Source organism: Caretta caretta, chromosome 1 (assembly GCF_965140235.1).
Source record: "Caretta caretta isolate rCarCar2 chromosome 1, rCarCar1.hap1, whole genome shotgun sequence".
NCBI classification, from domain to species: Eukaryota; Metazoa; Chordata; order Testudines; family Cheloniidae; genus Caretta; species Caretta caretta.
This window is the reverse complement of record NC_134206.1, coordinates 141,848,428-141,992,606: the sequence shown is the minus strand read 5'-3', so window position 1 is coordinate 141,992,606 and position 144,179 is coordinate 141,848,428. Positions and strand designations below refer to the sequence as shown.

Here is a 144,179-nt window from a genome sequence, read left to right as displayed (position 1 = left end):
ATGAGCAAATAGTTAGCAATAAGGCACAGAATGTAATAAAATATCTTGATGGAAAAAGACTGTTCAGTAATGACAGGAAAAAAGTTAACTCGGGACATTTTTTAGACCAGTGAACATTTTGCTTGTCGATCAGGAGAGAGACAGCACCTCTGTTGTTGAGCTGTGTATGTACAATATCACGCAAATACAAGTGTCACAGCTTAGTCAGTGAATCTCAGGAGGAGCTGTGTCCTGTTAATAAGATGTCCATTATGGAACAGTTATTAAACACTGCTCCATCTACCATAAAATGGAGAAAAGTACAATTGAACTGCCATGGTTAGTAACGTGGCCCTTTAGGGCCCCATTTGTCAAGGATGTTTGCTGTGTCTGTGCTTGTTACTTATTTATTCACTCAAAATATTGTACCCTGCCTCTTCCATGTAAATAATGGAAGATCAATATATTTAATGCAATTTAAAATGTGTTACTGGGCCTAATGGGAGACATTACCAGTATAATGCTGAGGGTGTTTGCAAACTATAAAGATGACAAAGGGTACCAGCAAGATTACATGAACAACCCTGATTCAGCACAAGTTACAGTAGCTTCTGAGTAGGTTTAAATTGCACACTGTCCATTTGTTCAATTATTTAATATGTAGAATTATAAAGCAAATCATATTACCAGGTTAGACTCTTGCAACGCCTTACATTTTCCCTGAGCACTAGGTGATGCTGTCTTTCACTACCTTCAGCCTCACCCCTACAATCCTCTCCAAAGAATACTTATTGTAAAGAACACCAGAAGCCATTGACTGAATGCAGGGCCTTCTACATTTGTTCTACATTTTTGTCAGGTTTGTAAGATCCCAATTTGATTCAGAATCTAAGAGCGTTCTGTAATTTTCTATATCTATATCTATAATTTTGTATATCACTAGATCCTTATCTTGTGAACAGAAATAGGGATTGCTTTTCTTGAACTGTAAATTGAGTGTTTACAGCAACACTGCCATCAGAACATTTTGAAAGCATACTTTGTCTTTGGGTTTTAGTGTTGTATACTTTAGTTTTGTAGGCAAAAAGTAACTGCAGTAGGAGCAGCACCAGCAAATGCAGACTTCAGTTACATATTTCTCTTGACAATCTTGCAGCACAGCTGCTGCTGGCTATCAGACATAATACCCACAGAATCAGAGACTGAGGAATAAAATTAAATTGCCCACTTTGTACAAGGAATTGCACTAATACCTGATATACATATATGTAAGGTGCTTGGGGTAGGAACCAGGCCTTTCTGCGTATTTGTACAGCTCCTAGTACTATACAGACTTGATTCTGAGTGAGGTCTTTGAGCGCTTTTGATCTACAAACAGATAACAACAATACAGTAGTTCGTAGAAATGTAAAACTGAGCTTCCAACCATTTGTGGTCATTAAAAATCTCATAGCATTTTTAATAATAAAGCATTAAAATATAATTAGTGTAATCATAGAAGTATTATTATTATTGATTTGTATTAGTGTTCCCTCTAGAAGACCTAGTCACTGACCAGGATTCCACTGTGGTAGGTGCTGAACAGACACATGACAAAAAGACAGTCTCTGCCCCAGGGGCTTACAGTCTAACTACCAGACAAGAGACAACAAATAGATACAGACACATGGGGGAGTAGAAGCACTATGACCAGTAGATAGTATTGGTCAGCATGATAGGCAGTGGTCTCTTCACACTAGCAGCCTAACCATAATCAACTGTTTTGTAGGCATCATGGAAAAGAAGGGTTTTTGAGAAGGAATCTGACAGTGGATAATGAGTTTTGTGGATGTTTACAAGGAGTGCCTCGCAAGTGTCTAAGGTTGCATGGGAGAAGCATGAAGGTGTTCATTTGAAAATTTCACAATCGCGCAGTTAATAAGAGGTGCTGTTAGCCTGAATATCCTGGCCTAATTGCAATTCAGGTAATTACCTGTACCTACCTTAATTTCCCCTCTGATTTTAACAGGATATAGTATTCCTCACATCCAACCCTATAATGTTGTGGGATACTAAATAGGGCTGTCAAACAATAAAAAAAATTAATCATGATTGTGTGATTAATCACGCTGTTAAACAATAATAGAATACAATTTATTTAAATATTTTGGATGTTTTCTACATTTCAAATATATTGATTTCAATTCAACACAGAATACAAAGTGCACAGTGCTTACTTTATATTTATTTTTCATTACAAATATTTGCACTGTTAAAAAAAAGAAATAGTATTTTTCAGTTCACTTAATACATGTACTAGAGTTCAATCTCTTTATCATGAAAGTTGAACTTACAAATGTAGAATTATGCAAAAAGTAATTGCATTAAAAATAATACTGTCAATAATGTCAAACTTTAAAGCCTACAAATCCACTCAGGCCTACTTCTTGTTCAGCTAATTGCTCAGACAAACAAGTTTGTCTACATGTGCAGGCGATAATAATGCCCACTTCTTTACAGTGTCACCTGAAAGTGAGAACAGGTGTTCACATGGCACTGTTGTAGTCAGTTTTGCAAGATATTTACGTGCCAGATGCGCTAAAGATTTATATGTCCCTTCATGCATCAACCACCATTCCAGAGGAATTGTCCTCCCTGTGTCCTTTTAAGGACAGATTTTATATGTCACACACACATTGGCTAGCATGATGCTGTATTACGGGGTGGACAAACTTTTTGGCCCAAGGGCCACATCTGGGTATGGAAATTGTTCGGCGGGCTATGAATGCTCACAAAATTGGGGGCTGGGGTATGGGAAGGGGTCAGGGCTCCAGCTTGGGGTACAGGCTCTGGGGTGGGGCTGGAGAGGAGAGGTTGGGGGTGAAGGAGGGTGCTCCAGGCTGGGACCAAGGGGTTTGAGGGTAGGAGGGGGATCAGGGCTGGGGCAAGGGTTGGGGCATGGGAGGGGGTCAGGATGCAGACTCCGGGTGGCGCTTGCCTCAAGCAGCTCCCAGAAGCAGCGGCATGTCCCCCATCCAGCTCCTACACAGAGGCACGGCCAGGCAGCTCTGTGCGCTGCCCCGTCCACAGGCACCGCCCCTCCAGTTCCCATTGTCCATGGTTCCTGGCACTTGGGAGCTGTGGGAGCAGCGCTGCGGTGGGGGCAGTGTGCAGAGCCCCCTGGATGCCCCTACACATGGGAGCCTTAGGGGGGACATGCTGCTGCTTTCAGGAACCACGTGGAGTGGGGCAAGCCCCTGACCCCACTCCCCGGTGGGAGTCTGAGGGCTGGATTAAAACGTCTGGAGGGCTGGATGCAGCCCCCGGGCCGTAGTTTGCCCACCCCTGCTGTATTACCTATTGGGAATTAACAGCTGTGGTCATTAGGCCAGCAAAGGCCAGGAACAGGCATAAGGCCTTCCAAGGGATGAGGAAACATTTCCACAGGCAGCATTTATTCCTCCTCTTCTACGAGTGTGGATCATGCTCCCCTCAGTACTGCCCTGCAGCTATATGCTGGTGTAAAGGGAGGAAAGTAGAGCCGTGACCACAGCTTATTGCCCAGACATGACCCCCAGGAGCACTGAGCAGGACCAGCTTTGAAGTCAATGCAGTTTCTTCAGATCTGCATCACTAGTTCACATACGGTGTAATACACAGAACAAGCCTTGTTGAGTAAATGCAGAATTATTTTAACGATGTTGAAACTGTCCTTCCTCTTCTACTCCTCCCTACCGTCTTGTTAAGCTGTTTGTCAGGTCAGGTCCAAAACGAGTCGGTAAGCTCCTCAAAGCATGGAGCTTGCCTGTATGGGAAGGCATCTCGCATTCTCGTGAAATAATAAATAGTGAGTGTGGAGAAGTGGACAATGTATTATTTTTATGACTGTTGTGCATACCTCTGTGTTTGTTTACGATGGGCTACTTGCTATGACATTAGATCAAATAGGGCTGTTGGGGGAAACAAGCAGGGAAGTTAACCTAGATAAGCAGCATCTCAACAAACCTAATGACCTAGATAAGCAGCATCTCAACAAACAAAAAACCCAAGATAATAGTAATAAATGGGCAATATCTTGGCCCCAACCTTGGTGACATAGATGTTTTACGAAGGTTGTGAACCTGAAGACCAAGAGGCACTGATCACTTAAAAGATCCTCCCACAAGAAAAGGTGGGGAGAATTGTCAACTGCTGCAGGCTGCCACAGAGTCAGTGGTCTGCAGTAAGTGGTTCATGACATGGTTACCAAGAGAATGGGGGAACCAAGCTAAGTCATGCGTACTTACGGACTTGAGGGACATGCCAAGCATAGGTCTCTTTGTTGCTTTAATTCCATTCCTTGGAGTGCTGTGCACCTTTTGGCAAAATAAATCAAAATAAAAGAGCTGCTTCTGTGTGACTGAACATTGCTATTGTCCATTGTCTTCACCTGAAGAGGAAATTCTTGCAGATGCCAAGCGAATTGGGCCTGTTAGGTATCACAGTTGGCAACCAGCAGATGTGGCCCAGAGACCCAGTCAGACAGCAGTTGGATTGCGAGGTCCCATTTCAAAGAGAAGTAGAGTCAAGGGCGTCCACTTGAAAAGGGTGCTCTTGGGGGACTGGAAAAGGGACTCAGAAGAAATAGCTTAGCCAGGGACCATGACAGTAAGAATAGTCCAGATTGTGAGCATCCTTTTTTTACGTCGATATAAATACGACTGTGTGCGCACTTGCACATCCACACACGATGGCCTTCACTCATGGGTAGTAGGGGTTGGGGATCTATTGGAGTTGCCCCCAATCCTCTGTGGTATGGTAGGTACTGATTTATTCATCCATTGTAGAGCAAGGACATTTTAGCCAAACAGGTCATAGCTAATATGATCTTACGTTCTAGCTCTGCCCTTAAACATCTGAAAGAGAGTCGGCAATAAAGTCAAACTGGGACACATTTTTCTGTCTCAGTCATATATTGGCCAGAAATTGACTATCTTTTCTGCTTTTTAAATAGCATATGATAGGAATGACTGGGCTCTTTCCCACAATTAAAGTCTTAGAATGGGGTGAACCTTCTGTGTAATATTATACTAGTATGATGAAATGAAATTCCTACTTACTATGAAGCATTGGAATTTGATACTGTTATAAGTGTTACACATTGCACTAAAACAAGAAAGGTTTGAAAAAAAAGCAAACCATGCTCTTTTGAAAGCAGTGAATAGCTGTTCACAGTAAAATCATCTCCATGACCAAAATTCTGTCCTACATGCTGGAGGGGGAACTCTGGTTAAGTCAGTATAAGAATTCTTTGGAGGAGTCAGTATCAAACTTCCCCTTGGGGCTGCAGGGGTTCACAAGCTGGAATAGCAGCTCTTCCACCCATGCCTTATGTCATCCACTTTACACCCAGACATCCAGCTCCACATGACCATGGCTGGAGTGAGCAGGATGCGGGGACAAGGCTGTTCAACAGGAGTCTGTCTTCCCCCGGAGCAGAGGTTCTTTGTGAGAGAAATAGGTGGGAAACTTCTCTTGTGTACCTCTCTCTTTATTCACTTGTGCAGGCATCAGCCAGAGAATACCCCATAAAAAGCATGAACTTTCTAACAGAGGAAACAGATGGTCCAGAGCTTAGAGTGCCAGCTTGGGACTTTAAAAACCTGGTTAATTTCCCTGCTCTGCCACGGTTCATTTCCCTGTTCTGTGCGACTGGGCAAATCACTTAGTCCCTCTATGCCTCAGTTCCCTATCTGCTGAATTGGGACAATAACACTTTCTTACCTCACAAGAATTGTTGAGGGAATAAATACATGGTGAGGTGCTCAGTTCAGATACAACAGTAATAGAAGCCATATAAGTACCTAAGATAGACACATCCATGTAGGAAACGTCATTAAAATACTAGCTCACTCTGTCAAGACATTTTGAATGCCTCTGCTAGCAGGACTTACAGGACTAGGCCACTGCAGTGAAGGAGGCAAAATGAGCCTTTTATTCTGCCACAATCAACACAGAAGAATCTCAGTCAGCACAGATATTTTGCATAGTGAACTAGCTAATTAACCCAGACACTAGACAGTATAAAACTAATAGTGAGCGAGAGACAGTGAGAGAGATAGGTATATATAGTCATTTGTGAAACTTAAAAAAAAATACTGGCTTCTAGATACCCGAGCAAATGGCAGATAAAATAGAATAAACTCTTCAAAGTTTTGACTGAGATGTGATGTGCCTTAAATGTCCATTCATGATTGGAATGACAAAATCGTAGAAGAACCTTGCAGAATGACCTACAAGTGATATAATACAGTAGAAGATCCTCTTGACCTGTTTGGCAGTAGGATATAATGGAACATCTATGTTACTATGGTGTTTTATGGAATTCATATAGAAAGTCCATTGAGAAAATTACACCGCTTACCTAGAAAATTCATATCTACCAATTTTCTGGACTGAAAATAGAAGACAAATCTGAGAGAAACACTTTATAAAGATTGCAGTTACATATACAATTTTCCCTACCGACACAGCATTGCATGACTGAAATCGAGAACAATTTCTGGAGTCAACATCAACATAAATAAATATCCAGCATTCCCCCTGATCCTAAACTCCTTATTCTTCATGCATGTTAACTATTGTTTCCAAGTTTGTCCATCTGACATTTCCACCAATTAAGACCAATAACTGTCATTGGAAGGGTGAGAGAAAGTAATGGAGGTGAAGCTGAAGCTGCACTGTAAGACGCATTGTAGCAAGCATTGCCAAACAAATTTGATACTCAGCAAGAACTCCTACAACAGAGACAAGTACACTCAGTTCAGAATCCAAGTGCCAGATTATCGTCTGGGTTAGGACAGGCTTTTGCCATTTGCTTGTAAAAAACTATCTTAAAGCTGGCTGAGTCAGCCAGGGCAGGATCACTCTTGTGCAGGGAGGTTCTTGAGTGGTGCAAAGCTGGCATAGTGGTTTCTATGCTACTCTCCTCCCTGCAACCAGCACAGGGGGGCATAGCCAGGGCATGTCTTTATCCCAGCAATTTCCAGCTGATATAATGGCTCCTGGCAACAGAGCTGGCCTTGACCAATTTTAACTTGTCCCTGAGGACTGGCCTAATGCATCGCAGCTCCAGGATCACAGATGGACAAACGCAGCTTAAAGCCACCATTGTGCACCTCCCTCTCTTGTTCCCTTCACTCATTTATGATATCCAGCTCTGACAGAGCCATAAAGAGGGGCCCAGAAATAGTTATTAAAAATTGCATGGCAATCCTGCAAACTTTCCACAGTATCATGTGTTTGCTTTTAATTCTTGTGGTGGTGGCAACATCACTCTAATGTAATCAATTCTTGAAGGAGAGCGACTGAGGAGCTGAAGCATTCTGGGTCAGATTGGGCCCGTGTGTGGAGGGCACAAGAAGTGTCCTTTTGTACAGCCTACACAGCCACTGTCCATAGCTGAACCTCAATGGTGCTTTAGGACAAGGCTAGTAATTGGTACTAACTAATAGTGTTAACTCTCCCAAAAAGGGGAGGGAAGAGGGTAGAGCCATAGTCCCACTGTTCTGCACCAGTCCAGCCCCAGAGGAGAGCACCCCCTGAAAGGGTGGCACAGTGACGATGCTCCCACTGTGCACCTGACAGCTCCGAGAAAGGAATGATGATTCCTGGAATTTCTGCTAGTGAAGTGAATTCCCACAGTGCCCGCCCCCATGTAAGTCTTTGGCTTAATGCCACAATTTAGCTGTTTTTGACTAATCTGTTACCAAAACAAGTTCTTAATTTAAACACTTTTGAATACAGTGTACTCCCCCGATCCTGAACTCTGTTATAGTGAAACTCCACATGTAGGTCTAACTTACAAGTGAGGAAATATATTCAAAAATTTCCCCACTAGTTCTAAACCAATGGGAGTCCTGGTGTAGTAAAGACTCTGGAGGCTAGCACCATTTATACCACCATTTTGAAATGACTCACCTTTCCACGGGTGGTCAAAATGGTTTCAGCTGCTGGAGATTTGTCTACACTAGAACTTCCACTATCTTAGAACCTATAGAATGCGGGGGTAAAAATTCATCCAGCATAGATTTGGCTATAGTAACCTGGACTAAAAGTCCCATATTTCTTCACTGTATTTTAATGGATTTTGCCACTATAAAAAGAGTGATATTTCACCAAAAAGGAGACAATCTCCTTCTAGTCTAATTGCGACCAACTGTGTCAAAACCTCTTGGAATCCAACACTCATCACTTCTCAGTTCCCCTTTCTCTCTGCTTTGAGTAAGCAGGGGAGAAGAACAATTGACACTGTCCCATATGAGGAGGGGAATGGATGAATTTGTATCTGTCCTGCTCCAGCTGCTCCATGCTGGGGGTGAAAACATGGAATTTTCAGCACACACTGCTCTCCCACAACTGCCAGTGGCCTGCAACTGCACATAGTGAAGACAGGCCTGGTCACTTGTTTTGGGAGAAAAACATTTTTCCCCTAGAAGGCCCTCCCCGCATATAGTGCGATTCCATACATAATGAAGATTTTGGGGGTTAAAAAAGTATTTCACTGAAAGAGGATTACATTCTCTCATTATGTGTCATCTTTTGATATGATTCAGGCATTATGCTTAACTTACTTGTGACATTTCAGATGTGTTTGAAAAGAGCTGAAAAGAAAAGAAGACAAATACTATGAAAAACAGAAAGAGAAATTGTTCACATCTTTTTACCAAGCTGATTAGTGGCATTGTGGCATTAATTTAAAAATGCTAAATAAAATTAAATCAAATAATTATATCTTCATATCATTGTACACACTTATTCCACTTCCCTTGATGCATTAGTATGGGAAAAATTTAAACCAGCTCTAATTAAACAGCTCTAATTCTATCTTCAAAGGGATTTTTTTGTGTGAGCATAAGCATCTACTTGAGTGGATTGCATTGCATGATCAGGGCCTAAAATGGTGAAGATTCAGATGGACACCATAGTCTCATTACATAAGATGTTCTATTAGATTCTGAACTGTGATGTAATATGACATCAGAACAATTATCTCTCATTTTACAGACCTCATTTGGTAGAGTTGGCAACCTTTGCTAAGATAAGACACACACCAGAAGGGCACTTTCTTTCTCCTGGATGCAGATGTCAGAGCTTGGTGTCCAGGTTCTGTAACCAGCGGATAATCTCTATATCTAAGTAGGCCAGGCATTATAAACAGGCCTGCAGATGTCAGATTAGGCACTCTTCCCCATATGCGTTATTGTCTGCAGTGATGACCCACAGTCACAGTATGGGGATTAAACCACATCAAGCCAGTTCATAACTGAGGCACCTCTGGATAAACCAGAAAGCAGTTGTTTAGCCTGGTCCAAAATCTGCAATCTGCACTCTGCAAAATCTGCAATCTGCAATCAAGTAGACAGGCAGGCAGGTACAGCCAGGACCGGCTCCAGGCACCAGTGAAGGAAGCAGGTGCCTGGGGTGGCCAATAGAAAGGGGCAAAGGGGCTGCACATCCGGGTCTTTGGCAGCAATTTGGCGGCAGCTCAACCAGGCTTTTTTTTTGTTGTTTTTTTTCCCTTCGCCGCTTTGGGTGGCAAAAAAGCTGGAGCCGGCCATGGGTGCAGCTATGGACTCCTCAGTTTACTTAGTGTGCTAGACTCTCCCACCAATGCTTCCACTCTGTAAGGATGTAATTTTCAGCTTCCTGATGGTGCTTATCATCCATACAATGTAAAGGGCCAGTAGTGCTCTTGTCCAAGAATGTGTGAGCTGCCATAGCAAAGGGTGTCAAGAGATCAGCCGTGGTGTCACATCCTGGATCACAAGAGTGGGATTCCTTGACTGAATATGAGCAGACCTTCAAGTTAGTACTGTGTGATGTCTTCTGTCTGAAAAATGGAGCATCAATCAATTGGAGATTTAATTGGTCAGTTTCATCTGTTTCAACTCTCCAGGCATTAGTAGTAATGGAATCTCATCAAAGGTCTGACAGAGACACATACAGACAGGAGGTTGGTATATAATTCAAGAAGCAATTAATAATACTGGTGGCCAAATGCAACTCTGTGTGGACAATGAATGTGGTGGCTGCACCCTCAGACCACAGAAAAGTATCATCTGGAGCAAACACCAGGGCTAATACAGATGTATGAAGTACCAAAGGGTCTGCTCTCCAGGAGGTTCCTGACAATGTTCATATCAAGGCAACATGGGAGAGATTTTCATTTTCATGTGTTCCAGATGAGGTATGGTATGTCAGGCAATGGTCAAGCTTTATGCTCAAATATGTGACAACTGGATGGAATGGCAGTAGCTGACCTTGGACACAGATCAAGATGGGTTGATTGGCAAGATGGAAAGTAGTTGCTACTGTTTTGGTTTCACTGAGAATTAGTCTCCATTATGGGGAGTAAGTGGTCAAAGTATCCATGTCTTGGCTGAGATTCCCTTCAATTCTGTGGAAATCATTTCCAGGGTCAGCAATATAGATGTAATCAGAATCCACTCCAAATACTCCTTGGCCTGTGTTTCATGAAGGTCATATGTGTATATACTGAATGAAATGGGAGCCAAAACTGACCCTTGTGGAAGGCCACTGCAGAGATATTTAAAGCAATTGATTTTCTCCCCAACTTCCAGAATGAAGCTTTGGTTGCTAATTATTTCTTGAATGAACCACACCATCAGCCTACAAAGAATAATTTTCATCAGCTTGGTAGTCAGCTCAACATGTCATAAGCAGCTGTCAGATCTGTATGGACCGCACCAATTTTCTTTCCTGACCCAGATATGTTCTATGTCTTGAAACTAAGAGTATCTGATCAATTTGGGTGAAATATGCTGAAGGTCCCATGTACTAAAATAGGCTTGGAATTTCTAAACATTATAGATGACAATTTCCTAACTCAAAAAGTGTTGCAGTCAACATAGGGGAATTCTATCTGAGACCTTGTCCTACCATATAAAGAGACACTGATCACAGAACTAAAAGTTAATGGTAGCTTAGGTACAAGTGATCATGATGAGGGCTCCGTGTCTGTCATGGAGGTCATGGAAGTCACAGATTCATGACTCCCTGTGACCTCCGTGACTTCTGCAGTAGCCAGCGTGGCTGACCCCAGGGCTGCCCAAGCAGCTGGCCCTGGGGACAGCTGCTCAGGCAGCCATGGGGACAGCCACACCAGCCACTGTTGGGGCAGTTCTGCAGCCAGCCGCTCAAGCGGCCCCACAGCCAGCTGCACCAGCTACTGCTCTGGTGGCCCCAGACTGCTGGCCCTGGGGACTGCCCAAGCAACGGCCAATGCAGCTGACCCCGGGGACTGCCTGAGCAGCGGTCCCAGGGACGACAGGACCAGCCGCAGCTCAATGGCTCTCGGCAGTGGTCCCGGGGCGGCCAGACTAGCCGCTGGCCCCCTGGGGCTTCCCCCCCCGGCAGATGGTGCTGTGGGCCCCTAGGGCTCTCCAAGATTCAATCAGGGATATTTATAGTACAATTGAATCAGGGGTATTTTTAGTAAAAGTCATGGACAGGCTGTGATTTTGCCTGTGACCTGTCCATGACTTTTACTAAAAATACCCTTGATTAAATTGTAGCCTTAATCATGACTTGATCACATGTATAATGCTCAAGCAGCATGAAGTCCAGACCAGTAATATATATATGTACTTGGTGCTTTAATAGGGCCAATTTCACAAAGCTGAAAACAATTATGAGTCAAATCAGCTGGGAGGAAGAATTTAATCAGAAAAATGTGAATGATAATTGGGAATCATTTAAGAACACCCTACTAGAGGCCGGAAAGTGAGAAAGAAGGCTATGCTAGATAAAAAAAACAACCTGTTTTAGAGGGGCAGCGGTAGAAAATAATATATAAAACAAATGGAAGAAAGGGGAAGCTGATAGTAATGAATATAAATCAGAAGTTAGGAATTGTAGAAAATTAATTAGTGACCCGGGGAAATCTATGGCCAGCTGAGTTAAGGACAATAAAAAGGATTTTTAAAAATGTGTTTGGAACCAAAAGAATCCTGACAATGGTACTGGTCCATTAGTACATGGACATGTTAGAATTATCAATAATTATGCAGAAAAAGCAGAAGGGTACAATAAATATATCTGATCTATATTTGGGGGAAAACAGATGATGCTGACGTATCTTATGGTGATGATAACTCTTTCCATTCCACTAGTATTTAGAAAGGATAAATGGGTTATAAATGACAGTTCTCAAAATTAACTGTAAATGGGGAATTCAGTAGGGTCCTTGGGTCCCATGGGCTCTTGATTAGTTTCATTATCCTAGTAAAGATCTCTCACTGATGTCCTTTTCCCTGATTTCAGCATCTTACAGGCTGATACTCATTTGATTCATCAAGCTAGCACACCTTTGCTGGCTTTTAACGTTGTTGAAACACGTAATATAAACCAACTTTTATTTCAGAAGTTCATATTCTTGAGTTTGTTAAATTTGCATTACACAGTAATACTCAAGGAAGCTGTTTTGCATATCTTGATAGAGTAAATTAATGATAGAAAGAATAACAAAAATTCTCAAATTTTTTATCGTCTATGGTCCTGCAAATGATTACTCTAATGTAAGAAAAGTCTCCAAGCCAACATTATGGTCATTTCCACAAACAGAAAGTGTTGCTTTCCAAAACTTGGCCGTTTCACACATCAGGCTTCTAGGACTTTTCAGGGTGCATTCAACTCTGTACTATTCACAATGTAGTGCTGAGGTTTAATGTCACAATTTAGCCCTTTTCAGTTTCTTAAACTGCCATAAGACCACTTTTTAATTGAAACACACTTAAAGTGAAACTCAGCAAGCATTCCTCCAGCAGGTGTGAACAGAATAGTCATAAATGGTTTCTTAAACCATCAAACAAGTATCAGTTGGGAAAACTTGTTTTATGTTGCCAAAAGAGATACCTACCAAACTGACAGCTTTAGTTTATTATTTACAAAATGTGTCACAATAGGATTTCTACTCCATTTTTCATGTACCACTATGTTTGTTTTACTTATCTTTTCCTTCAGCAGGGTTGCATTTTTGCCACAAGGTGATTTGTATCAAAACATTCTCTGTGGTAATTAAATTGCTGATGTTTAAATGTTTGCTCTACAAGTCTACATAGTGAAGACAAAGATATTTGTACAAAAGAGGAAAAGTAAAAATAGTGGAGTGAATTGCTTGTTTCTCTCCAGCCAGGGATCTTTGTATATCAGTATCAATACTGCTATATTCTACAACTCAGTTATTTGCTGTATCTATATAACTGAACTGATTCTTCCAGTATACAAAGACACATACACATTCACTCTTTCACATGCAGAGAATCATGATAACCTTCACAGAAATTCCTACATCTCACAACAGTGATATAAATTAACTTTATACTGCACATGTGGATGCCACCAAACTCCTTTGACATAAATGACTCCATTGTTTCCATAGTAACTAGTGCACTTCACACAGGCAAGGTGGGAGGAGATCTATACAACTGAAAAAGGCAAAAAACCCCAAAGCCTCAAGACATATATTCAACATTAAAAAAAAAAAGCTAGTGGTGTGAGGTAGCACACAGGTTGGGATGCCCAGATTGCTATATTGCTATATCATTCATTACTGTAGATGTATTGTATCCTCCACAATACTTTCCTTGCTGACAATGGGTGAAATTCTCTGTTGTGCAGAAGTTCCAGCACAAGGCCCAGTTGACCATTTCAGATACATTTCACCCTTTATAAGAACAGTAATTTATGATTTGCTACTAATAAGAGCAGAAAATCCCTTTGTTTATCAGGAGTTGTAGATCCTGCTGGATCCTTTTATCATGAAAGAAATGGAAGAAGTAAAACAGCCACATTTTTCTCTTCAAATTCACAGCTAGCCCGCCCTGGTTTTCATACCTTGATCTTGGTGTGACCATTGCACTGAATGGTTCAGGTTTTCTAACTCAGCTCTGCTAACTTCTGTAGGAGTGAATCTAGCAGATCTGCTATGTTTGGTGCTTAATGCTGTGTCGGCTGCTGTGTTTGAACCTCTTTTTGTTTCCTGGCAGATTCTGGCTGGCTGCTATGTCACCAGGGAAGTATGGTGGAAGCTTCAAGTCTGAAATATTTTTACATTGTATGAGCGTGGTTACTTCTCTGCTTTGCTACAAGGCTGTCTGTTCCTTGGCAACAGTTTGCTTATTGTTTCAGCTTCAGGTTCAGCTGAATCAGCGCTAAGCAAATTGCTGGTACTCTCCTTAGTATTTGCATCCCTTGTAAAAATGATCAGCTACAAGTCTAAAAGGGCTACTGCATCAAAACCAGAGAAACATTGAACAATGAAAGATTGTATTTATTTATTTTTTTCGAGGGCTTGGGAACAGTTTAGTCTTGCATGGCTCATCATCAAAATGGTTTACCAGCACAGCCTGAGGTCTGAGACCAGGACAAGATAGACGTTGCTATAAATGTTGTTTTTTTTCAGTAATTTTCCTTTCCCAGTCTCTTGGTCCTTCTCTCTCTGATTGTTGCATGACTCAGGTTACTTTAAATGGTCTGTTTCCCTTTGAATTGCTTTTTGTTTGCTCTCCTCTTTGCTAGTGGCTAAATTCATAATACCTTAACACTATTGTAGAGAATGTCATGGCTGCTACCACACCCTGCTGTTGTGGGGGTGTTGAGCCAGTAACCGGAACAATTGTGAGGAATCTGCATCTCTGTGGAGACTTGAACCAAGAACAGAGGCTCTCATAGCTGTGGCACTAACAAAGGATCTCCATTTTTCTGAAATAAGTAACACTTATAGCGTCATTCCAGGTCTTCAGCCATGAAGGGTGAGTGTGTGACATCATTTTACAAGTGATATCTCTTAGAACAGTACGTGTGAGCTGTTTATGGAAAGAAAAAATAATTAAATGCAAGATTATGAGATGACAGAAGATCTCAGGGGTCTGGTGGTGAACTATAGAAACTTCCATCACTTAGTCATCAATTGAAAATTAGCCCAGGTTTGTTATGGCCTCAAATCATTACCATCTGTCAGTTGTTCAGCTGTCTGTGTGAAATGAGTTGGCAGGGGTGCTGTTCAGTTCTTAGCGGGCACACGTACTTGTCACAAAAATCAGCACCACAACTGCTGCCCTTTGTTGGCAGTCTCAGCAGAGATGCCTAGGAGTGAACTGGTACGCAGACTGAATGACTCGCTCATCTCTAGAAGTGGTCGTTCCAGGTCAGGACTAGAATGCATTGGTGAGGTTGTAACAAAGAACGGTGAAGAGATTTGAAAGCTAATTAAGCTAGCCACTTAGGGGCTGTCCATAAATTGCGTAAGGTAGTAGGGGATGGGTGGTTCTTAATTGCGTGTGTTTGTTTGAGTGTTACAAGGGGTGGGTGGGTCTTGAAAATCACCAAAAAATGTGTTACCTCATTTATGACAGCCCCTTTGACCCAAAGCCTAAAAGGTATTTAGGTGCCTAACTCCTAATCAGTGGGAGTTAGGAAACTCAGTATCTTGGAATATCTGGGCCTTAGGGCCTGTTTCTCACCAAGGTCCTTTTACAACGTTTTGGCAGTGTAAAGGAGCCTCAAAATGGATGTTAATGTCATTTACACCCACTTACCTTCTACACTGCCAGATTGGTATAATGGGGCCTTAGGCCTTTACTTTCTCAGTTCTCATTTACCTCAAAGATATCCTTGTTAACCATGTTACCATCTCCAATGTTTAGGGCTACCCAAGACTGCATTGTGGTTAATACAAGGCTCCGCATATCAGTTTGTATAAGAAACTTTGCACAGATTTATCTCACCATCACCATTCACCACAGGTGCTTCATGTATCATAACATGAAGGTTTCAGAGTAACAGCCGTGTTAGTCTGCATCCGATGAAGTGAGCTGTAGCTCACGAAAGCTCATGCTCAAATAAATTGGTTAGTCTCTAAGGTGCCACAAGTACTCCTTTTCTTTTTGCATAACATGAAGCTAGTTTTTAAAAAAAACAGGGCCCTTTAAGATGAAATCACAAAACGTAATGCCTAATGGAACCATGTCAGTGATGTCATCCAGAAAAGGGTCAACGGACAAAAGGAAGTAGAAGATAGAAGTAAAATACCAGGCCCAGATTTACAGACGGGACTGATAATTTTAGGTACCTACATTTTCTATTGTCCAGTTTGAGATGCTTTAAAAGGACCTAATTTTCAGAAAGTGCTGAGCAACTGCCCTTTGCAAATCAGGTCCCTTTAATGCATATCAAACTGAACACTCAAAATCACTAGTCAGTTTTGAAACGTCTTGCAGCTAGTCTCCAAGGAGGATGTTGCTGGTGGCACTTTTCTATTGCACTCCCTCCTGGCTACTGCATGCAATTCTATTAATATTGTTGTCAAATCAAAGGACAGGCATTCCCCACTCTCTTGGATTACTAGGTATTCATGGCAGGGACTGTGTCTTCATATATGCATAGAAAGTGCATAGCACATGGTGGATGCTCCCACAATCCAAACAAAAATAATCAGATGCTTACAGAACAGTGGTCAAGGGCAAAAAACAGAGTAAAATGGCAGGCCTAACTGCTGGAGAAAACAGAATGTCTTTTGAAAGTGCATCTGTACTGCCTAGAGTATGCAAATTTTAGATCTTTAGCTACAAGCTGACAAGATAGAATGTGTATAGTTACTTCATCTAATTAAATGTGCCAACTCCTAATCAAGATATAAGTACATAATGCTCTGATTCATTACAGCAGTTTTATTAAAATGTGCTATTGTTGCAGCAGGATAGCAGTATGTATCATGGCTAACTATTATATTGGCAGATTGGCTGTTAACACTTGGTAGCTAGACATGAGTCTTCCGAATAGCTTAGAACATCTATTTGGAACCCATCAGCAATCTTCTTTTAAAATCTCTCAGTTAAACTGTAATGGCAGCAAAGCCAAGCTTTTGGTACTGTGACATCTCAACTGTCTTTTTGTGAGGTGTGCTGACTTTCGGACAGATTCTGATGTTCTTTACTCTGGTTAAATAGTACCTGAAACCATATGTGGGCCCAGTGACGATAATGGGATCACTCATGGAGTAAAGTAAGAGTAAGGGTATCAGATTTTAGCCCTTGTGTGTTGGAGAGAGTGACGTCGCCAACACAGAGGAGAAAAGACCCGCTATTACAGGCAGCTACAGATGTTTGTTTTCAACTCATGTGACAGACTTCTGTGGTTTTGGAGCTGAAGTACAAAGATTCTAGTCCTAGTTCTTCCCTTTGTGTTTGATTTATGTAATAACCAAGTCTGTTCTCTGCAGTGTACGTACTTATTAAAACTTCCAACATCCTTGAATTCTGAGTCTTTCCCTTTCCATGGCTTTCTCCTCTGCATCAAGTTAAAGGACATCCATTTCTCTCTTGTCTTTTGGCTGCCTGCACTCATGCCCATCTGTTAAAATAGGCTGATGTTGCTTTCAAATTGGACTCTCGCTCAGGCATAGATCTCGGGTGAAGATGGGATTATATGAGCTGGCCGCTTAACAGTGGAAGCATCATCTCTTAAGCAGGAAGTATTCCTTTGTGCTAGTTCTAAAGAACTGGTAGTACATGTCTCTGTGCTTAATCCCACTTGTTGACACTTAGTATATTGTACATATACATCATACAAATCTTAAATAGCAGAGTGTGCTTACTAATAGGAAGGAAGGCAAAATTACAAAGGTCAGGAGCATGTCTAGTGTCTAACACTATGTTTAGTTACCGCTGGTACCCTGAAGATCCCCTGAGCTGGCCAAATGTATGAAACACAAGAATACTGTTTGCATTACTTCTGTGTAAATGTAATGGCATGGATGGCAGTGGTGCACTGGGCACAAACTAAAGAGAGGAGATGCATACTTTCACCAAAAAGAAATAAAGCAGCCTAAGAACTGCAACTCGCTTCATGAGTAGTAAGGTATACTGATGCTTGCTTACATGAGGCAAAGGCAAAAACATTTACATTTACATCTCATCAAGCCCTCGGATCGCTACCCCTTCCTGCTTCTCCACGTGGGCACCAATGATACTGCCAAGAATGACCTTGAGCGGATCACTGCGGACTATGTGGCTCTAGGAAGAAGGATAAAGGAGTTGGAGGTGCAAGTGGTGTTCTCGTCCATCCTCCCCGTGGAAGGAAAAGGCCTAGGTAGGGAGCGTCGAATCGTGGAAGTCAACGAATGGCTACGCAGATGGTGTCGGAGAGAAGGCTTTGGATTCTTCGACCATGGGATGGTGTTCCAAGAAGGAGTGCTAGGCAGAGACGGGCTCCACTTAACGAAGAGAGGGAAGAGCATCTTCGCGAGCAGGCTGGCTAACCTAGTGAGGAGGGCTTTAAACTAGGTTCACCGGGGGAAGGAGACCAAAGCCCTGAGGTAAGTGGGAAAGCGGGATACCGGGAGGAAGCACAGGCAGGAATGTCTGTGAGGGGAGGGCTCCTGCCTCATACTGGGAATGAGGGGCGATCAACAGGTTATCTCAAGTGCTTATATACAAATGCACAAAGCCTTGGAAACAAGCAGGGAGAACTGGAGGTCCTGGTGATGTCAAGGAACTATGATGTGATTGGAATAACAGAGACTTGGTGGGATAACTCACATGACTGGAGTACTGTCATGGATGGTTATAAACTGTTCAGGAAGGACAGGCAGGGCAGAAAAGGTGGGGGAGTAGCACTGTATGTAAGGGAGCAGTATGACTGCTCAGAGCTCCGGTACGAAACTGCAGAAAAACCTGAGTGTCTCTGGATTAAGTTTAGAAGTGTGTGCAACAAGAGTGATGTAGTGGTGGGAGTCTGCTATAGACCACCGGACCAGGGGGATGAGGTAGATGAGGCTTTCTTCCGGCAGCTCACGGAAGCTACTGGATCGCATGCCCTGATTCTCATGGGTGACTTTAATTTTCCTGATATCTGCTGGGAGAGCAATACAGCGGTGCATAGAAAATCCAGGAAGTTTTTGGAAAGCGTAGGGGACAATTTCCTGGCGCAAGTGCTCGAGGAGCCAACTAGGGGGGGCGCTTTTCTTGACCTGCTGCTCACAAACCGGGTAGAATTAGTGGGGGAAGCAAAAGTGGATGGGAATCTGGGGGGCAGTGACCATGAGTTGGTTGAGTTCAGGATCCTGACACAGGGAAGAAAGGTAAGCAGCACGATACGGACCCTGGACTTCAGGAAAGCAGACTTCGACTCCCTCAGGGAACGGATGGCCAGGATCCCCTGGGGGACTAACTTGAAGGGGAAAGGAGTCCAGGAGAGCTGGCTGTATTTCAAGGAATCCCTGTTGAGGTTACAGGGACAAACCATCCCGATGAGTCGAAAGAATAGTAAATATGGCAGGCGACCAGCTTGGCTTAATGGTGAAATCTTAGCGGATCTTAAACATAAAAAGGAAGCTTACAAGAAGTGGAAGGTTGGACATATGACCAGGGAAGAGTATAAAAATATTGCTAGGGCATGTAGGAATGTTATCAGGAGGGCCAAATCGCACCTGGAGCTGCAGCTAGCCAGAGATGTCAAGAGTAACAAGAAGGGTTTCTTCAGGTATGTTGGCAACAAGAAGAAAGCCAAGGAATGTGTGGGCCCCTTACTGAATGAGGGAGGCAAACTAGTGACAGAGGATGTGGAAAAAGCTAATGTACTCAATGCTTTTTTTGCCTCTGTTTTCACTAACAAGGTCAGCTCCCAGACTGCTACGCTGGGCATCACAAAATGGGGAAGAGATGGCCAGCCCTCTGTGGAGATAGAGGTGGTTAGGGACTTTTTAGAAAAGCTGGACGTGCACAAGTCCATGGGGCCGGACGAGTTGCATCCGAGAGTGCTGAAGGAACTGGCGGCTGTGATTGCAGAGCCATTGGCCATTATCTTTGAAAACTCGTGGCGAACCGGGGAAGTCCCGGATGACTGGAAAAAGGCTAATGTAGTGCCAATCTTTAAAAAAGGGAAGAAGGAGGATCCTGGGAACTACAGGCCAGTCAGCCTCACTTCAGTCCCTGGAAAAATCATGGAGCAGGTCCTCAAAGAATCAATCCTGAAGCACTTGCATGAGAGGAAAGTGATCAGGAACAGCCAGCATGGATTCACCAAGGGAAGGTCATGCCTGACTAATCTAATCGCCTTCTATGATGAGATTACTGGTTCTGTGGATGAAGGGAAAGCAATGGATGTATTGTTTCTTGACTTTAGCAAAGCTTTTGACACGGTCTCCCACAGTATTCTTGTCAGCAAGTTAAGGAAGTATGGGCTGGATGAATGCACTACAAGGTGGGTAGAAAGCTGGCTAGATTGTCGGGCTCAACGGGTAGTGATCAATGGCTCCATGTCTAGTTGGCAGCCGGTATCAAGTGGAGTGCCCCAAGGGTCGGTCCTGGGGCCGGTTTTGTTCAATATCTTCATAAATGATCTGGAGGATGGTGTGGATTGCACTCTCAGCAAATTTGCGGATGATACTAAACTGGGAGGAGTGGTAGATACGCTGGAGGGGAGGGATAGGATACAGAAGGACCTAGACAAATTGGAGGATTGGGCCAAAAGAAATCTGATGAGGTTCAATAAGGATAAGTGCAGGGTCCTGCACTTAGGACGGAAGAACCCAATGCACAGCTACAGACTAGGGACCGAATGGCTAGGCAGCAGTTCTGCGGAAAAGGACCTAGGGGTGACAGTGGACGAGAAGCTGGATATGAGTCAGCAGTGTGCCCTTGTTGCCAAGAAGGCCAATGGCATTTTGGGATGTATAAGTAGGGGCATAGCGAGCAGATCGAGGGACGTGATCGTTCCCCTCTATTCGACATTGGTGAGGCCTCATCTGGAGTACTGTGTCCAGTTTTGGGCCCCACACTTCAAGAAGGATGTGGATAAATTGGAGAGAGTCCAGCGAAGGGCAACAAAAATGATTAGGGGTCTGGAACATATGAGTTATGAGGAGAGGCTGAGGGAGCTGGGATTGTTTAGCCTGCAGAAGAGAAGAATGAGGGGGGATTTGATAGCTGTTTTCAACTACCTGAAAGGGGGTTCCAAAGAGGATGGCTCTAGACTGTTCTCAATGGTATCAGAAGACAGAACGAGGAGTAATGGTCTCAAGTTACAGTGGGGGAGGTTTAGATTGGATATTAGGAAAAACTTTTTCACTATGAGGGTGGTGAAACACTGGAATGCGTTACCTCGGGAGGTGGTAGAATCTCCTTCCTTAGAGGTTTTTAAGGTCAGGCTTGACAAGGCCCTGGCTGGGATGATTTAACTGGGAATTGGTCCTGCTTTGAGCAGGGGGTTGGACTAGATGACCTTCTGGGGTCCCTTCCAACCCTTATATTCTATGATTCTATGATTCTATGTTGGTTCTAAGTGAAAATTACCCTTGAATGCACAGAACATGTGTTAAAATAAATATTGGTGCAACGCAAGGCAATAAATTAATAGTGCATTCAGAAGGGAAAGGATATTCAAATTCTAACAAATGCCCATTTCCAAACCAAAGGGAAAGAGAGATACAGGCAAAAACTCCATAGAGCAAGGGCAGTAACTTACAGTAATAAAGGCACAGCGATTGTGTGGATACAGTGGAGGAAAACATGTCATTGCTGAAGTTTACTGCTGTGCAAAATGAAATAAATTAAACCGCTTTGCAGAAACATGCAAATCAAACATGCAGAACAAAAAAAAGCCAAGTATATGATAAATAGGGCCCTACCAAATCCACGGCCATGAAAAAAGGCATCATGGACCATGAAATCTGGTCTCCTCAATGAAATCTGCTCTTCTGTGTACTTTTACCCTATACTATACAGATTTCACTAGTGTTTCTCAAACTGGGGGAGCCAGGGGGTCAAGGGGGGTCGCAAGATTATTGTAGGGGAGTCACAGTATTGCCACCCTTATTTCTGTGCTGCCTTCAGAGCTGGGTGGCCGGAGGGTGGCAGCTGCTGACGGAGGGCCCAGCTCTGCAGGCAGCAGTGCAGGAGTCAGGGTGACGATACCCTACCATGCCATCCAGACTTCTGCGCTGCTGCCTTCAGCCTGGGCACCTGGGCAGCAGCTGCTGCTCTCTGGCCTCCCAATCCTGAAGGCAGTGCCTCCACCAAGAGCAGTGCAAAATAAGGGTGGCAATACCATGACCCCCGCCCCATAATAACCTTTTGACTCCTCCTCCCCCACAGGACCCTGACAGTTACAACACCATGAAATTTCAGATTTAAGAACATAAGAACGGCCATACTGGGTCAGAACAAAGGTCCATCCAGCCCAGTATCCTGTCTACCGAGGAGTGGCCAATGCCAGGTGCCCCAGAGGGAGTGAACCTAACAGATAATGATCAAGTGATCTCTCTCCTGCCATCCATCTCCACCCTCTGACAGAGGCTAGGGACACCATTCCTTACCCATCCTAGCTAATAGCCATTAATGGACTTAACCTCCATGAATTTATCCAGTTCTCTTTTAAACCTGTTATAGTCCTAGCCTTCCTGACATCCTCAGGCAAGGAGTTCCACAGGTTGACTGTGCGCTGAGTGAAGAAGAGCTTCCTTTTATTTGTTTTAAACCTGCTGCCCATTAATTTCATTTGGTGGCCCCTAGTTCTTGTGCTATGAGAAGGAGTAAATAACTTTTCCTTATTCACTTTCTCCACACCACTCATGATTTTATATACCTCTGTCATATCCCCCCTTAGTCTCCTCTTTTCCAAGCTGAGAAGTCCTAGCCTCTTTAATCTCTCCTCCTATGGGACCCGTTCCAACCCCTAATCATTTTAGTTGCCCTTCTCTGAACCTTTTCTAATGCCAATATATCTTTTTTGAGATGAGGAGACCACATCTGTACACAGTATTCAAGATGTGGGCATACCATGGATTTATATAAGGGCAATAAGATATTCTCTGTCTTATTCTCTATCCCTTTTTAAATGATTCCTAACATCCCGTTTGCTTTTTTGACTGCTGCTGCACACTGCATGGATGTCTTCAGAGAACTATCCGTGATGATTCCAAGATCTTTCTCCTGATTAGTTATAGCTAAATTAGCCCCCATCATATTGTATGTATAGTTGGGGTTATTTTTTCCAATGTGCATGACTTTACATTTATACACGTTAAATTTAATTTGCCATTTTGTTGCCCAATCAGTTAGTTTTGTGAGATCTTTTTGAAGTTCTTCATAGTCTGCTTTGGTCTTAACTATCTTGAGCAGTTTAGTATCATCTGCAAACTTTGCCACCTCAGTGTTTACTCCTTTGTCCAGATCATTTATGACATTAATATCTGAAATAATGAAATTTACAATTTTTAAAATCTTACGACTGTGAAATTGACAAAAATAGAGCTGTGACTTTGGTAGGGCCCTAACAATAAACCAACAGGTGACTGAGAATATTAGTGTCTGATCACACACTTTTTACAGATAATCAGAGCTAATGGTGATCAAAAAATGAAGCAGCCATGAATAAAGCAAGTGTTTTGAACTTATCTCAAGGCCTTTAACAGAGTTTATATGAATGGATGCGTGGGAGCTCTGCCTCCGTTTTCTCCCTGCAGAATGTGAAAAATTTGGGCAGGACCTTTTATTTTGCAAGTGCTGCATCGGAGGGGAATCCATCCAGGGACAGAGAGTGTTTGGTGCACAGACTTCTGGGAGTGACAACATTCTGGAAGGCCTGGCTGCACTAGGACTGAAGAGAGCAGAGGACCCCTCTCCTGAATGCCTTGATTCATGTGTGCCTAAAAATCCTATGGTCCCCCAGGCTCATGTGTGAACTATTATTAGTTTATTAAAATTATTTTGTTTGTATTCAGTCAAAAAATGCACAAAGTGCGACATCCTGGACTTTGACCATATATAGCCAAGAGTAGAATTCATCACCTATTTTGGGGAAGAGGGTAGTTTACTGTTGGTTATTCAGTTATTGTTTTTTCTGGACCACATATGGTGAAAATGTTAAAAAAGCAGGCACAAGGGCTTATCTTCACTCCCACTCCCACCATTGATCTGTCTGGGGATGGTATTTTACACACTGCCAGCATAAGAAGGGAAGTAGTGGGACAGAACATGGGGCAGAGGAGAGTGAGAGTTGGTGGCTGTACGTGAGAAGTGGCATAGTGTAAACACTGGCATAGTGTAAAAGTGTTTTGATAAAACATGTTTCTTTGCGAATGACTGGAATGTTTATCTTTATGCTGAATCTAACCAGGCCTGACAGCTGCAAGGAAGCTGCAGGAGTGGAGTGGATTCCAGCTGAGGTTCAGAGAAGAGCAAGAGAGAGAGGTTATCCAAAATGTCACGTAGATGCTGCTGCTTTGAGACCAACTTTGACAAAAATATCCCCTCAGACAGATTTATAGTCCACATTCTTTTCTAGTTCTTTGGATATTTGGACCCTGCGTACACACAGCTCATCTTCCAGATATCTGAAGTCCTTTCAAATGCGGTATTAGTTGTTTGACAGTTAATAACTACAGTGTCCTACAAATGCATCCTTTCCCCCTTAAAGTTGGACCTCAGGTACTTCAGACCTCCATGCAGCTTTGAACTGTTTTGGAGTAAAGTACACTTGTTCACTTAATTTCCTGATAGGAGTTTATTTTATCTTTACATTAATTTGTAACATGAAGATCAAAGATTATAAACAAACATAACATATTGCCAATTGGTGTGGCCACAACCTTTTCAGCCCAGCCCACCATCTTATCACCCACTCTACCACCAGCAAGAAATACACTGGTAACTATTGGACTAGGTAGGTTGGACTAGACAGATGAATCTTGCACTGAGACCTCCAAACTCAGACTTTGATGGCCCATACACAAACACAAGAGCCCTTGACCAAGAATGATCTGATTGCCTGTGTTCTGGCAAAGATAGCAAAAGAGCATGACAGCTAATGCATCTACTGGACATAAATCAGATGTCAAGAATTATAACATTCATAAACCAGTCAGAGAACACTTCAATCTCTCTGGTCACGCGATTACAGACATGAAAGTTGCGATATTACAACAAAAAAACTTCAAATCCAGACTCCAGCGAGAGACTGCTGAATTGGAATTCATTTGCAAATTGGATACAATGAACTTAGGCTTGAATAGAGACCGGGAGTGGCTAAGTCATTATGCAAGGTAACCTATTTCCCCTTGTTTTTTCCTACCCACCCCCCCCCCCCAGACTTTCTTGTTAAACCCTGGATTTGTGCTGGAAATGGCCCACCTTGATTATCATACACATTGTAAGGAGAGTGGTCACTTTAGATAAGCTATTACCAGCAGGAGAGTGGGGTGGGGGGAGGTATTTTTTCATGCTTTATGTGTATAAAAAGATCTTCTACACTTTCCACAGTATGCATCCGATGAAGTGAGCTGTAGCTCACGAAAGATTATGCTCAAATAAATTGGTTAGTCTCTAAGGTGCCACAAGTACTCCTTTTCTTTTTGCATCTACTATGTCATGGGAGAGAAGAGGGTGAGATAAGGGATCAAGAGGGGGAAAAAGAGAGCAAGAAAGAAGGGAGAGAAAAAAGCTTGGAAAAGAACAGTGACAACAAGTCAGCAGGCATGTGGCAATTTTACTGTTTATTGATTTGTATTACAGTAGCACTTACGGTATGTCCACACTGCAATAAAACATCCACTGCTGGCCCATGTCAGCTGACTTGGGCTTAGGCTGCAGGGCTATAAAATTGCAGTGCAGACATTTGGGCTCAGGCTGGAGCGCAGGCTCTGGGACCCTCCAGTCCCAGAACATGGGCTACATATTGAGCCCAAATATCTACACTGAAATTTTATAGCCCTGCAGCCAGAGTCAGCTGACATCGGCTTGCTGCAGGAATTTTATTGCAGCATAGACATACCCTTGAAGGCCCCAACTGAGATCATGACCCTGTTGTACTAGGCACTGTAATACTAACTGGAAGAAATGGAGTAAGTCAATACTAAAAGGGGAATTTGTCTGAGTGGAAATACAGTGAGGAACTTATCTGTGAGCATTTTGAATATTCAGTCAACAATGACTTTGAATTATAGGGCTTCACTGTACCTTTAGGCAAGAGAGTGGTACTTAAAGTGAACAATGCCAAGAGCAGCTCTGGAAGGTACTGTGAGTTGGAGACACCTTCCTTGCTCCACCCTTGATGCAAAGGGATAGTAATGTAATTTGCTCCTGGTACAGGCCGGCAGCACATTACACTCCTCACTGTGCTGGCTCAGCTGTGTTGGCTGATGCATTGAGAGCAGAGCTAAGGCCCCACTTGCTTCCTGCCATCTGCTCTGATGGAGCAATACAATGATACTTACCCCGGCTCACTCTGGTCCACAGTCCTTGTAGGCCATAACAGGCATTAATGCGGTATGTGTGTGCGCTTAATGCTGCATGTGGATGCATAATAGAAGTCGCAACCTAGCCCACAGAGTGTAAACTGAAACTTTTTATGCCGGCGGGTCATACTGGCTCTATGGAGGAACTGGACGGACTTTGTTGAAACCTAAGTACAGGACAGGGGATATAAAATAAGTCAGTCAACCAAGGGGCCTTCTCCCCATTATCCTTTATCTTTTTTTCACCTTTTTCTCCTATTAGTGATTTCATCATTTCAAACCCCCTTTCCCCCCCGTTCTCCTGCTGGTAATAGCTCACCTTAAGTGATCACTCTCGTTACAGTGTGTATGGTAACATTGTTTCATGTTCTCTGTGTATATAAAATCTCCCCACTGTATTTTCCACTGCATGCATCCGATGAAGTGAGCTGTAGATCACGAAAGCTTATGCTCAAATAAATCTGTTAGTTTCTAAGGTGCCACAAGTACTCCTTTTCTTTTTGCAGATACATACTAACACGGCTGCTCCTCTGAAACCTGTCATTTAGTCTTGTAGTCCTTGTTTCCAGTGCTTTGATTCTGAAAGCTGTGGGGAAATTCCATCATACATAGTAAAATGCAGGAATTTGGGTCTAGAAGCCTGTAAGCAAGAGCAAACTCAGAAGCAGTAGCATTATTCTCATTAAGAGTGTGAACAGCATCATTATTGGCCCATCTGCGGGATTCAGATTCTGGGCTGCAGCTGAGGAGTACACAGCACACGTCAGAAGATGGGAGGAGTGAGGGAGGGCGAAGAGTGGCTTTTGCAGTCCCACAACGCTGTGGCCTCTGCTTCAGTTCCCAGCTCACAGACAGCTGCAGCGGCACAGGAGCCAGCAAACAGAGCTGTAAACAGGGGAGTTTGAGTGGGAGTTTGAAAGGGGAGTTTGTCTTGTGGTGCTTGTTTGGGGTTTGTTTTTGCTGTGGGTGCTGGTGTTTGGGTGTGGTTTGTGTTTCCCAGATGAACAGGATTGAGGTGGGAAGGCTATGACAGATACAGAGGCAGCAGTGGTAGTGACCCATGTAGTGGGAGACACAATGAAGATGACTGGATGTGGAAGCTGCGGCATGTACATGATCCTGGAGGGGTACCTGGAAAGAGTTTCATCTGCATGAAATGCCGTATGATAGAGCTGGTGGAAGAAAAGATCTGAGGATTGGAGATGCAGGTGGAAAGTCTGGTTGAGTTTAGAAGGGGGTTTGAGCAGATTATGGAGCAAAGGCATGAGGCAGCTGAAGGGAAAAGCTCAGACTTGCAGATGGAAGCAGGACTGAGGAATTCTGAGGGGAGATTGCTGGGTGAGTAAAATGGACAGTGGAAGCATGTGGCTAAAAGAACCTGGCAGAGGAAAAGACGGGCTAGTGAAGGAGAAATAGCGCTCAAGAACAGGTTTGCAGAGTTGGAAAATGAAGAAGGGGCTCAGCAGGTGGTCACTGAAGGTGGAAGGGAAGGAAGAAGAGAAGAACGGCTAGTCCGATAGGAAAAGGGGGAAGAGACAATGGCGACTACACCAAATATGGGTCCCAGGAAGATACAGGATGGGTTGAAGAGGATTACAAGGGAGAATAGGAATAGAAAGAACTTGCAGCGAGAAGGAACAGGGATAGACTGGATAATAGCACAGTCACCAGGAAAAGGCAGGTCTACGTGATCGGGGACTCTTTACTGAGAAGAATAGAGAGGCCTGTAACCAGAGCTGATCCAGAGAATAGAAGGGTGTGCTGTCTTCCAGGTGCTAAGATATGGGATGTAGACCCGAGGTTGAAAAGGATCCTAAAGGGAGCAGGAAAGAATTCCTTAATTATCCTTCATGTGGGAACAAATGATACCGGTAGATTCTTGCTGGAATGTATCAAGGGAGACTATGCTAGACTGAGGAAGACGCTTAAGGAAATCGAGGCTCAGGTGATCTTTAGTGGGATTCTGCCTGTTCCTAGAGAAGGGCAACAAAGGTGTGACAAGATGATGACTATCAACAGATGGCTTAGGCAGTGGTGCTATAAGAAGGCTCTGGGATTTATGGCCACTGGGAGGCATTCATGGACAGAGGACAGTTCTCTCAGGATGGACTTCATCTGAGTAGGGATGGAAATAGACTTCTAGGATGGAGGCTGGCACAATTGATGAAGAGAACTTTTAACTAGGAATTTGGGGGAGATGGTTGGGAGATGTCCAGGTAATCTCCACGCCGGATTTTAGCATTGAGAGGGAAGAAAACAAAGTAAGACAGGATACAGCCGTGAGTAGGAGAATGGACATAAGGAGGAAGGGCAGTGTGGATACCAGTCTAATAGGTCACACTGGCTGTAGAATGACCATGCCTAATTGGGTACAGAATGTGAGCAAGGCCAAACAGCAAAAATTAAGATGTTTGTACACCAATGCGAGGAGCCTAGGTAACAAAATGGAGGAACTAGAGCTTGGCACATGAAATTGCAAGCCCATTAGCAAGAATTTTTAATGAATCTGTAAACTCAGGGTTGTACTGTATGACTGGAGAATTGCTAACATAGTTCCTATTTTTAAGAAAGGGAAAAAACGTGATCCGGGTAACTACAGCCCTGTTAGTTTGACACCTGTAGTATGCAAGGTCTTCGAAAAATTTTTGAAGGAGAAAGTAGTTAAGGACATTGAGGTCAATGGTAAATGGGACAAAATACAACATGGTTTTACAAAAGGTAGATCGTGCCAAACCAACCTGATCTCCTTCTTTGAGTAAGTAACAGATTTTTTAGACAAAGGAAACGCAGTGGATCTAATTTACCTAGATTTCAGTAAGGCATTTGATGCTGTGCCACATGAGGAATTATTAGTTAAATTGGAAAAGATGGGGATCAATATGAAAATTGAAAGGTGGATAAGGAATTGGTTAAAAGGGAGACTACAGCGGGTCATACTGAAAGGTGAACTGTCAGGCTGGAGGGAGGTTACCAGTGGAGTTCCTCAGGGATCGGTTTTGGGACCAATCTTATTTCATCTTTTTATTAATGACCTCGGCACAAAAAGTGGGAGTGTGCTAATGAAGTCTGCGGATGATACAAAGCTGGGAGGTATTGCCAATTTAGAGAGAGACCAGGATATCATACAGGAAGATCTGGATGACCTTGTAAACTGGAGTAATAGGATGAAATTTAATAGTGAGAAGAGTGAGGTCATGCATTTAGGGATTAATAACAAGAATTCTAGTTATAAGCTGGGGACGCATCAATTAGAAGTAACAGAGGAGGAGAAGGACCTTGGAGTATTGGTTGCTCACAGGATGACTATGAGCCGCCAATGTGATATGGCCATGAAAAAAGCTAAAGAGGTCTTGGGATGCATCAGGCGAGGTATTTCCAGTAGAGATAAGGAGGTGTTAGTACTGTTATACAAGGCACTGGTGAGACCTCACCTGGAATACTGTGTGCAGTTCTGGTCTCCCATGTTTAAGAAGGATGTATTCAAACTGAACAGGTACAGAGAAGGGCTACTAGAATGATCCGAGGAATGGAAAACCTGTCTTATGAAAGGAGACACAAGGCGCTTGGCTTGTTTAGCCTAACCAAAAGAAGGTTGAGGGGAGACATGATTGCTCTCTATAAATATATCAAAGGGATAAATACTGGAGAGGGAGAAGAATTATTTAAGCTCAGTACCAATGTGGACACAAGAACAAATGGATATAAACTGGCCATCGGGAAGTTTAGACTTGAAATTAGATGAAGGTTTCTAACCAGCAGAGGAGTGAAGTTCTGGAACAGCCTTCCAAGGGAAGCAGTGGAGGCAAAAGACCTATCTGGCTTCAAGATTAAACTCAATAAGTTTATGGAGGAGATGTTACGATGGGATAACATGATTTTGGCAATTAATTTATCTTTAAATATTCATGGTAAATAGGCCCGATTGCCTGTGATGGGATATTAGGTGGGGTGGGATCTGAGTTACTACAGAGAATTCTTTCCTGGGTATCTGGCTGGTGAATCTTGCCCATATGCTCAGGGTTCAGCTGATCGCCATCTTTGGGGTCGGGAAGGAATTTTCCACGAGGACAGATTGGAAGAGGTCCTGGAGGTTTTTCGCCTTCCTCTGTAGCATGGGGCACGGGTCACTTGCTGGAGGATTCTCTGCTCCTTGAAGTCTTTAAACCATGGTTTAAAGCTCAGACATAGGTGAGAGGTTTATTGCAGGAGTGGCTGGGTGAGATTCTATGGCCTGCATTGTGCAGGAGGTCAGACTAGATGATCATAATGGTCCCTTCTGACCTTAATATCTATGAATCTATAAGTTAGAATAACCTGAAGGCCTCCGTAACTTGTGCAGGCTGCTTATGGTTCCAAGGGGCAATTTCCTAGCTAAGGATTGCTGTGATCTGGGGGAGTCCTGGCTTTGGCCCCTACTCCAGCTGGGGGAGGCAAATATCTAGGTTCTGATTGAGTAGGCTAAATCCCATAAACCAAATTACAGGACACACTGAGAAATGGCAATAATGGAAGTAACAGAGAAGCATATCCTCATAAGTGAGGGTATCAGAGCCCTACTGCTCCCACAGCTGACTCTTCCTTAGCACTCATCTTAATGTGTTCTGTTAACTCAGGCAGCTATGCTGCCTTTTTCCACAGAAGAATGCGCATAACCAAGTGAACACACAGCAGTTTTCCACTACAAGACTATACATGCTGTAAAACACACAAAACAAACCAGCTAAGGGTTAAAAATAAGGTGGAAAATAGGGTTCCACCCACTCTATTTGCAAATCACATGGTGGATTTTATATTTGAAGACAGTGCCCCCTATTACCGTTGCATGGCATTGTTTCAGTATCAGCTCTGGAACAGTGACCCTTACTGAGTCAGCAACTCCACTTACCACAACACATCTGGATTTCCCCCCCAAGTTTCCTCATGCAAGTGATGAGACCTGACAAGTTTGTCATGGGATAGCTACAAGCATGCAAAGCAGGGATGACCAATTTCATTTCAGTGCCAACCTCCAGAAATGTTAATCTGGGACTCCAGAACATTCTGATTACTTTCACCCCCCAGTGGATCTTTGTGGCATGAATAATACTATAATTGTAGGACATTCCACCCCCTGAAAATACATAATTCATGCTGGCATCGGCACAGGCTTTGCTCAACTTCAGGGAGAATGTTAATTTCCAACAAGGGAATTCCTTATTTATCCATACCAAAAAAGAATGTAGATGTCAGCACTGAGTGCAATTTGCATGTTATGCATCAACAAAGGAGTTGGTGCCATGCCGTTAGTGAGCACTGCACAGAGCTGAGGGTTTGTGCGTGCCACGGGAAATAAGTTGTGCTTGATTAAGCTCATGTTTCCATCTTCAGACTGATGGAATGTAGCCTCTACCGTGTCACCCAAAATTATGCAGTGGCACCAAGAGCAGAGACCGTGAAGGCAACAGCTCATTAAGGCATCAGAAGTGGCAGATTGAAGTGAACGAAATGCTATGTTGGTATTTTAATTGTTTGTCAGACACTCTCTCCTTTTGCCCTATTCTATTACTGTTAAGTAAGATTTGCAAGATCTTTCTCAATGATATTGATTCATAAAGATTAGCTCTGTGGTCAGCTCAGACATGGAGCATTGCAATTTCTGGCAGACTGATTCTGAATTTACTACAAACACACAAAGGAAACCAAAAATTAAAATGTTCTGGTGATAGGCTGTGAAATAAAGCACACAAGATAAAGATGTTTTGGAAATGTGTTTGTTCATATCTCTTCTTTTCAGCATCCTCACTTTAACTTTGTATTTATTTCCTTCCTTTGAAATGTAGCAACTTTGTAAGTATAATTAAGAATGGGTCTGTGTGTGCTCTGTACTTCGCAAACATGTGGCTGTTGCCATGGCAACAGCAAAGGCACACAGAAAAGAAGCTCTTGCTGATTAATGTAATTACACAGCAAGCATGTATAATGCCTTTAAATGCAGCTTACTTCTGCATGAAGGAGACATGAAAAATGGATTATGTGTTGTATGTGTGCTAACTTTCTAAAAATGGTCTTTGAATATATTGCTATATTATCAGTTGTTGCAGACTCTATTTACTTCATCAGGGTTCCATTGTGGCATGGTAAGAAGGTCACTAGGGAAGGAATTTGATTAAAAAACCCAGATTTTTTATTAAGATGATATATTGGAACATAAAGCTGGGGAGGGGGGGAAATAAAGGATTTTCTACACTTGGTTAGTTTTGGCAACATTTTAAGCTGTTTTCCAAATGTGGAACTTTCTCAGTGCAATTCATTTTACAGCTTTAGTGTTCAAACTGCACATCCTTATGCACACAAGTAACATTAGTCTTGTTTGAAGTCTTGTTTCAGGTGAATGGGAGTGCTCATATGAGTAACATTTCCCAGTGTCAGGGCCTCTGAAGTATTGATGCAATTCTCATTAGGAACTAATGGCACATGCATTTGTCCCAAACCTGCATTTCTTCAACATTCACCCACTCAGTGGGTATTTTTGGTATGCAAGGAATGGAGAATGCAGAATTGGGCTCTCTGAAGGAATAAAAAAATCCCTCGGATGCTAATGAAATAAGGTGGGAATGACCCTTTTAAATAGTTTATTAAGAAGCTCATTCCAACACCACTCAGACAATTTCAGTAAGATTTTGAGAAAGGAAGAGAGGGGAGAACATTATTTTCGATTCAGGTGTACTCTTTGAACATGACAATTTATGGAAATAGTACACTGATGGATGCTATGGAAACTGAATGGCAGATTACGAACTGTGGGTGTAGTCTGCACACACAAAACAGGGGCCACCATTCTAAAAATGTACTTTGTATCCGGATGACATTCCTCAGTAGATTATAGCAATTATATCAAATTTGGGGTGCAAACTCTTAGGCAATGGCCATGTCTCAGGAAATGTATAATAAGAAAATATATTGCTATTGTAGGTATTGTAAATGATATACAAATTGCACCAAGAAAGCTGAAAATTGCCATTTGATAGTACCAACATGTACTCTTGATCCAAGAATTGTCTTTTAAAAGATGAATTAGACTGAATCCTGTTTAACACACAATCAGTGTTATATTTTTTAGAAAAAGAAAAGGAGTACTTGTGGCACCTTAGAGACTAACAAATTTATTTGAGCATAAGCTTTCAGGAGCTACAGCTCACTTCATCGGATGCATGCAGAGGAAAATACCTACTACAGGACAGGCCCAACAAAGAAAATAACAGAATGCCATTAGCCATCACCTTCAGCCCTCAACTAAAACCTCTCCAACGCATCATCAAGGATCTACAACCTACCCTGAAGGACAACCCATCACTCTCACAGATCTTGGGAGACAAGCCAGTCCTTGCTGACAGACAACCCCCCAACCTGAAGCAAATACTCACCAGCAACCACACACCACACAACAAAAACACTAACCCAGGAACCTATCCTTGCAACAAAGCCCAGTGCCAACTGTGTCCACATATCTATGCAGGGAACACCATCATAGGGCCTAATCACATCAGCCACACTATCAGAGGCTCATTCACCTGCACATCCACCAATGTGATATATGCCATCATGTGCCAGCAATGCCCTCTGCCATGTACATTGGGCAAACTGGACAGTCTCTACATAAAAGAATAAATGGACACAAATCAGATGTTAAGAATTATAACATTCAAAAACCAGTCGGAGAACACTTCAGTCTCTTTGGTCACTTGATTACAGACCTAAAAGTGGCAATTCTTCAACAAAAAAACTTCAAAAACGGACTCCAATGAGAGACTGCTGAATTGGAATTAATTTGCAAACTGGATACAATTTTAACTTAGGCTTGAATAATGACTGGGAATGGATGTGTCATTACACTAAGTAAAACTATTTCCCCATGTTTATTCCCCCCTCCCCCACTGTTCCTCACGCGTTCTTGTCAACTCCTGGAAATAGCCCCACCTTGATTATCACTACAAAAGGTTTTTTCCCCCCCGCTCTCCTGCTGGTAATAGCTCACCTTACCTGATCACTCTTGTTACAGTGTGTATGGTAACGCCCATTGTTTCATGTTCTCTGTGTATATAAATCTCCCCACTGTATTTTCCACTGCATGCATCCGATGAACTGAGCTGTAGCTCATGAAAGCTTATGCTCAAATAAATTTGTTAGTCTCTAAGGTGCCACAAGTACTCCTTTTCTTTTTGCGGATACAGACTAACACGGCTGCTACTCTGAAACCTGTCATATTTTTCAGACTATCTTTCCTAAGTCTTATAAGCCAAAATTCAGTATATGCAAACTTATATCAGGTGAGGATCTAGTCCAACCTAGTCTTATTTGGAACTTATTTTTTATTGGGATGTATACGAAGGTGCCAATTCTTGGGTCTGTCTATCAAACCGTTGGCACAGGATCCAAAGAGTCTTTATGCCATCTTTATATTCTCTCGATTTTGGAGCCTACCTGAGGTTGGTAGAGCCCACAGCATAATTTATAGCATCTACAGGACTGCTCTAAACTGTGAACAGCTGTCCACAGTTCCAAGGAGCCATTCTGACATCCAGGGATAGCTAAAGCATAGCAATATCCTGGGTTATTGTCTCCTGCTACTATGACAACCAATTTTTATGACTCTCATATGCATTTTACTGTAGCTCACCTTTCCACCATTTCCCATCACTTTCCTACCCTATAGTCTGTGTCTTCCATCTATTACATCTTGTCATAGTCTTAGAATGTGAGAGCTCTCTGGGGCACGAATTGTCTGGTTCTGGAAGGGCAGGGCAGATGAGGGGGAGTTGGTACATTGGAGCCTCAATTCTGATTGACGTCTCTGTGCATTACTGTAATACAGCTAATAACTGTAACAACGTACACTGTACAAGCGGGGATCTCTGTCTCCTTAGTTTCACCCAGAACCTACTGTTTAGAACCCAGCTCATGTATTCCTTTCTTGTAGACCTGTTCAGTAAATGACTAAAAATAAGATTTTGTATTTCATTCCTGTGACTTTTAACAGTTGTGTAGATGTTGGACTTTTCCCCTCAGAAAATAAAACCCTTCACTTAACGATCCAATATATCACAGAAGCAATTTGAATTTATGTTTTGAATTTCACAGTAGGTAATAAAGAAGCTAGAATAAGCCTTGTGCAAATGGATTGCGTTTTGAAGGAGATTTTGTACAGAGATACTTCCTTCCCTCAAAAAGGATTCATGTGCCACTGCTCCTGAAAGAGTGTCTGACTGACTGTGCACCATGCACTTGTAAATTTATCTGGTGATGTAGATCAAGTAATAGGGCCCAACACTAAGCAAGAGTTTCTATTTTGCTTTGAAGGTTGCACATATAGTTGTAGCTTTTCAGGCCAAGCTGTGGGAAGTATTTGAGCTGCAAATTTCAAAGCAATCTAAGTTAACAGAAAAAATGTGGTTCTTACTTCTCTGGCAGTTCTCTAAATCAGGTTTGTTTTCATACAAAATGAAGGTTGAACTTCAAACTATACAGCTCCATTATAAACTCCTTTCTGTGAGTGGATATTTTTACAAGGAATTCTGCACTAAAGCTAGGATTGAAAGATATTAGCTATTGAAAATTTTTTTAAAATGTTTTTAAGTCATACGAAGACACAACTAGAGTATTAATATTTTTCATGTGGGCTGGCTTGTGAGACACGTACATGTGAGGAAGTGGTTTCCTATTTGCAAACCTTGTTTCCCATATAGGATGTTGTGCAGGGATCGCTGAGAGAATTTTTACTGTGGGAGGGAATGATCTCGCCCTTAAGAGCTAATCTCATTGTTTTATAATTGATTAGTTCAATACTGATTATAAGTCTATGTCTTATTTCTGCTTTCTCAGGAGTTGCTCACCTATTGCCTGATCCTCCCCCATTGAAATCAACAGCAGCTTTATCCCTGAGGTCAGCGGTTGCAGAATCAAGCACCTGGCTTCCACTTCTGTTTTCTGAATATTATGTTGAATGTCTTCCCTGGGCAAATTTCAAAAGGTTCAGAGATTTGGGGCTAGATCAATAGAGGAGATTTAGGTGGGAACTGCTCACCCAACTTTTAGGCACTCTGCCACATCAGGCATCTAGGCTCCCTATAGAAAGCATGGGGAGAGTTAGGCACCTAAGAACGGGATTCCTAGAAGCCAGCAAGATGAGCAGGGAGCCACCTAAACTGACCATTAGGAAACGCTGAGGAGAGGGGCTTGGCCTAAGTCCTGCCCCGAAAGCTAGTTAGGTGCCTACGTCCAGTTCCGAGGAAGGAGCCTCTCTCTGTTCAGGATTCACAGCTGTGAACACTCTCTTGGGGTTAAGTGCCTAAACCAAGTAACTCTTCTCTCATGGGGTGGGAGGGAGGAAAGGGAGGGCACCCTCCCATTATAGGCAATAGCTCACTGGGTAGAGCCCTAACTGGGATGTGAGAGACCTGTTTTTAAATCCTTGTTCTATCTGAATGGAATAGTGACTTGAACCCAGGTTTCCCACATCCCTGATCACAAGGCTATTGGCTATTCTCAGTCTCTCCTTTAGAAGCTGTTCCACAGTGTATAAATAATTAAATATTCATTGCAGCCGGGACAGGAACCTGGCTCCACCACCTTCCAGGAGAGCGCCCTAACACTGGACCATAGAGTCTCTTTCCTTCTCTTGCCCAATGAATATTTAATACAAAGCGGAACAGCTTCAACTGGAGAAATTTAGAACAACTGAGTCCAGAATAGCCAGTAGCCTGGTGGTTAGGAGTGGGAGACGCTTTAGTCCCTGCTCCAGTGCAGGCCTTTAAATATGGGTCTCCCACATCCCAGAGCTCTAATCACTGAGCTGATAGGTAGGCACCCCCTGCCCTTCTGTGAGCGTTAGTTGTGTTCTAAGCCTGCCTACTGGCTCAGCCTTCCCAAACAAGATAGGAGGGGTAATGCTTAGTTTGTGAATGGCACCAGGGCTCAGGGGTGAGTGAGTGAGGACTTTGCATGGGTTGGCGTCATCAGGACTTAGATAGCTTTGTGCGTGCCCACTAGCAGAAATTTAGGCATGTAGGGAATTTAGGCACCTACAAAGCACCTCCGTGGGGGATTTGAGAATCTCAGTGATGCCTAGACATTGGATTTAGGCGCCTAAGTGCCTTTGCTCTACATGAAAGGTTTGGTGGGTGAGCCGAACTTTATTTTAACTCTTTAGACCTGCTGTAAAGAGATGCCCTAAGATAAATGTTAGGAAACTTCTAGTACAGCATAAGAGACAGGAAAAAAGAAATGTAAATTAATTCTCATGGCTTTCTGGTGTAAGGTAGAGTCTACCTGAAGTCTGAGGTTTCCTTTGCCAGCTATTTTTTTTTCAGTGGTGCCAGCTATCTTTTTTCAGATCCCTGCTCTGAACCAGGCAGATTCAGTGCCCTAATCCCTGGGCAATTGGCTATTTGGGGGTAGGTCTCCCTCCTCTCAGCTGAGATATTTCTGTGAAAAGTTTTGTTTCTGTGAAAACAGTGTTTCTTCAACAAATTCCTGTCCAGCTCTATTTGTATTAGAGTTGCACGAAAGGTCCCAAGGTTCCACCACGATAGATGCTATGCTGACATATAATACAAGGAATTCTCTGTCTTAACGAGACGGCAATCTCAGCTTGTGACAAGGCATAACAGGAGGTGAAACAAACGGGGCTGGGGGAGGATGGGGTAATGGTTATGTGAGCATGCACTTTCACAGACTGTCTCAGATCACCATCCGCCCAGCTGGTATCAGCCAGCAGCATTCTACAGAGGCATCCCAGGAGGCAGGGATAGGAATGCAGACACTGCCTGCATGTGTGGGTCTAGTCAGGTGATATCTACCTGAAAAAGAGATTCTAGACAAATACCTGTTACTATCTGTACATTTCCTTTGTTCTTTTTTAAAGACTGGAGATACAATTTGTATTTGGTATCATAGAAAGAGCAGGATGATTTATGGCTAAAGTACTGAGAAATGTAAAAGATGCTCCTCTAGGTTATGCCAGGACAGCTTTCCTGTGTCAACAAGGCCATGGAGTCTTATTCTTCCACACTGCAAAACCAAATGGGTGGAATTGTGCCTCCACTGAAGTCAATGGCAAAACTGCCCTTGACTTAAATGGGGCCAGAATTTCATCCAGTATTCTGTCTATGGAGGTATGTTTATTTAAATTCATCATTAAAAATTATGAATAAATTAATGAAAAGTAAAATAGGTCAAGTTCTGTCAACTTACAGATTTTAATGGAAGCTGCATCCATATATCCGAAGGCAGAATTTGGCCCAGTGAGCGTTCAGTGGGGTTTTTCTAGAATAGCATGCAAAGAGCATACACTTCCCTCAGTTCACTAGTGTGCATTCAAAGAAGTACAATTGGAAGGCAGGCTCTGGGAGGCATTGTATTGTAGTGGCTAGAATGCTAGACTGGGGTGGGGAGGTCAGAAATGCTGGGTTCTATTCCTGGCTCTTCCCCTAACATGTTATGTGACTATAGCTAAGTCATTTCACATCTCTATAACTCTGTTTCCCCTCCTGCCCATTGTTTGTCTCCTCTATTGACACTGTAAGGTCTTGTTGGGGGGGCGGGGGGACCTCTCTCTTACTCTGCATATGTACAATCTGGCACAATGAGGCCCAATCTGGGTTGGAACCTTAAGGGGTACTGATAAATCAAATATGTAATAATAAAATATTGCTTTTGCAATTAACTATGCCACTTCATCTTTGTGAAGAAAAGTTGTTGTGCCAGGCCAGGTGGGGGTGTCCCACATGTGATATGCTCCCAGTTTATTACATATCCATAAAGAAGCCAATAAAAGTCTTTGTATGGCTGGGCCAAAGTAGATAAATAACTACTCATTCTTATTAACACAGGGCAATATGCCAGTCACAGGGAGGGATCACTCTTGAAGAGTTCTCTAGTTTGCTGCCTCTTTGCAAAGAAGCCAGTGTCACCTATTCTTTAATTCAGCTTAAATACACCATTGTACTCTCATTCTCTTTCAGAGCCAAATTTAGTGCATAGACACACTAGTGCATAGACACTATAAAAGCTTTAGTTTTGCTTTGGCATAGGTCTGTTTCATTTGGTTTGTTCCACATTTGGTGCTCACCGAAATCATTAAATAGGAGCCAGACCATAATAAGGAAACCCCTTTCCTGTTGCCATCATCACTACAAAAAGTCACAATGGACTTGATCCAACTCCCGCTGAAGTAAGGGGGAAGACTATTATGGATTTCAATGGAATTTGGGTTAGGCAGAGTAAATGCTCTGTATTCATACACATATATTTACTAACACCAGGTTAAATTATCATCAGAATTGCCATCTACATCATCTTTTCGCTGTGATTCTTCTAATTCAAAACAGTTCATGTTAGCTACCACTCGTTCACAGAAACTCAGACATCAACCCCCTGCCATCTTCTCCTTAGTAAGCAACAGGCTGGATGCAGACTGTGGAGAAGACACATTTTTACCTAAATAAAAGCTGCAAGATAGTAAAACAAGTCCTTGGAACTCATTGTCCAACAAGAAGTCATAGTGTACCATATTATTAGCCAAACTAGCAAGCACTTCATCCTAACACTGATTAGCTAAATCTCCACAGTGAAGCATGCCATGTAACTTTCTGTGACAAAACAACAAAAGAGATTTCTTTGAATAACCATTGATTTTACAGGAAGTTAGACAAATCCACTCCAGCATCTATCTTCGGCATTTCAGACAAAAGGGTATATTTAGAGAGAAACTGAGAAAACACCAGATTGTATCAAGCACCAAACAGATGCAAATCTTTAACATACTGGACCTGGTGTAATGCAGCTATTCTGGTTTATACCAGTGGAGAATCAAGACCAGAAATTTTAAATTAGAGTGGAGTTCAGAAAGATCACACCACTAGATACCCTTTTCAACTTACCATTCATCATACAGATGCATCATCTTCTGCAGTAGGGTGTGAATTTAAACAGAGACAGTTGAATCAACCCCTCCCCACCCCCCGGCCCACCCCACGTGGCCACTCTTATATCAGTGTGGGAGGGTTGGTTTAGCTGACTTTGATTGGAAATAGTTTCTGCCTATTACTGAAAAATAAATGCTTTATCTGTAAAACATTTAGCCTCTTCTCATCCAAAACAATTTTTTCCCTTTTTGCCAATTTTGTTTAAAGGTTGCATCTAATAATCATTGGTTTGGAAAATGCCTCTAGTTTCAGCCTGAGATTTAGTGAGAGCCGCACGAGCACGCTGACCAGGCTTGACAATGATTTACTGCTCTGTGCTTCTGACTCTGGCTGCCCTGTGGGCCAGACTTTTCTTGATCTATTTGCTGCATATGATTCTATTAAATGATATGAGATTGCATGATTGTACCCCTGTGTCACCTAGCTGGGACAATCTTTGTATTTCTCACAGTGTTTTTAGTTTCTTCTCGGGATAGTGTCTTGTGGCCAGATCCTCCCTCTCTATACTCGCATGTGGCCCCCACTGAAGTCACTGGGAACGCTCCAGGACTATATGGCAGAACTTGGCCTCTTGCTTTTGAGCTGATTCTGTATTCTTTACTCTAGCAAAACTCCCAAATTTTGCCAGCTTGGGTCCTTATGCCCCCAAAGTTGCAAGCAACACATATGCCACGTGGAACCCAGTTGACTTCAATGGGAATTTGTGTAGGCAAAAGGATCTGCCCATGTGGATCAGCTTGCACGATTAAGGTTTTAGGTTCTGATCCAAATTAAGACAATACGTCTTTCTGAAAACTTCAAGGGGCTTTGGATCAGGTCCATAGAGAAGAGTGTCATAGAATCAAGCACTTGTGTTTTTAATCATCTGTGTCATCCTGGACAAATATTTTTCACTGATATGGACATACTTGATCTTTTCTCACCTAGCAATAGCCATAATTAATGTTGCAGGTCTACACTTCTGTTTAATTTTAACTTTCTGGGGGAGGTGGGTACCTGTAGCTCTTATCCTAATTTCTCTGGGAGCTCTACACAAGTTAATACGTAAAATTTTTTTTATAAAGCTGGGTACTCAATGGCTCAGAAATGCATAACTATTCTTCCAACAGAAGGAAATAAAGATAAAGGGGGGGCGGGGGAGAGGAAGCACAGCTGCCATCTTGATGTTACGGTATATTCATGCCTGTCAAATTCCACTCCTGGAAATCCAAGAATTTTCTTGACTTCACGCTGATAAAAGAAGATAGTTCTGCTTACATGTCTTAGACTCTTTTATTCCCTTGCTGTACCCTTCGATGTTTTCTGTATTTTAACAGTCATTTGAGTAGAGTTTTGGTTTATGTCTTGAGTTTAATCAAAATCCGGTGGGAAGATAATGTTTTTACTACCTAATTTTTTTATCACTACTCTGCAGGCAGATTTATCTGATTCAGACCTTGGAATGGTTATTCATGCTTTTGTTACTTTAAGATTAGACTATTCAAACTTTCTGGTTGGCTTCCCTGATAAGGCCCTCTATAAATTGCAATGGTTACAGAACATGCAATGTACTGCTTGCAAAATCATTGTAGTAGCTATTGATTAGATGCTGCATTTATTAATTTTACATTACACCATTAATCTATTAAAAAGTCTGAATGGCCTTAATCTAACATATCCCTAGAGAGTTTAACTTTTTATTTAGTGATCATATAGGGACATATTCTTTTTTCTGACACTGAGTAATATCTTAATTCCATGAGTAGGCTCCATTTAAATTAGTGGGGCGACTTCCAGAGGAAGGTGCCAATCAGTGTAAATAAGGGTAGCAAAACTGGTCCATAGTGAAGCAAATCTGTTGGATGGCCCAAAGGCTTTTAGGAACGATATGGGGTACTATATTTTAATTATTTACTTTACAGCTTAGCATAGGCTTTAACCACCTTATAGAAGGCTTTGCCTTTTTCCCTTCAACATTCAGTATCTACAAGGTAGCTTATAGAGGAGGAGGGAGCCAAACAAAACCAGTATAATCTCTATACAGTCCCCAGGTCCAACTCAGTAATGACTACAAGTAAGTCAGAACTAAAATCCTGTATCCTCAACTTTGTGTGCGTGTGAGGAGGACTCAGAATCTGAGTTCAGATTTGAATCCAAATTTTGCACCTGCCTGCTAGCTTTGTATTGTCTGAAACAACAAGATTCCAAAAACAGGTAGTCCAAACTTTGTTTGAAATCTGGCTATGAATCATGGTTCAGCTCCACCTCAAGGAATCATTTACATTTACCATGTCTACATTAACTGAAAATCCCAGTCTCCACTTTTAATTAAGTTCCCTCTATATTATGGTTATAGTATATTCTGGCATTGACTGCGGGCAAGACCTTGATCCACAGCCATATATTTTTACCAGGATTCTCTTCATGGTTCCTGTCCCATAAGACAACTGATATTGCGTACTGACATTCTGCACCAGCAGTTCCATCTGTTGTGAACTGAAATTGGGCCCTCTTTGCTTACCATATAAACATCTTCAGGGTGTCCCTGGATCTGTCACCCAAGCATGTGCAGTTCAACAAATAGCACATTGTTTTCAGACAGGAGGACTGGCAGCAGGAATACACTGCATTCGGACAGTTCTTTTGCACAACACACATGAAGCTAAGCTGTTCCTGGCTATTATCCTCAGACAGAGACTATTTTAATATTGAGAAATACGTAGCCAAGCATCTCTTGCCTGCAAGGATTAGCAATGCTACCTGATATTCTAATTAGGTGTATATTAAGCCATACATCTGGCTGTGCTTCTATATATTTTAATTAGTTGCGTGAATACGGATAAACAAACTCCTTTTTACATTTGACGGTCTCAGAATTTATTTTAATATAATTCCAAATCTATAAAATGCCTTTATCTGATATGCTTTATGCACATGGACAAAAAATAAAAACAAGCTGATTAACAACATGGTAACTAAACAGACTCCCACATAAAAATAGTTCATTATCCTCCCTGCAGTGAATGCTCCAAAGCAAGAGCCTGAAGGAATAGATGAGCTTTGTAATGTTCCCTGAAGGTCAAAAGACTCTGGCAGTGATAAAACAAGGGGGGATCAAATTCCAGAATAGATGCACCTCTTATGAGAATTCCCTGCCTCACGTCTCCTCAGATGTACAAGGATAGGGACTATTAACAAAAATGCCTCAGCTGATTTCGACTCTTGAGGTAGTTAATGGAGAAAGAAGCAACCTCAAAGCTAGCCAGAACCTAAACTATGTAGGATTTTATACATTAAAATCAATACCTCAAATTTTACTAGAAACGAACTGAAAAAAGTCTCTGGTTTCAAAAAGTCTATGGAATCTGAAGATTCAGAGTGTAATAGCAACAGTAGGCCAATATAATGGACAGTGCAATAACCCAATAAGCACATCATAAAGGCATAGATGACTGTGCTGAGGTAGTCATTGGAGAGAAGTGGGTGCAATCATCTAGCTAAATGTAGGTGGAAAAAATACTTTGGCTACCATTGTTACTTGAGACCCCAGAAAGAACTGGGGATCCAAAAGCAGACCCAGACTGTGAATATAGCTGGTTGAAACATTTTTGATGAAATTTATTTTCATTGATAAATGTCATTTTGTTGAAACCCAAATGTGTCACAGAAATGTACTGATTTCAAAAAAATTTTGCTGGGAAAGTTTCTCAGGTCCAGGATGGAATCTGGGAAAGGAAGGCAGAGCAGGGAGTTGAATCTGCATCTCCCACATCCCAGGTAACTTCTCTAACCATGGGTTTATTGGCTATTCTGGTGTGTGGTTCACACACCTTTTTCCCCTCGTAATTTCTTTTTGCAACAGAATAAAAACAAATTTTGAAACCTCAACATTTTTCATAAAACAAAATTGTTATTTTCCAGCCAGCCCCATCTGTGAACCTCTGGTGTTCATCACCCTGTCTCCCTCTCAAGATGCGTTCCTGTACCCATCCATGCCACTTCTACCTTGACTGAAATATTCAGCCCACTCGGTCCCATCATCCCTCTCAACCTGCCGAGGCCCAAATGTAAGGTATGTGACAAAGACACAAAATAAGATGCACAAAGTAATTATTCTGGCAGAAGATTTAAAATACTGTGAGATTCACTGGTGTAAATAGCTTTGTGCATGGTCTCAATTTAATGATCCTTTATTTCTGATGCAAACAAGTTTCAACACTAAAAGTGAAGGGACACCAAACTATATAAAAGCAATTTCTATTACTATGGCCTGCTGGACATGCAGCCTATTGGGATTGAAGCTGAGGACAAAAAAAGGTGCTGGGAAGATTCTTAGTGGCAGTTTATAAAAAAAAGCCAGAACCTTGATCATGTGGGATTTTAAATTGCCCAGATATTGACTGAGAGGGTTTTAATGGTAAATCTAACAAGAGATAGCACAGAATCACTTTCTAATACAGTTTGTTGAACCGTCAATATACTTGGGGACTGTTGTGGACATATATCTTGGAAAGTCACTCAGTTAAATAGATAGTACATAAGACTGAGTTGTATCAAGGAGCTAATGATAATGATACAACACAGAAAGTGCTTACTGAAGATATTCGCTGTGTAAATTATCACATAAAAGAATTAAACAGTTGTATTGGCTGTTCAGTAGTTCAGCGGTACTGATTCTGAGCCAGTGCCCCAGCATGGTGTAAGGGGATACTATACTGCTAGACATGAGGGAGATTTATAAACCACAAGTAGTCACAGTATCAAAGATACCATGGCATTTGGTACCTATGGTGGTCAAAACCCAGCTCGGGGACTGCACCTGTTTTAAAGAGAGTATAGTAGTGAATTCTTCTCTTATTCCTGACCATTAGCAATTGGCCAAAGTAACACTATTTTTCTGAAATATGACCACATGAGTTGGCAGTTAATTGAACAGTTTGGGGGGAAATATTGTGAACACTTAAGAGATTTGTTGAGAGAACACTGAAACAACTATAACGGTATTATAAAGGGGAAATCAAGTGGACTATAATGATAGAAGATTTATTTTTACAGAGACATAACTACATAGACAAGAAAATTCCTGGCCAGAATCCTGTGAGAGAAGACTGGCTCAAAAACAGAAAACAATGAGTAGTTTTGCAAAATGGAAAGAGTTTCCATGCTACATGGAGTCATTCCTCAAAAATCCTCCTCTTAATGATATATACAGTCTAGATGATTTGGCTCAGAGAGTCTTAAAAGTTCTCTGCTATAGAGACTACGTCCTAATCAGAAGGGGAAGATTCTTCAAAGGATTACATGGCCTGAAGTTATTCTCTCTGGCTGACAGCTCCAAGATGGGGAGACAATGTCTGGGACACATCAAGAACAAGTCTTTCTTGCCTTGCTACAATGATAACTGCTGCAGAGGAAGAGAGCCTCCCGTCAAATGAGCAGGTAAAAGTTACAGCAAACAGAAAAATATTTCTTCAGATGCATGGGCCCAGTGTAGGAATTCATTGGTACAGGAGGTCAGCCAGGCAAACATAATATTTGTAGTTTTTGTAATATTGTAATTCTGTGTCTTAATATGAATACCGAATGTCTCATGCTTCAGCTTCAAGCTTCTTGAAGGAAGGATGGTTTTGTGGTTAACACAGTGAACTGAGTCTAAGGAAATCTGAGTTCTGCTCTGCCATAGACTTCTTGTGTGGCCTTGGACAAGTCATTTACTTCTTCTCTCTGTGTCTCAGTACCCCATCAGTACAATTGAGCTGATAATACTTCTCTGCCACCTAGGGTTGCCTCAGGGATTGTCCTGGAGTCTCCAGGAATTAAACATTAATCTTTAATTAAAGATTATGTCATGTGATGAAATCTCCAGGAATTAATCCAACCAAAGTTGGTAACCCTACCAATCTTTGTCTGTATGGTCTATTATAATATAAGCTCTTTGGGGCAGGAATTGTCTCTTACTCACAAGATGTACATTGTCTAAGTTGCCAGCCAGACCATGGGCAGTCAGATCTAGTGGTGAAGGCAAGAGTTCAGCCTACCAGCTGAGCTGGGTCTAGGGTGGGCAAACTCCAGAAAACAAGCCAAGGGTCAGTACTGAAGGAACAGAAGCCAAATGCAAGAACCAGGGGGGTAAACCAGAGTGATAAGTAGAGTTCCAAATTTGACTATGTTCCTGGAGGCTTCATCACATGGCAAAAGATTAATCATTAATTCCTGGAGAGTTGGCAACCGTAATCAGTACCAGAGAGACAGAATGCAAGCAAGAACCAGAGGGTCAGCCAGAGTCATAAGACGGGAAAACCTTATAGGAAAAGCCAGAAGGGAGCAGGGGCTGGAACAAGGACAAGCCCAGCTGTAGGCATGGTATGCATTGAGCTAAACCAGCAGCCAATCAGGAGCTGTGGCCACTTACAGTTCTGAGGCAGTGCAGCAGGACTCATTGGTTGCCTAGCGGCATAGTTAGTTAGGAAGCATGCCAGCAGCTGTACCTAGCTGGTCTGGTCCTTGACAGCCCACCATAATGGAGGCTTGCCCTTAGTTGGAGGTCTCTACTCAGTACAAATAATTACAATAAAAGTACAGTAGCACCTCTATTTATTAAGTAATTGGGGATCGAGAAGTTCATAAAATCAAAATGTTCATAAAACTGAACATCTCAAAATTACATTAGGTACAGTGCACACGTTAATTTAATAATCATTCATTGATAGTGTATATAACATGTCAATAAATGTATAGTGTGCCTGTTACAATCTTGCAAATGGATTGCACTCATAGAATCATAGAACTGGAAGGGACCTCGAGAGGTCATCTAGTCCAGTCCCCTGCACTCAAGGCAGGACTAAGTATTATCTAGACCATCCCGGACAGGTGTTTGTCCAACCTGCTCTTAAAAATCCCCAATGATGAAGATTCCACAAACTCCCTAGGCAATTTATTCCAGTGCTTAACCACTCTGACAGTTAGGAAGTTTTTCCTAATGTCCAACCTAAACTGCGCTTGCTGCAATTTAAGCCCATTGCTTCTTATCCTATCCTCAGACGTTAAGAAGAACAATTTTTCTCCCTCCTCCTTGAAACAGCCTTTTATGTACTTGAAAACTGTTATGTCCCCTCTCAGTCTTCTCTTCTCCAGACTAAACAAACCTAATTTTTTCAATCTTCCCTCATAGGTCATGTTTTCTAGACCTTTAATCATTTTTGTTGCTCTTTTCTGGACTTTCTCCAATTTATCTACATCTTTCCTGAAATGTGGCACCCAGAACAGGACACAATACTCCAGTTAAGGCTTAATCAGTGCAGAGTAAAGCGGAAGAATTCCTTCTCATGTCTTGTTTACGACACTCCTGCTAATACATCCCAGAACGATGTTTGCTTTTTTTGCAACAGCGTTACACTGTTGACTCATATTTAGCTTGTGATCCACTATGACCCCTCATGCAGTACTGTATGTACTTACTTTCAAAAATCTCTATTTTCTTTTGAATGCTGAAGACAGTTTGCTTACATTTTGTGGCCATCATGAAAAAGAACACTTAAGAACATGGGGACACTCACACACAATTTTTCTGAGGTGTGACTCTCCTGAGACTAAGGTACTTTCACCAGAGTGCTGGAAGGTCACCATCACCCTCACCCTGACTGTGTGTGACTACAGCTTTCTGCTCAGCCACATACAGATGTATGTTGTTGATTGAGGGATAAAACGGTTCATATAACCAGTCATTCATGAAATCAGTGTTCATAAAATCAAGTTTCTACTGTATTACATATGCCCACTCTCAGAGGCAGAAACACCAGATTTGATCTTTATTATGGCAGGGCAAATCTTATATCTTTACATTTTCTTATTCAATATTGGCCTGTTTTTCTATGCACTATAGTTTTTCTTCAGTGGGGCATTTGTCTTTTTCCTCTTTGTGGTTTAGTCAGTAGCTATTATTCAATAAGCTGAGGTTCTAGTGGCTGGACCCTATTCAGAAAGGATAGATATTTGTCAGATTGCTATGGATTTTGCAACTCACATTGCAATAGAACATACTGAAATAGAATACAAAGGTTTCTAACTCACATTGTAATAGAACATATCATGCAGTATGAAAGAAGGGAGTTCCAGGGGAAATTAGCCATCAATAGTGAAGTTATGACATAAGTAAGTTTCCTAGGAGAAATCACCTCGCTCAGAGATACATGGGAGTACTCGAAATTATTTCTGTAAGAAGAAACAAGATTGCCTACAGTGAAATCTACTGACCCTGCTGTGTTTGGAATAACTTGCCAATATATAGTTTAATTTTTAAGCTAAATTTGGATCAGATTGTGGGGGACATAGTGAAGTTTAGATCAATAAATTAGTAGCATTGGCACTGGTACAAAACAAACATTATGTCTTAATGGGGCAGTATCCTGCCTCCCTATATTTTTAAAAACCATTTAGGGCTTTATCATGCTGTCACTGAAGACAATGGGAACAGAACTGCATCCTCTATTTGTAGTATGCTACCAGTATTGCAGTTTCCCTGAGATTAAATGTGAATTGGCTCATTCCAAAGGTTTCATGTGTTTGTCTGAGCAGCAGGCGACGATGAACTAGCTTTTCTTTCATCCCATCCTACTACCTTCTCATACACTGCTTACTTTAAACAACACAGATACATTATTGCACTTGAGGTAGTACAAACAGTGGTCATTTTCATATTAAGATATACACTTGTTGATATTCATTTTGTCATTGAAATGTCTAAGCTTTTTTGCTATTATTATACTAATGCTGAGAATGTAGTAGCTTAGATTTTTCTTTCTGGACTACTTCTGAAAAAAATTTTATCACCACAAATCTTTCCTAAGGTTATTGTGAGGATTATCCTGCCAAAATTCCAAATGCATTTTAAGAGAAACATCTAATTTTTCTATTGAGCGAGTAAAGATGGCCTTGTGGTTTTAGATCACTGGCCTGGCACTCACAATATCTGAGTTGTGCTCCTGACTCTGCCATAGATTCCCTATATGTCTTTGGGCAATTTCCCATCGATGAAATGGGGATAATACTCTGCCTTTTTCCTTCTTAGAGAGACAAGGTAGTTGAGGTAATATCTGTTATTGGCCCAACTTCTGTTGGCGAAAGAGACAAGCTTTCAAGCTGACACAGAGCTCTTCTTCAGTCTGGGAAAAGTACTGAGAGCATCACAGTTAAAAACAAGGTGGAACAGATTGTTTAACATAAGTAGTCAACACATATTCTAAGGGACCTTATCTGAAGAAGTGGGTTTTTTACCTACGAAAGCTTATGCCCAAATAAATCTGTTAGTCTTTAAGGTGCCACCAGACTCCTTGTTATTTGAGGTGAAGTCACCCATTAATACCTCCACAGTCATAGGACAAAAAAGGGGGATTAGTGGGTTACAGATTGTTGTAAATTTAATGTCTTTATTAAGATCATGAATTTTAGTGTCTAGCAAACTTATGAATTTAAGCTCCCAGGCTCATCTTTTGAAGGGATTATGCAGGTTTCCTTTGAGGGTGAAGACAAGAGGTCAGATATGGAGTGATTGTTTTGTGAAAAGTGTTTGGCCCCAGGGGACAGGGTGTTTTTGTCTTTTATCATTTTTCTGTAGATGTTCTTTTGAAAGCATAGTGATTGTCTGGTTTCACACACGTAGTTGTTGTTGGGGCATTTAGTGCACAGGATGAGGTACACCACATTGTGTAATAGGTTTGTGCAGGAACCATGGATCTTTAAAGATATGTTGGGTGGGGTATTGATCATCATAGCAGTGGAGATAGGTCTTCAGGTTCTGCATCTGTTATGGCAGAGTCTGGTGCTGCTTTGAGTTGGTGTGTCCTGATGTGGGGAGCTTGCTTCTGATTATAAGCGTGGTGAAGTTGGGGGGGGGTGTCTGAAGGCAAGAAGAGGGGGTTCAGGAAAGATTTATTTCAAGTTATGGTCCTTATCGAGTATGGACTGTAACCGTTTTATGATACCCTGTATGAATTCCAGTATGTGGTAATAGGTGACATAGGGGTGTGTGGTCAAAGGGGTGTTTTTTCCCCTGTATTGAAGCAGATTGTCTCAGGCTATTTGATTAGCCTATTCCATTATGTGATCTACTTCTCTGGTGGAACGTCTTTGTTTGGTGAAGGCGATTTGAAGTGTGTTAAGATGCGTATCCCAGATTTTCTCCTCAGAGCATATTATAAAAGCATACATAAAATTACCTGCCCTGGCACCACGGACTAGCAGCCAGGAGAGTCACCCCATTTCATTTATAAATAAATGAGAGAAAAGCAAGAGGAAAGGATTATGAGCCTGATCGAAAGCCTACAAAAGGAATCTTTCCATTGACTTCAGTGGGCTTTGGATCAGGCCCTATATATTTTAAAATTGTTATAAAGCAAAAAGCATGGATTCTAGACAAATTTAGTCCTAAACAATTTTAAACCAGCAGTGAATATTATGTTATATAAAAATCTACTTTCTGCTGATGGCTTGGAAAAATGGCTTTTATTTCATATGTAATGAAAAATCAAGCATGCAATTTTTAAAGTAATTTATTTAAAATGACATTAGACTTGTAGCCTTTATATTCTGAATGGGTTGGTATTACCAATGGGATCTTAAATCAAGGTAACCTGTGCCAAAGGTTCGCCCTCCCTAAGGATGACAGTATTAGAATTAGCAGGGCAAGAACCGTCAGTAGAAATGTCATTAGGTCTGGAGACTCTAGGAGCACACGAGGAACAACAGCAGAGACCACAACACCTTTCACAAGTTATCAATCTTCCCTTTATTAAAAACTTTACTACACAGATAATCAATGACATAATTACAGATATATAAATGAAGAAGGAGCAAACCATAATATGTCCAGCATCATTGTTCTCCTATCTCATATCTCCAAGTATACCATAAATATTGGTGGCTCACTCAACAGGGGATCATCTGTGGAGGGTCTCCTGATGGATTCTTCCTCCCTGTTCATGCTGGGGAACCCCTTCTATGTTGTGTTATGATCACACTATAATCCATATGCATTTGTCTGAGGGTTCCAATCCTTTCCCCTTATCAAGATTTCCACACCTCATAAAATTTGGGGTTCCCCACCTTTCATAGGCTGTCCTTAGTTCTCCATATTTTTGCTAGCATTTATGTCAACAAGTCGCCATAGTAACCTGCAGTCACTGCAATCAAACATCTTGTATTACTGATGGGTACCAAACATTACCCATTAGCACGTATTTTACAATTATCTTGTAACTTTACTGGTACAGAGTTACTCTTGGGTCACCTCCTCATGTCAATCCTTCTTTAGGCCTGGCCCTAAGGCCTAATGTGGCTAAGCTAAAATCTTACAGGCCTCTGGCTGCAGGCTTTGCATTACAACCTTACTTTGCTTATATACCTACAGGGATGCTGGAACAATTTGTATACTGGGAGTGCTGAGAGCCATTGAACAAACTGCAAATCCTGTATGTAATGGAAACCACTTCAAGCAAGGGGCTACAGCAGCATCCCCAGTGGCAGTACCTATGTACCTAATTCACATGCATCACTCATGAATGCTTGTCAACCTTATATCCCTATAATACTGTCCTACTTATTCCTGTAACTAATACCTACAACTTAAATCTATTCATCACACATTGGTTACATATGAATTAACCACAACAGATAACATAGTTAAATGATTATATAAGGTGATTGAAACAGACATTTATGTCCAGTGCTTATGTTCGCAAAAAGAAAAGGAGGACTTGTGGCACCTTAGAGACTAACGAATTTATTTGAGCATAAGCTTTCGTGAGCTACAGCATGCATCCGATGAAGTGAGTTAGTCTCTAAGGTGCCACAAGTCCTCCTTTTCTTTTTGCGAATACAGACTAACACGGCTGCTACTCTGAAACCAGTGCTTATATTATTAGTGCTGTCCAGTAAATCCACAAATCTGTTTTCTTTTGTTGTTTTATGTATAAAAACCTAGTAACTCAGTGCTACGTCCGAATAAACTTCTACAAAGTGTTTCGGGATAGACAAGGGGAAGAAGTGTAGCCACTGATCTCTAATCACAGAGACCCTCACTAAAGGATACAGATACTTTAGCCTTATTCCAGACTAAGGAGAGCAGAGCTACCCAATGTGAGTTCTCTGTAGCCCAGATCAGTTCAAAGCCTATTTATTGTAGCTTGGTGTGTGTTTCACTACACCTTTAGTAACAAGCTAGTACTCCTCACCATTTCCCTAGAGCAGTGCAGTATGGCTCAAGGGAGTGCTCTGATCTAGGCATTGACTGCTGTTTCAAGCTGCAATCAAAGCCTTGGTAACTAGCTATTTTGTTTATCTTTTGACTAAGGTGCACTGAAAATATATTGCTTCAATGGGTCCAGTAACAATTAGCTAGACAGGAAGCTTATTTTCACGGAGGACCTGTACAAGATTAAAAAATGACCCTGCATTTTAGTCCACATATTCCATCTGCTTTCAAATACTGTACATTCTCCTTGCAAAATTTTTTCCTTCAGTTCATATTAGTTGAACTGGGTTCCTCTGTACAAAATGTGTAGAGATTTAGAAACACTTATCTAAAAATATCCATAAAACATTTACTAATTAGGTGAATTTCTCAGTTTTGTTGGCTACAATTGCTACTATAGACACACGTGGCTCTTTTTATGGCAAGGCTCAGTTGAGAAAATTTTAGTTTGATACTTCAGTCTACAAGCCTCTGACTTTGTTTAAATAAAGATCATGACAATGTGTGTCTGGCATGGCAATCTTTTTAAAAGCTATTTTGCAGAGAAAAGTGCCTTTTGAATATTTGAGATATAGATTAAAAAAAAAGCAGATGGCTTGAAAGGTATGTATTAAATCTTAGTTTAAAAGTTATTGAGCATCACTTTGAACATGTTTGCGTGCTAGTAATGCAACCTGGGAGGAGATTTTGGGCCAGACACTCAGCTCCTGTAAATCCTTGCAGCACCATTTGGCTCATAATATGTACCCTATTGCTTGCATTAATTTGTTGTTTGTTTATTTACATATACAATTTATTGAAAGTTTAAAGAGTCTGTATTTTCAGAAGATTGGGGGACTGACGTTTTAATTATCCCACACATTATTGTCGTCATCGTTTTCTGGACTTCATTGAAGCACACATATTTCAAGGGTACAGAGGTCGATAAAGCAAACTCTCTTAACTCTCTGGGGGCATTTGAAGGGGAAGTTTGGAGCATCTGTCACACAAAACAGCATTTCTGTCACATTTTGTGATGGCTGAAACTCAAGAAGTCCAAACTTTTGGTTTGTCAGCCAAACCTCACAAGTCTGAACAAGTGGGCTGGAAAGCTTATCAGCAGCCTTTCTTGCGAGATTTCTTGAGCTTCTTGCTTCCAGTTAATACTCTTTCCATGGTATTTTGAGACTTATTCCTGATTCTGGGCAGTGCCCTGGGAAAACTGAGAGAGATACAAGAGAGAACAATAACTTGAGCTAGTTTGCCTAGCTAAAAGAGTCACGCTACCAATTTCAGGATTCCAGGCTACTGGCTCTATCAAAGAGGAGAGAAAACAGCCATTTCACAGTGTATTAAATATTTCATAGACTTTATTCTCCTGGGGCCAAATCTTGTGGCCCACAAAGCAGTGTGGGGAGGCCCCAAAGACAGAAAATATGCTGCATGGGGAAGAGGAAAATGAAGAGGCTTTTCAGAGAAACAACGCAGTCCATTCTTTACCGTGGAGCCTAGCTCACAGGAAGATTATGTGGATGTGAGAAAGTTAGGGACATAATAGGGGCATGGCCAGTGTGTCTGCAATTCAGTAGATCACCACATTTTGCAATGCTGAAGAGAGGTACAGCCTTCAAATAGAGTGGTGGCAGTCATTAGGTGTTTCATACCCTCTCTCCATATAGGAAGAAGTAGGATTCCATACACCCACATAGGATTCCATGCAAAGCACTTTACTCAGGCTCTGCACAGTGGACCAGAACTTCAGTACTGACAAATAATTAGTTCTGCATATTAGTTTTCCTGTGAAACCAGAAGTTGCAAGCACAAGCCATTGACTAATTTTATGAGATGGCAAGATTGTCCTGGGTGCAGCGCACTCTATACATGTGTCTGTTAGTGTCACTGTATAATGAGGCCAGCTTCAGAAACTGAGCATTTTTCAATTCCCTCAATATGCGGGTGGTGTGTGGAGCAGAAAGGCATATAACTACTGATCTGGTTCCAGAGTTCCCAGGATGATGCTATGATTTAAGATTATGATCTTGCCAAGCCTTCTCAGACTTCTAATATTCAGGACAGCCTGCTGTTCAGTAAGTTTTAAGAGGAGAGGAGATTTGCATATAGTTTTTCTATTACTTTAGAGGTTTTAATTTCATTGCCATTAATGTTATTTATTTGTATTTCACTAGCACCCTCAATACACTAGTAACTGTCCACACACTCAGGAATGTTTGGCCCTTGTCATAATGAATTCATTCTGTTTGCAAAGTTCATTTTTGCAGCTGCTTAAAAAATTTCCCCGTGTATAAAACGTCCCATTCAAATTCTCAGTCATTTATTGGAATTAAGCATGTATTACACCCAATCTTAAAAATGACTTCTGGCATCTTAGAAATGTTACACATGCCTTGAACTGATACTGCTGTACATAACACATTGCCCTTCCACGGTATGTCAGATATTCCTTACATTGCATATTACATAACTTTGCCATGAAACTTAAATTCTTTTTATATGGAGAAGCTGAGAAAGATTTTTGGAAGATCATGAAGCTCTAACTGTGAATAGCTCATCCTTAATGATGGCCTTACTCCCCACCCCCACCAAGAAAGGCCAGAACTATAATAAATGAGCTCATATAACAAGTTCCCTGAAGTGTTATAAGCAAACCAGAGCTCATACCAAGAATGGTTATTATTTAATACTTGTGTTAGCACCTAGCAGTTACTTTACAGTTATGAAGTTATGAGAGGGTATTTTTATTTGAGGAAAATACTGTATAATGTCCCTAAATTTAACATTTTTCAAAATGGTTATTATTTACCAATTGTATATAGCAACTCCATAGGAAAGCATGACATGTGTGCAGAGTCTAGATAGCTAGATGATCCCCGATGCAAGGACCCTGACTCTTGATTAGATATTGTATTATTAATAATTATTTCTGAACACCTAAATGTGCTAGTTGCCTCAGAAAAACAAGACAGATCCTCACCTGAAGAGCTTGCTTGTGTATCACACAACTCAGGGACAGACTGCATCAGACAAGGGATGATCCAGGCTTCCACAAAGTAAGTCTATGAGGTTGCTTGTTTTTGCAAGTTACACTTCATGGTATTTCACTGTTGTTTAGCTTAGAAGTGGGGCTTGAGGGGAATTTGAAGGAATTTGTGTAGCACTTAGGATAAGAGAGGGCATTACTGGTGTAGGGATGAGGGAAAGCAAAGGAAATACTTGTGGGAGAAAACTGAAGAGGGAACGTTAATGGCTTTTTTAGTTGTAGTATATAAGCCATTATGCCACGGTGTTGTTACATGGTGGATGGTGTACTGTTTACATCTGTTGGATGGCAACCATTCTTTTTGTTAGGATCAGTTTGTGAAAAATGTGAAAGATTTAGGTTTAATTGCTTTCACACCTTGTTTTACTGAAAGTGTTACAAAGGCAGCCAAGTCATCTTGTAGTCCATGCATTTGTTTATGTGAGGGTAGGTAATCTTTTCCAGCTTCCCTTATCCTTCTTCAGTATGTTCCACAAATAGTCCTGACATGTTTTCACTGAGGAAGATTCTAATTTTTATGTGGATGCTACCACATCTTCCTGTGGACCACTAACGAGGTATATGGTGGCTATTACCAAATCCATAGTTGTGTCATTGGAAACACTGAGGAATGGAAATGGACTAGACCAGGCCCCTTCCATATTTAATTTAAATGCATTAGCATGGGTGAAGAGAAAGCACCTCAGAATCTGGCCTTCTGAATGATATCACGTGAGGAACGAGACAATGCAGCAGCGGGTGGGCTTTTGGTTTTGTTTACAAAGAAGTCTTTACCTGTACAAGAAACTACATAAATACTTGAGACAATATATTACTGGAGACTTGTAGACAGAGAGATTGTTAACGGTGCTGGTTCTTTGGATATGCTAGTGGCTGTCTTTAGTTACAGTATATTTCTAATATCAAAGAGAGGAGTAAATCAAACTGAGCATTCACATTTAGAACACATTTTTTTCCTGTGGGCATTCAGTGCATGTTTCCTTTGAACTACAGTCCAGTCTTTTGATAGATTTTCAGTACATTTTGTTGTGACACTGTGGCTGACAGGAGAGTGGGAGTGTAAGGGTTTAGGGCCTGATCAAAAGCCCATAGAAATAAGGGGCCGGGGTGGGGGGGGGGGGAACTTTCCACTGACCTCCATGGGTTTTAGATCAGGCCTTTAACAAGTTTCCCTTTTGAGTTGTGGGATTTGCCTATCCATCTCTTGGGTGTATGTTTGATTCTTTTAGCGGTTCTTTGCTTTCTAAGGTTGGTCAGTGGGCTCTCTTTCTCTTAACCATTTCCATTACTGTTCCTGTTTTATGATCTGAAGGACAGAGAGCTCTTTTGTGCTGGAAGCCTGAATCCTGTAACTTTATATAATGAACAACCCGCTGCTGGTTTTGAATTGGATACATAGGCACCTTACTTTCTGTTTTAATCTATGAAAACACAATGGGTAAAATTCTCACATGTGAGCAGATGCAGAATTAGTAAAGTCAAGTGAGTTGTACTGACTTAGTCCAAAAGTAAATTTGCCCTAAGAAGCTAACATCCTAGACAAAAAGCATGGCAGAAACTGTGATGAGTCTGGGGGCAATCCAGACCATTGAAGGGTTGTGTCACCATCTGTCCTGTAACCCTGAATGTCTCACAATGCCTTGCTGCTGTAGCTTCTGACATGGGATGCTTACAACCAGCCTGCAAGCATACAGATCACACCCTGAGCGTCTGTGTGCTGTGCTGCCCTCGTTTAGCCGTGCTGAGTCCAGCAGCCTGTCTACAGCTCACAGCCCCACTCTGGCTTCCTGCAGCCTTGGTTACTACTTGCAGGGTGACCCCAACACACTCCCAGTCCTGAACTTTCCCCAAACCATTAGTTCTGTAATGTCCAACCCTCTTCTGGACACTTCAGAGAAATAATAAGGTTTGTTTGTTCATTCCTGTAAAGACACAAAACGCACCAGCTTGCCACATCAGTTGGAGTTAACATTTACTTTCATTCAAACACAGCACTAGTGGTTTAGAATACTAGTAAAACAATGGTTTTAAAAAAAGATAGGATTTTAAGTGAGTTCAAATAAAAGAGAAAGTTATTTGCATGTAACCTTTGCTAAAGATGAAAATGCATCTAAAAGTCTAAAACTTAGTCTAGCAAGGTACAGGCTTTGTTCAAGATGGTTTCTCACCTATATTTAGTTTTCAGAGACTTCAACCTCTGGCCCCTTGGGTGAAGGGCCCATCTTTCTCAGTTTGCAAGAGCTCCGTTTCCTTGGGTCTTTCTAATGATGGATTCCAAAAAATGGCTTCTGTCCTTGTTTATATCTTCCAAAGTTCAGTGACTGTTTCAAGAGGCAGGATGCACTCATGCTGTTCTTCTCTTCCTGTGGGCTTCCCATCCCCCTGTATATAAATTGGGCTTCTATTGTTTTGGTTCCATCATGCTTAATTTACATGGGAGACAGGTAAATAGCTGCCTTCTCCTGTGTGGGAGGGAACCTGTTTCTCCCTGTTTGGCCTCAGTGATATTATATTTTGAAGTCTAAAGTATCTATATTTCCTCATTTAGTGTTCATACATACATTTCACAATGATAAATCACCAGTGTGTCATTAGCTTTCAGAAAAGACCTCACTCTGTACATTTTGATAATACAGTAATAGTTTATCCAATCAGTTGATCATCACTTGAGATTCAGACCCAGCCTTTATAGGCCAGTAAATCTTTGAAATGGATTCTTCAGAGGGTTACCCCTCAAAGTAAAGTTTATTCAACCTGAGAGGAAGGTGACATGGAGGCTGGTGGTGAAGGAAGCTCTGTGATCTTTCTTCCACGTGTTAGCTTAAATGCAAATTCTGTTTCCTGCCTTCTCCTCCATCTGCTGTTTTAATGTTTACTGCTTACATGTAAACTGAGGTAAACACACATTCCTTTGTTGAGAGTAGACCTATTTAATGACTCTCCCTGACATACCTGGTTCACACACACTTTAGTCCTAATTCCCTTATACATTCATAACTCTTAATACACATCACGTGCATGAATCATGCAAGATTACTATCACTGAGTTATCAGTTTTCAAATGATACCTCACAACACATTTTATACAAAGATTATTACAATGGTGTGTAGGGTGTGAATACAGGGGTGCTTAGTGTTACCAAAGCATCTTAACTATACACTGACCTTGATAAGTCTAGTGAATTTGTTTATATTACTTTGATTTTTTTTTAAATAAAGAAAATTCCTTGAATAGGTCCTACTCCAATTTTTTTTTAATAAATCAAAAATGAATAGAAAAATACATATAAACAAAGCACCAGTAGAAGATTAACTAAAACAATTCTGCTCTTTCTAATGTACCATAGATAACAGGACTTCCCAAGAAACTGGAAATTGAAAAGGTAACTTTAAACTTAGTTTTAAAACTCTCAAAACTGAATTGAAGCCCAATGGAAGAGACATCTAAGTGCTATAGGAGGGACTGTAAACATCCTTAGAATGTAATTTGAATGAAGGACAGTTTCCTGAAATCCAGGATAGTTAATATTTAGCCTTGCCTCAATTATAGGTTTAAAATTTTAGTTCTACTGGGAAAAAAAAAAGAATTTCAGCTTTCCAACAACATGTGCAATATTTGCATTTAGCCTTGTAAGGTCCTGATATATGGGTATATGAGGAAAAACTATGTTATTTAATTTATAGGAGATTTCTAAAATTTATTAGTTATCATTCAGGATAAGATTATATCATAGAGGTCACAGAAGTCATGGATTCTGTGACTTTCAGAGCTCTGAGACATTTTCTGCTTTTCAGCCATGGAGTGGTGGGACCAGAGCTCCCAGCTGCCCTGAGGGGACCTGGAGCTCCCAGCCTCCGTGGAGCTTGGGCTCTTTCCTCTTCCCCATAGGTGCTCAGGCTTCAGTCATCTCCCATCAACCCCCCCCCATCCCATAATTCCAGGTTATTGCCCACAACCTGTCTGACTTTTACTAAAAATAACCATGACAAAAATCTTAACCTCAGTACCGGTAATCATTTTTCTTTCACTTTCAGCTCTGATTCTGAACAGCAGGACTCATGGCAAGTAAAGCAGCCCGGCTTTGTAGTCAGAGGGATATGAAAAATACAGGTAAAATATTTTAAAACTCCAAGACATTTCCAGTTTTCCTGTGAAGTGCAGCATATACTGAATACATGATGGTGTAGTGAGGTATAAAAGATTAACTGGCACCCATTTGGGATGGTCTGTTGTGGCTTCACCCCTCAGGACTAACATGGCCATCCCAAACTCAGACAGATAAAGCTTTTATACCAGCCCCATGTAATCTCTCTCTCTCATATTCCCTATAGTTATGATGGAGGTTGGGTGAAACTTCAAAGCTGGTGGCTGTACTAGCCACCCTTCATTCAGGATAGATGTAAGAAACAGTCAAGCACCTTTTTAGAGAACAATAGTTGAAACAAACCACCACCCAAAACACAAGCCACACATGAGGCTGGTCAGAAACTTAACTATGTGGGCAGAGAGGTTTCATTGGGTACTGTTAGGGCCCTACCAAATTCACGGCCATGAAAAATGCATTACGGACTGTGAAATCTGGTCTCGCCTGCCACCCCCGTGAAATCTGGTCTTTTGTGGGCTTTTCTCAGTGAAATCTGTATAGGATAGTTGAGACCAGTGTTTCTCAAATTGGGGGCCCTGACCCGAAAGGGAGTTGCGGGGGAGGGGTCACAAAGTTATTTTGGAAGGGGGGTTGTGGTATTGCCATCCTTACTTCTGCATTGCTGCCTTCAGAGCTGGGCAGTGGGAGAGCAGCGGCTGCTGGCCAGGCACCCAGCTCTGAAGGCAGCGCCCCACCAGCAGCAGCACAGAAGTAAGGGCGGCGATACCATCCCATGTCATCCTTACTTCTGTGCTGCTGCCTTCAGAGCTGGGCGGCCGGAGAGTGGCCGCTGCTGACTGAGGGCCCAGCTCTGTGGGCAGGAGTAGTAGTACCAGAACCCCCCTACAATAACTGTGTGCCCCTGCCCCCCACAATTCCTTTTTGGATCAGGCTCCCTACACTTACAACACTGTGAAATTTCAGATTTAAATACCTGAAATCATGAAATTTATGATTTTTGAAATGCTATGACTGTGAAATTGACCAAAATGGACTGTGAATTTGGTAGGGCCCTGGTCACTGTATGAGGGAGATCTGTGAGGAGAAGCACTTAGAAGCAGCCAGAGGACATGTAGAGAACAAGCTAAAAAACCAAGCAGACATCATGAGAAGCACTGGAAACATGGCTCTGAGAGAAAACAAAGAGAGGGAGCATTCTGGGTGGAGTGCTGGCTGGAAAGAAGCTTGCAAACATGAGCAAATGAACTGTCTCCTGTTGTTCAATTCCTCCTGTGTTCAGGGAAATAGGACTTTGTACACTCCTTGAAAATAAAGATGATTGCATCAAAGAAATACCTGACTCCATCATCAAATTATCCTCTTAATGGAAACAACCTGACAAGACCCTGAGTATAGGCTAGTCCCTTGGTTAAGAACGAGGTAATACTACAACTCTCCCCTTAGGTATTACAAATGATAAAACAAATGTATCATAGTTTTTTAAGAATAGGTAATATTGAGAGGAACAAAGGTAATCTATTTTTATATGATGAAGAATGGCATATTCTTTTATATAAATGGGAAGTATCCGCTGGTATCTGACACTTATGATGGCCAGTTTGTATATGATTACATTTGATGGACTCCAGTAATCTTCCACAAAACTCAGACTAGAGAACTGAGGGTAATACGGATTTGGCACATACCTTCCTCGCTGCTGCTGAAGCTGCACCTGTCACAGAGTAGGCGCTACATTTAGATGCTTCTGTACTTTGAGCTCTCATTAGGAATTTTATCAAAGCCAATATGGTGTTAGTTGTGACTGGCTTTCAGTGACTTTCTTCAATGACAAAGTAGTGAAGCAGAATGACTCCACTTATTAGGACACAGGTCTGGGAATCAGAAAACTTGGGTTCCATGTCCAGCTCTGCCAGTAACTTTCTGTTTGACCTTGTCAACTCACAACCTCTCTACCCTTCGTTTCTCCCATCTGTGATAGACAGTGACACAACAAATCCTGCATTGTGCAGATTAGACTAGATGACCCTTGTGGTCCCTTCTAACCCTATGGTTCTATGATTCTATGCCACTTGCCCCCTTTGTAAAGGGCCTTGAGGTCAATAGCTGAAAAAAGTGTTATTGTTGTTATAATATTTATACATACCCAACCTCTCTCAACAGCCCTTTCAGTGTATTTCTCACCAGGACTGGATGCTGTGCCTCTGCCTAGATACAATAATATATGACTGGTCTAAGAATGGGCCTGCTGTCAGATCTGCATAGATGAATCTTTGCACTTTCATGGAGCTCCCCAAAAGTTAATGGAGCTCTGCATTGGCCCAACTATGTGAATCCAATTGCATGATTAGGGCCTACATGTAGTTGGTTCTCCCAGACAAGAAACATTTATACTACTGAGAACTGTCTGTCCCGTCCCCCGGCCCCTGCCCCTCCATGGTTTTTAGTTCTCAGGAAAGAAAATTGAGACCCATGATAGACCAGTTTAATAGCCACATTTCTGCTGCTGCAAGAGAATTTGACTAGTAATGTTATGTAAAATAGAATCTTAATATCCCCAAGGTAGTCATGGTCAGCTAGTAAGAGAACCCTGAGCAGTGTAACAAGTATCCTGATCAGAATTACTGTAACAAAAAACAAAAGCCAAAAACAGACATTCTGGTTTTAATCATTACAGTAGGCTGTTATCATATGACTCATAGTTCAGCAATAAACTAGATTTCAGTAGTTACACCAAGGATGAATTTGGCCATGAGCCTTAACTCCTGTAAGGGAATTTTCACATTGGATTTGCCCACAGAATAGTCCCATTTGGAGATGGGTGAACTATTTGCATCCAACAATTTATTCAGCTAATTTCACCCTCCCCTTCTCCTACCTTTCAGAATGGTCACAATCTCTAACTTTTGTTATTTTAAGTTATTCAGTATGTTTCGTGCAAACAAATTTTAGTGTATGGATTATCACTCCCTCCGTTCAGTATCTGTTATTACTGCTGGATGATTGATCAGATGGTGTTGCTATGGTACCTAGCTAGGATAGATGTCAGAAAGAGGGAGGGTCAAATCACTGGCCTGTGTTTCTTCAGGGACAGAACTTAAGTAGTTTGTGGAGTTAGATCAGCTGCACTATAGATTTTTAAGGTATTTTAAACATTTTCCTTCCCAGGCCACTTGAGTCAGGCCTTTTCTGGGATGCCACTATTAGAACAAGAAGGCTATTGCATTAGTCCAATGTCTAGCTGTGAAAGGTCAGGTAGAGGCTTTACAGACTCCAGGGAATATGTTCTATGCATAAGGGTCAGTATGCAAAAAAAGGGAAGATGTTCATGGGAGAAGCAAAAGTATGAGATGTTGGCTGTCTTCATTGGTAGAAGAGAAGAGGTGAAGGGCTCAAAAGGCAGAAGGACTAAAACTATTTAATTTCCAATCCAGCACAAGAGAACCCTTCCCAAATAGATCCCATGTCATGTCTGCAGTACCATAATCACCTTAGTACAGTAAAGCAGTTCAGTCTCTCAATATAACATGAGGTAGGTGTTCAAGACATGCTTAACCCAGCTATAAATGCTGCTAAAGCACAAAAGCATCTGTCACTGCAATATGGCCCTGGCTCTACCCATCCCACCCTTCTGAGGCAACAAGCAATGCAACCTATCTGCTGCACCCTGAAACTAAGAAGCCTGTAAATAAATTTGATATTTAACTCCATTCACATGAATATGCAATAGATATGTACATTACTGTCCCCTGACATGTAAAGCCTGCAGTAAAACATCTACGGTGATAAGCTGATCATCAAAATAAAAAACAAATACCTTGGGCAAAATCCTGACCCCCACTGAAGTCAATGAGAGTTTGCCATTGACTTCACTGGAGTCAGGATTTCATGTGGTGGTGGGTGTGTAAATAAAAATCTTTAGTCACTTTAAAAAATTTTGTCCAGTCTATAGACCTTCAGAGTACTTGACATGGAACATAAAATCAAATTTAAAAAACCCTTTTGAAAATACAGTATTATTCTCATACTAAAAATAAAAGTGTTCCCACCACATATTTTAAATTTAACACCAGAGCCCACATATGTCCCGAGTCTGTGAAAATTAAAGTACATTGAGAAGGAAAAAAACAACATAATATGAACTGCCTGTTCTACTCGAATTTGTTGATCTCTGCTGTGGTTTCCTCATTTTTCACTTATGAATATCTAAAAATTCAGGTCTGTCCCAAACAGTTCAACTGCAAATATGACAGGTACAAAACAATAAGGGAGAGACCCATATCCCAAAATAATTGTTGCAGCCTGGCAAAAAATATCCTTTGATTTTTCTTTAAAAAAACAGAACAAAAACAAAACAAAAAAACACACCACACAAACACACACACTGTTGTCCAGGTACATGCTGATTCTCTTTGCCCTGGAACTTGAATATGACATCTGCCTTGGGGGCCTTGTTCGGCATCCATGAGGACTTTGAGTTTAAGGTGATTCAGCTGTGTGGAAGACGGATTCATGGCATACAATAATATCCTTGCAAAAGTAGAAACCAATTCCATTAAATTAGGTCCCACAAGGATAGTTTACCCACAGATTAAGAGTTGGGGGAGAGTAGCAAAATGGCCATTTGTTTTCTAAATCTGGCTTAAAGACCAGCCTAAAGAAAAATGAAGTAGTTCTACAATCTAAAAATTGCCCAGTTCTTGACTATGACTCATACAACTAAATAGTCAATATCTGGAATTTAAAAAGTGATATACATCTCAGTTTCACAAAGTTACCAAATAGTAGCAACAGCAAGTTACCAGATTCCAAAGATATACTATCCTTTGATTTTTTTTGTCTCTTGACAAAATTCTGAGTTTTTTTAATCAGTTTACTATTCCGGTGAGCACAGAAAACACAGCCACTAGAGGAATTAAGGTCTGCCACAGGAACTTCTATTTGCTTCAGTTTACCTGAAATGCCTTTATCTTTCAATCCAGTTATTGATTCTCATGGAATACTGAATCTCTTGTGTGGTAACTCTGTTCTTTTGATCACAGGAGTTAATTCCACTTGAACAGGCACTCAGACAATAAATGAAGTTCTGCTGGGTGAGATCCTGCCCTGTGATGTAGATGATCTACCCTTCTCCGTTTCAGAATTAAAAACCTCACAGCTTCTCTAACCCCTTCTTTTCTTCCATACATATATAATCTCATTTTTTTCTGGGCAATATTGCCCTTTCACGCAGCTTCAACTATCCTATTTATGCTGCAGACTCATATCTTCCTCCCCACTCCTGACCGGTCTCCCTCTGTCCAATCCTGGATCTCAATCTGTCTTTCTGACATTTCCTTCAGAATGCCCTGCTGTCAACTTACATTTTAAAAGATTTTAATTCAAAATAATTTTTGAAGCCCTCTGAGAGATGGTGAGGTGAACAATGAATAACTTGCCTTTAAGCAGCACTTCACTTGAAGTGCAACATGGTGAAGCCAGCAAGGAGCTGAGGAAGTACATCCCTTATTACCCAACCCTCTCAAATCAGCAGCTTCTTCACTATTAAAACAAACAAATCTTAGTTGGTTTTGTATGGGGTTTGTGGAAGAGTGGGTCTTAAGAAGGAGGGGGATGGTGTTGTAGATCAGCTGAGGGAAAGTATTACATGCATAAGAAAAACATGGAAGACCGAAGAGGGTTGTGCTGTTCAGATGGAGGGATTGGAAAGGTTTGCTTTCCTTTCCCTTACTCCCCCCTGGGGAGTGGAAACCTTCTGCATGTAACACAGTGAAGTGCTCTCTTCCTGAATCACAAGCAGACAGATTTGTCCTATGGGACGTTTACTCTGCAACCCAGTAATAGCAATATAATTTGTGAAATATTGAGAAATCATTTTAACAGAACCTGCCAACTGTTCTGGGTTTTGAGTGCACTGTGGCTGGAGCTTGGGTAGTAAGCCACCACTTCACCCTATCTCAATGCCTAATCATATTTGTGAGGGGAACAGAAGGACAAAGGACTAGTGCTGCTTACTGTGACATTTTTAGGATCTGAATTTTCCCCTTAGGATTTCCCTGGAACAGGGAGAACCCCCATATAAGATGAACCAGAGAGAAAAACTTTATGGAAGTGATCAGGGAGAAATATCTGAGAGATCTTTTTCCTTCCATTATTGTCCTCAAATCTCCTTTTTGTCCAATGTTTACCCCATAAAGTTGATGAAAATTTATATTGTGGTTTCATCTAGAGCAGTGGTTCCCAGACTTGTTCCACCACTTGTGCAGGGAAAGCCCCTGGCGGGCTGGGCCGGTTTGTTTACCTGTCGTGTCTGCAGGTTCGGCCGATCGCGGCTCCCGCTGGCCGCGGTTCACCGCTCCAGGCCAATGGGAGCTGCTGGAAGCGGTGTGGGCTGAGGGACGTACCGGCTGCTGTACAACATGTAGTAAAGCACTGTCCCTGCCCTCAACATCTCACAGTCAATGTTTATAAACACCTATTGTCCTCATTTAACCCAATCCAACATACTGAACTAGGAATATCAGTGGTGTCCTTTCTTTAGGTTCCCTTCCTCCGCTTATCTGATAGGAATAAATACGTGTCTTCACTTTACCTTTACTATAATTCATTAAGCATAACATCTTGCAGTGGAAGTAGACAACATGAGAATCAATATGGATTTCACTTGTATAATCATGTAAATTTGCATAAATGCTAGTGAAAACAAGCTTATTAAAAGATTCTGATCCTATGCTCCTTTTCAGTTCTTGCACACTGTAACACCTCTAAAATGAAAATCAAGAATAGGCCAGGTTCTAAACTGTATAGTTTGGTGCTGTTAAACATTTGTCTACTACTGCAACGAAGTTAATTTTACATTTCTTGAATGGTGGGGTGAGTCATGTGCTATTGACTGAGCTCTGACTATTCTATTAGTGGTACAGTATAACATGTACCTACCCACAATCAGCATTATGCTTGAAAGAATTTTAATTAGGGCTACAAGACCATGAAGAACCTATACTTGTGAACAAGCTTTTTTCCTTCAAAAACCTGGATAAGCCATACATTCAAGGAGTACTCAAGAGAAACTGTACTTGTCTTTATTTTTAAAAATTGCTTCCTTGCTTTGACTCTGCTTCCTGTGATGCCTGCTCCTGTGAATTAGCATAAGTATGCATTAAAATGATGGAAACAAAGTGTACTGCTTTCCACTTGCACTCTTTCCCAGGTGAAATAGCCCACTCTGGTTCCCATGAGGTTTGAGCCATGAGGATCAAATAAATGCACTTAAACCAAAAATCGTAACAGTTCAGTGGTGGAGGCTGCACATGTTGCCCTGTGGCATGGACCACACTCGACACAGACCTCGGTTGATGGTTCTCTGTGTCCCATTCCCTGACATTTGAGTAATCCCTTTCCATTTCATAGATTATAAAGCAAGAAAGGACTATTGTAATAATCTAGCCTGATCTCTTAGTTAAACCAGCTGTAGTACAGACGAGTGCTGATCAGAGACTCACCTTAATTTCTAAGCCCCAGTCACTGGATATTTGGCCAGGGTTACCAAAGTTATGTTTGTCACATGATAGGGATTGGTTTCCAGTGGCTACTGTTACATTTTAAAGTAACCTGTAAGTAAATATAATGTGTAAAATATTCAAAAAAAGCACCTGAGTGACACGAAGTCCCATTTTCAAAAGGGACATAAAATACTTTTAAAAATCTGCATTAAAACAAAAAAAAAAAACCTGAGGATCCTTAGTCATTTGGGTGCTTTTGAACATTTTACCTTTCGGCTACCAAGTGCCTTCATCATTTTTTAAAACAGGACTTAGGTGCACTAAAATATTTTAACTAGTATAAATTACAAAACAACTAGCACATGTTAATGCAGCCACTTAAGTATCTTAGTATTGCACTCTTTAAAAAACAAAACCACCACCCACCCTTCACACAGACAGTTTTAGTACTATGGAAAGTGCTAGCACCAGATATTCAAATCCCTCAGTGTTCCACAGAGCAGGTACAGCAAGGACTTCTGCATATGCCAATAAATGTGCAGTGACCTGAAGGATGTGAAAAGACAATTCAGTCACTGGCCTCTCAGCTGAGTCTGTCAGGACAAGGTTGCTAATTAATGGTAACTGAAGTGGTGGGATTTGTGACGTGGACAGCAGCTTTCTGGGAAATGGACTAACACTGATGGTTGTTTGCACTGATCAATAGGCCACCAACAGAGGGCAACAATTTTCAGAAACTACTAACCTGGGCTATAGTCCCACTAAAGGTGAAAGGCTCAAATCCTTCTGCTTTCCCCACACAAGTTTCTTTAATTCACTTTTATCTGTGCTGACTCTCCATCCTGACCGACTCTCCTCAACTGACCACACCAGTGCAGGACTAGACCAAGCCACTGGTGTGAGAATTGTGCCTAAAAATTTACCCTGGTTGTGAGCTCAACTGTGAAGAGTAAGAGTTCATAAAAATGTCACAGTAACCAAGAACAATGCATGTTGATGGGGAAAGGGGCAAAAGTGACAGAAAAAGACTAGGTTCATCAAACAAAAAAAGCATATGGAGTTAATTCAAGGACTGTGTTAAAATCATGCCTGGTAAGCAAGAGAAGTGTGGGGCTAAAAATCAGTAAATCAAAATTGGTGCATTGGAAGTTAGGCCTAATTAATGGATAAAAATGAGAAGACAGGATATTCCACCTACCACTCCCTTTTGGGGTCCTTAAATAAAAGGGAGAGACAGACAGACTTTGGGAGGAAAATAGAGATGGATGGATGTGAATGTTGGCTGACTGAAAGATCAGCGAAGGGGAAGGAGCAAGCTTAACTCATGGCTGCCATCCCCACCATCTTCTGGGACCCCAGACCTCTGTTGTCCTGGCCAGATTGGACCAAGAAAGCAGGACCAAGATAACATTGCTACTTCCACTGGCTCCAGCAAAATCCTAACTACTATCCGGCATGTGCAACTTTGTCACCCCTCCATCCCTTCAGGAGTCCTTTTTCTCCCCCACCTTATTTCTTCTCTTTTCTAACCCTCTTCTTTCCTCTTCTGGCTTGCAGAAGTCAGGCTTAGCCAGCCAAGATTGGATATTTTGCACAACTGCTATAAGCCTGTGACCAGAAAGGCAATGCCCTAAAGAGCCTGACACTGATACAAATTTGCCAGGTCAGGGAGTGGCTGATAAGTCTGTGCTAAGCCTGTGGTTTTCCTGCAGTGAGGTTGAAAGAGTCAACATCAGAGACAGAAGCTGCATTTTTTATCTTTGCTGTTCTTTTCTCACTTGTTTGTGTCTTGTGTTGTCTGTTAGGAAATGGGATCGGATTGTAACAGCTCCAGCCCATCTCAACTTCATCTCTCCCCCCCGCCCCCACCCCAAGTACCACTACCATTTTTAATAGCATCTCAATGACTGTCAGACAAGGAAATTTCCTTTGAGGTGGGGATGGCTGCTGCTCCACAATAGAAATCATTAAGAGCACTAACAGCAGTAAACTCTTCAGGTTCTATAGATCACCTCTCAGTTTAAACCAGTGGTTCTCAACTGTAGTCCACCGCTTGTTCAGGGAAAGACCCTGGCGTGCCAGGTCGGTTTGTTTACCTGCCGTGTCCGCAGGTTCAGCCGATTGCGGCTCCCACTGGCTGTGGTTCACTGCTGCAGGCCAATGGGGGCTGCGGGAACCGGCAGCCAGCACATCTCTCGGCCCGCACCACTTCCCGCAGCCCCCATTGGCCTGCAGCAGTGAACCACAGCCAGTGGGAGCCGCAATCGGCTGAACCTGCGGACACGGCAGGTAAACAAACCGACCTGGCACGCCAGGGTCTTTCCCTGAACAAGCGGTGGACCACAGTTGAGAATCACTGGTTTAAATAAACTCTATTTTATACTTTACCACTAGGATTTGAGGATATTAAAGAGGGGGAGGAAAAAAAAAAACAAGAACTGTGTGGGATGAAGAAATTAGAATCCAACATGTAGGTTTGCCCTACATAATGAAGAACAGCTGAGACATGGGGAAATGGGTTAACTATTCCCAGGTCTGCTACTTAGAACCTTTACTGTATTCATTTAGTTTGGATGCCCTGGTGTGGTATTAATTACTGCTAATATGTGATGCAGTCTCATGTCCAAATGTATTTGAATAGTTTTCATCAGTTTAAACTCTTTAAAAATAGGCTTTTAAGCAAATGAAGTTAGCACATTCAAATATTTGTTCAGGGTTTTGTATGTTTGTTTTGCAAGTGAAGGAAAGGAAAATGAGTATATAACAACCGTTACCTGTGTAAGGTTTAAATAAAAGCAGGTGTTTTTAAGTGTTTTCTCTTTCTGCAAATAGTGTTAATGAGCTAGGGTTCATTATGGCACAGGGAAATCATTCAAAGGATGAAATCTGCATTCACTTCAATTTGAGGACAAATTAGGTTTGAGTTGAAGAGGAAGGAATACTAGAGTTTCTACTCTAAAAATACACACTGTAGCTGTTTCAAGAAGCTTATAAAGCAAGCAAAGGAACTCGCTCCTCAGAAAAGCAAATCCAAGATGGCAGCTAGGATTTCAGGGCTGCTGCAACATCCGATACAAGCTTGTCTTAAGGGCTGCAACACTTTAAAAGTGACAGCATCGAGCATCTTCCCATGAAATATGAGTCACTTCTCCAGATTTGGCAGACTCCTACGGGAACAGCATGGAGTCTGTGTTCAAAATAGCAATGATAGTGACAACACAAATATGCCCACTGCTGTTTTAAAACCTTCTTTTGTTATTGTTTTTTAAAAAATATGTACAACTGCCTTTAAACACACATGCCCCTAACAGAAATGTCACTACAAGGATTATATTTTGTTAGGTGAGGAACAGAAGGTACTGAATGGAAAACCATGGCCATATAAAGATGGTATTAGATTTTCTGGACAGTTATCATGGCCAGGGGCAGCGAGTTATATCTCCACGTGGTGCCTTGGCACCAGCAATACTCAGAGCCCAGGAGCCCAGCTCCACCAATATTTGGGGCCGGGTGTCCCCCCTGGCCCACCTGCTGCCCCCCCCATGCTTCCCCCAAGTGTCCCCTGGCCCCGCTTGCTGCACCCGTCCTCCCCCTGCCGCTCCGCCTGCCTCCCCGGGCCCCAGAGCAGCTTCATGCTGGAGCAGCTTCATGCTGCCTCCCTGCAGCAACTGCTGCCGCAGGGTCCTAGTGCCCCCCATCTCCACTGCCAGGGCAGACTGACTGAGCTTGCCTTTCCACTTCAGACCCTTCCCTTTTCCGGCAGGACCCTCCACCAGCACCCTCCACCAGCACAGGGGGCCTGCCCGCCCGCCGTCACCGCTCCTGCCCCATGCTGGGCAAGGAGGCAGCCCCATCCCTCACCCCCAGTGAGGCTACAGTGAGGGGCAGCAGGAAGGGAAGAGGCGCACGCAGCATCCCCTGGCACTCACCACAGGGGAGGCAAGGGAGATTCCTGGACCAGAGAGGGGCCCTAGGAGCACCTGCAGTGACAGTGGTGGGGGTGAGTGGGTTGCTCGGGGGGCGGGAAAGGGTGGCTCCTCCCCCAGAGCTTGCTGCTGCTGGCAGGGAAAGGCTGGGGAAAGTCCTCCTCTCTGGCCCCTGTCCCAGAGCAGCCTGCCTGCACCCCAAACTCATCCCCAGCCCTGCCCCACCCCAGAGCCCACACCTCCAGCCAGAGCTCCCCCCCCACACCCTTAACCCTAGCCCTGAGCCCCTCCAACACTCCAAACACCTTATCCCCTGTCCCAGCCAGAGCCCTCATCCCCCTGCACTCCAACCCTCTGCCCAAGCCCTGAGCCCCTCCAGCACCCCAAACCCCCCAGCCCCAGACAGAGCCCTCACCCCCACACATTCCTACTCTCACCCTGAGCCCCTCTCACACCCCAAACCCCTCATCTGCAGCCTCACCCCTGCACCCTCTCACATCCCTAAACTCCCTCCCAGTGCCTTGGGCAGGTGGGGTGGGTGGAGTTTGGGCAGGGGTGGGTTCTGGGCACCACCCAAAATTATACAAACCTGCCGCCCCGATCATGGCTGAGGACTTCAGAGTGAGGCCCTCTATATAATAGCTTACAGACAACATTCATTTCCCTGGCAGACAGAACAGCTCAGGTTATCTCAACTAAAATCCTTCAGAAAAGTAAATGTCTGACAAACCACATAGACATGTGTCAACTCTGCAGCTTTGTTTTGACAGTTACAATATATTTGGTAGCAATATGCTGTATGCATCATGCAATCACAAGGTAACTATCAGGCAAAATTTATCCTCTAAACTCAGTAGGTCAAATGCTGTGAGGAGTTAGAACCTTTGGAACCCAACTGAAGAGGCATGAATTGCTGCTGACACCGTTTCCCCAAAATCTTATAGCCAGAATATCAAACAGAATACTTCAAGCATACTTTATACCAATTCATAAATTCCCTCTGATGAATGCCATGGATTTAATGTTGCCTTTTCCAGACCAAAAAAGAAAACTGAAATAGTTGCTAATAATTCCAGGAGCTGAAGTTTTCCAACTTCTCTATTTTTCATGAATATACCAAAGTGCCCCAATGTCCTAGACAGATATTGTGTGGTGAATACAATACCCACGGTTACCCCAAAGATGACATTTTCTGAATTCGTGTCAGAGACATCGACAGTTATACTTAGTGGTTGCAACAGGAGTTGGCAGCCAGAAAAAGCAGCCCAGGGTCATAGCCAGAATCGTGGTCCAGATGCCAGAGCCAGAAGTTAGGAATTGCAGCCAAGGGTCAGTACTGAGTCAGAGGCCAGGGGTCAGAGCTGAAGTCAGGAATTGGAGCCGAGGGTCAGAGGCAGGTTGCCTGGAGCTGGGGCCGAGGCAGAAGCAGGATCTTTCACAGACCTGGGCAAATACCTTGAGCAGCCCCCAAACATTTTTGCCTGTTTCTTTTGTTTCCATGGTGAAGCAGACTTGGCTGGATACTCTACAGCCACCACCAACTAGAGTTCCTAAGTAGCTAGTAGTTTACATGGGCTCATTCCGCCTGCTGTCTTTCAGGAAAAGTAAGAATGCCTTTCTAACGCTATCCTGTTTCCCTGCTATTTTTACTAAATGGCTTAAGGTAACAAAAGTTACATTATGTTATTTAAATTTTCCTCAAACTTTTCCCTGTCTTTATCAAAGCCCATGCATACCCATAAATAGGGAGCAAGTGTTTCTTCCCCCTTACAGGGTGCACATAGTCCGTTTATTTGTTCAAAAAAGACTTTTGTTTAAGCCACAATGGCCACTTTAGTACTCTAAACTGCGTCACTGCATTTCCCCCTGGACCAGGTGATTATCCTCAACTCTAGGGCACAGTTCAAAAAAAATAAAATTTCTTCCTCTTTTCATTACTCCATTTTTTTTGGTGGGGGGAGGGTGCATTCCTCAAACTTTTCTGTACTAGGCTTTTGAATTCATCCAGGAGTATTTTTGTCAGTCCTTCCATTTCTTACAGTGCTTTCAGTAGCTTTGTCCACCATTTTGTTATCTCAGTTTACCCTAGTATCCAGGCTTGTGCTGAATGTATCCCCTTCTATACTAGCTCTTATTAGACATATAATTTCATTGATTAAACCACTTCTACACAGGGGAACACCCTTTATTGTTACCATAAAGCCTGATACTGAGTCCAAGAAAAATGTTCTCCACTGCTGAGTGTACATCCCTGATCCAGTTTGGCATTAGCAGTTTTGCTATTAGTTCAGCTGTTATGACAGCTGCAAACTAGGATATTCTTTTAGATGTACTAAGTTCTAATTTTGGTATACAATATGCCACCCATTTTTGTTTTATGGGAACCATCTGTATGTATTTGATAACAACTCCCCTTTTCATCTATACACTGGTACACTTAATTTTTTTATACCTGTTATCTCCTTTTTACCCTTAACTTGATGAAACAAGTCCACATTTGCACATGTCAGCCACCAAATTGGTTCTGCTGCTGTGCTTAAGAGCAGGTCTGCTGACTCTTCCTGTCAATCAGGTTGTGTAGTTAATCAGACAGCCTACTACAGACCAGCTGTGCTCATTAGGTTGCCCAGTGACTGCTGTGGGCCCAGATTCTTGACAATTAGCTTGCTCACAGCATGTGTTTGGGCCTTTTTATAGCCCTTCCTGGAAGTGAATAGGAGTTTTTCCCTATACAAGGGCTTCTGTGTCAGGCTCAGTATGATTGTTCCTCAGAGTTATTACCTTACATTGGCATCTACTGAGGGGCCAAGACTGACTATTTTTCTTTTTAATTAATAGCAATATACTAAAGTCACTATAACTTGGATGTATAATGGAGTATAAGATAACTCCTTTTCTGTGACACTGTTTATTTGGAGTCCCATACGCTTTATCACACTGTAAAGCCCCCTCACACTGGCATAACCGAGAGCTGAATGCTCTTGCCTGACTTTACAGCAATAAGATTAACTAAAGTGCAGAAGATACAGTAAGCGATGTACATTGTGTAGAAAATGTCTTGAGCTCCTGCCACGAAGTTTTATCTGGTTAAAATCAACGGTAAAAAACTGCTTCCTGCAAAATCATAAAATCAACTACTTAAGTCTGTAAAACCCTCAAGGGATTAAGATTAATATAGCATGATACAGGCATAATAGTTAGATGTCATGATTTACTGCCACACTAAAAATCTTGAAATAGTCAATAGAAATGTATTTCAGTTGCAGCCTTGTTTTTCCTGCATCAGCACTGGCCATAAAATAAATTCCTATTTGCCTATATGAAGCCAAGCTGACCTACACAGAGCAGATATTAAGACTGACATTACAGCTCCCAGAATATATAAATAAGCACTAACAATTTATACCACTGAAGACTGGTGAACCTGTAACAACTAACATGGGTAAAAAAGGAAATATGAAATGGCAAAAATCACTTTTCAAAGTCAGAACGTTATGAAATCAAAATGAAATGGCTACACATTATATGCTTGCAGCTGCAAAGTCATCTGAACTGAGGACCCCTGTGCTTTGAGGAATCTGCAGATAGCACAGAACTATCCTCTGGTACAGAGGGCCTGGTTGTAGGATAGGTGATCTCTGGCTATTGCAAGGGTGAGTAATGGGGTGTGGAGCAGCCCACATGGGGCCAGGCTGGCACATACTATTCCCAGGATCTGGGGCTGTGAAGGTGGCTTACATTCATTTTAATTCCTAATTCCAGGTTTGTGCAAAGTGAAGATCAATAGAAACAGAGGATCTAGCCCATAGTATTGATGGGATGGAGGCAATTCAAACACTACACAGTTAGAAATGGAACTGCAGTAACTTTACAGAACAGGAAAGATTTGTAATGTCTGCAGGATAACCTCCCACAGCCTCTCTGCCCCATTGATTTTTGCTTGTGAGTGAAAGGAGAATCGAGCCCAGTATATATCATTTCACACAGCTCTGATCACCTCTGCATTTGAGCAAAGAATACTATTGTGTGGGTCTCACATAAATTGCTACCAAAACTAGGTTGTTCAACGTCTCCCGAGAAGGTGCAGTAGTGCAGGTTCAGTTAGAAAATAATGCCCTAAGTCAAAAGCATGCAGAGCACTGAGCATTTATAGCCTTTACTTAAGCTATAAATGGCTACAGTACAGCCCTTACTGCGGCAGAGTTGCATTAGTGTAGATGCTCTAAGCTGATGGGAGAAAGCTTTCCCATCGATTTAATCACTCCAGCCCCTGCGAGCTGCGGTGGCTATGTCAGCAGAAGCTCTCCCACTGACATAGCACTGTCCACACCAGTGCTTAGGTCAGTGTCACTTACATCGCTTGGGGCTTAGTCTCACCCCTGAGTGACGTGATTTATACTGATGTAAGCTGTAGTGCGTACAAAGCTTTGGTTACAGTTTTGCTGAACCTTGATGTTAGCCAGGTTTCTACAGCTGCACTGCAAGCCGACTTCATTAGTTCAGAACATCACATGGTAGTAGAATGCACAAACTCCCCAACCCAGCCTTTCCCCGAGTGCAGCTATTGCAGCTTCTCTGTTCCACTACTTAGTCCATGCACTCTGAATTGCAAACAACCCCTTCTGGTTAATACAGAAGTAGAATTTTTCTGCTCAAAGATACGGTGCGTTCTTTTTTATGATGCCATGAAAGGTGGGTAATAGCCATGTAAATTAGAATTGTACATAACAAGCCAGAAACTGTTCTTTAATTACTATGGTTATGTGCAATATAATGCATACAATGATGCAAAAAGAAGTAGTAAACAAAATATCAGAGTAGCTTACATAAGTGTAGTCAATTGTCTAAATGTAACCAAAGAAGGGGGCAGCAATCTACTTCTTAATTTTTATGACTCCTGTAGGGACTAATACTGTCACCCTTATTCCTGTTGAAGCAACACCTCGTCCTGTAAGTAACTTGTTTTTAGACCTGGCTGTAAAGCACTTAGCACAGTAGTTGGTGGGATATAAATAATTATTCAATTTTTAAGTAATACCATTTTATTAGGATTCTGTTTCATCTCATGGGGCTGTAGACACATTTGGCAAGACTGAATATCTCCTGGGGGGAACCTACAGTCCTTGTCCCTCTTTTTTGATGAATACCATATTGAGTACAATTGTTTTCAGGAAGTCCAAGAGGTAATTTCTAAGCAACCATTATACAATCATTGTTCTCCTGGCACACTGCAGGATTATTTTAATATCTCTTAAATTAAAGTGCATTTATAGAATTTGATGTGGAGAGATGTAAGTAAGGCCAAGATTGTAAAAATGGATGTCTAAAATTAGGCTAATTAATCCTTATGCAGGCACCCAAATAATTGGCCTGATTTGCAAAAGTGCTGATTACGTAGCAGTATATAATGAAGTCAAAGGGAACAACTGGGTGCTTGACACATCAGAGGGTGTTTTGAAAATCAGATTTCTTATTAGGCTTCAAAATCCCTATCCAGACACCTATCTTAAGGCACCTTGACCAATATGTAGGATAGACACTGAAAACAATTCTAGACATGTTGGTAAATGTGTAGTCAGTTCCCCCCTACCCCATTTTAAACAGTTAACCCAAAAGACGACTACAGTAATGTGTGACAAATTGACTGAATAATTCAAGTGGTTAAGAGCATCATCTAAATCTACAAAACTTTAATGTACCAACAAAGTCATTTACCTGATGAAAAATTGTTTGCTTACCAGCAGTTTCCTCTGCATTTGTGATTTCAAACATTATTTTTCAATGAAAAGTATCTGTGTCCCCTTCCTTCCATTACAATTATACATTCATTCAGCCAGATTCATCCCTGATGGAACTCCATTGACATCCATCCCATGAATCATTTTGTATTACTACATATATAAGCATAAATCCTGCAATCAGATACATGCCTGCTGACCCCTGATCACATCTGGAGGCCTACTGAAGTCAGTGTGTCTTCAGCTTAGTGAAGTGGTCCTGTTGGGCAGGTTAGACTCCAGGACCTGGACCATGCTTTTTGATCATCTAAATGAAATATTTTATTGTAATGCAAATAAGGAGAAGAGATACAGTTGTTGTGGAAATAGCTTAATTTTTTAATCACACAAATCAGGGAAAACTGACAGCAATATGGAAAAAAGTATGAAAAAATATTTTTGAATTTTTCATGATAGTGTAAAATGGACATTTTTGAACAGTCAGTCAGATTTAGGCCAATCAGTTCAAAAGATCAAGACATGTCAGGATAAGGTATAGAAAGAGTTAATCTCAATAAACCTGGTCAGTCTGTAGGAATGAATGCTATGATACTAATTTAGGAGTATGGGGCTATTGTATGTCCAAACCAGTGCAAGTCTATAAAGGAAATCAGCCAATTTGCGGATTGCAGCTACAGAAGTGGCCTTTGGGTTCATGCAAACGAGCAACACATGTGTACACAAACAGGCATCCCCCTCTACAGATTCTAGCTCCTGTCCATCTCCAGAGTACGGTGTTTGCAATAAAAAAAAAAAAAAAAAAAAAAAAAAAACGACAATAGGCCAGATCCTGGGTAGTTCTACTACATGGACAATTTAAAGGGGACTGATGTAGGGAAGTCCTGGGTGGCTTAAAACCAATGTACCCAGCTTTCCACTACAAACTCCCAACCTTCAGAAATAGGTGGGAGGAAGAGCTAGAAGAAAATGCAGTGGGTATCACGGATGGCAGAAGGGCAGCACTTTTAGGAATGGATTCTTTTCTCTGCTCACAGACAGTTTCTAAATATGTTTGCTTCATTTTCTGTTATTTAGAAACAGAATTTCTCCTCCTGCCCACCTATCCTTCTAGACATCAGTGTGAAATACATATTAGTTCTCAACTATGCAAAAGTCATTTTCCTTTCCCCTTTTATTCCTAAGCAGGTAGCCTGTAAAAATATATTCTCTTCTCTGATTTTAAAGTTATTTCTCCCCTTTGGGCTCTTAACTGCAGTTCTAAAAGTTGTATCACTGTTTTCATTCAAAAATATTACATACATATAGACACACACATACATATACGGGGACTTGGAAGACATTGGGAGAGAGGAAGCAGTCCTAGGAGTAAGAAATGTTTGAGAAGAAATCCTGTTACCTTTTCTTTAAGAGCCCAGGAGCCTTGCAGAGAGGGCAGGGCAAGTCTCCCCTCTCACCTGACCAATTGGGGATGAACTTGAACCAGGGGACCAGCATAAGGCTCCTTCCTCTCTCATAACAGGTCACCAGGAAATAATAGCAGGGAAAATCTGCCCTGCTGAGCAGCCTAAAGGCTAATTAAGGAAAAGGAGCCAGCTCCTTCAGGAAGGAGAGCTGAGGAGTCCTGCTTAGGAAGGACTAGAAAACCTGAATAAGAGAACCCAGCTCCAGGGGGATAACTAGGAACAACCCTGGGAAAAAAGAAAAGTGTGGAACTAACTAATGTAGCCCAGTTTCAAAGAGGAGAGCTGGGAATTCCTGCTTAAAGAAGGACTGAAAAGGAGTAACACTGTTCCCAAACTAGAGACAGGTTTCAGATGCAGGAAAGAAGAGTCTCCTAAAGGAAAGAGGCAGAGACAGCTAGTTGGACTAAGCCTGAGGTAGCGATAAGTTTCCCCAGGTGTATCTGAGTGAGCTTCTACTTGTGCTTATGACTATCAGCAATATCTGAGATCCTTGGAAGAGGCATGCTGTTCAGTTAAAAAGGTCTGTGTGGATTTGCTCAAAACTCCAGTGAAAGAAAGTGAGGCAGCACCTCCAGCACCATGCCTGACCGAAAGCAGGAGCACCAGGGTGACCTCCATGCCATCACACTTCTGCTTGCCACCACAGAATGGTGAGCACCTACACAGAGGAGTTGTTTAAATGTGCTGGTAGCTGTCTGTGATGAAGGAGCAATTGCCCATTGATGCAGTTGGTCACTTGTATTTTGAGGCAGGAAATAAAACAGGACTTCCAACCAGGAAGTAACATGCATTCTGCCCAGTTTAGCGAGAATGTAAACCAAGGAAAGCTCATGAATATAACCTTATTGAAAACCCACCATAAGTGGTCTGTTACAGGGCTTCACTCACCACACTAGTGCCTCCTGCTGGTTTTCTTGGGGATCAGATCCATACATTGGTGAGCCTACTCCAGGTAATGTCTTGCCCACCATCACTTCTGCTCCCAGACACACATCACTCCAATGATTGCAGCATCCTCTTCATGACACAGCCCTCTGGCTGAGCCACACTCTGCGTTTCTCCCTTCTGGGGGCCAGTATTGCAGTCCAACTGTCCAGCCACTTCCTCTGTAGTAAGTGGCAGGAGGAGATCCAGGCTCACTGACTACTCCAGGTCCCAGGCCAGGGACCCTGTAGATGGTAGTCATGTGCTTCATCTCCTCCAACCTCTCAGTGTATTTCCCTGGGCTACTTCCGCATAGCCTTAGCACCTTCTTTGCCCTTAGCTCAGGGCCTCAGCATGCCAGTCTTAGCAGCCAGCCAGGAGCTCTCTCTAGCTTCCTCAGTCCCTACTAGAAGCACTACTCTGTCCAGAGTGCTAACACTCCTTCCTCTTATTAGGAACCTGGGCTTCCCTCCTTGAGCTCCAGGAAGCTACTGACTGTGTGCTGCCCTGCAGTTCTTTTTATATGGACCTGCCAGGCCATGATTGGCTGCTCCTCACAGCACCCCTGCTATTGGCTGCTTTTCACGCAGCCTCCTTTTGGCTATATTAACCCTTTACAGGACAGTATGGGGTGGATGCCCCATTACATGGTCTCAGAATCAGGTAAAATGTGCTAATACATCCTTTAAAATAAAGCATGTGACAATGTTGCCAACTCTTGCAATTTTTATTCATGGTCTTATGATATCTGGTGTTTTCTTGAAGCCTCAGCTTCTGGGGTCTTCTGTCTACACCAGAATCTCAGCTTCAATTTTTTTTAAAGTAGGTTTCTAGTATTCATGGTTGTGGACAAAAGCTTAAAAACATTACCTGAGTGTGCTTTACAGGCTCAGAAAGAGAAGACTAATAAAACAATTTTTAAACTCATTATTTTTAAGCCAATCTCATGATTTTTGTGGGACCTGACTCATAATTGCTGAACACTTGAGATTCGGGCAGTCCTGGTGACAGAATAACCAATATAATGCCATGTCAGTGAAAACAGTGTCCATCGTATCTTGTCAATTCAGAACTGTAAAAATGACTTGTATGGAGATATGTATTTTTTTCTTATAGTGGTGGTGCTGGACAAGTTAGGTTATGTCCCAAGTTAGGTTCTGTTCTAAACACCTCTTTTTATTTTTATATTTTTTACAATGTCCTGCAAAAAATTATTTTGGGCTTAACTTTCCCAAGAGTGGTCTTAACTGTTTTAAAATGTTTGTACAAAGTTCCAGCAGGCATAGCTGAGTTATGCAATGATTTTAAAAAATTTTTACTTAAAAGGAAAAATGCGGGGGGGCTTGTTTTTTCCCCAGGCAAATAACTCAGACAGATCTTTCTAATCTGAAATTTTCAGAGCGGTTAGTTATCACTGCACACTAGGCCCTTCACTTTTGACCTTCCTTCAGGTTAAAAAACAAACAAACCACCGCCACCACGACAAACATAAGCTATAGGCTTCTAAGAGCTTGTTTTTGTGTATGCTTAGTAGTGACTTTTACTAATGATGAGTGGTACTGAATTAAATGCATTGCTGTGTTAGCATAATAGCTAATATGTATAGAGAAAGTATTCTATGTTGAAAACATTCTCTTGGCAGATTTCAGTTCAGAATGTTAAGAGCACTGAGAGCTAGAATATCAACTGTAGCACTTATACGTTATATATACACGGAAAACTTGCACTGTGGACAGATTTCAATGCAAAGCAGATTCTATATTAAAATCATTTGTTCATGTATTTCTGTGGAGCTATTAAACTCTGAAGAAGGCAGGCTTTTCTTCCTGTGGAGTTTTTAAGCTCTCCTAAGGAAAGCTTTATAAATTTCTTAAGCCTCACAGGACTGGATTTTTCCTATTTTTTTTCTTTTCTTTTCCCCCTTTGAAATAAAAAGGAAAACCAAAATACAGAAATGTGCACCAAGGCCACTTAACACTTTCTTGGGCTCTCCTTTAGATTTAGGTATTTATTTATTTTGGGTAATCAGATGCTCCATAGTTCAGATATAGTCTCAGCAGTCATACAGAAAGGTTCTGAAACTTTTTCTCTACATGGTGTGACACATCTCTATGTGCAACGTAAGGACCTGGCCATGGAATCAGATCCATATGGGAGGACTTGATGCCTCCATGAAGTCCCTTTGGATTCAATGGGAATCCATGCGGCATAAGAATAATTTCATGTGGATTCAAACGCCCAAAGTTATCAGATTCTTTGCTGACATCTGATATCAGAAATTCATGTCTGATTTGCAGTCCACTAACAACCCAGCACATTTCCTTTACTATTATTGCTGTCCAAACATGAGTTTCTCCTTGAATTGAATATCCATGTTCTGATTATTTTTTCCCAGATGCATTAACATGCACTTTTCAAAGCCCAATCTCTTTTTGTTATTTTCTGAACGTGTTTCCAATCACCCTGATCTTTATTTTGGAATCCTCACAGTTCTTTGCAGCACCTTCAAACTTACTACCATCAGAGAATGTAATTATCAGTTTTCTACCTCCTCCAGATCATTAATTAAGATTTTTAAAACATGTAAAGTAGCAGAATTAATTTGTTTACCAAAAACAAAGGTCCACATCACTCTCCAGAATTTGTTGGGCCAGAAAGCAGCTAAACTGACTTCTGGAGGTTGGGAGATGGGCTGATGGGAAGAACATAGAAATTGCCATACTGAATCAAATCTGAGACCATCTAAGTCCAGTTATCTTGTTTCTAACATCTCCCATTTTGGGGAGAGGGAAAGGATCAAGGTAGGCCTTAAAGGGCCAAGTGCCCTTTAGCTGATTGGCACTGTAAGAAAGCTTGCTCTGAAACTGCTCGTGCTGTCCTTGTCCTTATTACCTTAGCTTCCGTAGTTACAAATATGCTTAGAGGTCTGGTCGGAAAAGTATCCAGCCCTTTTAATAGATCCAGTTATAGTGTTTGTCCTGGTCTTCTGTGGCACTGAATTCCACAAGTTTATGAAGCGCTATGTAATATGTTCTGCAGCCATTTCATACAGCTCACCAGACAGTGATCAAATGGTAACAACTTTCAGCTATTATTAATCTGGGCTTGATTCACACAGGGGACTTAGACATGACACAATCCCATTAATCCTATATAAGACATCAATTTCATCATGCTTCTCTCTTCCCATTGTACTTACACCACTGTTCAGGACATCTACTCTTTAGTATTGTAATACATTCAAAAGTATTATTGGAATTAATTCCATTAGGCTCTCTGGGGATATGAAAAATCATTCCAAACAAATCCTGAGGTGTATGCCATACTAAGAGAACCCAAACAATGAATTTGAAATAGAAAATCATTACAACCTATGTTCTATTTGTTTGCCATGATTCATGGAAATAAGACTTTCTCAGAAGTACAAGTGAAAAAGACTTCAAGGGTTTTGAAATGTGATGTTTCATTATTCATCAGGTTAGAGGACTGTTACATTTGTAACAGTTCTATGTACATTATCTGCATAGCTCTATGTACATTATGTTTACTATACCATAAATCCCTACTATACCATACAATCCCTAAATGAGGAGCAGATCCTGAATAAACCTTATTCATCTGAGCAGGTTTGAATCATGGGAGTAGTTACCTTTGGTTTCACTGAGACTATTTACACAGTCTCTAATAGTCAACACACCAGGGCTCAGAAATGAAAAGGAACAGCGCACCTCAGGGAGAAGTTTGAGAGTGGTACTTCTAAAAGAGCAAAGTTATTCTGTGCCAAAAAAGAGAAGCATAGGACTCGGAGGCAAAAAAGAGAACTACTGTTTTGTGACCTAATTGCATTCTGGTACTTCTCTGTTCTGTTAAGTGCATTGATTTCTTGGGGGCACTGTTCTGACATAAATAGGGCCGCTGAAGATAAACTATTCCTTTTCTCAAATCAGAAATGGGGTTTCTCAAAATCAAAAAGAGAAAAAGAATACAAGTCACATTCAGATAGTCGAGGATTCCCGCCTCACCAAAAGCAGTTTACATAGGTCTATACTTTTAATAGGCAATAGAGACACACAATATACAGTGCAGGGCAATATTTTCATGCATTATAACCTCCTAGTATGCAGCCAAATCTATTTTTATATTTATCATGTGCACATGAGTGCTAGTATTCCTTATATCTGGAAGGCAAAGGATTCTTAGCCACTATTTTTATTTTAATATAGAAAAAAGTATCATGCAAAAGATGACTCCTATGTGGAGTGTTAAAGTAAACTGTTGTCAACTTCTTAAGCAAGGCTCACATGAGGCAACATCCTGCTGTACCAGAGACTTTTCTAGGGATGTTGATTGTGGATAGATTCTTTCCCCCACAGAGAATAGGATCATGAGTTAGGGATAGCAAAGTTTGCTGGCAGCCCATTCTTCCCCTCTCAAAACACAGTCTACCTCCCATTTGACTAGCTCCGACCACTCCCACTATTTTAAACCCCAATCCTGCAAAGACTTACACACTCATTTAACTGTACACATTGTGAGTAGTTCTGTTGACTTCGGTGGGACTGCTCACTATGCACTAAAAAGCATGTGTCTGGCAGAATTAGGTCCTGGGATTTTCTTTAGTATCAAATTGCTTCTGCAGTAAATTAGATCTGCATTAGTCTTTATTGGACTTAGGTGAAATCTTGGCACCATTTTGCAAAGCTGCTGTTGACCTCAATGGAGCCAGGTTTTCAACCCATAAGTCTTTTGTTCTTCTCCCTTCTCTAGTAGAGGAACTTGGGCTTTATATACATTTGGTTTTCTCTACTTCTTTCTTTTCTCTCCCCATCCCCATACCTCGTTGATTTGATTATGGTGTTATTTTTTTTCTTGTAGACTTTAATGCAAAGTTACAATAAAATGTTAACGTACTACATCCTATATTAATATTATTTATTCGGGATCAGGGTAATATTCAAAGAAACAGGCTAAGGATTCTGGCTTGCTGAGTAGGGAGCCGTCTTCTCCGAGTATGCTAGAAGGAGCAAGTATTTACAGTGTTGCCTCTAAGTGGTCAGATTCTAGATTAGTCTGGCCTCTGGAATTGCTCATTGTGACTGTCTCTCTTCTTTCACAGAGACATACACAATAGCTCTCCCAATCCGTGACACTCTCTCTTAATATATTGGATCCACAGCTCTGAGTCAAACATCTGGCTGTGATCTGCACAAGCACTAAACTGATGAAATTAAGGCGAGAGAGAGAGATGAGGAAGCATTTTTATTTTCACTATGCTCTGTTGTGCTTCTGTACAAAAAATATGAAAAACATTATGAGGTACTATAAACTCAATAATTGCTCTGTCAGGAGGGTTTTATTTCTGCATACAAATAAGTGGCAAGATGACAGTGCTCCACAATTTTGTGCTCCCTGGTTTCTGATCCATTGAGTATGTTTTGCATTACAAATTAAAAAAAAAATAAGACAAAAACAAAACAAAAACTGAGAGATAAAATATAGCACTTTGTCTACAATCTATTGCCAACCTCAAATGTTCTAAAATCATAACTCAGACCTCCACCCCAAATCATGAGAATGGTTTTAAAATCCTGAGTTTTATTTTAAAATAGTTCTGATTCTCGAGGAAGCCCATCACCCCTAATTTGAGTACAATTATTTCAGGTTGAAATTTCAGTCTTAGGGCAGGTCTACACTATGGGGTTGAGTCGATAATAAGTTACGCAACTCCAGCTACGTGAATAACGTAGTTGGAGTCAACTTAGCTTAGGTTGACTTATTGCGGTGTCAACACCGCGCTGGGTCGACAGGAGAGTTTCTCCCATCTTCTTACCTTATGCTTCTCATTCCAGTGGAGTACTGGAGTCAATGGGAGAGGATCTGTGGTCAATTTAGCGGGTCTTCACTATACCCACTAAATCAACCCCGGTGTATTGATCGCCACAGCATCAATCCACGGTAAGTGTAGACATGCCCTCTGATGCACACACAATGATGTAGGTGTCCCACCACACTAAGAGGGGGACTCCATTTAATTTCTCCTAACCACTGGGATGGAAGGACTATTGTTCTTTTCCTCTCCATTCTTTTCCCTTATCACACTCTTCACTCCCTTCCTATTCTTCCAGGCCCTCTCCTGTCTCTCTCCCTGTCCCCTCAATCTCCTATTCCTTCACATTAACCCACAGATTCCTATACAACACCTTTCCCCTTCATTTACCTGTCCCCCAGATTTTTCGTAACTTTCCCTCACAGTCTCCTGCCCTCTCACGTTCTCCTTCCTTTCCCCATACTGTCCTGCTCCATATAGTGTCTCTCTTACGTCCTTAGTCTCCATTTTGTCTGACATTTCCTGCCACATAACTGACTTCTGCTTCTTTGCCCTACCCCTCACTCACCTTCCTTCATCCTCTATCCACCCGTAGCAGTCTCCTTTCTGCTCTCACTCTGCCCCACATGCATTCTACTGTCTCCACGATCTCTCTCTTGCCCTCGCCTCACATTCTGTTGCAATTTGTGCAATTTCCATGATTTGTAGAAAATTTACCATGTCAATTACTCTGCCTACAGATAAAATATATGTTTTTGGTTTGGAAAATTTACCTTTGCCATTCTATAACACACATAGTACATGTTAGATGTGGGTGTTTCAACTTCATCAGTGCATCTGCAGTCTGAAATTATAAATCTAAAATCTTAATTCTATGTTCAGTAATGGGCGAAAATGTTGCTAAGTTGATCAGTGATAAGATGGAAAATGAGATCCACCAGGACAAACTATCCCACATGAAATGAAACAAACTCACTTAAACTGTCCCAGTAATATATGGTGTCTTATTTTGAGATGGCAGGAGGAATTGGTTGGCTGTTTCACAACAAGTTGGCTTTAGGATTAGTGACTGGAGCTGCTCATACTAGGGGTAAAAGTCTTCCCATTGACCCTTGACCCCGACCTTATCTTAGTAGGTTTATGCTTATGTTTATACTATAATTTATAGGTTAAGAAAGCTAAGATGCTGATATTAAAGCTGTAATTCAAGTAGGGGAAATAAATGTAAGAATGTCTGAAATAATGCTTTACAATTAGCACAAGATATAGTTAGTTAGCATAAGGCCTAAATAGTTAGCACGAGTATCTAACACAGAGTCATAAGATTTAGCAATAGGTATCTTGGGATAAACAAGTAAACTTCAAGGAACAGACTAAGCTTAAAATAATAGAGTGGGGCGCATGGTCCATATAATCGTGGAGCAAAACTGCATTAACATATTGAAACCATTGTGAAATGTATTGACACAAATAGCCTCTGACAACAGTTGGCACCCTACTTATGGTCCCCTGGAATGACAAACATGGTTAAGGGGCCAAGCAAAATCAGATATGGTCCTGGATATGAGGAGGAGAAAGGACAATAAGATGATAAAAGATTCCGGGGTGCACTGGGATGACAAGATGGTGGAAACCTGAATGTCATGCCCACTTATACTGCTACCCTTCTCAGATAATCTGAAGGTCTCCATCAGGTTGTGAATGTTCATGATGGAGTGGGGGTATTTTTGCTATATATATCTATCTTTTCTGCAGTTACTCTTATACTTGTGTTAATTTGGATATTGAATAAAGTCTTCATGTCTATGTATGTGACTCAGCAATCTCATTTCCTAAATTATGCATCCACCTGACTAAAAAGATCTGCGATTAGTCACTTGTGCATTTTGCACCTAAATTAATCAAAAGGCAACACCCATCTTATCTACAGCGTGGGACTCTCTTAAATATTTCTTATTCTATACGCAGAGCTCCTATTGACAACAACATATGTTCTACATGTGAAATGAGTGCAGAATATGCAATATGCAGTGGAGGCTGGTTAGGAAATAAATGTTCTAAAAGTATTTGTAAAGAAAAAACAAAACTGTCCGTACCTACACAATTTGAGAGTTGTCTTTGTTTTGAACTTACCCTAATTATCTGAAAAGGGGAACTGACTTAGGATCTCCCATCATACCAAACAAGAGAATACTCTTTCTGGTGTTACGTTGGTACAGTGGAAAAGCAGGCCTTCAAGAAATTTCTGGATTAGCAGCAGGCTTTTTGTCTTCCCCTGAACATTTAAATTAAGAAAAAACTCAATTATTTGATTGCCTCCATCTCTGTGGGTGTGTTTAACTGTCAGACGGTACTTTCTATGTGCTCAGCAATGGCTGACTACCAGAATAATTTCAGAGTATGTGCAATGATATTACTGATATTTTCATAAGTCTTTGTTTTTAATTGCAAATGTTTATTTTTAATTCTACTTTCCATGCTTCTTCTTTGGTTTGACCTCTGGGTTATTTCTATTCTTTTATCTTTTCACAAGCTGAAGATTTTTCTTTTTTTTCTCCCCCAAAGCTGGTAACTGTCATTAAATAGGGTTTGAGAAGCACATTAATCTAGTATAACTTCTCTGAATTTCTAATGTGCTAGCTAGCCTGTTTGTCTAATATTTTAATTACTCCTTCACTCTTCTCACCACAGTACTATGAAAATATCCATTGTTACTTCAGGATATTTTCTTGACCTTCTGTTGTTCTAATTCATCCCCATTCATTTGGTATTATTTGCTTTTCAATATTGCAACATATACAATAAATATTTCCACTGGCCAGTCTCATACATTTCCCCAGGTATGCGTCTTTTTTAAGATGGTAGGGGGTGCATTTTGACTTCAGTTCAGCAAGCTACTTAAGTATGTGTAAATGTAAGCATATGAGTAAAGCTTTCCAAACCAAGGGCCAGATTCTGCCTTGGGTTGCAGGTATAGGCACACCTAGAAAACCTCAGCCAATAGACAGTCAGAAATGCTCTACCCTTCTCCTTGCTTCCCTTCCCCCTAGATTTTCACAGTCCTTACTCCCTCACATGGCTGAGGGAGGGCTGCTCAGATTGCAGACAGGGTACTGACTGCAAATGCCCTCTTTGAAGTTGCTTTGACAAGATGCAAGAGGTTGGCTCTACCCCTGGTTGACATTTTTTGAACAAAAAGGTTTTGGTTGAAGTGTCCTTATTTAAAAAACAATTTTTAACACCTGTTGACAATTTTTTCATTTTTCACAACATTTTGGTGACATTTTCATTAATTTCAAATTAGTTTTAACATCTAAATAGTAATGATGATCAAAACCTGGTTTTGGTAAACAAATACATGTAGATAACCATTTTGATACTAATTTTGAGAAAAATGTTGATAAAATAGGCCATGAAAAATTTAATGAAGAGTGAAAAATCATGTGAAACTGAAGCAACTTCAATGTTCTTAGTAAAAATGTTTTTCATCTTTCAATCAGTGGATGCTGGCTGAGTAGGCTCCTAGAGTGAACCTTTCTCCCTTTAAAAGTTTGTTTAGGAAAAGGGCATTATCTGATAGTCTCCATTTACCTGGTTCTGTGGGACACTAGACACTATTCCACATGCTACATCTAGGTAAAAACATGAAAGGACTACATGCTTGCAAAACTAAACTGGCTCTTTTTAAAGAGAACTTAGATGCTGCAGCTGCCACTAGCATTCTAGCCATGTGCACACAGACTGACTTCCTGCTATCTCTTTCAAACTCTTTCCTCCTGCAATCTGTGTCCCTCCCTTCAAGTTCCATGCTGGTTACTACAGACACATTCGGCAATGACTACATCATGGGAAAGAATAAAGCATAACAGAAATCTAATTGTTGCAGCATTTTTAAAATTTCCAATTAACATTTCTCACATAAGCAAAGATCTAACCACGTGGCTTTCAGAACAACTAGCAGTTGCCTACACTTGACCTGACCTTGCAGCCCTCCTCAGGAATTGATGTAAATGGGACTTTTACTAAAGACTCCAAAGATGGGTCTATATATGTAATTGCTCTCTGACCTCAACCCTCTCTCCTCAGCTTACTATCAACCCTTTCCTTTCCCCACTACCTGTACTCCACCCACCCCAAAACCCTAAGGGATTTACTGCCTGACACTAAATTAATCTTCCTCCAACCTGCCGCCTTTGGGCTATGCTTTTAGAGAATGATTAAGAGACCATGTTTTCTTGAACAGGAGCTTTGTTTGGAGAATCACAGCTATATGCTAAGTAAGAACTCACTGAGAACTGCAGCAGCATTCAAAAGAGCTTGTGCACAACATTCCCTTTGTCCTGCTCTCTGTTACCAGCAGAGGGCAACATTATCCTCTCAGAGCTCATCTGTGAACTTCCATTTCCCCTAGCCCCCCACCACTTTTATCAGTGTGGGATGATTCTGTGAGGGCAGGGAAAGAATAAACATTTCCACCATTAAATGCATTTGCCAGAAAATGAAAACCAAAATTGTCATAAACACAGGCAACATTATTGACTTTTTTATTTAAGTGAATATTTGTGCATTGTTTTTTAAGGTTTGAGGCCCTGCTCAAATTATTAGTATGCTGCATGAATGGCTCATTTAGAATTTCACAGAGGTAGCAGTAATGAGGGGAAGGGATAGGGTGCAATAAAAAACTGGGTGGTAGAACTATGGATTTTAGCTCATGTCATTTTCGTTCTACGTTTTTAAACTACTTTTATTTTCTGTTAATGTTGAGTTCAGGTATCGGTTTACTTGACACATCTGAGGGAAAAACTATACAGTATCGTTAATTTTCCTAGTTATTATCACATTATACTAATTCTATAGTTGGGACAAGGACAATGGATGAGAGGGCAACAACATCCATCTCAAAGGGATCAGGCAGAACCCCTTTGGGAATGTATCTGTAAAGTATTGGCTTGCTTTCTCTGGTATTAATAGAGTGCCTATATACCTAATCTGTTGAAGCTTCTTTGATTAGGCTTTCATTAGAAGACTCGTTCTGTTGGATTTCCTTGTGCTATCATCAACAATTCTAGCTATGAATAAATCAAAATTAAACAGTTTGGGTGTGGATGAGGGACATTTAGAACAGAGAGATAAGCTGAGTGCACAGCCTTTCTTTCTTGTGTTTCCTACAAAGTATCTTTACAATAGTGACACAGTCATTCTGTTATTTAGAAGAGAATTCAGCCTACAAAGTGCCTTTATGCAGGTAGAAATCTTATAAAATATTAACTCTGTCTTTTTTATATAGCCAAAGTATTTTTACTATAGAGTTCCCTGTATGCTCTAAAAATGAAAAAAAATGTGCTTGTCATTTGTACTAAAATGCTACTATGAATGTCGTAAATTGATGTCCAAGTCATGAAATGAGACAGCTACTGGAAAAGGAACTGAGAACTGCTTGTTCCAGCCTGAGACTCTTTTCTAGGTGTAATTTTCTCTACTTTCATTACTTATAATTTGAGACTCATAAAATATCTTTTTTATGATCTTTCTGTAATTTGGTCTATTGCAGGGAGTTTAAAAATTGAGATTACAAATAGAGAATGAGAAAAAGAGACATCAGCATCACTGAAGTAGTCCTGATTCTTCTCTCACTTAACACTGGATTTACACAGGCATAAAACCAGGATATCAGTAGATTTATACCAGGAGACAGGAGAGGAGAAGCAGGCCCAGTATGCTACAGTAAATGAAAGCTTCAAAAACAGAGATAGACAGACAGGAAAAACTCACTGCCTCTTTGGTCATAGCAGTAGTATGTGTATATTCCCCTACCATATAGAAGTATACCTAACAGGCATACCAGAAATATATAACTATTAACCAGATTTTACCTGCCTCTTAGGGTATGTCTACACTATTGAAATTAGGTTGATTTTATAGAAGTGGATTTTTAGAAATCGATTTTATATAGTCAATTGTGTATGCCCCACTAAGCGCATTAAGTCGGTGGAGTGTGTCCTCAATACAGTAGCTAGCATTGACTTACAAAGCGGTGCCCTGTGGGTAGCTATCCCACAGTTCCCACAGTCTCTGCTGCCCATTGGAATTCTGGGTTAAACTCCCAATGCCTGATGGGGCAAAAACATTGTCAAGGGTGGTTTTGGGTACATATCATCAGTCGCCCCTCCCTCTCTCCCTCCCTCCATGAAAGCAACGGCAGAGAATCATTTCGCACCTTTTTTCCTGGGTTACCTGTGGAGATGCCATACCACGGCAAGCATGGAGCCCACTCAGCTCACCGCTGCTGTTGTGAGCATTGTAAACACCTCGCGCATTATTCTGGAGCATGTGCAGAACCGGGCTAAAAGATGCCACCACAAGGGCAATTGTGATGAGGACATGGACACAGATGTTCCTGAAAGCACGGGCTGTGGCAATTGGGACATCACGGCGGCAGTGGGGCTGGTTGATACAGTGGAACGCCGATTCTGGGCCCGGCAAACAAGTACAGACTGGTGGGACCGCATAGTGTTACAAGTATGGGATGATTCACAGTGGCTGCGAAACTTTTGCATGTGTAAGGCCACTTTCCTTGAACTTTGTGAGTTGCTTTCCCCTGCCCTGAATTGCAGGATTACCAAGATGAGAGCTGCCCTAACAGTTGAGAAGCAAGTGGCGTTAGCCCTGTGGAAGCTTGCAAAGCCTGACTGCTACCGGTCAGTTGGGAATCAATTTGGAGTGGGCAAGTCTACTGTGGGGACTGCTATGATCCAAATAGCCAATGCTATCACTGACGTTCTGCTATCAAGGGTAGTGACTCTGGGAAATGTGCAGGTCATACTGGATGGCTTTACTGCAATGGAGTTCCCTGACTGTGCTGGGGCAATAGACGGAACACATATCCCTATCTTGGCACCGGAGCACCTTGCCAACCAGTATATAAACTGCAAGGGGTACTTCTCAATGGTGCTGCAAGCACTGGTGCATCACAAGGGACGTTTCACCGACATCAACGTGGGATGGCCAGGAAAGGTGCATGACGCTCGTATCTTTAGGGACTCAGGGCTGTTCGAGCAGTTGCAAGAAGGGACTTACTTCCCAGACCAGAAAATTACCATTGGGGATGTTGAAATGCCAGTAGTTATCCTTGGGGATCCAGCCTACCCCTTGCTCCCATGGCTCATGAAGCCGTACACAGGCAGCCTGGACAGTAGTAAGGAGCAGTTCAGCTACAGGCTGAGCAAGTGCAGAATGGTGGTAGAATGTGCCTTTGGACGTTTAAAAGCTCGCTGGCGCTGTTTGCTGACTCGGTTAGACCGCAGCGCAACCAACATTCCGATTGTTATTGCTGCTTGCTATGTGCTCCATAATATCTGTGAGAGTAGGGGGAAGACATTTATGGCGGGGTGGGAGGTTGAGGCAAATTGCTTGGCAGCCGATTTTGAGCAGCCAGACACCAGGGCGATTAGAAGAGCACAGCTAGGCACGCTGCGCATCAGAGAGGCTTTGAAAACCAGTTTCATGACTGTCCAGGCTACAGTGTGACAGTTGTGTGTGTTTCTCCTTGCTGCAAACCTGCCCTCTTTGTTGATTTTAATTCCCTGTAAGCCAGCCACCCTCCCCCCTTTGATCACAGCTGGCAAAGAAAATAAAGTAACTATTGTTTTGAAACCATGCATTCTTTCTTTATTAATTAAAAAAAAAGTGAGATAACTGACAAGGTAGCCTGGGTGGGGTGGGGTGCGGGAGGAAGGAAGGACAAGGCCACATTGCTTATTGTAGGCACACTACAAATCAAAACTGTTTGAATGACAGCCTTCTGTTGCTTGGGCCATCCTCTGGAGTGGAGTTGCTGGGTACCTGGAGCCTTCCCTCCCCTCCCCCCACCCCCGTTCTTGGGCATCTGGGTGAGGAGGATATGGAACTTGGGGAGGTGGGGAGGTGGTTATAGAATGGATGTAGTGGGGGTCTGTGCTCTTGTTGGCTTTCCTGCAGCTCCAACAGACTCTTCATCATGTCCGTTTGCTCCCCCATTAGCCTCAGCATCACCACCTGCCTCTGCTTTTCGCACTCACGTAATGCTTTCCTGGCCTCTGCCACTGAACGCCTCCATGCATTAAGCTGTGCCCTATCAGTGCGGGAGGACTGCATGAGCTTGGAAAACATGTCATCGCAAGTACGGGATTTTTTGCCTTCTAATCTGCGATAACCTCAGGGATGGAGATGACAGGGGGAGCATAGAAACATTTGCAACTGGGGGGAGATAAAAAGGGAGAATAAAATTTAAGATGATACGTTTCTGAGAACAAAAGGGAGACTTTCACAGTGAATCAAGCAATTCATAGCAGACAGCACATGTGCTTTAAGTACAAGGTTGCATTTTGCCTTCTATATTGAGTGTCTGCCGGTGTGGTGACACATCACACACGGCTGGGCAACAGAATTCAGTTTCCAGGCAGCCAGGGTAAGCCTTTTGGTATGCGGGGTTGGCTTCTTATGCCTTCATAACATGTGGGAATGGTTTCAAACTGCAGCATCATCCTTTACCATAGCAAGCAATACTGGTTGGGTTTCACATTTAAAAGGAGGGGCTGTGGTTTTCGGGTGGATGTGCAGCACACCCCTCTACCCACCTCACCGCGTGGCTATTCTCTGGGATGATCCCTTCACCCCTCCCCCCACCACGTGGCTATTCTTCGGCGTGATCCCTTTTAGCCAAGCACAAACAACCCAGCATGAACGGGGTCCTTTTACTGTTCCCTTACAAAAATTCCCCTATTTCAACCAGGTGACCATGAATGATATCACTCTCCTGAGGCTAACACAGAAAAATAAAGACTGAATGTTACTTGAATGCAATCAAAACCCAGGACCATTCGCTGCCATGCTTTGTGCTGCAATGATTCCAGACTACTTGCTACTAGCTTGGCGTGGTAAAGTGTCCTACCGTGGAGGACAAAATAAGGCAGCCCTCCCCAGAAACCTTCTGCAAAGGCTTTCAGAGTACCTCCAGGAGAGCTTCATGGAGATATCCCTGGAGGATTCCCACTCCATCCCCAGACACGTTAACAGACTTTTCCCTAGCTGTGCTGGCCACGAATGCATCCCAATTCTTCAGGGAAAATCAAACATTAAACATTATTGCTTTTAAACTCTGTACTGTAGTTACAAATGTGCATTCACCAGAGCTGCCTTCTCCGGCTTCTGGGTCGGGGATCCCACCTTGGGAGGGTATTGGCTCCAGGGTGATGAAAAGGTCCTAGCTGCCGGGAAGAACGGATTCACCGCTTGCCTGATGCGCATTCTCCTCCTCCTCCTCCTCTTCCTCATCCACAAAATCCTCCTCCCTGTTGCGTGAGTCTCCCCCCTTGCAGATGTCCATGGACAGTGGTGGGGTAGTGGTAGGCTCCCCTCCTAGAATGGCATGCAGCTGATCATAGAAGCGGCATGTATGGGGCTCTGATCCAGAGCAACCGTTTGCCTCCTTTGTCTTTTGGTAGGCTTGCCTGAGCTCTCTAACTTTCATGCAGCACTGCTGTGTGTCCCTGTTGTAGCCTCTCTCCACCATGCTCTGTGCAATTTTAGCATATATATTAGCATTTCTTCTTTTTGATAGGAGTTCGGCCTGCACAGATTCTTCTCCCCATACAGCAATCAGAGCCAGTGTCTCCCTTTCAGTCCATGCTGGAGCTCATTTCTGGGGGGGACTGCATGGTCCCCTGTGCTGCTGAGCTTGCCATGCTGACCAAACAGGAAATGAAATTCAAAATTTCCCAAGGCTTTTACTGTGTAGCTGGTTAGTGCATCGGAGTTCAAAGTTCTGTCCAAAGCGGTCACATTGGAGCACTCTGGGATAGCTCCCGGAGACCAACACCATAGAATTGCATCCTCACTACCCCAAATTCGACCCAGAAAGGTCAATTTTAGCGCTACTCCCCTCATGGGGGAGGAGTACAGAAGTCGATTTTAAGAGCCCTTTAGGTCGACGGAACGGGGTTGGTTGTGTAGACGCATTCATTTTAAGATCAACCTACAGCAGCTAAATTTGACCTAACCCTGTAGTGTAGACCAGGGCTTAGAAGGCTAAGACTAGACTAGTAGCCTGACAATGTTGGTATCGGAATAAATCACCACAGCATTGTTTGCCCTCTGATTATCTGTCCTTTTTACATTTTTTGTTTGGAATTAGTTTTAAGATACCTGTTTTCTTTCATTGTGAGTATTTGTCAAGAAAATATTAATAAAAGCCATTGATTCCTTATTCTGGTTTATTCTATTTCCCCAGAAGGTTAACAAATTCAGGCTCAGGTTGTGTCACTGTTTCTATTGATCTGCAGTAGCACTATTCTATGACGATCCTACAGGCTTGCCGGACGGTTGCACCAAGCTTATTCATTGTTTTGTTTGTTTTTTGTCTCTCAATAAGAGACACGGAAACAGACACATATTTTTTAAAAAGGGGGTACAAATCAAAGCAGCATCACAGGACCAATGGAGTCTGACTGACAGCAAAAATATCTCTTTGTGTCTAGTGTGGAGGGACCTGACTTGCAGATCACTTGCTAGACATCTGCACGCAGGCGGCTATGTTCACCTCTTCCATGGGAGCCCGGGCAGACCACATAGGAAGCTAATAGAATGTAGCATCTGTATTGTCATAATCATCTGTAACTCATGGGGCTGTTTTGTTGCCAATGAATGTTACAGGTTTTCACATATTTTATTCCTTCTCCAAGTTAGGATAAAATAAATGTGTAACATGAATACAGAATAATAGACAATCTATTGTTTACAAACCATAGTGGCATGTTATTAAGCCTGACATGGCCACTTGCAAATCATAGGCGATAAAGCCAGAATTGGGATCATTGTGTTATTTTAGCTATGAGACTAGGAGAACTTTTACATTTATATCCACTCAATGAATTTGGTTTGAAAGTTTTGAACTGAAAATTATATTTACTATGTTTTTTTTGTATTAAACATTCAAGTCTCCAGGGTTGAATATGTGAAACAATCTAATTCAGTCTAATTCAGTAACCTGTCTAGCTCGGATGCAAAATTCTAGAGAATATTCTGACGTTTTGGACAACTAGGATTTATATAGCATTATAAAATAATTCTGTTTATATTTTCAGACCATTAAGGAATTCTTTTAAAGTAAATAGTAAAAGAGTCAAACTAATCTCCTGTCAGTTGGATTTCACTGGGGAAATGGTGGAGGTAAATATAAATGTCATAACTCACGTTTCCAAAGCATTTAAAAAATAGAATTTTTAGAAAACTTACTAGGGAAAATGAAAATAGAATGCTACATATTTTTCCGATGTGCTGACAATTCTTTTGCACTTGTCACTTTTTCAATGGGTTTCTGTCTGCTATTTGGGCTCATTATAGCCAGCTTCTAACATGTATTACTTAGGACAAAAAACAGATCAGCATTCCTGAGCTTGTTACCTCCTATCAAACGTAGAAACACAATGGAAATACAAGTTTCATTTTATATGAGTAATGAAAACGAGAGGAAAAAGCTAAATTCGTTTTTGGAACAGTAGATGACAAAATTAAGTAAAGGATGGCATTAAATAGATTGCTGCTTTGTGGAGCATTCCATCCATACTTACATTGGAGGTTGTTGGAGAAATTGTTCCCAGGAAGAGGGAGGCTGACCATTTAAAATCCTGTCCTTAGAATGTGTGTGACAGAAAGTGAGATTTATATATTTTAATTTTTATTTCATATTTTGATTGAGATTTTGCATCAACAACCCCTTTGCTGTGTACTGTTTTACAATGGTCCTCTATCCTCGCATCAAGATCACAACCCCTGACATAATAAATGAACTATTTGAATAGCATTTGGGATCATTTCTATAACCTTCCCCCAGCTCTGAGAAAAATAAGGTGGAAGCTTCCAAGCTGAGTTTCACCCATGTCATGATTGTTTCACTAATGAAGGATGGATTTTCATTTTTTTAGGAGGAATGCAATTCTTGGTATGTTAAGATCCAAAACAAGCACACTGTTTGTCCTTTAAGATGAATGTCTGTTAAAATGGAAATGTAATGGTGGGTTAGTTGCAATTCATTATACTGGCACGTTATATCCTGCTGCAGTTGCCACTCCCAATCTCGTTTCCATGGCTATCTGGAGCTAGAAGTACTGCTTTGGTGCCTCACATCCCTTAAGAGCTTATTCTGATAGATGAGGATAATGTCAGATTCTGTCTGGATTAGAGAAGGGTCAGAAATGGAATGGGAATCACACTGAATCAGACAGCTGCAGAAGCACAAGAGCCAGCAAACAGAGCTGTAAACAGGGAAGTTTGAGTGGGAGTTTGAAAGGGGAGTTTGTCTTGTGGTGCTTGTTTGGGGTTTGTTTTTGCTGTGGGTACTGGTGTTTTGGGGTGGTTTGTGTTCCCCAGATGAACAGGATTGAGGTGGGAAGGCTATGACAGATAAAGAGGCGGCAGTGGGAGTGACCCATGTAGTGGGAGACACAATGAAGATGACTGGATGTGGAAGCTGCGGTATGTACGTGATCCTGGAGGGGGCACCTGGAAAGAGTTTCGTCTGCATGAAGTGCCGTCTGATAGAGTTGATAGAAGAAAAGATCCGAGGACTGGAGATTCAGGTGGAAAGTCTGGTTGAGTTTAGAAGGGGATTCGAGTGGATTGTGGAGCAAAGACATGAGGCAGCTGAAGGGAAAAGCTCAGACTTGCAAAGGGAAGCAGGACTGAAGAACTCTGAGGGGAGACTGCTGGGTGAAGAAAATGGACAGTGGAAGCATGTGACTAAGAGAACCAGGCAGAGGAAAAGATTCATAGATTCATAGATACTACGGTCAGAAGGGACCATTATGATCATCTAGTCCAACTTCTGCACAGCGCAGGCCACAGAATCTCACCCACCCACTCCTGCAAAAAACCTCTCACCTATGTCTGAGCTACTGAAGTCCTCAAATCGTGGTTTAAAGACTTCAAGGAGCAGAGAATCCTCCAGCAAGTGACCCGTGCCCCATGCTACAGAGGAAGGCAAAAAACCTCCAGGGCCTCTTCCAATCTGCCCTGGAGGAAAATTCCTTCCCTACCCCAAATATGGCGATCAGCTAAACCCTGAGCAGATGGGCGAGTGAAGGAGAAATAGAGCTCAAGAACAGGTTTGCAGAGTTGGAAAATGAAGAAGGGGCTCAGCAGGTGGTCACTGAAGGTGGAAGGGCAAGGAAGAAGAGAAGAGCGACTAGTCCTATAAGAAAAAGGTAAGAGTCAATGGAGACTACACCAAATATGAGCCCCAGGAGGATACAGGATGGGTTGAAGAGGATTACAAGGGAGAATAGGAATGGAAAGAACTTGCAGCCAGAGGGAACAGGGGATAGACTGGAGAATCGCACCATCACCAGGAAAAGGCAGGTCTGCATGATCAGGGACTCCTTACTGAGAAGGATGGACAGGCCTGTAACCAGAGCTGATCCAGAGAATAGAAGGGTGTGCTGTCTTCCAGGTGCTAAAATATGGGATGTGGACCTGAGGTTGAAAATGTGAAAAGGATCCTAAAGGGAGCGGGAAAGAATCTACTGATTGTCCTTCATGTGGGAAAAAATGATACTGGTAGATTCTCGCTGGAATCCACTGATTGTCTCCATCCCGAGAGAACAGTCCTCTGTCCATGAATGCCTCCCAGTGGCCATACATCCCAAAGCCGTCCTTATAGCACCACTGCCTGAGCCACCTGTTGATAGTCATAATCTTGTCACACCTTTGTTGCCCTTCTCTAGGAACAGCAGAATCCCACTGAAGATCACCTGAGCCTCGATTTCCTTAAGCGTCTTCCCCAGCCTGGCACAGTCTCAGCTGATCTTCAGTGGGATTCACGAAAGCTTATGCTCAAATAAATTTGTTAGTCTCTAAGGTGCCACAAGTACTCCTTTTCTTTTTGCGAATACAGACTAACACAGCTGCTACTCTGAAAAAAATAAATCTGCGACCAGGGTTTTTGATTTCAAAAGGGCTGACTTTCAAAAATTAAGAAAATTAGTTAGGGAAGTGGATTGGACTGAAGAACTTATGGATCTAAAGGCAGAGGAGGCCTGGGATTACTTCAAGTCAAAGCTGCAGAAGCTATCGGAAGCCTGCATCCCAAGAAAGGGGAAAAATTCATAGGCAGGAGTTGTAGACCAAGCTGGATGAGCAAGCATCTCAGAGAGGTGATTAAGAAAAAGCAGAAAGCATACAGGGAGTGGAAGATGGGAGGGATCAGCAAGGAAAGCTACCTTATTGAGGTCAGAACATGTAGGGATAAAGTGAGACAGGCTAAAAGTCAAGTAGAGTTGGACCTTACAAAGGGAATTAAAACCAATAGTAAAAGGTTCTATAGCCATATAAATAAGAAGAAAACAAAGAAAGAAGAAGTGGGACCGCTAAACACTGAGGATGGAGTGGAGGTTAAGGATAATCTAGGCATGGCCCAATATCTAAACAAATACTTTGCCTCAGTCTTTAATAAGGCTTATGAGGATCTTAGGAATAATCGTAGCATGACAAATGGGAATGAGGATATGGAAGTAGATATTACCATATCTGAGGTAGAAGCGAAACTTGAACAGCTTAATGGTACTAAATCGGGGGGCCCAGATAATCTTCATCCAAGAATATTAAAGGAATTGGCACATGAAATTGCAAGCCCATTAGCAAGAATTTTTAATGAATCTGTAAACTCAGGGGTTGTACCATATGACTGGAGAATTGCTAACATAGTTCCTATTTTTAAGAAAGAAAAAAAAAGTGACCCGGGTAACTACAGCCCTGTTAGTCTGACATCTGTAGTATGCAAGGTCTTGGAAAAAATTTTGAAGGAGAAAGTAGTTAAGGACATTGAGGTCAATGGTAAATGGGACAAAATACAAAATAGTTTTACAAAAGGTAGATCGTGCCAAACCAACCTGATCTCCTTCTTTGAGAAAGTAACAGATTTTTTAGACAAAGGAAACGCAGTGGATCTAATTTACCTAGATTTCAGTAAGGCATTTGATGCTGTGCCACATGGGGAATTATTAGTTAAATTGGAAAAGATGGGGATGAATATGAAAATTGAAAGATGGATAAGGAATTGGTTAAAAGGGAGACTACAGCGGGTCATACTGAAAGGTGAACTGTCAGGCTGGAGGGAGGTTACCAGTGGAGTTCCTCAGGGATCGGTTTTGGGACCAATCTTATTTAATCTTTTTATTACTGACCTCGGCACAAAAAGTGGGAGTGTTCTAATAAAGTTTGCAGATGATACAAAGCTGGGAGGTACTGCCAATTTAGAGAAGGACCAGGATATACAGGAGGATCTGGATGACCTTGTAAACTGGAGTAATAGTAATAGGATGAAATTTAATAGTGAGAAGTGTAAGGTCATGCATTTAGGGATTAATAACAAGAATTCTAGTTATAAGCTGGGGATGCATCAATTAGAAATAACGGAGGAGGAGAAGGACCTTGGAGTATTGGTTGCTCACAGGATGACTATGAGCCGCCAATGTGATATGGCCATGAAAAAAGCTAATGCGGTCTTGGGATGCATCAGGCGAGGTATTTCCAGTAGAGATAAGAAGGTTTTAGTACCGTTATACAAGGCACTGGTGAGATCTCACCTGGAATACTGTGTGCAGTTCTGGTCTCCCATGTTTAAGAAGGGTGAATTCAAACTGGAACAGGTACAGAGAAGGGCTTCTAGGATGATCCGAGGAATGAAAGGAGGCTCAAGGCGCTTGGCTTGTTTAGCCTAACCAAAAGAAGGCTGAGGGGAGATATGATTGCTCTCTATAAATATATCAGAGGGATAAATACCGGAGATGGAGAGCAATTACTTAAGCTCAATACCAATGTGGACACAAGAACAAATGGTTATAAACTGGCCATCAGGAAGTTTAGACTTGAAATTAGATGAAGGTTTCTAACCATCAGAGGAGTGAAGTTCTGGAATAGCCTTCCAAGGGAACCAGTGGGGACAAAAGACCTATCTGGCTTCAAGATTAAACTCGATAAATTTATGGAGGAGATGGTATGATGGGATAACATGATTTTGGCAATTAATTGATCTTTAACTATTCATGGTAGATAGGCCCAATGGCCTGTGATGGGATGTTAGATGGGGTGGGATCTGAGTTACTACAGAGATTTCTTTCCTGGGTATCTGGCTGGTGAATCTTCCCCACATGCTCAGGGTTCAGCTGATCACCATCTTTGGGGTCAGGAAGGAATTTTCCTCCAGGGCAGATTGGAGGAGGCCCGGAGGTTTTTCGCTTTCCTCTGTAGCATGGGGCACAGGTCACTTGCTGGAGGATTCTCTGCTCCTTGAAGTCTTTAAACCACAATTTGAGGACTTCAATAGCTCAGACATAGGTGAGAGGTTTATTGCAGGAGTCGCTGGGTGAGATTCTGTGGTCTGCATTGTGCAGGAGGTTAGACTAGATGATCATAATGGTCCCTTCTGACCTTAATATATATGAGTCTATGAATTTGGGGGTAAACTAGGATACAAACACATACTCATGGTTTTGCTCCAGGATCAGATCTAAAAGGGGGGTTTATTTCTCTGGTTCAGATTTAGTAAAATTGTTGTGAGAATAGTTTATGAGATATTTACACTGTCAAATCCAAACCATAATCCTTTAATTTACCCTTGAAATTGACTTCAATCTCTAACCAAAACCAAATCCAGATCCAAATACCACTTTCTCAGCCCATCTCTTTTTCGTATGCAAGATATTAAGACTGACGATATAAAATGAAGGAAATGGGTGTAAAAGGCAGACCCCTCAAAGTTCTAAGAAAGACCAAACTAACTCCAAACTGTTGGTTAAAAGGAAAACAAAGTTCAAGTAAATACAGCATCAAAGAGACAGCATTAGGTTAAATATAATATTTCTTATTCATAACTTCTTTACTTTCATAGATAATGTTTGAACTCAATGACATTACACTAGAGACCAAAATTTGGCCCAGTGGTTAATGTGGGATGATCCAATCTTCCGTTCGGTCTTTGCTCTGGAACCAGGGGTCAAATAAATTTATGAATTTTTTGGAGTTCAAAACAAGGCATCCAAAATGTCTATAGTTTAACATCCAAATTGACAAAAAATACCCTGTCCTAAAAACTCCCAGTTACAGGGAGCAGTGATGATATTTACAACTTTTAATCATGGGTTTGAATTTAACTTGCAATATGACAGCAGTGCTTTTGCTTTTACATTTGTGTATTACTGACTTAGCTGAAGAGATTATTGGAGTTTATAATTTTATGAAAAAGTTGTATTTTTAGGAGTGATTAATGCTCATGGAAGTGAAAGAGCTATTTGCACTAACTAGATACTGCCATACACAACAAAGCCTAAAGTCCTTATTCAAAACTTTGTTTAGGCAAAATGTCCACTGATTTTAACAGGAATTTAATGTGAAAAAATACTGTATGATTAGGCCCATATTGTGGGAAGATTTTATGCAAGTTTCCCCAGGCTGCTCAGCCAATGACGCTCAGTCTTGCCTTGGAGTACCTTCTATATTCTAGTCCTGGCCCTCTGTGTCACAGGTTGCCCATTATTCCACGCTGTAAGATTGTTTTACAATGTACACAAAGGAGAAGTCAAATCAGATCATTTTACTCATTTTCTGCTGCAGCCTAAATTGGCTTTACCTTGATTCTTGAGGTAAAATGCTAATGCATCCGCACTTTGGGGGCCTAAACCAAATCCCACTGACATTAAATAGGAGCATTTCCATTACTTCAATGGGCTTTGATCAGTCCCAGTGTGCACCCCATGCTACATCACTTAATGCCCTTATTGGGCAAAAATTATGAAACTTGAATTCTATGAACTCAAATCCACTACTGCTTTTGGTCTAGACTGTGGCACAACTGGCTGCCCTGGGTAAGGAAGAGTCACAACTCATTCCCTGGTTCCTCCTATCCTCCAGAGGAGAAATAGTCTGCTGTTGGTTGTTACATGTCGTAAATTACTTCACCCTCAGTTGGCTCAGCTCTGCAAGCTGCTGTAGCGAGGGCCAGAGCAAAGGCTTCACCCATTCTATATTCCTGCTTGTCTACTTCCTGCCCACCTGCATGGCGGGGGAAGTAGCTGCCCCTCTCAGGTGGCCCTCACTGAGGCCTGTAATGTGGGTAGCCTGCCTATATAGGGGAGGAAAGTAGCGCCTTAAGTCCTGGTGGGGCACATAGGCGAAAAGACTATCATGCCCTAGGTAAACAGATAAGGACTGGGCCCTTTGAAATGCAGCTTGAATGATAAATGATTGGGGACAGGTTTACACTTAAAATCCTGCTGCGGGGCAGCTGTAGCGCTCCAGTGAAGACGCTCGTACACTGACAGGACTAGTTCTCCCGTCAGGATAGTTAATCTACCTCCGTGAGAGGTGGTAGCTATGTTGACATGAGGAGCCCTCCCGTTGACACAGGGCTGTCTACACTGGGGTTTGCATTTATTATTAAAGGGTAGCTCATATTTAAGACTTAGAAGTCATTGTCATTCTGATACGTGACTTTATCTACCCAGACTCAGGAAAGAATGCAAATTTACCTTCATTAAAACAAATTTGATCCCTCTAAGTCATATCTCTTGACTAGTGCTGGGAAAGCATAACAAAAAACTATTTGTCAAAGGGAATGTTAAACTAGATAATAAAATATCTAGGCATGAATTCATTTTGTATAAGGATCTCTCTGACTTTTAAGGTAGTAAAATTCCTCTTTGTGGTACAGTGAGAAACACATTTGTTTCCACACTCATCTGAGATATGTAACTGATTTTCCTGATGATTATCATAGATTTTGGTTTGCTTTTTCTTTTCACAGTCACGACTCCTTGCCTCTTTTGTGTAATGCCATTGCTCAAATATTAATGTAACCCTAGTGGCAAGCTTTCAGTAGTCCAAACGAAATGCCAAAGGTTACTAATGACTTTTGAACAAACACTGTTAAAAGGCAATACACACTTTAAAAAGACACAATTTTTCCTAACAGTTCAATATTTTACTCTAACATTGCACGCAGCTAGCCTGTGGGTGTCTTTTTCAGTTGCCAACAATGAACAACAGAGCACTGTCATAGTGCACTGTAGCTGGAGAATGATACTTCAAGCTAATTGCTTCTTTTTACTGCATTAAACTTATTTACCTTGCAACACTACAGCAGAGGCCCAAGCAGCATTCAATACAAATAATTACTTAGATTTTGTTAAAGGATTAAAAGTTGTGTTATAGCAGTAGCAGCCGTTATTTTTAAAGTTAAAAAGCAACCACCATCAAACAAATGCCTTTTACATAGATATTTTCCATATATTGTTGTGATTATGATGATAATGTGTGCGTGCAAGAGAGACGGGAAGTTTCAACCAAGTCCATTTTGCCATGTTTGAATTGTGTTGCAGTTAATACTTTGGGCATGCATCACTGAACAACAACAACAGCTATTTTGGATTGAATCTGATTTATTTTCTAGATCTCTTGGAGACTTAAAAGCCAAGTTTGAAAATTGAAGGCATAATACTCATAATATAATACTGTACTTATAATACTGTACTATAATACTATAATACTGTAATTCACTCTGAGTTGCCAACTTTCACACGGTAAATAAGCGTCCCGACTTTCACAATAAACCAGAAATCAAGCTAATCCCATTTCAAAACAAGCCAATCCCCAAGAACCCCAACACTCTATGTGACTAGATCACCCTGGCGTGCAATCTGGGACTGTGGTGGGCCCACTCTGCACCCCTGACTCTCTCTCCGCCTTGCCCCTGCTTGTCCCCCCTTGCCAGGAGCCGATTTAAAAAAAAAAAAAAAGCAATAAGCTACAAACCAAAAACTAGCCAACAAGCAATTCACAAGCCACTTAAGCCAAAAACAAGGCCAATTTCTGCATTGTTTTATTTATTTATTTTTTTGCTGGTTTGGCGTGTCTGCTCACTCTATTGGTATATCTACACTGGAGCTGGAAGGTATAATTTCCAGCTCATGTAGACATATCCGTGCGAGCTCTGAGCGAGCAAGTTTACTAAAAATAGACACGTAGGTGTGACAGTACAAGTGCTGTATGGGCTAGCTGCCTAAATATGCGCCTAGGGTTTCGGACAGGCTTGTACATGGAGCGACTAGCCACTTCTGCTGCTCACCCTGCTGCAGCTACTCTAATATTTGTAACACTCTAGCTCTATCAGAATTAGCATGGGTATGTCTGCTTGATCAGGGACTTACACCCCTAGGTTCAGTGTAGAGCTGTCTAAGGTTGCACCACATAAGAAATGCCAGTTTATATTGTATAATGTATTCACTGATTAAAAATGTAAGAAAGATCATACTTAAGCCATAAACACACAGAACATTAAGCCTTCCACCTTAATTCTCTTACCAGATTTTTTTAGTGGCATTAACACTAGTTTTTGTTGTTGTTCCCTTGTTTATTGGCACAAAATTATAATGATTCAAATGTAGCACCTGTAAAGCTTTACATTTTTAAAAGCATATTGATAACATTAACTAGTTACTCCTCACAACTCCCTTGGGAGGTGATTAGCCTTATTCCCAGCTCCATTACATATGGGGAAACTGAGGTACAAAGAGGTAATGCAAATTGCTGAAGCCCCATCAGCAAGTCAGGACTATTAACTCAAATATATAATTTTAATCATTATTTCTGGAATGTGCAATACAGCATAGTATAGTAGTCTTGTGAGAGGTAAAGTAAACTGCAATAATCTAACTTTACAACTTTGAGAAGTTGCAATACCGCAGTGAACATGGTGATATTGTCTAACGAGGCCAGTGCTTTTGCATTCCTGTGGGATAAATACCCATTTAAGTCAACAGGAATTTGGTGTGTGATTGAATGATCTAATAAATTAACTTTGGATGCTGTTTGCTAAATTTCTGATTCTGTTCTCACACACATGAAAATCAGAAATAACATCACTGAATGCAATGAAGTTACTTCTGTGTAAACCTTAGCAAGGGAGAAAGATCAGGCCCATAATTATTCTGACAGTTGTCTTCCACACCATACACTCTTCAAGTTGACTTGCAGGTTTAATGTTTTTGGTTGATTTGTTTTTCTGACTGACAATGTATGAGTATTTGCAGATTTGCAGCTCAGAGGACATATATACAGCACTGTCAGTATTTCAGCAAAAGATCTGAATATGTTTGTTCTTTGACATCATAAGAAAACTGCATCATCAACTTCAACAAGGCAAATCCCCAAACTTAATTTCCTAGCTAAGGGGAAGAGACAAGGCTGAAAGGGGAGCTGCTTCTTGGGCAGAATCGCCATAGCATCAGGGCAGAGAGAAGCCATTCCTGCCAGCCTCGGGCGGGAGTGCTGGTGGGATGAACTAGACAGTAGTGTTCCTCTACAAACCATTTCCCTTTGTCTTCACTGGCCTGCAGTTGGGCAGAGAAGAGAATGGACCACCTCTGCAGGCCACACAGGGAACTGGACCACGAGGCATATATACATTTGCCCAGTGGCTGACTTTTTGCTTGTGAAGCAGGGAAGGCAAGGGGAGAGGTTATTGATGGATGAGTTATTTTGTTTGTGTTAGTTATGACTGACTCGAGTAACATTTATGGCCTGGTCGCCTCTTTTTTGTAGTCACAGTTCTATCTCTACCATTGAACTGTGGCTATAAATCAAGAAGTGAGGCACCTAAATAGATCTGGATGAAAAAAATTTGATGCCACATTTTCCATCAAACAATGTTATTTCATCAAAACCAAACATTTCACAGGAACATATCAATTTCAACACATTTTTTTATGGAAAAACTTCAAAATGTTCAGAAATCAAAAGGAAGTATTTAGCTCTGACTTTCTCACTTTGTTTCAATTATATAATAACTGGGCTGTCAAGCAATTTTAAAAATTGTACAATTAATTGCACTGTTAAATAGAATATGATTTATTTAAGTACTTTTGGATTTTTCTACATTTTAAAATATATTGATTTCAATTACAACACAGAACACAAAGTGTACAATACTCACTTTGTAATAAAAAGAAACACATATTTTCACTCTAAAAAACAAAAGAAATAGTATTTCAATTCACCTAATACAAGGTGTAGTGCAATCTCTTTATCCTGAAAGTTGAACTTACAAATGTAGAATTATGTACAAAAAAACCTGCATTCAAAAATAAAACAATGTAAAACTTTAGCGCCTACAAGTCCATTCACTCCTGTTTCTTGTTCAGCCAATTGCTCAAACAAGTTTGTTTACATTTGCAGGAGATAATGCTGCCCACTTCTTGTTTACAATCATAGAATCATAGGACTGGAAGGGACCTCGAGAGGTCATCTAGTCCAGTGCCCTGCACTCATGGCAGGACTAAGTATTATCCAGACCATCCCTGACAGGTGTTTGCCTAACCTACTCTTAAAATCTCCAATGATGGAGATTCCACAAACTCCCTAGGCAATTTATTCCAGTGCTTAACCACCCTGACAATAAGGGAGTTTTCCCTAATGTCCAATCTAAACCTCTCTTGCTGCAATTTAAGCTCATTGCTTCTTGTCCTATTCTCAGAAGTTAAGAAAAACAATTTTTCTCTCTCCTCCTTGTAACAGCCTTTTATGTACTTGAACACTGTTATGTCCCCTCTCAGTCTTCTCTTCTCCAGACTAAACAAACCCAATTTTTTCAATCTTCTCTCATAGGTCATGTTTTCTAAACCTTTAATCATTTGTGTTGCTCTTCTCTGGACTTTCTCCAATTTGTCCACATCCTTCCTGAAAGGTGGCACCCAGAACTGGACACAATACTCCAGTTGAGGCCTAACCAGTGCGGAGTAGAGCGGAAGAATTCCTTCTCGTTTCTTGCTTACAACACTCCTGCTAATACATCGCAGAATGATGTTTGCTTTTTTTGCAACAGCGTTACACTGTTGACTCATATTTAGCTTGTGATCCACTATGACCCCTCATGCAGTACTATTTGTACATACTTTAAAAAAATCTCTATTTTCTTTTGAATGCTGAATACAGTTTGCTTACGTTTTGAGGCCATATGAAAAAGAACACTTAAGAACATGGGGGCACTCACACACAATTTTTCTGAAGTGTGACTCTCCTGAGACTAAGGTACTTTCACCAGAGTGCTGGAAGGTCACCTTCACCCTCACCCTGACTGTGTGTGACTACAGCTTTCTGCTCAGCCATTTTGTATGTATGCAACTGATTGTTCCTTCCTAAGTGGAGTACTTTGCATTTGTCCTTATTGAATTTCATCCTATTTACTTCAGACCATTTCTCCAGTTTGTCCAGATCATTTTGAATTATAATCCTATCCTCCAAAGCACTTGCAACCCCTCCCAGCTTGGTATCGCCTGCAAACTTTATAAGTGTACTCTCTATGACATTATCTAAATCATTGATGAAGATATTGAACAGAACCAGACCCAGAACTGATCCCTGCGGGACCCCATTCATTATGCGCTTCCAGCATGATTGCAAACCACTGATAACTACTCTTTGGGAATGGTTTTCCAACCAGTTATACACCCACCTTATAGTAGCTCCATCTAGGTTGCATTTCCCTAGTTTGTTTATGATAAGGTCATGTGAGACAGTATCAAAAGCTTTATTAAAATCAAGATATACTACATCTACCGCTTCCCCCCATCCACAAGGCTTGTTACCCTGTCAAAGAAAGTCAGCTGAAAGTGAGAACAGGCATTCACATGACACTGTTGCCATTGGCATTACAAGATATTTATGTGCCAGATGCACTAAATATTCATATGCCCCTTCATGCTTCATCCACCATTCCAGAGGACAGGCGTCCATGCTGACGACAGGTTCTGCTCAATAACAATCCAAAGCAGAGCGGACCGATGCATGTTCATTTTCATCATCTGAGGCAGATGCCACCAGCAGAAGGTTGATTTTCTATTTTGGTGGTTCGGGTTCTGTAGTTTCCGTACTGGAGTGTTGCTCTTTTAAGATTTCTGAAAGCGTACTTCACACCTCGTCCCTCTCAGATTCTGGAAGGCACTTCAGATTCTAAACCTTGGGTCAAGTGCTCTGGCTTTCTTTAGAAAACTCACATTGGAACCTTCTTTGTGTTTTGTCAAATCTGCAGTGAAAGTGTTCTTAAAATGAACAACGTGTGCTGAGTCATCATCCAAGACTGCTATAACATGAAATATATGGCAGAAGGTGGGTAAAACAGAGCAGGAGACACACAATTCTCCCCCAAGGAGTTCAGTCACAAATTTAATTAATGCATTTTTTTAAAATGCACATCATCAGCATGGAAGCATGTCCTCTGGAATGGTGGCTCAAGCATGAAGGGCATGTGATTGGGGCATATCTGGCACGTAAATACCTTGCAGCATGGTCTACAAAAGTGCCATGCGAATGCCTGTTCTCACTTTCAGGTGACATAAATAAGAAGCCAGCAGCATTATCTCCCATAAATGTAAACTAACTTGTTTGTCTCCGCAATTGGCTGAATAAGTAATAGGATTGAGTGGACTTGTACATACTAATGTTTTACATTTTTTGTTACATAACTCAAAAACAAAACAAAGTCTACATTTGTAAGTTGCACTTTCACGATAAAGAGATTGCACTGCAGTACTTGTATGAAGTGAACTGAAAAATACTATTTCATTTATCATTTTTACAGTGCAAATATTTGTAATCAACAATAATAATATAAAGAGAGCAGTGTACTTTGTATTCTGTGTTGTAACTGAAATAAATACATTTGAAGATATAGAAAATATCCAAAATATTTAATACATTTTAATTGGTATTCTTTTGTTTAACAGTGTGATTAAAACTGTGATTAATTGAGATTAATTTTTTAATCGTGATTAATTTGAGTAATCGCGTGAGTTAACTGTGATTAATTGACAGCCCTAATTATAAATATAAAGTTTCAACATTATTGAAACAAAACTGTCAAAATAGAATGTTTTGATGAGGTCATTCGGCTGTTTCTGAATAGCAATTTCTGAATTTCTGTTCAGAGAAAAAAATCAAAATCTGAACTTTTAATTTCAATTCCAGATGAAAACAAAATTGCAAAATATCAGAATTTCTGGAGGAATAGAAATTCCGTTTTCTGCTCAGCTCTACATCTAAATATGAGCCCTTATGCACACAATCAGCTGGAGACATAAAACTGTGATTCACAAAACTACAAGTCAGATTTTAAAAAGTCAGACCTAATACCAGTTGATTGATAGGTGCACTGTACAATAAAGAAAAATGTTTTGGGGGAAGAAAATTTGTTATTTATAAATACTGTGTTTGTAAGAAATACAGTAAATGAGTAATAATTCTGAAAAGTTGTACTTTATTGTGACTAAGGTAAAGTTGAATTACCAATCTATGCACTTTAAAAGAACACAGTTACATTAGCCATAAAAGAAAGTATTCATGAGAATTTAGAAGGTGAGGAATCTACTGAGTGGTATGTTTGTATATCTGTTTCTAACTAACTGAGACATATGATGGAGGCAGTAAGAAAATGAAGTTGCTATTTTATTTCAGCAAGTTTTTTGTCATGAGACTGTCTACAAGACACACTGACCTCAGTATTAAAAATGGTATTTAGCTGGAGTTCTGAGAGGGGAATTGTTGCTGAAGCTTTGTTGCTGCTTTTCTTTGTTCAAGAATATAAACACTTTTGAATTAAAGAGACTAGGATTGCTGTGTCTTTTGTTTCTCTCTCTACCAACAAGGAATCAACTCACTCCAGAAATCCAAAACATCTTCAACCGTTAATAAGACAGGATAATAGATATAATTCTTGAATAAGGAAGAAAGCTAAATAAATCCAATACACAGAAAGACACTTCAGTCTTTTATGAGAAATGTTGGCCATGATCTATGATTAATCTGAACAGACTGTGCAAGAGCCTTATAACTAGTAAAAATTCACTATTTTCTGCCAGAAAGTTATAATCAGGAAAAACTATTTTTGAGATTACGTGATTTTGCTCTTCTGTCTCTTGCAACTCTTTCTGTATAATTTCCTTCACCTCTGTACTGATTCTGATTGCTCAGAAATCTACCTCCTCACTCCTAATTTGTTCCTCAGTCAGTTCCACATTTCAGCCCGTCTGAAATCTCTCCAACCATTGAAGCTTCATGTCGCTAACACCAAACTCCTTATTTTTCCACCCATACCCTCTCCTTTTCTCTCTCCATTTGCTACTGTTGACACCATTGCCATTCTCTGATTTTACCCAACTTTGGTGCCATCTTCAGAGCTTTCCTTTCATTCTCCCCTAATATCCAGGCCATTTCTAAATATTTATGTTTGTTCTTCCACCATATTTCAAATAGCTGATCCTTTCTCTTTGTCCCAACAGCTAAAACTCTTGTCCATATTCTGATCATCTCCCATCTTGATGACTGCAATCTTCTCCTCTCCAGCCTCCCTGACACTCACATCACCACTCACTCCAGGCCACACAAAACACTGCCTCTAAAATTACCTTCTTCACCTGATCTGACAATGACACCCCATCTCTGAACTTTGAATCTCTCCTATTGTCTCTTGCTTTTTTCATCACATCAAATTTTAACTTCTTGTCCTTGTCCCTAAATATCTCTGTCTCTTTCTGCCTTTCTGACTTAGTTTCTAATTGCATCACTTAGTGCTCAACCTAGTACTCCCTCCCTTTCAGCTACACCAGCCTGGATAACCCATTTGTCCATTGTGAAATTCAAAGATCTGGGGAATAGAAAATCTGAATGTACCTGTTATGGTGCCAGATGAGTAATGGAATCCAATGTAGGCTGTATTTGTCAGTATTATTAAAAGAAATCCTATCCTTACTAGAAAGTTACACAAGAAGCTGATTGCAGTGGGGTGCCATTTCTATTGACATGCCAGCAATAGATGTCATGAAATTTCAGAGGTGCAAATACTGTAGTATGCAAGTGTAATGTAAATTTCAGTGTGCTGCAAATAAATGGCTTCCAAAGGATATTATGTAGGGTGCCATTAATTTGATTAAAATGAATTGCCATCAGAGAAGAATTGAACCTAATCTTTCCATGGGATTAAACGATACAACATGTTTTATATTATACATAATGTGTAAAATATAAAATGAAAATGTTATGTAATATGCTGTGCTCCTGCAAAAACAACATCAACATAATTCCTTCCTATTCCCCACTTCAGACTCAATACTCATGATGATCTGGTTCATCTGGAGAACACACTTCTCACTAGTGTTCTCTGTTATGCTGATTACCACCTAGTTGGGCCAGTTTTCTTGTTTGTCCCTCTTTACCAGAACATTCTCTCCGATAGTGTATTATCTGCAGTCTGTATTCATGATTGCAAAATCCTGGAAGTAATTTGTAAAGAAAAAAACCTAAGCAACATATAAGCTTTAAAAAGCAAGAAACTAAGAACAGAAATAAGACACTAAACTCAATGTTCAAAGATGTCTAGTACTTTCACACTAACTATCCCCCGTCCTGCAAGATACTCACCGCCCTCAATTTGCAATGAGGTCAAAACACCACCTAGGAGACTGAAGATCTGGGCTTGTAACTATTAAACAAACTAACCTTAAAGGACATTTTCACATCCTGGAAAACAATCCTGCCTATATTATATCTCTTTGCTACATTTTTTCCCCTTCATTTTCAATCTGTTCACTTGCTAGAAAAACTGAGGATTACATCTTCATGAGGGGAACTAAGCAGCAGAAACAGATGAACAGAGGAACAAAGATACAGTTTTTATACAAATGTCCTTAGTAATTAAGAGCAGAGAATGAGAAATATGGATTATATACAATATACATACATAACTTGTCTCTTTATTGAATATTTTCCAAACTTATTTATGAGGCACGAGTAAGTCATTAAAAACATTCCCACAGCTGTTTTGACATATTGTCACTGTCAGTGATGATTATTGTTAGTGGTTTTCAGTTTAGCTTGAGGTATAGTTTAAATTTTTACCAGTTTACAAGTTTTGGAAGTGGCAATTCTTTATACATTGGTTAAATAAGATATTTTTATTTTATGTGGGTTTTAGTGAGGGTGACCAGATGTTCCGTTTTTAAGCCCTCCTGCAGGTGTCTCGACTTTTTCTTAAAAATGGCCAAATTGTCTCGTATTTTCTGTCCTCTTTTTCCCTCCTCTCCCCAAATCAGTACTGGCGGGTCCTGCTGCTGGCCAGATCCCTGCTCGCCAGCCACCCTCCCATTAGTGGTCATTGGGAAGTGGGGGGGGTCCAGTGGCTGACAATGGGGGTGGGTTTGCAAAGCTGGAGGTGGGGCAAAGATGCAGTGTGCAGGGCCGGCCGCTCCCCTGCTGATCCATCAGCGCAGCCTCTGCTGCGTGCCGGCTCTCAGCTAGTAGGGCCCTGCCTCCTGTCCCATTTCTGGCTGGCGCTGACTGCGCACTGCAAGCTGTGGTGGCTGGTGAGTGCAGGCAGGCTCCAGGCAGTAGTCAGTTATGTGTCACCTCTGCAGCCCACCCATCGGTGCTTTACGTGCTCCCCCTCTCGCTGTCCTCTCCCTGCTTTGCCCCTTCACCCCCCCCCAGCCCCGCTGCTCCTCCAGATCCCCACCGACGGGGCGTGTCCCGCTCCCAGTGTGGTGCGAAGAACCAGCCCCTGGTCGGAGCGCTCAGCTCACTAACAGCCTGGCCGGCAGGGTCCTTCCTTCCTTCACTGCCTCTGGCTGGGCTGGCACCCTGGGAAAGCCCAAGACCCTCTAGCCCAGGGTCCTGGTCAGGAGGAGCCGAGCCCTGGATGTGCCAAAGCCCCACACAGTGCTGGCACAGGGAAGCCTCTTTACCCCTCAGCTAAGGTCTGGAATGGGGGAGGGAAGCAATTTCCAGCCTGCTCATGCCCCAGACCTGCAGGCTCCACAGCAGCCCTCTGGGCAGGTGCTTAGCACCCTCTTTACACACACACACCCACCCTGGGCCCTGCCCCCCCAGGGAGCCCAGAGCTGTTCCATCCCTAGGCACCCTCCCCTGCTGAACCACATCTCTGGCCGGGTTCCCTGGGCCCCTGGTGCACAATGCATCCTTGGGGCTTAACCCCTTCCTACCCACGCTGTAGCTGGGGGACAGGGTTATGTCAGTGGCCAGCAGCAGCCTGAAGGTGTTAGCAACACTGTGTGGGCAGGAAGGGACAAGCTGCTTGCAGCCAGGGGGGACGGGAGGGGAGGGGGAGAAGACAAGACGAGCTCTGCAAAGACACATCCAGGTCGTCCCTTCCCCTCCTCCTCCTTCCCTCCAGCTGGAAGCAGCTCCCATCCCTTCCCTCCCGCACAGTGCCGAAAGGCTGCTGCTGGCCACATTCTGGTGTGAACCCTGGCAGAAATCTGGGGAGGGGGGCATGTGACCCTGGGTGCTCTCCGCCCCACCCCAACGTGTTGCCTCAGGAAGACATAGCACAAGGTACCGAGAGAGGCAGGTCCATCCTGGGGGCCCAGTCAGGTATGAAGGGCGGAGATGGTCAGGCAGAGAGGGTCAGGTCAGTCAATCACCCCCACTGTGTGAGAGAGGTGTACAGGATGTGTGTGTCACCTCTCCTCGTGTATGTGGGGGGTAGGGGTGTGTGCATCACCTCTCCCTGTGTGAAGCCTAAAGCCTTAAAGATATGAAGGTAAATTAAAAGAATCCAACTATGCAGTATTTCTTTTTAACAGGAGCTCAGTCAATCTGAACGTTTGTACTTCCTAGTTCTGATTGATTGCCGTCGAACTTGAGTAATTTTACCAGTTGTCCCGTATTCAGCATAGGGAAATATGGTCACCCTAGTTTTCGTGCTGTACTGACACTTAAGGACTTTCCTTCCACTTGCCCCCTTGGGTTCATCATGTAGCAAAGTGATCTACTGGATAGAGTTCCTGGACTTAGAGCCAGGATATTTGGGTTCTCATCTTGGCTCTGCCACTGAGTAAGTCACTCATGTTCTCTGTACCTCTCTTTCTCCATCTGTAAAATGAAGACAATGATATTCACCCTCCTTCATCAAGTGTTTTGAGACTAAAAATATATACAGCAGCTAGAACATGGAGAACAGCTGATCAGATCTGAAGTGTCCCTAGGGTAAGTGGCCTGTATTTTTTTGTACGACAATACTGAAACATGAACTTTCTCTGTGGCATATGAAACCTACAATAAAGATGTCTGATCGATTTCTGAAAATTGCATTCCAGTCCAGTAATTGAATAACTTGACCTGATAGCATGGTTTGTAATAAATTGCATGACTTTTATTGAATCATTTTAACACAACCTTGCAAATACCCACTGCTTTCCCCCTGCCCCTCCACCCCCCACACACAAATAAACAAATATTGACAACTGAGTAAAATAGCCTTTCAGCACGAGCATTGTAAGGAGTGGTGGACAAGCAGATTTTGTAGCTGGGTTTGAAAATTTTCATGACCTTTTTATGAGGCTGTTCTATTGTACCTTCAGATGACCCAAATTCACATTTGAAACCACTTCCTTTACAGTTTCCTAATTCACTTCCTTTACATGACTCGCTTACAGTCATTGTCATGGATTTATATCAACTTGTGACTATTGTTGGCCATGCTTTAAAGTCTCTCCCTTATTCCATTAATTGGTCACAATTATTGTGTCTGATGATTTGTTGCCGTTGTGAACTAGAACAACTTTGTCAATTTAAAATAGAGACAGTTTCTGGATGAACATCTTTGCCTAGGTCCTCAACTCCCTTGCTCATCATAGATCTGCTGTATCAACAGTTCAGTTTAGCTTCACTCAGTAGTCAGTTATGCTTTTCCCCTCAGTCAGCAACTCTCATACAAATCTGCCAATGTCAGGGTCTTCAAATGAATCTCATTTATGAGAATGAAGTAATCTTCACTTAATCTGCAGCTATTTCTAAACTCCATTCTATTCAGTTTCACATATTTCATCTATTACCACAGCATACAAGTGCCTTTCAGGATAAGATTATTAAAGGAAACTCATATCTATCATATGCTGTTCCTCTCCATTCCCTACCAAAGGGGGAAAAGGCATGTAGGTTTCTTTCTAAAAAATTCTTATTTTGAAAAACTTTACATGTGACAGTCTTCTTTGAGCAGGCATGGTGGCCTTGGACTGGAATGCTTGTGGCAGTTCATAGTTCCTCTTGCAGAAAGTTCTATAGTTCAAAATCACTCGTTCATGTGACTTATCTTTTGTGGTAGGTTTCAGAGTAACAGCCGTGTTAGTCTGTATTCGCAAAAAGAAAAGGAGTACTTGTGGCACCTTAGAGACTAACCAATTTATTTGAGCATAAGCTTTCATGAGCTACAGCTCACTTCATCAGATGCATACAATGGAAAGTGTAGAAGATCTTATTATATACACACAAAGCATGAAAAAATACCTCCTCCCACCCCACTCTCCTGCTGGTAATAGCTTATCTACAGTGATCACTCTCCTTACAATGTGTATGATAACCAAGTTGGGCCATTTCAGCACAAATCCAGGTTTTCTCACACACACCCCCCACACACACACACAAACTCACTCTCCTGCTGGTAATAGCTTATCCAAAGTGACCACTCTCCTTACATTGTGTATGATAATTAAACCCTGTATTTGTGCTGGAAATGGCCCACCTTGATTATCATACACAATGTAAGGAGAGTGGTCACTTTGGATAAGCTATTACCATCAGGAGAATGAGTTTGTGTGTGTGGGGGGGTGAGAAAACCTGGATTTGTGCTGGAAATGGCCCACCTTGATTATCATACACATTGTAAGGAGAGTGGCCACTTTAGATAAGCTATTACCAGCAGGAGAGTGAGTTTGTGTGTAGGGGGGGTGGAGGGTGAGAAAACCTGGATTTGTGCTGGAAATGGCCCAACTTGATGATCACTTTAGATAAGCTATTACCAGCAGGACAGTGGGGTGGGAGGAGGTATTGTTTCATATTCTCTGTGTGTATATAAAGTCTGCTGCAGTTTCCACGGTATGCATCCGATGAAGTGAGCTGTAGCTCACGAAAGCTCATGCTCAAATAAATTGGTTAGTCTCTAAGGTGCCACAAGTCCTCCTTACCTTTTGTGGTAGCTGTCACAATCCATTCTTGCTTCAGCCCTTCCCTTAAAAACAGGAGAGTGTTGTTATGCTTAACTGCATTATCGTAAGCCACATTTATTGCTGATAGAAGCTTCTGTCGTAGATTGTTCTGTACTACTGGCACCTCTCTGAGTCTCTTGTCAATAGGTAAACAACAATAGCATAGTCTCACTAACCTAAAGCTACTTTGCTGTTCCCTCAAATAGAAGGAACGGAGTTGGCATTCCCACTGGTGAATTTAATAAGCAATTGTTAGAAAGCTTTGATGGTGAGATGCAGTACTGAAGAGCCTAGAGGTAGTACAGAATTCAGATGCAAGTAACAGTGAAAAAGTGTTTCAAAGGGTGACTCAACAATTAAGAGGATGGGAGGATATGAAGAGGTGGACACACTGGTGCTAGTAGACCCCAGGTCCAAATACGGGGCAAGGAACCATCACAAACAGTCACCTAAAATATTAAGGTACATCATTTTACTGACCCCAAAGAACCCCAAATCAATCCTACTTTTAAGTCTTCAAAACACACACCCACATCTCTGCCACCCACATCTCTTCCCCAGTATAAAGCCTGAGTAAGCAGGGTTTGCAGTAAAGAGGATTAAGCAGCCAGACAGAGCAATCCTCCCTCCACCCACTGCTCTTAAGGCTTATCCACCTCTGCGAATCTTTTTTTGTATTTCTTATTTATGCATTTAAAGCTGGAATGAGGAACCTAACTTTGGACACCCAAAACTGAATGGATTTTGACCCTGTGTGTGTTTGTCTTAATTCACAGAAAACAAAAATGTGGAATTACTGTAAAAAGGAAGGCAGTGGCTCATGTTCCACAATATCATTAGAAACAACATTTGTATCTTTTAACCTGTCATCTAGAAAAGCACATTTAAACAATGTGTTAGCAGCAACTTTAACCCCTTCATCTGTTCCTACCAATAGCACAGTCCCCCCACACCTGGTATTGTAAGTGTAACCCTCCTGCCAGGTGGAGTCGGCAGAGGGAGAGAGGAGTGGCATGTTAAAGGGATATTTCTTTGTTGGACTTTCACACCACAAGGTGAGAAATGGAGGCAAGGACACTGCCCAATGTAGTGTGGGGTGGAAGTTTTGCTCATGGTCAGATGTGTTCAAATCATGGTTGAGGTTTCCCCAAATTAATGCCAGGTTCCTTTCACCTTTGTACTATAAACAGACTCAGTGCTTGTGAAAGGGGAATCACTGGAGGGGGGCTCAAACAAAAGCTAGCTTTAGTATCAATGGGTCCCTCTTAACAATACAACACAGAACCAGTTTGAGCCCCCCTCCAGTAATCTGGGAAAAGTAAACACCACTCCTAGGCACCTGAAAGGGGCAATGATTCCCCTTTCGCAAGCACTGAGTCTATTTATAGTACAAAGGGGAAAGGAACCTGGCATTAATTTGGGGAAACCTCAACCATGATTCGAACACATCTGACCATGAGCAAACCTTCCACCCCACACTACATTGGGCAGTGTCCTTGCCACCGTTTCTCACCTTGTGGTGTGAAAGTCCAACAAAGAAATATCCCTTTAACATGCCACTCCTCTCTCCCTCTGCCGACTCCCCCTTACAGCTGACCAAGGACAGCAGAGTTCAGAGTTGTGTTCACATGAGTTCACCTCCCATCTGGAGGGGGAAGAAACATCGAGCAATGCCTTCATTGCTGCTGCAGCAACTGGCTCACAGTTGCCACTGTGCTCTGGGTCACTGCCTGCTGCCATGCTATCGTTCACTCTGCTGCTGTGGCTTGTGCAACCCTTCATGCCATTGTGCCCTCTGCTCTGTCACCCATGGCCCTGCGCCGTCACCTTCTGCTGCCACCTGCCTCTCTAGTGTGACCTCTGCAAGTTGGTCTCTTGAGGTTTCACTCAGCTGTCAGTGATTTCAGCTCTCATTGATTTCAGTTCTCAGTGGGGGAACCTCACCTCTAATGCAGGCCGGGCAGTCTCTTCTGCAGAAACTGCTGTCTCACAGCAGGTCTAAGCAGCACTTGCACCTGATTATTGGTGATTGCAGCATTAGTGATTACTTAACCAATGGAGCCTAATTAGCTCTATCTTTAAATGGTGGAGAGGAGCAGGTTAAATAGTACTGAGGACTCTTAGGCAGAGCCTACACCTTCAGGCAAGAACACCTGTCTCCACCCCCTCTCACTCTCCACTGGGATCTGGCATCCAACCCCTCTGCTTAGAGAGTTCAGTTCAGTTGAGGTTGACCCCCCTCTATCAGGACAGGCTAAGTATGGTTCTGCTGCCCTTCTCTTGTAGGGTAACAACATCTAATAATAAGGGTAACAACATCTAATTATCCGTGCATTCAATACTCAAGTGATTTGTAACCCAACACCATCCAAAGCTGATCACCTGGCAACACAGCTCTGTCTGTTGGATACCTAGGCAGAGTAGGTGTGTTCATGTAAATATAATCTGGTTTTGAAGTCTTTTCCCGCCAGATCATCATTAGTTGTCAGGGGAGAGCTCCTTCAGACCTTGCTTACATCAGCAGTTGCACATCAGACTGGAGGAGTAAACTGGTTTTCCTTCCACATCAGCCAAGTGTGAACACCACTCAAACCATTTAATACAGTAGCAAAAGTATTTCAGAATCATTCAGCATGTTTGGATTTTAAAGTGCAATACTGACAAGGGGACAATCCCTGCTGTCATGTCAGATGGTACTATCAGATAAATCAAGTTGAGGAAGGACTGAGCAAGAACCACAGAACTCATTCCAGGACATGCTCTGTTGTGTCATAAGATATGATCCAAATTTTGACTGTGCCATTTTAGAATACAATAATAAACACTGACTTAACATGACAGATATGCCATGCCATTCTTTTTCTCTTATTCAGCAGCATTTTGAAAATGAAGTCATTTTTTGATTGATGTTCTGTCTAACAAGTATGTTCTTCACACAGTGGACCATGGCTGATTTCATTGTCAAGCTACATTTAGTATAAGCATATAGCTGTCTATGGTTTAAACATGGATTTATCTAAGTGAGCCATGGTCATTAGCTCTCATTTTCCTAGAATGCATATCATTTCACACATAGCTCTATTATCCTGCAATGTGAACATTTCTGAGCAGGGTCATTTTAAAGACTAATTTAAAATATCTCAGAAGACTTCATTTTTATAGCATAGGGTTGATTTACGAGTACACTGAAAAGTTATTTACACTAAGGTATAATATGATCAGTAGCTAAGTATCATAACATTTGTAATCAAGTCATTCCATCATTTTTAATATCTGACTATCCTTCACTGATCATTTCCTTCCCCCACTCTATCTGCATTTTCCAGTGTACTTTTCATACAGTTCTAGTAAGAGAATTCACTCCATAGCTATTTTAGGGCTACTTGTCAATCTTTCTTTTGATACATACAGGATGATGTAATTTCCAAATACTGAAAATACACTATGTATTACCACTTATTAGAACTTCTTAATTGTATGTTTACAGCAATATTACTTTAAATTAAATAAATACGATTTGACAAGATCAAGAGGACAGTCAGAGCAGGTCATCTGGGAACAGCAGGATTTTTTGCAGTTTCACTTCACTATCCACTTCACTTACCAGTGTCCTAGGAGTTTTAAGAGCTCTGAAAGAGCCATGCTGTCAGCTAAAAAGCGTTGGCTACCCTTGTATGGTTAATGGGATCAGATAGAATACTGTAGGGTTCTAAAAATCTACATCGTCAATTTGCAATGTTTTGCAGAGCCTGTGGTTGGAACTGGCACAAATTTTATCAGCTCAGCATCCTTTTAAGGTGACAGCAATGTAAAACGTAGACTGAAATATAAAATAACTAATGATCTTGTTATAGGATTGCAGTTATGCAATACAGAAAAGCTGTGGGATCAGGTTTAACTTTATTTCATGGCTTTGATTATTAAAAACCACCCATATTTTTTGAGCAGGAAGACTATCTGGAGGGAAAGGATGAAGTTGTGGTTAAAATCTTGAACTGGGACTCTACAGAGCTGGGTTCAATTCCTGGCTCTGCTACCAACTTCCTGTGTGACTTGGGCAAGTCATTTGACTTCTTTGTGCCTATCTGTAATGTAGGAATGATAACACTTCTTTTCTCCCACCCTTTCCTTGTCTTGTCTAGTTAGACTAAGCCACTTGGGGCAGGGCTTGTCTTTTACAATACTTGTCTGTACTGTGCCTAGCAAAATGGGGCCCCAGTCTTTGTTGGAACATCTAGACATTGCTGTAATAAAAATATTAATAAGGAGATTGCTATGTGAAGAAAATCAACCCATCCTCCTCCAGCGATTTTTCTGATGCCAATGGAGTCCTAATGATCTTCCTGACAATTCAGTTATCCCTTTAATTCCTTTCTCCTAAGATATACCATGGCCCTGTGTCGTCATGTAGACTTCCCCAGGGTGCCCCCTCATGACGTCCAAGTGGCCCTACAAGCAAGCTCTTGGTCAATTTCCTCCTTCAAGGGGTTTCTTCTTCAATTACTCATAGAATCTTTTGTCCACTCACACCACTTCATGAGTTCTGGTTTATTAAATTAACTTTCAAAACAAAGTTCTCAAGTCTCTCCTCAAGTCCATCCAGTTACCTTCTTATCGGGTCAGCCCCGAGGCCTTTCCTTCCTGTAGTCTGACTTCACAAGTCCCAGGTTTCTCTGCTGGAGCCTACTCATTTCTAGCACCTTCTGTACTCCTGCTCTGTTTCTCTCCATCTCCACTCTGGTTTCCCTGGAGATTTTCTCTCTGCAGCTTCCAGCTGCTCTTTAAAGGGGAATCAGTTGATCTCTGCACAGGTGATTGAAGGGACAAGCCAGCCTGTTACACCCTGAAACTGGCTAAGAGGAAATGGAAAGACTTCTTTTTATAGTCCTTCAAAAACATTCCCTTATTTAATTCAGTAATTCACAAAATGCCTATGCTCATGACAACTAGGTGTTTCATACAAAAAGGTAAAAGCTTATGATAGAATCATAGAAATGTATGACTGGAAGGGACCTTGAGAAGTCATCTTGTCCAGTCCCCTGCACTGAGGAAGGATCAAGTAGACCTTGACCAAGTAGACCTTTACCAACCCTGATAGATGACAGATGCTAGGGATTCAACAACCTCCCTTGGAAGCCTGGTCCAGTACCTAACCATCCTTCTAGTTGGAAAGCTCTTCCTAATATGTAACCTAAAACTCCCTTGCTGCAGATTAAGCCAATTTCCTCTTGTCCTGACTTCAATTGTTCTCCATGTCCACTGATCACCATCCTCTTTATAATATCTTCTTAACTTATCTGAAGACTTATCAGGCCCCACCTCAATCTTCTTTTCTCAAGACTAAACACCCCCAGGTTTTTTAGCCTTTCTTCATAATCCCGCTAAATAAACCACCCACAATAGGTAGCACAAGTTAAATCACCACCGTTGGTGGCATTGAAAACACTGACAGCCAAAGGAAATGGAATTAACAAAACAAAAATACAAATCCATCAAAAGCTAAATAAAATCAGTCCAGCATGCATTATGTCTGGAAGACCATCAAACTAGTGGTCTGGCAGGCTGTGAATGCCAAACTGGAGCCCTTTCTTCTAAGAAAGCTCTGCCACCAATCCTAGAGAGTTCACTACCAGGGACAGAGAGAATCTCAGCTGATGTATAGGGTGAGAGGCAGACTCTCAGACAACAGGGTCATAAGACATTCTGACACTCCTTGTCGGTTAGTTATTCATGAACTGTAAAAGCATTTCCCTGCCCCATGGAGATGAAAGCAACACCAATACACTTATAGTGCACAGCTAACTTAAGGAGAGCAAGAAGTGAGGTCTGAAAAGGAAGATGATGTCCTCGGCATGCTGGGGACGAGTAATGGCACATAACTGGGGGGCTAACTTAAATCACAACCCTTTGTATGATTTCCCTGTCCCATTTCTAAGATGCACACCCTCCCTTACATAGCTTAGTACACCCCAGGTATCTGTATAGTTTCTGAATGCTGATTTTGTGTAGTTATAAAAGAAAAGCCTATGAGAGGCAGAGAGTTTTAAGGTCACCAACGTGCAGAGAAAACAGAGTCTTAACTAATTTACTCAAGAAAATGATCAGACCAACAGAGGAAAATAAAATCCTTATTCTAAGAAGTGCTTGTCTAGAAAGGCAGATTGATCCTGTAAATTAACCATGGGACTGGACACTACCAGCTCAGCAGAGACTGTTACTGAAATGCTACTTGTCCCGGGGCAAGCCACTAAGAACCGCATTTTTGAACTTGGGCTACTAACATGAGGCATTGACAACCATATTTCGGCATCTAGGTAGGTGGCTTGATTTTTGCAGGTGCTGAGCACCTGTAGCTTGTACTGTCCTCAACAACTAAAAATCTGACTTCAGTGGGAGCTCAACCTTCCCATGGCACTCCTGTTAACCAATAGTATGTAACACAGTGAATGTTGTCAAAAGGCCACTGGACACCGATTTGTAGATCTCCCAGTATGATGAGCAAGTGAAATTTGTTAATTGAATGTTGCTAATCATGTCTCTTAGCAAAAAGTTTAGTAGTGACTGGACGTCTAACATAGTGAATGCCGGTAAAAATGAGGTTGGATCAGAGGCTAAAATAGAGAAAGAACAAGTTAAAAGTTACTTAGACAAGTTAAATGTCTTCAAGTCACCAGGGCCTGATGAAATGCATCCGAGAATACTCAAGGAGCTGACTGAGAAGATATCGGAGCCATTAGCGATTATCTTTGAAAAGTCAAGGAAGATGGGAGAGATTCAAGAGGATTGGAAAAGGGCAAATATAGTGCCCTTCGATAAAAAGGGGAATAAAGACAACCCGGGGAATTACAGACAAGTCAGCTTAACTTGAGTAACCAGAAAGATAATGGAGCAAACAATTAAGCAATCAATTTGCAAACACCTAAAAGATAATAAGGTGATAACAGTCAGCATGGATTTGTCAAGAACAAATAGTGTCAAACCAACCTAATAGCTTTCTTTGACAGGGTAACAAGCTTTGTGGATAGGGGAGAAGCGGGAGATGTGGTAAATCTTGACTTCAGTAAGGTTTTGGACACTGTCTCGCATGACCTTCTCATAAACAAAGCAGGGAAATATGACCTAGCTGGAGCTACGATAAGGTGGGCGCATAACCAGTTGGAAAGCCATTCCCAGAGAGTAGTTATCAGTGGTTAAAAAATCAAGCTGGAAGGGCATATCGAGTGAGGTCCCTCAGGGATCAGTTCTGAGTCTGGTTTTGTTCAGTATCTTCATAAGTGATTTAGATAATGGCATAGAAAACTTATAAAGTTTGCGGACGATACCAAGCTGGGAGAGGTTGCAAATGCTTTGGAGGGTAGGATTAAAATTCAAAACGATATGGACAAACTGGAGAAATTGTCTGAAGTAGGATGAAATTCAATAAGGACAAATGCAAAGTACTCCACTTAGGGAGGAACAATCAGGTGCACATATAAAAATAGGAAATAACTGCCTAGGAAAGAATACAGCAGAAAGGGATCTGAGAGTAATAGTGGACCACAAGCTAAATATGTGTGAGTGTAACACTGTTGCACACACACACAAAAAAAGCAGCCAACGTCTTGCTAGGATATATTAGAAGGAGTGTTGTAATCAAAACAAGAGAAGTAATTCTTCCACTCTACTCCATGCTGATTAGGCCTCAACTGGAGTACTGTGTCCAGTTCTGGGTGCCACATTTCAGGAAAGATGTGGACAAATTGGAGAAAGTCCAGAGAAGAGCAACACAAATGATTAAAGGTCTAGAAAACATGACCTATGAGAGAAGATTGAAAAAATTGGGTTTGTTTAGTCTGGAGAAGAGAAGACTGAGAGGGGATGATATGACATGATAACAGTTTTCAAGTACATAAAAGTTTGTTACAGGAGGAGGGAGAAAAAAATTTCTCGTTAACCTCTGAGGATAGGACAAGAAGTAATGAGCTTAAATTGCAGCAAGGGAAGTTTAGGTTGGACATTAGGAAAAACTGCCTGTCAGGGTGGTTAAGCACTGGAGTGAATTGCACAGGAAGGGCAACATGGAATCTCCATCACTGGAGATTTTTAAGAGCAGGTTGGACAAACACCTGTCAGGGATGGTCTAGATCAGTGGTTCCCAAACTTGTTCCGCCGCTTGTGCAGGGAAAGCCCCTGGAGGTTACCTGCCGCGTCTGCAGGTTCGGCCGATCGCGGCTCCCAGTAGCCGCAGTTCGCTGCTCCAGGCCAATGGGAGCTGCTGGAAACAGCGAGGGCAGACGGACGTACTGGCTGCCACTTCCAGCAGCTCCCATTAGCCTGGAGCAGCGAACTGCAGCCACTGGGAGCCGCGATCGGCCGAACCTGCGGACGCAGCAGGTAAACAAACTTGCCCAGCTCACCAGGGGCTTTCCCTGCACAAGTGGCGGAACAAGTTTGGGAACCATTGGTCTAGATAATACTTAGTCCTGCCATGAGTGCAGGGGACTGGACTAGATAACCTCTCAAAGTCCCTTCTAGTCCTAGAATTCTATTAAAGAAAGAAGTGGGAGCTATTGGGATTTATCACCTCTGAATAGCAAACCATTTAGTTAAGTGTTTACATATCAATTTTGGAGAGAAACAAGGTGGGTGAGATAATATCTTTATTAGACCAACTTCTACTATTGAGAGTTACAAAAAATACCTAGTTCATGTTAATGTAGTCCTGTTTGAAACTAGGTACTTTTTAGTTCACACTTGCGAGGTCTACCCAGAACAGTTAGAGTGCAGCACATTAGAGCACTCTACAAATCATCTCTCTCTAATATGCTTTAGTACTCTGTGTAGACAAGTCCTTAGATTGAGGGCATAGTACCTGGATAAGGCATGGAATTCATATGTAATAGTGTTATGAATACGGAGATGTAACTATTTTATGAATGTTGTATGTGACTTGGTCATTGAAGTAAAGTTACTGTAGAACTATGGTGGATTATTATAATTTCCTAGGTAGGTTTGATTTATACTGAGCATAATGGAATGTTTCTTATTTGCCTATAGTGCTCGTATGCTGTGGGGTCTATACAGGAATGTGACACATTGGCTTCTGAGGTAAGAACACCCATGCACACACTTGAAAGACAATGGCATCCTTCTAGGCCAAAGTGACGCAGCTGTACTGTCAGGCTAGAGGCCAAAGGTCTATATACAGTTGAAAAGTGTCCCTGTGAAGGATGGGATGAGTCAGCAGGGACTGTCCAGGGTGCTGTCAGTGAGCTGTGACAGGGAAACAAGCTGACACAGATAGAGGCTCTGCAGAAGACTCTATACAGACTTACAGTGGGATCCACAAGGTGCTTAAACCCCCAGACTTAAGTGTCTAGGTCCCAGTTTTGGCTCAACCAAACTCCTGCCAAACCCTGTAGATGCCTAAACTTCCTCAGCAGCTAGGTTTTCAGGGTAAAAATTTCCTAGTCTCTGCCCTCTGTGCACATGCACGGTGGCCTCACTCTAGCTGTCTGAACACCTCTCTCCCATCTAAGCTGCAGAGTGATTCACAAACTCAGAGCATAGGTGTTCAGTCAACCATGTAGGTTCTGATACAGTAGGCATGCTCAAAGGCTGCATACCAGATCGGGTCCCGCTCAAAATCCAGCTGGAAGAGGTGGTGTTGGTGTCCACCTTATAATGTTTAGGGCAGTTGTTAGAGTATGCACCAGGGATGTAGGAGACCCAAGTTCAATTCCCCTCTTCTCCTGAGGGAGAAATGATGTGAGTGCTCTAACCACTGGGCTATGGGGGTATTCTGAGGTGAGGCTCCCTTACTCTTTCCTGTTGCAGCTATTTCATTGTGGATAAATAATGAAACAGTGATTGGAGCACGGCAACTGGACCAGAGGTCTCCCACCTCCAGGTGAACGCCCTAACCTCTGGACTACAGAGTCATTCCTCTCTTTCTCTGGCCCAATGCCTGGTAATCAGGAATGTGTACAGGTATGTTTATTGTTTGTAAGATAGGCTCTCCCTGTAATGCTTTTTGTCCTAAATAAATGATACTTTGCTTTATGGAGGCTGTTTGGCCACTGCTTACCATGGTCATTGCCCTAGAGGGAAGAGAACTGCAGGGTCTGAGCCTAAGTCAGATCTGCTGAGGTAAATCACTATTAGTACAAGGAGACTGTCACCCAGGATCCTATATGATTCCATCTGGAGGCAGGTGATGACTGGAGGCCTGAAAACTGGGAGGGGGGCACTCAGGAACACCAGGAGAGGTCAGAGGTACAGTTGGCCCACTAACTGTGGCAGCACCAGTAACGTAGAAATTTAAAATTGACATTTTTCAAAATTAATAAGAGATTTTAAAAGGATTGGACATTGACATAAATAATGAAAATATCCCAAATTATATTAGTAGGGAGAGAAAAAAGCAAGAGTAGTTTGGCAAGGATAAGTCCTCATGTCCCAGGTCATAAGCCCTATCCGTTAGAGATTGGTTTAGGAATAAATTACCCTAAGGGTAAATTATTCAATAATTGCCTAATGCTGGGTTTCCTGAACTTGAACTCAGAGCACCTAATGCTGGCCGCTGTCCAGAACAGGATACTGGACCAGGTGGACCTTGGGTCTGATCCACTTTGGCACTTCCTGAGTTCCTAGGAAAGTGTAATTCTCAAGAGGGAATGACAATTTAATATTTTCACTGTGGTTAGCAAATAAAATGGGCAAAGGCCTTGTTTCTGGTTGAATCTTTAACCGACAATCCAGTACATTATCTCATGTATAGGTATAAAATTGTATCCTGTTCTTCGGCCTAAGGCTATCGCACAATCAAGTTATTGTGTTGTCCAAGAGCAAGTTAAAAAATAAAGAAAGGAATCATGCAGAAAAAAGCTCAGACATCTTATTTTTCAAGCCTTCTGATGACTCATAGTCACACATGTCTGAGTAATCAATTTTCACTAGCACAGTTCCCAAGTTCCCAAGCTGTAACTAAGACAACGCTGTTAGAGACTGAAAAGGATTTTTTAAAAAAAAACAAGTCCTAATTTCCAGGGCTGCCTTTAGAATCAGTTAAATATAAGTAAAGGCCTTTAATGATGCTAGCAAAAGAAGTAAATCTTTGGGCACAACAAAACCTAAGAAAGAGCAACCGTGGCCACTGGGGCAAAATATTCATCTTTCCTCCACTCTGAGCCCATAATTAGGGGATCCTTTAAAAACTAATAGTATGTGACTATGTAATTAAAATCTGTATCCCAGTACATATGCACTGAGGTAGAATTACAGTTGCTCAGGAAACCTTGATTCTGGTGTTTCCTAACTTGTGGGTGCTTTACTTTGCAACCTTAAATATTCTTTTAATTAAAAATAAAATATTATGTTCCAGTAGGTCAAAAAAGGGTGCTTTTGTGGTTAAGCCCCAGGATGGGACTCAACTACAATTGATGGCTCTGCCGTAGGCTCCTTTTCTAATCTTGGGCAAGTCATTTTACCTGTCTATGCCTCATTTCCCCCCACCCCTTGTAAAATGGAAATAATGCCATCAAACAAGGTTGATTTTCTCCCACCTTTGTCAGTCTTATCTATTTAGATTGTGAGCTTTCTGGGCAAGCCCTGCTTTTTATTGTGTGTATGTGTACAGCATTTACAATGGAGTCCTAATTTCAACTGGAGTCTAAGCACGACTGTAACACCAATAATAAATAATCATGAAAACAGGAGATCGAGGTGGGTATGCACATGGACATACACAATTTTGGATTAGAAAGAGAAAAATCAAATTTAGTTTGTTTTCATACATAAATAAGTACTGAAAATATGGGCAAGCTCCATATCTAGATTAGATACCTGATAAATATACTCTGTGTGTATTGGCATCTGCATTTAGTTAGAGGTCATCCATGTCTATGTAATGGTAGATAAGGGTTGTTATTTAACATGCTTTGCTAGAGAATTATTCGTGGGAGCCCATATTTATTGGGGCATTCAAATAAACCCAAATCCTAGAGAATCTTTGTGACCAGCACTAGTACTTTCCAGATTTCATCAACAGTTATTTAACGGTGTCTGAAGTAAAATATTGAAGTTCTACTAAACATGTCAGATAAAACTTGATTAAAATGCTTAGCAGTATTGAACTGGTGGGTTGCTATACCAACAAATGATTTCACATCTCATTATGTTTGGTTCAGGTGGAGTTATCATATTTATGAATTCTTCACTTCCCTGCCCTCTCTCCTGAGAAAATGTACAGTTATGAAAACTAAAAACCACATTGACATTTTCTACTGTATTCTGTAAGGATTTCAGTGCACAGATAAGTTCTCCTTCCAAAAAAGAAATTCCTCCCTCTACTGCTTTCCTCTCTTCCATTCTCTCCAGTGCACGGTGGGTATAGCATGGACATATCCATATTTCCGCCCTTTGTCTATTGGTATTCTCAGAGGTCAGATTGACATTCATGTCACAAGATGAACATTTTTTCTGCAAATGTAAAGGCTAGCTTTATTTTTTTGTTTGTTTCTAATGGGAGTTTAAATCCTTCAGAGAAATTGGTGGGGGCCACCAAAAAAATCTGTTCGGTCAATCCGCATTGTCTGAGTCTTCAGTTAGGCAGATAGAAACAATGTTACTGAGCTATGAGAGCTACCCTATCCTATTAATTCGGACACCTAACACTGATATTTTAAATATCATTAAACTATGACATTGGTGAGACAAGGTGGGTGAGGGACAATATCTTTTATTGGACCAACTTCTGTTGATGAAAGAGACAAGCTTTCGAGCTACTCAGAGCTCTTCTTCAGGTGATCATTTTAGCTGATACATCTAGCTACTCTGAGACTGTAGGTGGAGCTTTGTCCGAATACCACTCGTTTTCCCATCTCTACCCCAGTTATAACTGATTGTTTCCTCTGAAATAGCCAGGAAGAAAGATATTGAACTGAGCATGCTTGGTGCAGGAGATCTGCTTTTGTCTGTAACTGCATGTATCAGACACTACTGAGGTGAAGGACACGTGGCAAAAAGGTATGAACTGACCTGAACTGTTTATTCTTCCAATACTCATGACCCTATTGATAATTTTTCATGACACACACACAGATGGTTGAAAAATTACAATTTTGACAAAAAGGAATATATTTTTGAAAGAAAACAAACAAACAAACCACCACCCATTTTCCCCATTTTTCAACCCCCTGAAGAGTTGATTGAAAAAATTCAAAATTCCAAATTTGTCAGTGAAAGAAGGGGCACATTCTTCTTTAAAATTTTCACCAAAAAATATATCATTTCTTTGAAAAAGCTCTGCACACAATATACCAGATCTAGGGGCTGATCCAAAGTTCATTGAAACAAATGGAAAGATTCCTATTGATTTCAGTAGGCTTTTAATCAGGTTCCTACTATAAAACAGATTTTTATTTTATTCTTTTCCTTTTGTAGGCATATGTATTCTACAACAAATACCTTGAGGGGCTTCATGATCTACCCACCATGTTGATTTAACTGAAGTAGTCAAAGAAAGCTCTGATGTCAAATAGCATCATATGACTGGAAGAGAACTCAAGAGGTTATCTAGTCCCTCCCCCTGCGCTGAAGCAGGACCAAGTAAATCTAGACCATCCCTGACAGCTGTTTGCCTAACCTGTTGTTAAAAAACCTGCAATGGTGGGGATTCTACAATTTCCCTTAACCTATTCCAGTGCTTAACTATCCTTATAGTTACAAAAGATTTTCCTAATATCTAACCTAAATCTCCCTTGCTTACATCTTATCTTACTTGCAGTGATCCTGGAAAACAATTGATTACAACAACAGTCCTTAACATATTTGAAGACTTATCAGATCCCTCTTCATTTCTCTAGACAAAACTGGGCATGTTTACTTAGCCTTTCCTCATAGGCCAGGTTTTCTAAACCTTTTATCGTTTTTGTAGCTCTCCTTTTGACTCTTTCCAGTTTGTCCACATCTTCTCTAAAATGTGGTGCCCAGAATTGGACACAGTATTCCAGCTGAGGCCTCACCAGTGCCAAACACAGCGAGAAGGATATCTCCCATGTCTTACATACAACTCTCATGTTAATACATCCCAGAATTATATCAGCCTTTTTGCAACTGCATACACAGTTGTCTCATTCAATTTGTGATCCACCCTAACTCCCAGATTCTTTCAGCAGTGCTACTGCCTAGCCAGTTATTCTCCATGGTGTAGTTGTGCATTTGTTTTTTCCTTCCTAAGTGCAGTACTTTGCACTTGTCTTTATTAATTTCATCTTGTTGATTTCAGACCAATTCTCCTATTTCTCAGGATCCTTTTCAATTCTAAACCCATCCTCCAAAGTGTTTGCAACCCCTCCCAGTTTGATGTCATCTGCAAACTTTGTAAGCATACTCTCCACTCCAACACTTTCTTTAAAGATTTGGATAATGAACAATACCAGACCCAGGACATACCCCTGTGAAACCTCACTAGATACATCAGCAAACTATTTATAACTCATCTTTAAATGGTTTTTCAACAAGTTGAGCACCCACCTTACAGTAATTTCATCTAGACCACCTTTACTTAGTTTGCTTATGAGAATGTCCTGTAGGATTGTGTCAAAAGCTTTACTAAAAATCAAGATATATTATATCTATTACTTTTCCTATTTACTAGGCTGATAACCTAGTCAAAGAAGGAAATTAGATTGATCTGGCATGATTTGTTCTTGACAAATCCATGCAGGCTATTATTTATCACCTTATCCTATGGGCTTATGAATTGATTGTTTAATAATTTGTTCCAATATTTCCAGGACCAAAGTTAGACTGATTGATCTATAATTCCCCAGAACCTTGTTGTTCCGATCCTTAAAGATACATTTGTCCTTCTCCAGTCACCCATTCGCCATGAGCTCTTGAATAGAATTGCTGATAGTTCTAAAAGTGCTTCTGCTAGGTCCTTAAATACCCTATGGTGAATTTCATCAGGACCTGGTGACTTGACAACTTCTAAGTTATCTAAAGATTCTTTAACCTGATTCTGCTCTACTGCAGCTTGTATTTGCTTCCCCGCTTAATTGTATTAAGCGACTGGTCATAATTAACCTTTTTAGTGAAGACAAAATCAAAATAGACATTAACCCCTTCAACTTTCTAATCTACTTTAAAACTGGAAATATATTAGATACCTAATATGTGGTATTTGTAAGGGAGACTCATGTTGACAACTGATGTGCATTTCTTTGTAATACTTTTTTACTGTTTGTTCTTCACTAAATCAGAGGTAATGAGGTGACATTTTGCCTGCCTTCTGTTTGTGACAAAAGAATGGCTGAGTTGTAAGTTTTTTAAGCCCTAAGACAGACATCTATAAATATTTCAGTCAGATATATTAGTTAAAAAGCATGGTGGATAAAGAGAGATTAAATTTTATATATTTATTCATTTAAAAACAGGATTTAAAAATTTAAACACTGTTTTTAAAAAAACTACTTAAAATTTCATTTGCAATTACAATATGTTAAGGCCTAAACTTATCATATATTACAATAACTTAAAGAAATATTGAGTACATATTTGCTATTAAAATGTTATAAAAAGTCAAATCACTGAACTGGTGAAGTCACTGTTAAGCACCTGGAAACAATGTTTATTGAAGTACAAACCCAGCTTTTGACAGATTGTTGCAGGTACAGAGATAATATTTTCCTCATGTCAGTTTATTCAGTTCAATTATAGTTCATTCCAAATTAATAAACCCATTCAGAGTTGTAGAAGTAAAAAAGTTTGTTTTCTTCTTCCAATCTATGAATAAAAACTAGGTGTGAGAGGATGAGATCTACTAGTGCTAAATTGTGAAGGACATGGTGACCAGAAAAAAAGTCAGTTCAATCCACTAACTATGGATAATATTTAATAAAATCAGTTGGTTTTAAATGCAAAACATGTTGATAAATATATGTTTTCTTATACATCCAGCACATTTAAGGTTTTATTTAAGCAATGAACAATTTTAATATACACTGTTAATTGAATCCAATTTTGATCCAAAAACAAAAATCATGGAGTAAAAAAAGTAATCTAGTAAAGAAATGCATCATTCACCATTTTCCAACAAAAATATGTAAAAATTAAGAATCTGAATAAATGTATGTTCTGCTGTATAATTTGCTGAAATCAGTGTATAGTCAGTCTGTCCTCCTGGTTAGCAAAAAAGTATCAAATTTAGTATAGAGGCTATATTTAGTTGCAAATCAACATGTTTTAATGGTTACCAATCAATAAGAATCAGCTGGTCTTTAGGAAAATAACTGAAAAGATTACTAAAATTGATTTAAATCAAGGTTTTCTGCTTGCTGATTTCAATCAATCCACCCTGCTAAAAAGGAAAAATGAATCCGGCTTACTTCTATAAGTGATTGAACAGAAAATGGTTGTCTGGTTTTCTTATGCAATAAGAAGTTTGGACAAGGTCATGAGCAGCTGTGTTTATTCAACCCACTAGTGAATTTATTCTCTCATTGATGTGTGGTGTGTCAGGCAGAACTCCCACTAACCTCATTGTGAATTGCATGTGTAAATCCTCTATGCATGGATGACAGAAGAATAGGCCCCTAGCATCAATGAGATCCAAACAAAAAATGTGAGCAGAGCACACAAAAGAAGGAACCTTACCTGGCTGAACTTCAACAGGATGTTCAGATAGCTCAGATCACTGATGCCTCATACAATGTGATGTGCTCTTGTAGACACCTAAACTTATCTGAACTCCTTTTCAAAGAGATTGGATACTAAAAGCTCGACCTAGCCAGTTGCATAGGATCAAAAAGGCAGAGTTTCAGTAGGATTTGTTGATCCTTCAGTGTGGTCCAAATTCTCTAACATTAGGCTGTCTCAAACATACACAGCTGCTGCATGGCACTGCATCCCACTCCCTGCCATACTAGAAGAAGGTGACCTTCAAGGGGAAATGGTGGGACTGGTGTATGTATGCATCTCCCATCTGCTGTTTTTCAGGTGCTGAAAGTTCAATATTCTAGTTCCAGTTTCCTAGGTGTCTCTGCAATTTATCTAGTAATAGTGTCTGTATTATGGAACATATGGATTTGTTACAAAGTGATAGTGTATTAGGTAACAAATAGTCCATCTCATCTCCTTGCTATATGCTCTGACTAAGAAACTGGGACCATATTAAGACCTGTATTTTAATTCTTAAAAAAAAAGTTCACCACCAAGAATAAGGACTAGTCTGCTAATTGACAATATAAATTGGTACTAGAACTCCAGCTCCAGTCTTTACTATTACATATTGCCCATATTACTTCTACACAGGCTGGATTTGATTTAAATCGCTAGTCAGGGAGAATCACTTTCATCATGGATTTCTACATAAAAGTGCATTCTTGTTGGTTGTTATAACCTTAATACATATTCTTCACAATGCAGAGATAGATGTAGGTTTCATTTTAGAAGGTACACACTATACATTTAAGTGATTTATTTTGAAAACTTTTCAGATTAGTTTTACAGCTATATCAGAAAAATGAATGATAGTTCACCTCCCAATGACTTCTTAAATATCTTCTTCAATTATCTTGGTAAACTAATTGAACAATCTGCCATTCAACAGGTTAATCATTAATATTTGGAGGATTTTCTTGCCATGCTGTATTAGGAGAACTTCACCAGACAGACATTTAAATTGGCTTAGTTAAATAAAATGTTAAGAATTCTGGATTTTTTCTTCAACAGCAAACATTTTAACAAAACAAGCATATGAATTTCTGAATTTAAACATTTCAAGTTTTTTTAAAATCAGGTTTGTTTGTTAAAATTGTTTTTAACTAAAATACTTAATGAAATGTTTTTTCAAAAACCAAAAGTTAAAAATCAACTATGTCAGCCAGGTCAACATGAGAAATTTAAAATATTGGCTTCTGCAGCTAACTCTGTCATCTTCACATTGATTTTCCTGTTTGTTCATAATCTGGAAAAGAAAAACAAGCTTTCCTGCTTTTTCAGGTTGCAAACGATTTCTCAATTTGGAATGAATTAGTCCAAAGGAAGAAAATATTCTTTCTACACCGGCAGAAGAAGGTACTGCAGTTAAAAGTGAGATCACCACTTCAACAGTCTCTGAATCCAAGTGCTTAAGTGACATTCACCAGTTCACTGGTGTGACTTTCTTTAAAAGATCATAAGAAAACATTTCTTGAATGGTTGACCCTTAGCTCTGAAGTTTATTATAGTTGGCATTATGGAGGGATGATTGCTGGATGTCCATGTCATAGCCAACTCCTCTTCTTCAGCAGTTAAGGTTTGACCCTGGCACTGAGTACTGAGAATATTTGCAAGAAAATGAGCTGGAGATTGTGCTTGTCCCATTCCTTTTTTTAATGCTTGTGATTTAATTCTGTCATTGTATATTTCTCTTTTTAAGATCTCACTCAGTTCCTTCCAAATTTCAACAGCGTCAGCAATAAAACAGCGATTTCCCTGCATTTTGTTCCAGGCTACAGAAATAGGCTTCAGGGTACTCAGCATGTGCTCAGCATTTCTCTCTCAAGTCCAATGTTGAGAACTTTGGCTGTGACAGTGCCATCTGTTTTTTTACGATTTTGTTCACAAACTGTCATCAGTTCTTGATATAGTGCTTAAAACAGTCCACTACTGAGTTCCATCGCACGTCTTGTGGGAGAGTTAGCTTGGTTCCTCCCACTCTTTTCAGAGCAGCTGCTGCAAAGTGGTTTTTACGGAAGTATTTTGCAATTTCAACAACATTAGCCTTTATTTCTGGAACACTGAAGTCTTTGGCTAGAAGGTGCATCAAATGAGCACTGCAACCATATGATATTAGCTTGGGACTCTCTTCTAAATAATTTCTTCTAATCTTGGATAGATTTGCAGTGTTGTCTGTGACCAAGCTGTGTAGTAGACATTTAAATCCCCTCCCCCCCCAGTTGTTATAGCTTTCACTGCTACTTCTTGTAAGTATTCTGCTGTGTGCGCATTTCCTGGTGCATCAATTGTTTCTGTAAGGAAGACATTCCCTTCTTCTGTTGTCACACAAGCACATATAACAGGATCATTGTGGACATTGCTTCCCCCATCAAGACTCAGATTAACAATTTTACCCTATAGACCTTCTACACACTGCTCAATTTCTCTTATCCAGCAATTTGCCTGGGACATCCGCTCTGTTGGGTGGACTGTATCCTGATCTTAATGATTGAACCATGTTAATGACATGTGGGTTCTCAATCATATAGAAAGGAGAGTTTGTTGCATAAGCCAAACTGGACAATTTTTTCATCAATTACCTTTTTGTAATCTGCTGGTTCTTATCACAAACTTATCTATGGTCATTTCTGGATGATGGAGATTCTTTTTTGCTACAGGTGATAATACTGTGGCTACGCGACATACATGATGTGACTGAAACACTCATTGGCAGATAAACTATAGAAAAGGATGGTGATCTTGAAGGTGGAGAGTCTTCAGAATGCTGTATGTTGAGGATGGATTCTCCTAAACAAAATAAGTCAATGCATTTATTTAATTATGATTACCATACTGCTCATTTAGTATTACTCATTGCATTCACTGACACTCAGTACTACTTTAAAGGTGAAATTGTAAAAGGAAGATCTGCCTATTTCAGCTACTTCTTATCACATCTGCAGCTAAAATGATAGTACCATAGAGTAACAACTGTATTTTTTGCTCAAACATGAAAATTCAAGAATAGTCCAGAAGACAGGCAGTCCTTAAGAAAGAGGTATGAAATAAAAAAGTTTACCAACCTGAAGGTCCTGCATGTTCAGACATCTTCCTTTCATCATCTTCAACACAGCTTCTTCCTGAGAAGGAACACTTCTCATGATGTTGTTTCATTTGGGCAACCAGTCCTTGCATTTCTTTGTTACATTGTGTGCATTTTGTACACATGCCTGTCTTACCCACAGGTAGAGGAACTTCATTAAAATATTCCCAAACTGGGTCTCTTATGTCCTGGTGCCATTATAGGTTTTCCTTTCTAGTGAGAGAATGGTATGGTAGATCTCAAATCAATGAAGGCTACACTCAGCAAGACCTCAAGATTTCTGGAATATGTTGCTTGAACAGTTTCACTTTTGTTTCTACTGCCTGTCCCTCCTTTCTCAGATTTATCTCCAGACTTCTACTTGTCCAGATCTATTACACCCCCAACAATCTTCTATTCATTGAACTTTTGGAAACTTTGCACTTTTAGAGAGAGGTAAGGGATTGACTGTGTACACAAATTTGCAGAAGGACAATAGGGTTGAGATCTGTTATTTCATCTCTAGATTTAAAAACAAATTTTTGCTGTTAAGCATGTTATCTCTGGAGACACAAATCCACAGTTTGAGAACTGCAAAATTAAGCATCTCTGATGGTATCTTCCAGACTGAGCACTGAATCCCGTTGGGTAGATAGAAAGGTTAACCTAAATAATCTATACAGAAGCCCTTGGAACCCCATAAGATTGGGTCCCTAATCCATTAACTATTGGAACTCATTTACAAAACTTCTCTTAAACATTACATTAATATATTGTCTCATACTATAGAATTAATAATCCCTATTCCATGATGAGATCTTTGACTACAATGTATCTTAATTAAAACTATCTTGAGATCAGATTTTTTTTTGATAAAATGCTTTGAGGAAAAAAATCTATTTAAATAAAACAAATTTAAAAAATTCATTGATTTTTATCCACCCTGCTTCTACAGATGCATAACCTCTACTATGAGAAATCAAGGTGACCAACAGTTCTCTTTGTTGATTGAAATTACCCATAGTCTTCTATCCACAAGCATTAATATTTTTCCCATTCAAATAAAGAATTCATCTCACTTCAGTGTTCTACAACCACACAGACCAGGTAACTAATCTCTGACCTTTAATACAAAAATCCCTTCAGTGAAACCAAATCACATTAGTAATTAGTTTAACCAATCACAACCACCACCAACCATGCCTACAACAAAATTTTCACCCAGTTACTGAACTACATTTTCCAAAATGCCAAATGCTGAATATTGTTCATACTGTCTTTCCAGATATCAAAAATATCTTCTGGCTGTATTGTAGGGAGCTCCAAACTAAGGGGCTGGGAGGGAAGAACTGTGGTACATTGCATCTTCCCATCCAACTGGCCACAGAGTTGCATCAGCAAACCAACATTTTACAAACACTATAAGGTATTTTTAATAATATGAAGCTCTTCCATTATATAAAAAGCCTTCCCTTGATTGCTTAATAGAACATTACATTCGAGATCCTCCTCTTATCTACTCTAATCCCAGAAAAAAAACTACTAATTTCTTTTAAGGTGAAAAGTTGTGACAATCAAAGTGTTGATTTACAGGGAGCAAGTTAGATTCTTACATAGATCAGATGATCTCAGATTCTCAGTGGTTCTGGTCTATATTACATATTGAAAGAAATTACTCAAAATCCTGTTTATACATTTAGGTGAAATTAAACAAAAATAAAAATCAAGAAAACATACCACTAAGGCTAAACTACTATAACCACTAACAAACTGACTAAGGATTAAGCAATAAAATCAAACTAAGGTGAAATCAGTAAATCAATGAACTAAGAATTATATTGAATTTGAATCAAGTAATCAAATCAGATTAGTACAGTAAACACCTATAAATCCTAAAACAAAACTCTAGGTAGGTGACTGTCCACTTAGTTATAAACCCCAATTAGAAAACTCATGGCAGAGTAGCAATTTAGTTAGTTGAATATTTTAATATTGAAACTAAATTATTGTTTACATTGAAGCCATAACCTCAAAGCCAATTGAAACATATTCCTTTAATTTCACTAAAGTAAGGTAGCTAATGTTCTCCCACACTCCAAGAAATCTTAAACATTCCGGTAAGTGGAATTTTAACAGCTCTCACTTAACAGTCTACAGCTGACAGCTGAGTTTGTATGGCCATAGTCAATGAACAAGGAATACACATTCAATGATTTTACAAGGCAGAGATTTAGACACCGTGGGGTCTCTGCTGGTCCTCACAGATGCGTCCATGCAGCCACACTTTCATACCCTAAAATAATAAAAGGCTGTGGTGGAACTCCCCCCCCCCCCCCATTTTTCTAGCATGCCTTTTCAGTAGATGGATCAGTCCAAGACAAAAATAGAAAAAAAATTAATACACATAAGATAACAGGGGTCAAACTCTTCAGCTCTTGGAGTCTTCAGACTCACCAGAAGCAGGAGCTACAGCTGAGGAATTAGATGACAAATCATGACTGGTGTACAGGAAGTGTTATTTACTCCTTCTCATAACACAAGAATTAGGGGTCATCCAATTAAATTCATAGGCAGCAGGTTTAAAACGAACGAAAGGACGTAATTCTTCACACAGCGCACAGTCAACCTGTGGAACTCCTTGCCAGAGAATGTTGTGAAGGCCAGGACTATAACAGGGTTAAAAAAAACCGAACTAGATAAATTCATGGAGGATCGGTCCGTCAATGGCTATTACCCAGGGATTCAAACACCATGCTCTGAAGTGTCCCTAGCCTCTGTTTGCCAGAAGCTGGGAATGGGTGACCGGGGTTGGATCATTTGATGATTACCTGGTTCTGTTCATTTCCTCTGAAACACCTGCCATTGGCCACTGTTGGATGGCAGGATACTTGGCTAGATGGACCACTGGTTTGACCCAGCATGGCCGTTCTTATGATAATGTTGCTGGTACAACACTTCACACTAGCAGGATCCTTTGGATAAGGCAGATTGGTTAAAACTGTCTTCCTTCGAGGTCTCTGAGCAGATCAGGTGTGAAGTACACTTTGGATATAGACAACACAGTCCAATCACACTGGAGGTGAGATGACCTTCAAGCTATCACCAGTTTGTAAAAAAATCCTGTTTAAACAACAGCTTTGCTAAAATAGCTGTTCTTGTGTACCACATAATTTGGGAATCCATAATACCCTCCAAAAATCAAAAATAAAATAGGCACAAGACTACATTTCAGGAAGTTGACAGGACCTCATCCAGATAACAACGGTCATGCTCAGACATCTGACAGCAAAGTCTGGAAGAGGGCCTCAAAAAGTCCATTCAAGTAACTGTTTGCAAAAGTTCCTCATAAAGAAACCAAGCTCTCAATCACATTCATCAGCATTCTTAAAAATATCATCATCATGGGATGGAAAAATGTACATCACATCTTTCCTTTGCAAAGAAGGCAGCAAAACAGCCACAACTGACCAACTCTAACTGGGTAAAAGGTCACAGCTTTTCCCTTTTAATAACTCACAGCAGAAAGTTTCTTTACAGCTTACCAATAAGAATCCCCTTTGAAATTGAAATGCTTGAAGTTTATAATAGGTCTACATTTTCATATTGGCTATTTCTCAGTCATCTTACAGTTAAAGAGGCTTTTAAACATCAGTTATGCCAGAGATACCCTGACATATAGAGGTCTTATCACATGGCAGGGAGTAACTGCAGCATGTGCAAAAACAGAAAAAGTTTGTTGCGGGGGGAGGAAGAGAGAAGAGGAGAAACGAAAAAAACCACTCACCTTTATACACACACACTGTACAGTAGCAATCTACATTTCCTTATGCACACTTTTCCATCCAGTTATCAGACAACTTTTAAAGTTTTAACCAGAAACATCATAAGGTAGATCAGAGATTGGCAACCTTTGGCCTGTGGCCTGCCAGGGTAAGCCCCCTGGCAGGCCGGGCCAGTTTGTTTACCTGCAGCGTCCGCTCCCACTGGCCGCGGTTCGCCGCTCCCACTGGCCGCAGTTCGCTGCTCTGGGCCAATGGGGGCTGCGGGAAGCAGCACTGGCCGAGGGATGTGCTGGCCAATGGGGGCTGCGGGAAGCGGCACGGGCCGAGGGATGTGCTGGCCAATGGGGGCTGCGATCGGCCAAACCTGCGGATGCAGCAGGTAAACAAACCGGCCGGCCCGCCAGGGAGCTTACCCTGGCAGACCACGGGCCAAAGGTTGCTGATCCCTGAGGTAGAGTTTGGGGAGAAGTCTCATCTCCCAAGCAGTCTAATAGAACGTATTCTCAAGTAAGAATGTCAAGACGACAGACTTTACTAAGTAGTATGGGGATCCCACTGTAACCAGAGTGTGACAGCTGGTAAACAAGAGATTTGTTATCAGTAGATTTTGCTTTTAGACAGTTGAGGAATCTCACCTGTTTCCCGAGATAAGATGCAGAGCTATGATTACAGTCCTCTTGTTTCTATCTCCTCCACTTCCTTCTCCTTTTATTGGTGACTAGCAGGCAGGACACGACTTGTGTCTATTGTGTAGGCTAGACACAATTTTTTAAATTGAACTTTTTTCCCAGTTATTCTGGCATGCCTTTTAACTAGACCGATTAGATGGACATGCAGATAGAAAAGCAAATATTCAATTTCACGATAGACTTCATAAAATGAATTTTTGTTTAGCTGGTATTGACTACTTCCAGCATTGATGCATATGATTATTCTTGACAACTTGATGCTACATTTTTCATGCCACACCTTTCTCACTCAGCTATTCATGCATAAATTCATTTCAAGGCCAAAACAGTCCATTGTGATCTAGTCCGATCTCCTGTATAACACAGGCCATAGAACTTCCCCAAAATATCTGTCAGAAAAATGTTTGTTAAAGATGTACACTTCATTTCCAGTCTAAATTTGTCTAGCTTCAATTTCCCACCATTGGATCTAATTTCTCTGCTAGACTGAAGAGACCATTATTAAATATTTTTTCCTTATGTAGGTATTTATGGACTAATCAAGTTACTCCTTAATCTTTTCTATGTTGAGATAAATAGATTGAGCACCTTGAGCCTATCACCGTAAGGCAGGTTTTCTAATCCTTTAATCATTCTCATCAGTCTTCTCTAAACCCTCTCCAATTTGTCAACATCCTTCTTGAATTGTTGCCACCAGAACTGGACACAGTATTCCAGCAGCAATCAGTGCCAAAAACAGAGGGAAAATAAATGAGAATCTCATGTAGGAGTAGAGAGGTTATATATCCAAGGACTGCATTAGTCCTTTTGACCACAGCATTAACCTGGGAACTCCTAATCAGCTGATTATCCACCATGACCTCAAAATCTTTTTCAGAATCACTGCTTCCAGGATAGAGTCTCCCATTCTGTAAGTATGGTCTATATTCTTTGTCGTTAGATGTATACATTTACATTTAGCATTATTAATAGTGCTTAGGATTTATACCCAGCTCCACTCATGATTTTATTGACCTATATCATCCCCCCCCAACCCTTAGTCATCTTTTTCTTTATGACTATGCCACAGCCTTTATTAAAATTAAATGTTGCATTCCACAAGTTAAATGGACAGATAGGAATTAATTTTGCTGTCAACTCCCCCACCACACCCTCCCCCCAAGGAAATACTTACTTTCACCCCTTCCCTTCTTCAAAGACAAGCCTGCTTTTTATATTGTGTTGGGGTGAAGGATTTTGATGAAATGGAGGAATCACCTTCAGGTTGAAAAGAGCTGAGTGGTCACTGGGTTGACTTATGTGCTGCCATGACACTCTGAGGATCAAGTTACACCCATATGATATTATGCTGCGCTCAAATTCAGACCCCAGCATTAACGAGTACATCGCATTTTGGAGTCAATGGAATCTTTACCAGACACCAAATTGAGCACCAAAAGTGGTGCTCAACCAAGGTTATTTTTAATTGTACTCCCTCCTATTAGTTGTTTTTCCCTACTGCACATCCTCTTTTGTCCTTAGCCCCCTCAGATTGCAATTACACATTGTCGCAGACTGCCTGATTGGTCCAAATTATACTGAGCAAGTTTCACTTATTTCACCACCAGCTTACATTGGATACGCAACTTGCATTATCTGGCCCAGTGATTTCCCTGCAAGTTGCACCCCATTTGCTGTCCGTAGCACCCGACTGAGTTCGGCCCACCAGCGTTGATGCGGCTCTCCTGAGCGGCACCTTTGCATTTTTTCACAACTGTATTTAGCATGGGGCAGTGTAACCTCTGTTGCCTCACACAATCTCTGTGGGCGAAACCTGCCTGTCATTTCAACAGTGGCTGTACAGCTGTAAGTGTAAAACACTCTGCACCACCACCACCACGCTTAGAGCTTGACAACTGCACTCTTAGCAAGAGGCCGACATCGCTGAAAAATGGTTGTGACAGCCAGCAGGGCTGCAGAATGACAATACCCATGTAACTTTAGCGCCCTTGTGGCCAAGAGGGAGTTTGCTTTGCAGGCAGCTTTGCCAAGAGATGGCGCGGGCAGGAACACTTTTTTACCCCATCTGTTTTAAACCCTCCCGAGTGAACACATACACCCACAGGAAAAGTACAATGGATATAACAAAGGGAGATATTTATTTATCTAGAGGGATGAGAGAAGGAAAAAAAACAACAAGGGGAAATGTAGGGGGAGCAGTAGAACAGGGTTGCATTTAAACTAAGGCCCCACAGGCCCAGTGGTAGCACAGTCTGAAAGGGCAGACACTGAGCAATGTGTTTGCACACAGAGTTCAGGAGTCCTGAGCAAAGTTTTAGATTAGTGCTGAGTTTTGGGTGCTTCTGGTTGTTCTTGGTGCCAGTGAACTTTTTTTAAACACACCCCTTTGGTGCCTTTTTTGCCACTCTCTGCAAAGCCACAACCTTCCCACTTAACTAACTAGCAGCCCGTCTCCTTATTTCCAATGCAGAGTTACAAGCCCCAGTACTCACAGCCCCATGCAGCTTTGGGCAGCAGTGATGCTGGGTTTAGTTTTGGCCTGTCCTTCTCAGACAATTTCTTCCTGGCACAGTGCTTTTTTTGGCTTTTGTTTTGGGATGTTTTTGATTGGCCACCCTATCCTTCCCAGGCTTCAGGCAGGTTTTTTTTGTTTTAAACTTTGTTTAGGGCCTCCCTGCTGCAGCCCGTCTTTTTTGGGGCTTTAGAGCCACACCTCCAAAGTCAGTTTTGTTTTTTGTTTTTTTACTGCTTCCCCTCCCCAATAGGAAAAAGATTTAAAGGGGCCATGTTTTTTAAACCTCAAAGGGTTACATAATGTACAATAATGAAGGAAGCTTTGCTTCTGGAGTCAGGGGGGGACTAATAGCCAGGAGATATGTGCTTTTCCTGTTTCTCTGGTGCAAAGTATGT

General features: G+C 41.3%; 1 long non-coding RNA gene across 1 annotated transcript; it reads left to right on the top strand.

Annotated features, from left to right (window-relative positions):
* The first annotated feature begins 54,489 nt into the window (after nucleotides 1-54,489).
* LOC125642109 (uncharacterized) lies at nucleotides 54,490-127,107 on the top strand. The gene is made up of 4 exons (XR_007358272.2): nucleotides 54,490-54,504; nucleotides 59,511-59,586; nucleotides 126,070-126,120; nucleotides 126,850-127,107. It is a non-coding gene; the product is annotated as an uncharacterized LOC125642109 (long non-coding RNA).
* The last annotated feature ends 17,072 nt before the right edge of the window (nucleotides 127,108-144,179 follow it).